The sequence below is a fragment of the Pseudophryne corroboree genome, chromosome 5 (genome assembly GCF_028390025.1).
Source record: "Pseudophryne corroboree isolate aPseCor3 chromosome 5, aPseCor3.hap2, whole genome shotgun sequence".
Classification (NCBI taxonomy): Eukaryota; Metazoa; Chordata; class Amphibia; order Anura; family Myobatrachidae; genus Pseudophryne; species Pseudophryne corroboree.
In genome coordinates this window covers 178,926,352-179,070,530 of record NC_086448.1, presented here as the reverse complement: position 1 = coordinate 179,070,530, position 144,179 = coordinate 178,926,352, and the positions used below count along the sequence as shown (strand labels likewise).

Here is a 144,179-nt window from a genome sequence, read left to right as displayed (position 1 = left end):
GTAAGTATACAGGCCCTGACTACAAGGCAACCTTTGTATAAATCTCCAAACCCTGTGGGTAAGTCAAATGTGGTAACCTGTTATTTCTGTCATAGAGAGGGACACTTTGCACGAGACTGTAGAGTGAAAAACACACAAATATCATATCAACCCCCTAGACAACGACATGACACACGAAATTGGGATCAGGGACCGCAGAGACGGAGCCATGAGCCACATGCAGGGGAAACAAAAAGGTATCCCCCAAAAAGAGACTGGCAAGTCTCGGGTAGTTCCCATTTACCCCCTTCTCAAGTAGTTGCTGCCAACGCGATTCAGGGAGGTCACCATACCCAATAGGGGTGTGGCCATACCTGTAATCTGCAGCCAGTGAAATTGATTGCAAGCCTTGGAAGTGAACCCGAGGTCACAATTGATGTAGCTGGTAAATCATTAAATTTCCTTGTAGATACGGGGGCGGCCAAATCAGTGATAAATTCGACAGTGGGCATGAGAACCACTGGTAAGACAATTCCAGCCATGGGAGTAACGGGAGTAGTCCAGCACTACCCTGTTAGCAAACCAGCAGAGATTACAATAGGGCCTTTGCATACCAAGCATTCCTTTTTGCTGGCGGCATCGGCACCGACTAATCTCCTGGGAAGAGATTTATTGTGTAAAATGGGGTGTGTCATTTATTGCACTCCTGAAGGTGTATTCTTAGACATACCTGAGAATCACGCTCAGGAAGTGCGAGACATGCTAGACTCCCCATCAAAATTAATGTCCCACACTGTTATGATAAATAGGAATCCATCCCAGGTAGAAGAAATGACATCCCAAATACCAGAGTCACTGTGGACTAAAGATGGACAAGACACTGGATTAATGGCAAACGTAGCTCCAGTAGTTGTGCAAGTAAAAGATGGTAGGATAGCTCCAAAAATCCCACAATACCCTCTGAAGCCAGAGGTGGAGTTAGGAGTTTACCCAGTAATAGAGCGCTTGCTACAACAGGGCATTCTGGTAACAACATCCAGCACTGCCAATAGTCCCATCTTCCCTGTGAAAAAGAGTGGGGGGAGGGGTTACAGGCTAGTGCAGGATCTAAGGGGGATTAACAAAATAGTTGAGAGTCAGTTCCCCGTAGTGCCAAATCCAGCTGTCATCCTTATGCAGATCCCTCCCACTGCGAAATTTTTCACTGTTATTGACCTCTGCTCCACCTTCTTTTCGGTACCCCTGCATCCTGACAGCCAATATTTGTTTGCATTTACATACAGAGGAGTCCAATACACATGGACTCGATTACCGCAAGGTTTCATAGACAGTCCAAGTATATTTTCACAGGCTTTGCATGATTGTTTACAGTCTTTCCAACCAGAGAGTGGATCAATATTAATACAGTATGTGGACGATTTACTACTGTGTTCAGATTCACTGGAAGCGTCCCTGAAGGATACGAAACAGCTCCTGTTTCATCTTTCAGACACAGGACACAAGGTTTCCAAAGACAAACTACAATTATGCCAGCCTAAAGTAAAATATCTGGGACACTGTCTAACACAAGGACTGAGACACCTGACCGCTGATAGAATTCAAGCAATTAGAGACATGACTCTGCCACAAACCCAGCAACAGATCAGAACGTTTTTAGGAATGTGTGGGTATTGCCGTAACTGGATCCCAGGTTTTTCCATTCTAGCATTACCCTTGCAAGAGATGGTCTCATCAAACAAACCTGATCGGATTTCGCATACAGACGAATCCGAGATGGCATTTGAGAGACTTAAACAGTGCCTAACGCAGGCACCAGCATTAGGTATGCCAGACTATGGGAAACCCTTTGAGCTATACGGAACAGAAAGTGCTGGTTGCGCGGCAGGCGTCCTAACCCAAAAGCACGGTGATGCCAGCAGGCCGGTAGCATACTACAGCGCTCAGCTAGACACGGTAGCGCGATCCCTCCCCACATGCTTGCGAAGTGTCGCTGCGATAGCATTGCTAGTTACAAAAAGCGAAGATGTAGTGCTAGGACACAACCTCACAATTCATACGCCACATGCAGTGTCAGCCTTGTTGAATTCTGCCCAAACCAGGCACGTCTCATCAGCGCGGTTTACAAGATGGGAATTGGCATTAATGGCCCCCGTAAACATCACCATAAGGAGATGCAGTGCATTAAATCCTGCAACATATCTCCCAGGTGTGCCTGGACAGGCACAAAGGGTGGAGGATGAGAGTGATGGGGAAGGAGGATTTAATACAAGGGATGACACACATGATTGTATGGAATATTTGACCCAAAATTTCACGGCAAGGCCTGACATCAGTGACAACCCACTGGAAGATGTAGATTTTACTTTCTACACTGACGGTAGTTGTCACAGACAGACGGACTCGGGAGACTTGTGTACTGGATACGCAGTCGTAGATGACCAAGGCACCATAGAAGCAGAACCGCTAGGCCCACCTCACTCAGCCCAGGTTGCTGAACTGGTTGCCCTAACCAGAGCATGTGAATTGGCTAAGGGAAAGTCAGCCAATATCTACACCGATTCTAGATACGCCTTCGGGGTAGTCCATGATTTCGGAGCCCTATGGCGCCTCAGAAATTTCATGACGGCAGCTGGTACACCGATAGCGCATGCAGCTCACATCAAAAGGCTTCTAACAGCGATACAGGAACCCGACAGAGTGGCTGTTATCAAGTGTAAAGCACATACATATAGCCAAGACCCAGTATCACTTGGTAACAGCCGAGCAGACGAAGCTGCTAAGTTAGCAGCCGGTACCCCCAGACAGACAGACAGACATCACACAATTGATGGTATTTAATACCATCAACACACAGAAGTTGTGTGAAATGCAAAATTTGTGTTCCACACAGGAAAAGGCAGTTTGGAGGTCAAAAGGATATGGCCAGGAGTCCTCAGGACTCTGGACAGATGGACAGGGTAAACCAGTGGCCCCCAGAGCATATCTTCCATGTTTAGCTGAAGCAGCACATGGGCTGACTCATCTGGGCAAGGAGGGAATGTGCAAGTTGGTAAGAGCATATTGGTGCGCCCCAGGATTCTCATCCCATGCAGGTAAGAGAGCAATGTCATGCCTTACCTGCTTGAGGAAGAACATCGGAAAGGCAATACCAACAGAACCATCCCATATCCCACCTACAAGCGGCCCTTTTCAGGTAATACAGATTGATTTTATACAATTACCCCCTTGTCGAAATTTGAAATATGTACTTGTTTGTATAGATGTGTTTTCAAATTGGGTCGAAGCATTTCCTGCGGCCACAAATACCGCTATGTTTACTGCTAAGAAAATTGTGCAGGAATTTGTGTGTAGATACGGTATCCCTAGAATAATTGAAAGTGATAGGGGTACCCATTTTACAGGTGATGTCTTTCAAGGAATGTGTAAGTTGATGGGAATTGATAGTAAGCTGCACACTCCATATCGCCCCCAGGCAAGTGCGAAGGTGGAAAGAGTGAACAGCACTATTAAAAATAAATTGAGCAAAGTTATGGCAGAAACAGGATTAACATGGCCAGAAGCTTTACCCATTGTACTATACAGCATCAGAACCACTCCCAGGTCCCCTCTTAATCTGTCCCCCTTTGAAATTCTGTTTGGTCGACAACCGCATGTTATGATTAACCCTCAGGATGATTTGAAGTGTAACAATGAAGTGACTGTAAAATACCTGGTTAACATGAGTAAACAGCTAAGGAATCAGAATGACAATCTGAAGTTAGTGATTCCTGATTTGCCAGATAGTAATTGTCATGACATTGAACCTGGGGATTATGTAATGATACGGAATTTTCTACGCTCAGGTTGACTTATTGACAGATGGGAAGGACCATACCAAGTCTTATTGATCAGCACGACAGCATTGAAGGTTGCCGAGAGAGAGACTTGGGTTCATTCGTCCCATTGTAAGAAGGTTGCTGATCCAGAGAGGTCCCGTGATAAAGAACAGACGGTAGAGGAAGTTGTATCACTGGAGTGTCTGTTTCAGGAGAACTGAGACGGCACCTGAGCATTGAGAATAATAAGATCGGAGGCAGTTGTCGATTCCCTGTTCCCTTTTATTGTTTTTCTCCACTTCCCATCCCATCTCCCTCAATTGTTTCTTTCCCCCTTCTTATCCTTCTCCATTTCCTCCAATAAGATGGACTTGCCCCAAGAGACTGTGATCCGGATTTTCCTGTTGACCATGATGTTGACCAGAGCAGTCTGTTCCGGCGAGAGTACCATGGAGGTCGAGAGAGGTTCTGGAATGGGTTCTGATGACAGAGATGGAGGCGTAGATTTCCAAGAACAACATAATCACCGAGTAAAGGCGAGTATCAGAAAACGATCTGGTAGCATTGACAATAGAAGAAATTGTGAAGGATTGTTACTGAAGAGAACTGTATCTGTAGACTCTGTGACAGTATAGTTGAGGATGGGTGTATCAAGAAATGCCAATCCAGTTTTAATATCCACATGGACCGGCATCCATTGAGTGACTATCACTCCTTAGTGGGTAAAGTGTTAAATCAGACAGATTGTTGGGTATGCTCTCAAGTACCTCAAGGCCATAGCAAATCAGGATTAGTGCCCTTCCCGTTAACTATAGGGGAGGTACTTGAGCTAAGTGGTGGGAGACCGGTGGACAGGAGGTTTAATATCTCCAGTCCTCCTAGTTTGAAGCTCCACCAATATCATGTGGATAGATCCCTAGTATGTTTTAACATTTCCAATCCCCGAAAGCCGGGAAATTGGGAAGTGTCATGGAATAACCAAACCATGACCTTTTCATACAGAGCCGATAGAATGCCTACAGATACAGAACTTATACGCCACATAGCCGGTAATGGAAAATATTTCCGATATAGGTATACCCTAGGAAGTAGGACCATGAGAGTTGGAGAGGTATCACCAGGATACTGTGCACATATCATACAAACTGATACGTGTATTAAACAGATGGGAGAATTAGGGTTAGGAAATTTCATATGGAAAATGTGTAATATGGTTATGTCCTACTCCGTCCCATATGTTCTCCCCGATGATGCATATTTCATATGCGGGAGGAAGGCGTATAAGTGGCTTGCCCCAAACTCAGAAGGGTTATGTTATATTGGAAAAGTACTGCCTGAAGTAATGACTGTATCACATACCAAAATGAAAGATATTCACCGCAGTGCCCAAGCTCCTTATACTCACACCCATTACGAGCACATAGTTAAAAGGCACCTGATAGAAAGAACAGAGCATCCGGCCTCTGACCTGATCAGTGAATCCACCGGGATTCAATTCCTAATCGCGTTAGATATCACTCGTACCGCCAGAGGAGTGATAAATTATAAATATATATCTGCGCTTGCAAACTTATTAGACAACATCACTGAAATGTATGATGACACATTCAGGTATACTGGAAGGGAGCTCCAAGCTTATAAAACAGAACTGGTTAAGCATAGGATGATTCTCAATTATCTCACAGCTGTGACGGGTGGGTATTGTGTCACCCTAGCAACTCAGTACGGCGTAAAATGCTGCACTTATATTACGAATAGCACCGAGGACCCGGTCGAGGTCATAGACCAAAAGATGGACGACATTCTCCAATTAAAGTGGGAATTCCGCAGGAGACACAATCTCACCCTTGCTGCTGTGGGTAATGAGCTGACCAGTTGGGTGTCATGGTTGAACCCGCGAAATTGGTTCTCTGGTTTAGGAGAATGGACCCAAGGTATTATCATGGATGTAGGGAAATTCCTTTTGTGTGTCCTGGGTGTCATCATACTAGTCGGTCTAATATTTAGATGCGTTCGGGTTTTAACAAAGTGTAAACGTAGCGCCCGAGTGATGAGTTTAAGGAGTGAAGATACTGTAATAACAACGACTGATGTGATTTATGACCCAACGATAGAGACACTGTTGTAATGAAAATGTGATTCCACGGTCCGTTTCTTTCACCCGTTTCTCCTTTGTTTCTCACCAAGGTAAAAAGACCCGCCTGGAAGAGGAATTTGATGACCCGGTATACAGACAACAGATGGAATAAAGAAGAAGTTTGACAACCTTGTACACAGACATCAGATGGACTATGCCATAGACCCCCATGTCCCTAGTACTTTTAATTTTACGCTAGCCCAACACTTTTTGTAAGTCTATGGACATTGATAAAGCTTTGCTTATGTTTATTAGCAAAAGCACAAAGAGACTACAGTCAACATGTACATCAAGACAAGACAAGACAAGACCTCAATCGGCAAATGTATATTAAACTCACATAGTTTATCAATGCATTTACCATAAGTGTTCTTTATCTTCATCTCTACAACCTTCAGGTAATGACACACACAGTCGATAGGGAATACAGGCACAGATATCAGCACTCACATATTCCCCAATTCATGTATCATCAACTAAAATGTGCTCCCCCATTTTGTTGCAACCAAAAGCCGAAGAGAGCTCGGTAAAGTTTGACAGCCCATCCACAGACCCGTACCACGGGATAAGAAGGAATTCAAATGTATACTTCGCAATACCTCGAAGCTTGATTTAAGACACGTACGGCACGATGATACATGACCCCCCAAACAGGGATTCATACACACATGCTTCTGCTATCTCACTAGGTCATACCCGTTTCCTACCTTCTCCTCTCCTCCCCTACCCAACCATAGAAAAGTATTTACACATGACATATATTTTTCTCTTTTTGAAATGTTTTAGAAAGTGGCAGTTATTGGTGACTGCCAAAGGGTGGACTGTCAAAGTCAGAAAAATATCACGCTACACATTGCCATATTTGCACCTCATGCGTGTCCCCGCTGCGAGTGCATGAGCTCTCCCGTGCATGCGCATACTCGCTGTTGCGTGCACCCGCAGGCGCACGGTGTGCGCATTTACGGTAAAGTTTATGTGCGTCTAGCGGGCGACTCGTTCGTAACATATTTTAACTATATAATGTATTTTGTAGATTATGGTCCCTTTGATAGAATCTGAAAGTTTAGTTAAGGTAGCATGTTCATAGACAAAGAGATCCCTCTTTGTTTGATACGAAGGGTCAGACAGGGGTTATACAGTGGTGTTTAGTATCCATCGGAAGAGTATTTAATTAGCAACATTCCGGTGTTGGTTTGAAGCAGATTAATCGCTCGTGCGAATAGTTATGGACATAAGAAGTTTATGGACATTTACTATTATTTGCACTTTATTATCCATGCGGCGGGAAACCTAGTTTCCCACCCACCTGAGCAGTTGGAAATAGTCACAGCCCACCTGTATGAATCAACCTATGACCTTTTGTTATAATGCGAAGACGAATTCCTGTGTCCAATGAACAATAAGAATATAAGTACCATTGTACTGTATTATGTGTAGGGTATAAAAGGACAAGCCACTCTGGGCCAGCTCTCTATTCTCTTCAACGGTTCTCACCACTGATAATCGGGAGCTGGATATCCAGAGGCGCATGCGATTGTTTCCCTTGAGCGTAAGTTTCTCCGCAACCATATTGCCTTTATTGTTATTGTGAGCCATATCTCTCTCTCTCTCTCTTCTCCTCTTTCTCTCTCTTTCTCTTAAGTGTTATTGTACTGCTATTGTATTTCATGTGTAGTTTTCTGGTTTGGTAGTCAATGTTATTTTGGTAGTGTATGACTTGTATTGTATTATTCTTTTGCAAATAGAACGTTCATATAAGGTGTTAGAACCTAATACCGGCATCTGTGTATTTATTATATTTCTAAGTATTCTCAGAGCGTCAGAGACGCTCGTACAGCTTTCAAGTTAATAAGGTTACACTGTGTTTCATTTACACCCTATCACTGCACCAAGGTTTATTGCATAAATACATTGTTTATGGTATAGTTATAAAGGTTTAACATAGTGAGCATCAGCGCCGCTTGTGATCTCCTCGTGGTCCCAAGCGTCCGCTACGCTAGTAGCATATCATTACGTTAGTCGGCAGCCTATAGCGTGCCTGCCTGTGATCTCTTGGCCGTGAGCGAAAGTGACGCTCGAGCGTCTCGACTACGGCTAAGCGATTGTTACACAACGTGCGTACCCTTACGGTATACCATACGCCAATAGCGTACTGTGTTCTTTCACCTTTTAGAGGGTTTTAAGTAAGATAAATATTAGGCTTTATCAATATGTATACCACGTTTGGTGTAAATTGCTCCAGGCATTCCAGAGTTATGCTGGAACATACATACACACATACATACATACATACATACATACATACATACACACACACCTACATCCATTTTTATATATATACAGTAGATATTGGGGATAATATTCCCTATACAGTACATTCAGTAAAGTGACTGGAATCTATAAAATACTAGTTTATGTAATATGTGTTCTCCTAACAAACTTTAGTTAAGTAAATGCAAAAAAATGTACAGTAGCAGAAATAGAAATCCTCAACTGAAATGAAACTGCATATGAAAAGTCTAATGAAAAGAAAACTTCCATTGGAGTTACACAAAGATAAACTACAAATGTGGGGTTTTTGTATTTGATTACATGTTATGTGGAAAATACACTTTTTTTAAAATATATTACTGACAATTCCAAGACGTTGCAGTATGTTTCCCAGTGTCTACTGCTTTATATTGCGTACAGAGAAACGCAACATTTAAATTCAGAACGTTACAACACTATCGTTGCCCATAGACATACACTTTTTAGCTGGATGCATAACACATGCATACCTGCCAACTTTTTTGGGTGCCGAGGAGGGCCCTAAATTAGGGGGCATGGCCTCTCGGCTAGGGGGCGTGACCTCCGACTAGGGGGTTATAGCCCCATTTTCGTCACTATGGGGGCATGAACAGCGCGCAGTGAGCTGCTGCCATGCCCCCTGTCCCTCTCTGCCCTGGGAAAAGACGGTGTGAGCATGCGCATATCATCTATTCACTGCCGCTCTGCTCAGAACAGCGAGTACAGGAGGGATCTCCCAACTGACACCCCCACCACCACCACCACCACCACCACCACCACCACGGGACAGATCAGGAAAAATGGAACCGTCCTGCCAAAATCAGGGACAGTTGGGAGGTATGCACATGTTGGTCTGTCATTTTTTGTGACCAAGTTCTTCTGCATACATTCAGGATGCAAAATGTACCAGCTTCCAATTTGGGACCATTGTGCTCCCTGGTAAATGAGTCTTTATGTGTAAATTTAAAAGCTTCCATAACTTTTTAACTTTGCAGCACTTTTATAAAGTCAGTTCTGGGAAGCCAAGAGTTGGTTTTGGTTTAGTGGAACTTTACAGTATTCAGCAATGTGTCAGAGTGCTGATGACTTTACAGGTTTCCTGGAAATCTGACTCTTCAAACAGCAGCTTTTTTATCAGTCTGTAAATCTCCCTAATTAGGCGACTGTTTGTTCCATGCTCTTCCTGCAGCTTGCACTGACAAAGGTTCAGTATATCGATCTAGATCAAACTGCGCTGAGCTATCTGTGAGGTTTGATTGGGGCAGCCTATTTGGCTATGATTCCAGACAGGAGCAAAAATAGACTATTTGAAATGTACACAAACACAGAAAGAAGACAGAGAAACTTGCTTAACTTTGTGACTATAAGTTTTGAAAGTGAGGGGTATTGTCAGTAAAAGTGAGTATCTTTGACTCAATGATGGCATGACCTGTTATATCCATCATTGCTAATAAGAAAGGCAGTACAATGTCAGTGCCATCAATGGGAAACTTTAAAGATACACAGTACTGTATTATATGATATATACACAAAAATAACCATGACTTTCAGTTGTGGAAGCACTGGGGGAAGAGAAATTCTATCCAATATACAGTATATTTTCACACTGCCTGGCTAGAACTATTGTGACGTGTGTGTGTGTGTGTGTGTGTGTGTGTGTGTGTGTGTGTGTGTGTGTGTGTGTGTGTGTGTGTGTGTGTGTGTGGTGTGTGTGTGTGTGTGTGTGTGTGTGTGTGTGTGTGTATTATGTATGTATTGTGTGACGGATGACGGAGTACCTTCATTTATTAGTAAAACTGAACCTGGCATTTAATGATCTTGTTCTGCTATATTGCTGCATTGTATCGTACTGTCACCTTACCCTAAAATGAAGATAATGTTGGATCTTCCAGTTCTTACATATGCGACTCTGAGCCTTAAGATATTCCAAGTTACCCTGTGAGCCCCCACCTCTAACTACCCATATACTGTACATCAGGGGCGGATTGGGAACAAAAAGTGGCCCTGGAAAAATTTGTACTAGTGGCCCCACATGGGCAGCACCAGAGGTGTAAGGTCTAGCCATGGGCCATGGCAGCAGCACACTCCCCCAAAAACTTTCCAGATAGTGGGTATGTCCAGCATCAAGGGGGAAGTTAAAAAGAAATAAAATTAAATATTATGAGCACATTATATGATACAACTTCAGAATTTAGGAAACTATATCATTCTTTAGAAAGATACATTTTCTTGCTTATTACACCAACCGCGTATCTCAATCACTATTCACTCAATCTTATATGTCAGCCAAGCAGGCAGAGCATACACTAGATCATCTGCAATCACAGGCTAAGTGGCAGTCATTTTCATATATGCAAATTATTTAGCATCTTATTCATTATGTCTATAAAAAGGACCACATGTCCTCAAACAAAACAGGCCCCACGGGTGCGTCGGCCCACCGGGAATCTTCCCTGTGAACCCTATGGCCAATCCGCCTCTGCTGTACATAATACCCAGCCTTGATTACTGTATAATACTACTCCCATCTGGCCTTCCTAACTCCCTTCTCACCCAATTCCAGTCTACCCTCATCTCTGCTGCCGCCTAAATTAATTTTCATATCTTGTTGCCTCTCTGTCAGTCACTCCACTGCCTCACTATTCTACTCAGAACTAACAGTCCTCTCTCACCAAGCTCCTCGCCCAACTGCTCCTCCCTATAACTGCAACTGCACACTGTATCAGAGTATCTATGTGATTGTATATACTGTCTGCACTATGCATCAGGTAGTTCATTTCATCTCCTTGTAAGTCATTATGAACCCTTGCAGCACCAAATAAATAAAAAATAATAATAACAGTACTAGGTATGTTTTTCCTTCACCCTAGTTCTTCTACTGTCGTTGCTGGTATATTATACACTCTTCCCTTTAACTTATATAGAAAGGTTGGTGATTCCGCACCAGTCTTACACAATTACACGTGTTTATATGGACCAGTATTCATATATACAGAGAAAATCTCTATTTAAAGTCTGGTGGTGCACCCAGAGTCAGAAAACAGCTTGAGCAAAAATGGAGTACAGAAGACTCTTGTTTGGGTGCACTCTTGTTGAAGTTATAATGATAATATTAAAACATAACGTTTATTATACCTTGTTAAAATTAAGTCAGTATCCACTCATTCTCCCCATGGAGTTGGTACAGAAAAAGACAAAACATAGGCAACACAAACATATTAATGGAGTAAAAATTATATGGTATGTTCTGGTTTGGTCTACACCCAATATAGACTGACATAAAAGATGTAGGCACAGTTGTCTTACATCTATTTTATGCCTTACCAGTACAAGCGATGCTTGTTTTAATGGGACCTGAGTAGGTCTTGCACGAATAGGTATCTAATACAATGGGAAATACATGTCCCATATATCCGCTGTCACATCTCATTATCTATTATTTGGAGTGCTCTGTCGACACATATGTTTGTCTCACTAACTGAAATATTCACTCAGTACATGACTTTGTGGGGGTATGTGTCTATGTATCACTAACATTATCAACTTCTCATTTGATCAAATTCCTGCCTGAATTACATCAGGGTGGGTCAAAGATTAGAAAGAAGAAGCAGTGGTGATCCTGCTGTTGGTATTGAGTTTGAAAAGAACAACCTCAAATTACTACACTGGGTATTCTCAGAGGGTCACCCCACAGATACTGACCCAGCCCATCACCGTTTTGCTTCCAAGATCGGAAGAGATTGGGCTCTAGCGGGGAGGTATGATAGTAACACGTAGCCGAGGTGTCCTACTCACCAATGAGAGTGCACCTATTAAATAGATTTGAGAAAAAGTGTGGATCTGCTGTCTATGTTAGACCCAGGATTACTCCTAGGAATCATAGATGAGAGTCCACGAAATAAGGTAAGGAGTGAAAAAACGAATTGGAGAAGAAGAAGATACGATACATATATTCAAATTCACAACTGATGCAATATAGGTTTTCAGCAGTTGCTAAATAGATTCAATGTGAATATACCCTTGTTTTTGTCCACATATGATCTGCAGCATATAGAGCTATGTCAAACAGAGAGTCACCATCCACGGTTCAAATTATATGCGGGAATATGGGAGAAGTACAATAACATACATATCAATCAATTATTGCAAATTTGTATCAACCCTGGGCAAGTGTAAACTCCTTTCCATGTGTAAATATAATTGCTATCCTCTCCAGTGTTTAACATCACACAGGTTAATGATATCCAGCAAATATACAATTCTGAAAAGGATCTGTTTACACACACAAAATTATCACTCTGATCTGAGGAAACAAAATCCACATCTATGATCCCTCCCATATATCAGTGTGGGGGATCGTTACACAGTCTATCTCAGACAGGTAATTTTAAGCACTATCCGGTAAACACTCATCTTTCAATTTTGGATGGTGTGTTATACTATACACTGTGTGAACGTCTTCACCAGATGCTGTGCAAATTTCCCTAGTTGTTACTAGGAGTTCAGATGTTCTGATAAGATAAAATATATTATGAAAAATATGTATATATATCAGACTGAATACCGGATACCGCCCAGGTCCCTGGGTCAGTTAAGGAAATGATTTGTATTATTAATATTCTCCCGAGATTAGGTCCTATTCCATGGCTATCTCAGAGGTTCGAGGTCCCACTGCATACTTGGTCGGAAAACGCGTTTCACCCGTCAAGCGGGCTTGTTCACTTCCATTGGAATATATTTTATCTTATCAGAACAAATTCTGAACTCCTAGTAACAACTAGGGAAATTTGCACAGCATCTGGTGAAGACGTTCACACAGTGTATAGTATAACACACCATCCAAAATTGAAAGATGAGTGTTTACCGGATAGTGCTTAAAATTACCTGTCTGAGATAGACTGTGTAACGATCCCCCACACTGATATATGGGAGGGATCATAGATGTGGATTTTGTTTCCTCAGATCAGAGTGATAACTTTGTGTGTGTAAACAGATCCTTTTCAGAATTGTATATTTGCTGAATATCATTAACCTGTGTGATGTTAAACACTGGAGAGGATAGCAATTATATTTACACATGGAAAGGAGTTTACACTTGCCCAGGGTTGATACAATTTTGCAATAATTGATTGATATGTATGTTATTGTACTTCTCCCATATTCCAGCATATAATTTGAACCGTGGATGGTGACTCTCTGTTTGACATAGCTCTATATGCTGCAGATCATATGTGGACAAAAACAAGGGTATATTCACATTGAATCTATTTAGCAACTGCTGAAAACCTATATTGCATCAGTTGTGAATTTGAATATATGTATCGTATCTTCTTCTTCTCCAATTAGTTTTTTCACTCCTTACCTTATTTCGTGGACTCTCATCTATGATTCCTAGGAGTAATCCTAGGTCTAACATAGACAGCAGATCCACACTTTTTCCCAAATCTATTTAATAGGTGCACTCTCATTGGTGAGTAGGACACCTCGGCTACGTGTTACTATCATACCTCCCCGCTAGAGCCCAATCTCGTCCGATCTTGGAAGCAAAACGGTGATGGGCTGGCTCAGTATCTGTGGGGTGACCCTCTGAGAATACCCTGTGTAGTAATTTGAGGTTGTTCTTTTCAAACTCAATACCAACAGCAGGATCAGCACTGCTTCTTCTTTCTAATCTTTGACCCACCCTGATGTAATTCAGGCAGGAATTTGATCAAATGAGAAGTTGATAATTTTAGTGATACATAGACGCATACCCCCACAAAGTCATGTACTGAGTGAATATTTCAGTTAGTGAGACAAACATATGTGTCGACAGAGCACTCCAAATAATAGATAATGAGATGTGACAGCGGATATATGGGACATGTATTTCCCGTTGTATTAGATACCTATTCGTGCAAGACCTACTCAGGTCCCATTAAAACAAGCATCGCTTGTACTGGTAAGGCATAAAATAGATGTAAGACAACTGTGCCTACATCTTTTATGTCAGTCTATATTGGGTGTAGACCAAACCAGAACATACCATATAATTTTTACTCCATTAATATGTTTGTGTTGCCTATGTTTTGTCTTTTTCTGTACCAACTCCATGGGGAGAATGAGTGGATACTGACTTTATTTTAACAAGGTATAATAAACGTTATGTTTTAATATTATCATTATAACTTCAACAAGAGTGCACCCAAACAAGAGTCTTCTGTACTCCATTTTTGCTTTAACTTATATAGCCAGCAGGCCCATTGAGACATACACAAGGCCTCTGGCCTAATCTTGGAGGCGTGACCATGACCTATCCCAAGATCAATGCATGTATTTTATGGTGTAATGGTTAGCATTACTGCCTCACAGCACTGAGGTCATGGGTTTGATTCCCACCATGGCTCTAACTGTGTGGAGTTTGTATATTCTCCCCATACTTGCGTGGGTTTCCTCCAGGTACTCCGGTTTTCTCCCACAATCCAAAAATATACTGGTAGGTTAATTGGATCCCAACAAAATTAATCCTATTGTGAATGTGTATGCATGTACATGTGGTAGGGAATTTAGATTGTAAGCTCCACTGGGGCAGGGACTGATGTGAATGGCCAAATATTCTCTCTGTAAAGCGCTGCGGATTATGTGTGCGCTATATAAATAACTGGTAATAAATAAATAATATGCAGAGTTGTATGCATCTTTTGGTGCACAAACCCCTAATTGATTTGTTATTTATTATCATTACTATCATCAGTGCGCAATTGCAACTGCCTACACTGCAAAGGATGTGCCTGCAGTGCCGGATTAAGGGGGGTGCCAAGGGGGTCAGTACCCTGGGCCCCCCTGGCATAAGGGATCCCCCAGCCGAAGTTGCTCTGCACCGCTCTGGTGCTGCTGTCCCCTCTGCCCTGTATCAGTCGCTGACCCGTGAGTAGGGGGGAGGGAGCCACATGCATTGCCGAAGCGGGACATCACACACCCACTGGCAGTGCAGTATCCTCCCTCCCCAGCAGCTGGGAGTCTTCTCCCTGCTGCAGCGTGGGGCCTTGACCCTGACTGCTCCTGTTGCAGGTGGCTGGCTTTGTGCGGGGGAAATAGGGGGGAGGCCCAAATGTGTTTTTTTTTCAATGGCCGCTGTTCGGTCCTACGGCCGGCATGTATACCACGAATCGGGGGTCGACGCAGAGGGGGCGGATCTAATATGAATAATGTCATGTTAGCTCCGCCCCCTCCCCGCCGACCCGCGAATCACGGCATTTTTGTCATGGGGCAGGGCCTAATGGTGAACTGCGCCCCTGGCTCCCAGCAGTATCTCTTGGCTGTGGCATCCTCACCCCTTTCCTCAGGGCAGACTTCAGTGTAAGTGTGTGCACAGTTTGTGTTGTGTATACTGTATGTATATGTATGTGTATATGTATGTGTGTATATTTTCTACATGTGTACGTGTTCTATCTGTGTATACTTAGAATAACATATACGCATAGAACATATACACATACATACAGTATACACAGAGAACACATGCACACACATAGAAAATCTACACACATACAGGTACATATACACTAATAGAACTATTCTATTAGTGTATATGTATGTGTGTATATTTTCTATGTGTGTGTGTATGTATTTGTGTGTATGAGTTCTATGTAACGTGTGTGTGTGTGTGTGTGTGTGTGTATATATATATATATATATATATATATACACACACACACACACAAACACACGTGCGTGCATCAAAGGAAACCCCCCCTTCCGCATCCTGCTTTTTCCCCTGCGGGGGGTGGTTGTTGGTGGGGGGCCCTCCTGCCTTGGGTGCCCTGGGCCCCCCAAGGGCTTAATCCGGCCCTGTATGTCTGGAATATGTGTACTTATAGTTTGAATTCTTCATAGTTGGGTGGGGATGGTGTTTGGATCCCGGCATTTGGGATGCTGGCAATCAGTAGATCAACAGCGGCATCGCAACGCTCAGAATCCCGACACCGACTACACTGCTCAAAAAAATAAAGGGAACACTAAAATAACACATCCTAGATCTGAATGAATGAAATATTCTTATTAAATACTTTGTTCTTTACATAGATGAATGTGCTGACAACAAAATCACACAAAAATTATCAATGGAAATCAAATTTATTAACCCATGGAGGTCTGGATTTGGAGTCACCCTCAAAATTAAAGTGGAAAAACACACTACAGGCTGATCCAACTTTGATGTAATGTCCTTAAAACAAGTCAAAATGAGGCTCAGTAGTGTGTGTGGCCTCCACGTCCCTGTATGACCTCCCTACAACCCACACAAGTGGCTCAGGTAGTGCAGCTCATCCAGGATGGCACATCAATGCGAGCTGTGGCAAGAAGGTTTGCTGTGTCTGTCAGCGTAGTGTCCAGAGCATGGAGGCGCTACCAGGAGACAGGCCAGTACATCAGGAGACATGGAGGAGGCCGTAGGAGGGCCACAACCCAGCAGCAGGACCGCTACCTCCGCCTTTGTGCAAGGAGGAACAAGAGGAGCACTGCCAGAGCCCTGCAAAATGACCTCCAGCAAGCCACAAATGTGCATGTGTCTACTCAAACGATCAGAAACAGACTCCATGAGGGTGGTATGAGGGCCCGACGTCCACAGGTGGGGGTTGTGCTTACAGCCCAACACCGTGCAGGACGTTTGGCATTTGCCAGAGAACACCAAGATTGGCAAATTCACAGATGAAAGCAGGTTCTCACTGAGCACATGTGACAGATGTGACAGAGTCTGGAGACGCCAAGGAGAAAGTTCTGCTGCCTGCAACATCCTCCAGCATGACCGGTTTGGCAGTGGGTCAGTAATGGTGTGGGGTGGCATTTCTTTGGGGGGCCACACAGCCCTCCATGTGCTCGCCAGAGGTAGCCTGACTGCCATTAGGTACCGAGATGAGATCCTCAGACCCCTTGTGAGACCATATGCTGGTGCGGTTGGCCCTGGGTTCCTCCTAATGCAAGACAATGCTAGACCTCATGTGGCTGGAGTGTGTCAGCAGTTCCTGCAAGACGAAGGCATTGATGCCATGGACTGGCCCGCCCGTTCCCCAGACCTGAATCCAATTGAGCACATCTGGGACATCATGTCTCGCTCCATCTACCAATGCCACGTTGCACCACAGACTGTCCAGGAGTTGGCGGATGCTTTAGTCCAGGTCTGGGAGGAGATCCCTCAGGAGACCATCCGCCACCTCATCAGGAGCATGCCCAGGCATTGTAGGGAGGTCATACAGGCACGAGGAGGCCACAGACACTACTGAACCTCATTTTGACTTGTTTTAAGGACATTACATCAAAGTTGGATCAGCCTGTAGTGTGTTTTTCCACTTTAATTTTGAGGGTGACTCCAAATCCAGACCTCCATTCAACTATGTAAAGAACAAAGTATTTAATAAGAATATTTCATTCATTCAGATCTAGGATATGTTATTTTAGTGTTCCCTTTATTTTTTTGAGCAGTGTAAGTATACTAGCCCTAATCCCCAACGCCCCAATCCCTCCTGTCCCGCAGCCTAACCCTAATCCTCCTCGATGGTGCATAACCCTAACGCCCCTGCCCACAGCCTAAACCCCCTCCCCCTACAGCCTAGCCCTAACCCCCCCCCCCCCCCCCACCCGCAGCCTACCACAGTGGAGTCTCAGCAGCTACTCGTCTCTATTCAGAGCAGTGGTGGGATTCCAGCTTCGGTATTCCGACTGCCTGAATCCCAAACACCGGTATTAAAATCATTACATTTTATTTATAAGGCGCCACAAGTGTTTTGCAGCGCCGTACAGAGGACAGTACAGGGAGACAAAACTTAGCATTACAGTGAATAAATAACAAAAATAGAGTACAGGTAACAAAGAGCACCACAATTCTCAAGACATAATACAGCTAAGATGTAAGTAGTGAGGGAGTGATCATCGTACTACTAGGAGCTGGTGGCCATAGAGGGAGATGAGCCTTTACCAGCAGGAGAAATAGCGGGTAAAGATGGTCGCTGAGTAGGAGAGAGCTGTGAGTGAAATTTGTCGAGAAGAGGGCTTTGAAAACAAGAGGAAAGAGAGCCCTGCTCTGAAGAGCTAACAATCTAGTGGGAAGGGGCAACAGACAAATGACATGAGGTGCATGCAAGCGGGAGGTAGCCTGATGGCAGTATTTAAGCAAAGCCGAGATGTTCAAGGCATGAGGCAGGTGGATGGAGGAGCAGCCTCAGGACTAGGTTATGCATCGGAAGGGTACGTTTTGATGAATAAGTGAAAATCCTGACCGGTTCCCATTGAGTGGGCACACCCTCTCTGCATGGGCGGATTTAGGGGTGAGGGCCTTCCTAGGCACAACAGTTACTGTTGCCCCCCGACTGCCTAATTTTATTATTTTTATTGATTGGTTATAAGTAGTGATGTGCACCGGAAATTTTTAGTGTTTTGTTTTTTGGTTTTGGATTCGGTTCCGAGGCCGTGTTTTGGATTCGGACGCGTTTTGGCAAAACCTCCCTGAAATTTTTTTGTCGGATTCGGGTGTGTTTTGGATTCGGGTGTTTTTTTACAAAAAACCCTCAAAAACAGCTTAAATCATAGAATTTGGGGGTCATTTTGATCCCATAGTATTATTAACCTCAATAACCATAATTTCCACTCATTTTCAGTCTATTCTGAACACCTCACACCTCACAATATTATTTTTAGTCCTAAAATTTGCACCGAGGTCGCTGGATGACTAAGCTAAGCGACCCAAGTGGCCAACACAAACACCTGGCCCATCTAGGAGTGGCACTGCAGTGTCAGACAGGATGGCACTTCAAAAAATAGTCCCCAAACAGCACATGATGCAAAGAAAAAAAGAGGCACAATGAGGTAGCTGTGTGACTAAGCTAAGCGACCTAAGTGGCCAACACAAACACCTGGCCCATCTAGGAGTGGCACTGCAGTGTCAGACAGGATGGCAGATTTAAAAAATAGTCCCCAAACAGCACATGATGCAAAGAAAAAAAGAGGTGCACCAAGGTCGCTGGATGGCTAAGCTAAGCGACCCAAGTGGCCGACACAAACACCTGGCCCATCTAGGAGTGGCACTGCAGTGTCAGACAGGATGGCAGATTTAAAAAATAGTCCCCAAACAGCACATAATGCAAAGAAAAATGAAAGAAAAAAGAGGTGCAAGATGGAATTGTCCTTGGGCCCTCCCACCCACTCTTATGTTGTATAAACAGGACATGCACACTTTAACAAACCCATCATTTCAGCGACAGGGTCTGCCACACGACTGTGACTGAAATGACTGGTTGGTTTGGGCCCCCACCAAAAAAGAAGCAATCTCTCCTTGCACAAACTGGCTCTACAGAGACAAGATGTCCACCTCCTCCTCATCGTCCGATTCCTCACCCCTTTCACTGTGTACATCCCCCTTCTCACAGATTATTAATTCGTCCCCACTGGAATCCACCATCTCAGGTCCCTGTGTACTTTCTAGAGGCAATTGCTGGTGAATGTCTCCACGGAGGAATTGATTATAATTTATTTTGATGAACATCATCTTCTCCACATTTTCTGGAAGTAACCTCATACGCTGATTGCTGACAAGGTGAGCGGCTGCACTAAACACTCTTTCGGAGTACACACTGGAGGGGGGGCAACTTAGGTAAAATAAAGCCAGTTTGTGCAAGGGCCTCCAAATTGCCTCTTTTTCCTGCCAGTATACGTACGGACTGTCTGACGTGCCTACTTGGATGTGGTCACTCATATAATCCTCCACCATTCTTTCAATGGTGACAGAATCATATGCAGTGACAGTAGACGACATGTCAGTAATCGTTGGCAGGTCCTTCAGTCCGGACCAGATGTCAGCACTCGCTCCGGACTGCCCTGCATCACCGCCAGCGGGTGGGCTCGGAATTCTTAGCCTTTTCCTCGCACCCCCAGTTGCGGGAGAATGTGAAGGAGGAGCTGTTGACGGGTCACGTTCCGCTTGACTTCACAATTTTCTCACCAGCAGGTCTTTGAACCTCTGCAGACTTGTGTCTGCCGGAAAGAGAGATACAACGTAGGTTTTAAATCTAGGATCGAGCACGGTGGCCAAAATGTAGTGCTCTGATTTCAACAGATTGACCACCCGTGATTCCTGGTTAAGCGAATTAAGGGCTCCATCCACAAGTCCCACATGCCTAGCGGAATCGCTCTGTTTTAGCTCCTCCTTCAATGTCTCCAGCTTCTTCTGCAAAAGCCTGATGAGGGGAATGACCTGACTCAGGCTGGCAGTGTCTGAACTGACTTCACGTGTGGCAAGTTCAAAGGGTTGCAGAACCTTGCACAATGTTGAAATCATTCTACACTGCGCTTGAGTCAGGTGCATTCCCCCTCCTTTGCCTATATCGTAGGCAGAGGTATAGGCTTGAATGGCCTTTTGCTGCTCCTCCATCCTCTGAAGCATATAGAGGGTTGAATTCCACCTTGTTACCACTTCTTGCTTCAGATGATGGCAGGGCAGGTTCAGGCGTTTTTGGTGTTGCTCCAGTCTTCGGCACGCTGTGGCTGAATGCCGAAAGTGGCCCGCAATTCTTCGGGCCACCGACAGCATCTCTTGCACGCCCCTGTCGTTTTTTAAATAATTCTGCACCACCAAATTCAATGTATGTGCAAAACATGGGACGTGCTGGAATTTGCCCAGATGTAATGCACGCACAATATTGGTGGCGTTGTCCGATGTCACAAATCCCCAGGAGAGTCCAATTGGGGTAAGCCATTATGCGATGATGTTCCTCAGTTTCCGTAAGAGGTTGTCAGCTATGTGCCTCTTATGGAAAGCGGTGATATAAAGCGTAGCCTGCCTAGGAACGAGTTGGCATTTGCGAGATGCTGCTACTGGTGCCGCCGCTGCTGTTCTTGCTGTGGGAGGCAATACATCTACCCAGTGGGCTGTCACAGTCATATAGTCCTGAGTCTGCCCTGCTCCACTTGTCCACTTGTCCGTGGTTAAGTGGACATTGGGTACAACTGCATTTTTTAGGACACTGGTGACTCTTTTACTGACGTCTGTGTACATTTTCGGTATCGCCTGCCTAGAGAAATGGAACCTAGATGGTATTTGGTACCCGGGACACAGTACCTCAATCAAGTCTCTAGTTCCCTGTGAATTAACGGTGGATACCGGAAACATGTTTCTCACCATCCAGGCTGCCAAGGCCTGAGTTATCCGCTTTGCAGTAGGATGACTGCTGTGATATTTCATCTTCCTCGCAAAGGACTGTAGGACAGTCAATTGCTTACTGGAAGTAGTACAAGTGGTCTTCCGAGTTCCCCTCTGGGATGACGATCGACTCCCAGCAGCAACAACAGCAGCGCCAGCAGCAGTAGGCGTTACACTCAAGGATGCATCGGAGGAATCCCAGGCAGGAGAGGACTCGTCAGACTTGACAGTGACATGGCCTGCAGGACTATTGGCTTTCCTGTGTAAGGAGGAAATCGACACTGAGGGAGTTGGTGGTGTGGTTTGCAGGAGCTTGGTTACAATAGGAAGGGATTTAGTGGTCAGTGGACTGCTTCCGCTGTCATCCAAAGTTTTTGAACTTGTCACTGACTTCTGATGAATGCGGTCCAGGTGACGTATAAGGGAGGATGTTCCGAGGTGGTTAATGTCCTTACCCCTACTTATTACAGCTTGACAAAGGCAACACACGGCTTGACACCAGTTGTCCGCATTTCTGTTGAAATAATTCCACACCGAAGAGGTGATTTTTTTTGTATTTTGACCAGGCATGTTAATGGCCATATTCGTCCCACGGACAACAGGTGTCTCCCTCGGGTGCCTGACTTAAACAAACCACCTCACCATCAGAATCCTCCTTGTCAATTTCCTCCCCAGCGCCAGCAACACCCATATCCTCATCCTGGTGTACTTCAACAGTGACATCTTCAATTTGACTATCAGGAACTGGACTGCGGGTGCTCCTTCCAGCACTTGCAGGGGGCGTGCAAATGGTGGAAGGCGCAACCTCTTCCCGTCCACTGTTGGGAAGGTCAGGCATCGCAACCGACACAATTGGACTCTCCTTGGGGATTTGTGATTTAGAAGAACGCACAGTTCTTTGCTGTGCTTTTGCCATCTTAACTCTTTTAAGTTTTCTAGCAGGAGGATGAGTGCTTCCATCCTCAGGTGAAGCTGAACCACTAGCCTTGAACATAGGCCAGGGCCTCAGCCGTTCCTTGCCACTCGTGTCGTAAATGGCACATTGGCAAGTTTACGCTTCTCCTCAGACGATTTTGATTTAGATTTTTGGGTCATTTTACTGAGCTTAATTTTTTGGGATTTTACATGCTCTCTACTATGACATTTGGCATCGGCCTTGGCAGACGACGTGATGGCATTTCATCGTCTTGGCCATGACTAGTGGCAGCAGCTTCAGCACAAGGTGGAAGTGGATCTTGATCTTTCCCTATTTTACCCTCAACTTTTTTGTTCTCCATTTTTTAATGTGTGGAATTATATGCCAGTAATATATCAATAGCAATGGCCTACTACTATATATATTCTGCGCACAACTGAAATGCACCACAGGTATGGATGGATAGTATACTTGACGACACAGAGGTATGTAGAGCAGTGGCCTACTGTACCGTACTGCTATATAGTATATACTGGTGGTCAGCAAACTGTGCAAAACTGAAATGCACCACAGGTATGGATGGATAGTATACTTGACGACACAGAGGTAGGTAGAGCAGTGGCCTTCTATGCCGTACTGCTATATAGTATATACTGGTGGTCAGCAAACTGTGCAAAACTGAAATGCACCACAGGTATGGATGGATAGTATACTTGACGACACAGAGGTAGGTAGAGCAGTGGCCTTCTGTACCGTACTGCTATATAGTATATACTGGTGGTCAGCAAACTGTGCAAAACTGAAATGCACCACAGGTATGGATGGATAGTATACTTGACGACACAGAGGTAGGTAGAGCAGTGGCCTTCTGTACCGTACTGCTATATAGTATATACTGGTGGTCAGCTAACTGTGCAAAACTGAAATGCACCACAGGTATGGATGGATAGTATACTTGACGACACAGAGGTAGGTAGAGCAGTGGCCTTCTGTACCGTACTGCTATATAGTATATACTGGTGGTCAGCTAACTGTGCAAAACTGAAATGCACCACAAGTATGGATGGATAGTATACTTGACGACACAGAGGTAGGTAGAGCAGTGGCCTTCTGTACCGTACTGCTATATAGTATATACTGGTGGTCAGCAAACTTTGCAAAACTGAAATGCACCACAGGTATGGATGGATAGTATACTTGACGACACAGAGGTAGGTAGAGCAGTGGACTACTGTACCGTACTGCTATATATATAGTATATACTGGTGGTCAGCAAAATTCTGCACTGTCCTCTTACTATATACTACAATGCAGCACAGATATGGAGCGTTTTCCAGCCAGAGAACGTATAATACTGGTGGTCACTGGTCAGCAAAACTCTGCACTGTCCTCCTACTATATAATACTGCTGGTCCCCAGTCCCCACAATAAAGCAATTAGCACACTGAGCACAGATATTTGCAGCACACTGAGCACAGTCAGATATGGAGCGTTTTTCAGGCAGAGAACGTAGATATTTGCACTTGCAGCACACTGAGCACAGATATTTGCAGCACAATTTGCAGCCCACTGAACATAGAAACTGAGAGGACGCCAGCCACGTCCTCTCCCGATCATCTCCAATGCACGAGTGGAAAAATGGCAGCGACGCGCGGCTCCTTATATAGAATACGAATCTCGCGAGAATCCGACCGCGGGATGATGACGTTCGGGCGCGCTCGGGTTAACCAAGCAAGGCGGGAGGATCCGAGTTACTCGGACCCGTGAAAAAAAAGGTGAAGTTCGGGAGGGTTCAGATCCCGAGGATCCGAACCCGCTCATCACTAGTTATAAGCCCTCATTTGATAATAGCCAATTTAATAGAATTTAAAAAAAGCCACTAACTATGACATTTTTTTAAATTATGTATACATATTTACTAAGTTTACAAGGACAGTATGTGCATGTCCTACCCATTTACCAGCCATTCAAGATGGCACATGGTTCAGTACAGGGGAAATATTTTACAGTTACTGGTACTTTTTGGGCTGACCGTAGCAACACAAGCATCCAAGTGCTGCCCCCAAACAAATGCCGCCCCTAGGTACGTGTCTCACGCGCTTAATAGGAAATTCGCCACTGCCTCTCTGCACTTTGCATACATGAGAACGCCCCATTAGAGCCCAGTTCCTGCTCCTCAGTGGCATGTGGTGGTGTGATGTGCTTGTGGTTCTAGTTCTAGTTCTACTCTTCATCAGCCACTATATATTAATCTATAGCACTTACACAAAGCAAAGCGCTGCTACATGAACAATTTTAGAAATGTGTATTTCTTATTTAATGAGATCATGATCATGAGCTTTAAAATAATTCCCCTCTGAACTCTGTCATTGCAAAAAATAAGAATTTACTTACCGATAATTCTATTTCTCGGAGTCCGTAGTGGATGCTGGGGTTCCTGAAAGGACCATGGGGAATAGCGGCTCCGCAGGAGACAGGGCACAAAAGTAAAGCTTTTACAGGTCAGGTGGTGTGTACTGGCTCCTCCTCCTATGACCCTCCTCCAGACTCCAGTTAGGTACTGTGCCCGGACGAGCGTACACAATAAGGGAGGATTTTGAATCCCGGGTAAGACTCATACCAGCCACACCAATCACACCGTACAACTTGTGATCTAAACCCAGTTAACAGTATGATAACAGAGGAGCCTCTGAAAGATGGCTTCCTAAACAATAACCCGAATTAGTTAACAATAACTATGTACAAGTATTGCAGATAATCCGCACTTGGGATGGGCGCCCAGCATCCACTACGGACTCCGAGAAATAGAATTATCGGTAAGTAAATTCTTATTTTCTCTATCGTCCTAAGTGGATGCTGGGGTTCCTGAAAGGACCATGGGGATTATACCAAAGCTCCCAAACGGGCGGGAGAGTGCGGATGACTCTGCAGCACCGAATGAGAGAACTCCAGGTCCTCCTTTGCCAGGGTATCAAATTTGTAAAAATTTACAAACGTGTTCTCCCCTGACCACGTAGCTGCTCGGCAGAGTTGTAATGCCGAGACCCCTCGGGCAGCCGCCCAAGATGAGCCCACCTTCCTTGCGGAATGGGCCTTAACAGATTTAGGCTGTGGCAGGCCTGCCACAGAATGTACAAGTTGAATTTTGTTACAAAACCAACGAGCAATCGACTGCTTAGAAGCAGGTGCACCCAACTTGTTGGGTGCATACAGTATAAACAGCGAGTCAGATTTTCTGACTCCAGCCGTCCTTTAAATGTATATTTTTAAGGCTCTGACAACGTCCAACAACTTGGAGTCCTTCAAGTCGTCTGTAGCCGCAGGCACTACAATAGGCTGGTTCAGGTGAAACGCTGATACCACCTTAGGGAGAAAATGCGGACGCGTCCGCAGCTCTGCCCTATGTCGAATGGAAAATTAAATAAGGGCTTTTATAAGACAAAGCCGCCAGTTCAGATACTCTCCCGGCCGAAGCCAGGGCCAGTAACATAGTCACTTTCCATGTGAGATATTTCAAATCCACATTCTTTAGTGGTTCAAACCAATTGGATTTGAGGAAATCTAAAACTACATTTAGATCCCACGGTGCCACCTTAGGCACCACAGGAGGCTGTATATGCAGTACTCCTTTGATAAAAATCTGGACCTCAGGGACTGAGGCCAATTCTTTGTGGAAGAATATTGATAGGGCCGAAATTTGAACCTTAATAGATCCCAATTTGAGACCCATAGACAATCCTGATTGCAGGAAATGTAGGAAAACGACCCAGTTGAAATTCCTCCATCGGAGCACTCCGCTGCTCGCACCACGCAACATATTTTCGCCAAATACGGCGATAATGCTTCGCGGTGACTTCCTTCCTTGCCTTTATCAAGGTAGGAATGACTTCTTCTGGAATGCCTTTTCCTTTTAGGATCTGGCATTCAACGCCATGCCGTCAAACGCAGCCGCGGTAAGTCTTGAAAAAGACAAGGACCCTGCTGAAACAGGTCCCTTCTCAGAAGTAGAGGCCACGGATCGTCCGTGACCATCTCTTGAAGTTCCGGGTACCAAGTCCTTCTTGGCCAATCCGGAGCCACTAGTCTTACTCCTCTTTGCCGTATAATCCTCAATACCTTTGGTATGAGAGGCAGAGGAGGAAACACATATACCGACTGGTACACCCAAGGTGTTACCAGCGCGTCCACAGCTATTGCCTGCGGATCTCTTGACCTGGCGCAATACCTGTCCAGTGTTTTGTTGAGGCGAGATGCCATCATGTCCACCATTGGTTTTACCCAACGGTTTAATAGCATGTGGAAAACTTCTGGATGAAGTCCCCACTCTCCCGGGTGAAGGTCGTGTCTGCTGAGGAAGTCTGCTTCCCAGTTGTCCACGCCCGGGATGAATACTGCTGACAGTGCTATCACGTGATTCTCCGCCCAGCGAAGGATCCTGGCAGCTTCTGCCATTGCCCTCCTGCTTCTTGTGCCGCCCTGTCTGTTTACATGGGCGACTGCCGTGATGTTGTCCGACTGGATCAACACCGGTCTTCCTTGAAGCAGAGGTTCCGCCTGGCTTAGAGCATTGTAGATTGCTCTTAGTTCCAGAATGCTTATGTGAAGAGACTTTTTCAGGCTCGACCACACTCCCTGGAAATTTCTTCCCTGTGTGACTGCTCCCCAGCCTCTCAGGCTGGCATCCGTGGTCACCAGGATCCAATCCTGCCTGCCGAATCTGCGGCCCTCCAATAGATGAGCCTCCTGCAACCACCACAGAAGGGATACCCTTGTCCTCGGCGACAGGGTTATCCGCAGGTGCATCTGAAGATGCGACCCTGACCATTTGTCCAACAGATCCCTTTGCATGGAATCTGCCGAAAGGGATTGCTTCGTAAGAAGCTACCATTTTTTCCCAGGACTCTTGTGCATTGATGTACAGACACCTTTCCTGGTTTTAGGAGGTTCCTGACCAGGTCAGATAACTCCTTGGCTTTTTCTTCGGGAAGAAAAACCTTTTTCTGAACTGTGTCCAGAATCATCCCCAGGAACAGCAGACGAGTTGTCGGCATTAATTGGGATTTTGGAATATTCAGAATCCATCCGTGCTGCTTTAGCACCTCTTGAGATAGTGCTAAACCCATCTCTAGCTGTTCTCTGGACCTTGCCCTTATTAGGAGATCGTCCAAGTATGGGATAATTAATACGCCTTTTCTTCGAAGAAGAAATATTATCTCGGCCATTACCTTTGTAAAGACCCGAGGTGCCGTGGACAAACCAAACGGCAGCGTCTGAAACTGATAGTGACAGTTTTGTACAACGAACCTGAGGTACCCCTGGTGTGAGGGGTAATTGGAACGTGGAGATACGCATCCTTGATGTCCAAGGATACCATAAAGTCCCCTTCTTCCAGGTTCGCTATCACTGCTCTGAGTGACTCCATCTTGAACTTGAACTTCTTTATGTATAGGTTCAAGGACTTCAGATTTAGAATAGGCCTTACCGAGCCATCCGGCTTCGGTACCACAAATAGAGTGGAATAATACCCCTTCCCTTGTTGTAGAAGAGGTACCTTGACTATCACCTGCTGAGAATACAGCTTGTGAATGGCTTCCAAAACCGTCTCCCTTTCTGAGGGGGACGTTGGTAAAGCAGACTTCAGGAAACGGCGAGGTGGCTCTGTCTCTAATTTCAACCTGTACCCCTGAGATATTATCTGCAGGATCCAGGGATTTACCTGCGAGTGAGCCCACTGCGCGCTGTAATTTTTGAGACGACCGCCTACCGCCCCCGAGTCCGCTTGCGAAGCCCCAGCGTCATGCTGAGGCTTTTGTAGAAGCCGGGGAGGGCTTCTGTTCCTGGGAAGGAGCTGCCTGTTGCTGTCTCTTCCCTCGTCCTCTGCCTCGTGGCAGATATGAATAGCCCTTTGCTCTCTTATTTTTAAAGGAACGAAAGGGCTGCGGTTGAAAGGTCGGTGCCTTTTTCTGTTGGGGAGTGACTTGAGGTAGAAAGGTGGATTTCCCGGCCGTAGCCGTGGCCACCAAATCCGATAGACCGACCTCAAATAACTCCTCTACGCATCGCCTGTCCACTGTCGTGTCCATAAAGCTCTTCTGGCCGAAATGGACATAGCACTTACCCGTGATGCCAGTGTGCAGATATCTCTCTGTGCATCACGCATATAAAGAAATGCATCCTTTATTTGTTCTAACGACAGTAAAATATTGTCCCTGTCCAGGGTATCAATATTTTCGATCAGGGACTCTGACCAAACTACCCCAGCACTGCACATCCAGGCAGTCGCAATAGCTGGTCGTAGTATAACACCTGCATGTGTGTATATACCTTTTTGGATATTTTCCATCCTCCTATCTGATGGATCTTTAAGTGCGTCCGTCTCAGGAGAGGGTAACGCCACTTGTTTTGATAAGCGTGTTAGCGCTTTGTCCACCCTAGGAGGTGTTTCCCAGCGCTCCCTAACCTCTGGCGGGAAAGGGTATAAAGCCAATAACTTCTTTGAAATTAGCAGTTTTTTATCGGGGCACCCCACGCTTCATCACACACGTCATTTAATTCTTCTGATTCGGTAAAAACTACTGGTAGTTTTTTCACACCCCACATAATACCCTGTTTAGTGGTACCTGTAGTATCAGCTAAATGTAACATCTCCTTTATTGCCAAAATCATATAACGTGTGGCCCTACTGGAAAATACGGTTGATTCGTCACCTTCACCACCGGAATCAGTGCCTGTGTCTGGGTCTGTGTCGACCGACTGAGGCAAGGGACGTTTTACAGCCCCTGACGGTGTTTGAGGCGCCTGGACAGACACTAATTGAGTGTCCGGCCGCCTCATGTCGGCAAACGACTGCTTAAGCGAGTTGACGCTATCCCGTAATTCCACAAATAAAGGCATCCATTCTGGTGTCGACCCCCTAGGAGGTGACATCCTCATATTTGGCAATTGCTCCGCCTCCACACCAATAACGTCCTCATACATGTCGACACACACGTACCGACACACAGCAGACACACAGGGAATGCTCTATACGAAGACAGGACCCACTAGCCCTTTGGGGAGACAGAGGGAGAGTCTGCCAGCACACACCAAAAAACGCTATATATGACAGGGATAGCCTTATGATTAAGTGCTCCCTTATAGCTGCTTTTATATTAATATATTGCCATTTATTCTGCCCCCCCTCTCTGTTATACCCTGTTTCTGTAGTGCAGTGCAGGGGAGAGACCTGGGAGCCTTCCTGACCAGCGGAGCTGTGACAGAAAATGGCGCCGTGTGCTGAGGAGATAGGCCCCGCCCCTTTTTCGGCGGGCTCGTCTCCCGCTATTTAGTACATTTAGGCAGGGGTAAATATCTCCATATAGCCTCTGGGGCTATATGTGAGGTATTTTTAGCCTTTTTAAAGGTTTTCATTTGCCTCCCAGGGCGCCCCCCCCCAGCGCCCTGCACCCTCAGTGACTGCCGTGTGAAGTGTGCTGAGAGGAAAATGGCGCACAGCTGCAGTGCTGTGCGCTACCTTAAGAAGACTGCAGGAGTCTTCAGCCGCCGATTCTGGACCTCTTCTTGCTTCAGCATCTGTGAGGGGGCCGGCGGCGTGGCTCCGGTGACCATCCAGGCTGTACCTGTGATCGTCCCTCTGGAGCTTCATGTCCAGTAGCCAAGAAGCCAATCCATCCTGCACGCAGGTGAGTTCACTTCTTCTCCCCTCTGTCCCTCGTTGCAGTGATCCTGTTGCCAGCAGGAATCACTGTAAAATAAAAAACCTAAGCTAAACTCTCTAAGCAGCTCTTTATGAGAGCCACCTAGAATTGCACCCTTCTCGGCCGGGCACAAAAATCTAACTGGAGTCTGGAGGAGGGTCATAGGAGGAGGAGCCAGTACACACCACCTGACCTGTAAAAGCTTTACTTTTGTGCCCTGTCTCCAGCGGAGCCGCTATTCCCCATGGTCCTTTCAGGAACCCCAGCATCCACTTAGGACGATAGAGAAATAAATACAATTCATCAAAACCAGCTATCTGTCTTGTGTTCTTTTCAGGAGCCTTTTGTGTTCATCATGCTTGATTAAAGGCACGCATACAATCATTGTAATCATTTTTCTCCCCGCTGCTTTAGATCATTGTAGAACCCAATGTTTAGGATACCAGAATGAGTGCAATGATGATGTATGGTAATGCTGCTGATGTGAAATTAGCAAACTGAAAGATTTCTGACAGACGCTCAGAATTAGAGATGAAGTAAATTATTCAAGCCAATGGGCCATTAGTTACATTTTCTGCTAAACATCTTGAAATGGGCTTTGGCTTGAAATGTGTAAATTAGAGATGTTGGCTGACCCCGTGTTTTGGTTTTGGATCTGTATTTTGTGTTATGTTTATGGTTCTAATTTGACAAAAACACCCTCACTTGCTTTTGGATCTGTTTTTTCTTTTCTTTTTTCAAACAAATACTAAAAACTGCTACAATCATGTAATTTAGACCTGTTCATTCCTACAGTATTAATAACTTCATTAACATTCATATCCAGTCATTTCCAGTGAATATTAACGACCTCACAGCTCACAATATTCTTCACCTACGGCATGTATATCTGTTTAAAAATGTGTTGAAACTTAGTAATGTTTTTTTAACTATAACCAATAAAAATGTCTACGCAAAATAAGACCTTCTCCAATGCCTCCCCCCAAAAAAAATGCAGCCCAATCTAAAAAGTGGTGCACTTTTATGTTAGATATTAAAAAAAATACATGTACAGTTTAACAAGCCAAGCACTTCAGTGACAGGGACTGGCACTTTTATGGCTGAAGTGCTTGGTTTGTTTGGGTCCCCACAAACCAATTTTTTGGAAGGACTACCTCCAATCACTAATAAGGAGATAAAAACAAAAAAGTGTTCTTTAACAAATAAATTCACACTGTGGACACACAGCTTATATCTATTAATACAGTGGCATGGCACCCACTGAGCTTCATTACACACAAGTTGTACAAAAAAAAGCAATTTTTTTCAGTTTTTTCACAAATGACAACAACACCAAAAACTATTGTGGGCATCAACGTGCACTCTGCACCAATAAAGGGTTAATGCTGCCCTGTATTACGAGCTCCAGTCTGCAATGTAGGCAGTGACAAAAAAACACCAAGGGTTAATGCTGCCCTTGTATTATAAATATAAGGAACTCTGGGCTGCACTACAGGTAGTGACAGAAAATACCAATGTGCTGGTGCTGTACACCAGTGTACTCGTGCTGTAATGCTGCCCTATATCAGGAGCTCTGGGCTGCAGCTGCACTGTAGGCAGTGATAAAAAAAAATACAACACCAGTGTGCAGTTGCACCAAGGGTTAATGCCCAGCACACAGCGACAATATAGATGTTACTTCCTGCAATATAAAAAAACAAACAATGTTTTGTTAACTGCATATTATCATATTATCTAGCTCGGTCAATATTAACACTAAGAGCCTCAGTGAAGAGTGACAGTCACACAGGTCAGTGGTGAGCTCAAAAGTCAGCATACAGCTCTCTGGTGGCCCTCTGTGAAATGGCGCCTGAATCACTATGGGAGGGACATATATTGCATCCATAACACGTGAGATCCTACTCTGGGAAAAAGATGTTTTGCCTCATTTTGGAATCCGGGCAAGGCGAGAAAACCTGAGCCTGGACTCGAATTCCCTCAGATCCCTGAAGTTCGGACGGGCTCGGTTTTCAGGAAACCGAGCCTGCACATCATTAGTCTAGATATGTTTCAGTACATAACTTTGAATGTTGTGGTAATTTTTTTCTTAGAGTAGTCTGTGTGTTGTCTGAGAAGGGCTTGACACAAAGTCACAATACTAATAATACCACTGTTGCTTTTTTTTTAGTGGTGGCCTATGTCTCCCACTCTGCTCTTCTGATGCTCAGACATAATCCAACCCAGTTGCAGCTCCAGATGTGGGGCTGCAGTGCAGTCCAAAATTCAAATAGGGGAGCCACACCAACTGCCACTAACTGACCTTTCAAACTGACCCCCTGGCAGTTGGTGTGGTTCCCGTTTGAATTTTGGACTTCCCTGCAGCCCCACCTGAGGAGCCCCCACTGATTGCCACCCCTGGCTCCCATTTCTCTATTACTTTAGCAGCAACACTGAAGAATTGTTAGAGCAATGTGTTAGCTGGTTTACAATCTCTATTTGGCAAAATATTATGGAATATGGAAACCTCTCTGGCAAAGATCAGCACACGCTCTCCTCTGTGCTCTGACTGCAGCGGGCAGCGCACGTCAGCCAGAGCTTGGGACATGTATCATTTAGCCAACTAACATTTGTCATTTTGGCACCATCATTTTTTTTATCCTTTCTTTAGGCACTGGTACAATGGATTCTTCTGGGAGCACATGGAGGGTGTCCTCTGGTTACTCTGGTTTAGAACCAATGTTAGGCTAATTCCATGATTGGTACAAACATTGAAAGATTTTATCTTTGTTTATATGAGGAAATCTGCTAAAGTTGTCCTGTTCTATTTTTGTCAGTCTGTCTACCCATCCATCTGTAGATCTGTTACCAGTTATTTCTATAGTAAGCACGTATTTCGCAACACTTGAGGATATTTGGCCATTCACATGGGTTCCTGCCCCAGTTGAGCTTACAATCTATTTTCCCTACCACATTTACACAGGGTTCATTTTTTGATGCTAGCCAATCAGCCTATCAGTATATTTTTGGAGTGTGGGAAGAAACCAGAGTACCCGGAGGGAGGAAACCTACGCAAGCACGGGGAGAATATACAAACCCTACACATTTAGGTCCAGAAAGGGAATTGAACCGGACCTCAGTGCTGTGAGGTAGTAATGCTAACGGGATGTATTTATGTCACCGGCGGTCACAATACCTCCCCCTACATCCCGCACCCTCACAATCCCGCACAATCCAGGCATTCCAACCTACTGGGACTAATCCTACTTGTGGGTGTCCACAACACCCATAGAGTGGGATAAAGAAGCTGTGGCAACTGTAGGTTGACACCGAGCCCACAAGGGGCTTGATGAGCTTGACCCCTCCGCTGGCATTCCGCTGCCGGGTTCCTAGCAGAGGTATGTGGACTGGCAGTCTCCTGACCGACGGTCATGCATTCCACACCCATGCTAAGTTAACCACGCATTTTAAACACTATTTACATACCTATCTCATATTTACACACACACACATACACACACACACACACACACACACACACACACACACACACTATATAACATTTTATTTACATGATTATATAAATTATTACAGCTTTAAATTGAATATATACAGTAATAATTTCCATCAGTCCCTGCCCTGATGAAGCTTATTCTCTCTCTCTCTCTCTCGTTATCTTTCTGCTGCATCTAATAAATGTATAGATGTATAAAAGTGTTGCCCACATTTGTGAGTAACTTGTACATTGGTTTCTCAAGACCCTGTTAAGAGTCGGTTATAGTTAATGCTGCCAATTCTTGGGACTCACCGTTCTGGAACAGTGCACAATTTTAAGGTACTTGTACTATAATAGAGGATTGTGCACAACATGGGGCCCTGCTTGAATGCAAATGAATGCATTAATCTATCACTAAAAGTACATTCCATGCTAAAAAGCACAATGGTGTGTAATATGCATGACAATTGTCAAACATAAATTGTTCAGAACAAATATCTAGAGAAAAATGTCTTTTGATTTGATGTAAATCTCAGTTTAAGGTAACAAGTGTGATTTCCCTACATTTTTGTTTCCTGGAATAATCCTCTCAATTGAATGCACTCGGCTGATCACACAGTTCTGACGCCTACGATCATATACTTGCTTTGAGCTTCTGTGCACACCGTGATCAGCTAAACCCTCAGCAGCTGAGAGAGAATGAGCAGTGAGATTAGGGGGGAGGATGGGGGAGCAAGTAAGTAAACCCGATAGGTTAACCTGTAAAATCCTAAACTAGTATTAAATTCAACCATGAGATTATTATTCTTCATTGTACTATATAACACATTTCAGTAAGATACATTTAAATGGAAACATCAGTAAATAAATAATATATATATAAAACTCCTCTGTTCCTACTTGGAAGAATGGGAGGGTGGATCCAGTGACCACTGTATGAGAGCTATTCACCCATACTGGCACCAGAAACAGATTCTTCTCCAAATATAAAAGCCTAGGCAAGCATGAAATTACACAGGCTGCGCTGAATGGTTGTCAAAACAGCTGATTGCACAGTTTCTATTGGTTGTCCAGTTAGATGTATCCACAATCACTCCATTACCAACCTTGGCAGGGATGACCAGCTCCTGAACCACAGCAATGCTGACACAGGACCCCCTATGGTTCAAGGGTGGAAAAGTTATTGCCAATTTTTATTGAGCTATATTTTGAGTCAGACTCAGGGCCATAACCTGATTTCAGATAGGGCCGCTACAGCATGGGAAAGAAGAGCAGCAGTGAATTATGGGTAAAAGCATGGTGAACTCACAAATGCCTCAGTGTTTCCCAACCACAGTCATCAAGGCACATTAACAGTCCAGGTTTTAGTGATATCCATACTTGAGCACAGATGGTTAAATCAAAATAACTTAGGTACTAATTAAGTCACCAGTGCTCAAGTATGGCTATCCTCAAAACATGGGCTGTAAGTGTGCCTTGAGGGCCGTAGTTGGGAACCCCTGCCTTAGTTCTATGCAGAATATTAGCATTAATTCAAGCAAGTTTGCCCAGACATAATTCTGACCTCTACATCAGTGCTTGTCAAACTCGATCTTCAAGGCAATCTAATAGTCCAGTTTAGTGTGCTCAAGCATGGGTACAATGAAAACCTGGAGTGTTAGTGTGTCTTGAGTACTGAGTTTTGAGAAGAACTGCTCTAGGGGCAGCAGTTTCAATCTTACCAACTGTTTGGCTAACACACATTGGGGCATATTCATCAAACTGTGCAATGAGAATTTTTAGTTTTCAATTCTTATTGTATTCTCTCACAATTTGTTCATGATTCATCATGCCCCCAAGAGAAAACTTTAGAAAAACTGGCCTTTTTGAGAAGACAGTTTTTCAAACAGTGATAATTTTCCCCACTGGCTGCCGGGGTGTCCAGCTGCAGAAAGGGCAGCACCTCCGCCCAGACCCCCTTCGGCACCCTAAATAGCACCCCCTCCCCCGTCAACATCATACAGTAGGGGGCTGCCCAGCATAAGAACTTTGCAGCCTCACCCCCCCCCCCTCCCCCTTCACTGTAGCATAATTTTGCTGGGGGCTCCCTGGCTGTGCACCTTTTCACCTGGATCAGGGGTGATCGCCCCCCCCAGGGATGTTATTTGTGTCACGGCCATGGACATCCCCCCGCACCAGTTAATTATTGCAGCCTTGACTTCCCCCCCACTCCTGGAACTTTGATGACCCCACCCCACCAGGTCAGCAGCCGAGGATAGCTGGAGCAGTGCGGCCCATTCACCCCCTGCTGGGACTTTCAAGTCTGTGTGCTCGGCTGTAAAGGGAGGTGAGCGTTCAGCCACAGACACCTCTCTCCCTCGCCGACTCCTTATTGCTGGACTGCCAGGTCGCGCGGCAGCCACGGTAACTACCCCCCTTCCCCGGAACAGTACTGCTGGGGCTACCCGACTGCAGAGATCACTCTGCAGCCGTGGCCCCCTCCTCCCCCGTACCCCTATTGCACAAGCTGGCATGTAAAAGCCAACTTGTGCAGAGATTCTGGGGCTGTACGCCATCTCAGGATGGTGAACTATCAAAATCAAACTTTGAAAAAAAATGCTTTTTTGAAGTTTTATGAATGTCACAATTTCTTCATCTCCTGCGGAGTGTAGAAATGGTGATATATAAGTGATGATGAATATGCCCCATATTTTGTAAACGAGAACTAATAAGAGCCCACCCTAGCAGCAGGTGGGACAACCCGAAACAGGCACTTGGGATCATACAGAGGCCATTTAGAAACTCACTACTGGGGGATGGAAAGAGGACAATTGGATGCATTGCCCATAGCAACCAATCAGATTCTTGCTGTTGTTTTATAAAATGCACAAGATAAACTATAGCTTTAATCTGCTTGGTTGTTATGGGCAACATCTCCACTTGTCTTTAAACAGTTTGATAAATCTACCTCTATGGGTCATTTAGCAATGTTACAAATGCTTCTGCATTCTGCATGTGGCGCTGCCTTTTTTGTGTGGCATCTGTGTGGATGGAAAATGGTGCATCCTCTGATGGGAGAAGCAAACAGGCATACCACCCAACTGGCAGGACAGTTCTGCTTTTCGGGCATTGTCAGGCCGTTCCACATGTGTGTCGCAGAGTCCCACTGGGGGAAAGGTTGCAGTGCAGCGAGAGAGAGGCTGGGGCAGCCTTGAAGCTCAGAAAGCACTGGGTACACCCCTAGAGTGACAGAAAACAAGGGCCTGATGTGAGAATGTTCTTCCAAAGACTGTTCCCAAAACCAATGTGGGTATGTACCTACAGTATATATACGCTCAAGGCAGGGCCGTAGGGTGGGTGGTGCGGCCAATGCCCAGGATGCAATGTCTTGGGAGTATAACACCCACTGCCGGTCTCTCCTATTCAGACTGCAATGTAATAGTAAGCAACACCCTAGAGAATCATTTGAGAGTGGCGCACTCAGCAGCTCTGTCCCTGGCTCCCCTGATTCCCCTCCTCTCTGTCCTGTCACTCAGTGGCAGTGCAGTGCTGCCACTCACTGCCAGTTGTACCATTCATAGCAATGTTGTGGACATGATGTAATCTCTTAGCGACATTGCATTATGCTACCAGGCTGTCAGTGGAGAGAAGAAAGACACACGTGAATGGAGAGTGTGTATCTGGAGGAGGAAAAGCCAAGATGCCAAGACAGAGGGGAACATGGGAAAAATAAAGATACTCTGGGAGTGGCAATGGAGAACATCACCTGCAATACAGAAGAGGTGGGGGGAGAAGCACAATGAAAGACAAATAGAGGAAGGTTTGGGAGCACATTAATGGGAATGTGTGGAAGCAGCACACTACTGGGAATATAGAGCGGGAAACACTCTGGAGATACAGACGGGGGAGTACTGAACATGAACACTTTGAGAGGGCACATTACTGGCAATATAGTAGAGGGGAGCAAAATATATTGATGGCAAAACAGAGTGCGTTATTGCAGAAGAGGGTGAAGCATAATAATAGCCATGGAGAGGGAGAAGGGGAAGTACATTATTGGAATTACAGGTTGGGGGGCTCAAAACAAGACATACAGGAGAGGGGTAGCACAATACAGAACATTACACAAGAAGAGTGGTCCAGAAAGCGCTGTCTCTTGACGAGTAGGGTATAATTCTCCTTCTCTAGTGTTCACTCCTGATAGGTATTCACAATTTTCTCAGAAGCAAGAGAAGGAACAGGACAATGTATTTAATCAATGGGGACTTTATGTTGGTGATGTCAATTTTCCACCAAACACTCACCTCAAAGAAGTGAGATGCATGCACATAAAGGTTTCTTTGCAATGGGAATATTTCTTATTGAAAACGCCAAGGATACAGGTCCACCAATACGATAACCCCTCAAATTAGACACTCACCCGGGACGAGGTGTAAATGTTCATCAAAAGGTATCTTTAAGGTGGCTTCACTCTCCCTGGTGTATTCCTCCCATAATGAATCAGATAATACGTATTCCTCAGAAAAAAGTAACATTTATTCCAAAGTACAGTCTTTAAAAAGGTTACAATGGATCCAAAAAATTTAAAACATTTATTCAAAGTTTCCACAAACAGTAGTTAAAAAACATAAAAATAGCTCTACAAAAAAAATAACACAAGCACAGAAACAACACAACTTCTCTTTCTCACCCGGACTGAGAGGAATATATGGTGATCAAAACCCAGATGGTATTTGGTTAGTCCATGTGCATCAGAGAGTTCCCCTTCACTCCCAACGCGTTTCTGACACAAGGTCCTTCCTCAGGGTGTGTAGGGGAGCACTCTAGTCACCGTATATATATCCAACCTCTAGGTCACGTTTAGTGTGGACAGTACATTGCACAATGGTTCATCATAAAACATGGTCAGTACCAAAATTTAAACATGAATAAAAAGACACACAGTAGAATAATTTCATAAAATATTCTAATACATTTCACAAGCTATAATCTTTGGACATTTTTCCATTAAAATACATATACTGTACATAAATATAACTGTAAATCTAGGACATAGCTTCTATCCATCCCTGTTGTAATTATCGGCGCTAAAACACCAATAATCCATGTCCCGAGGAGATTTACATCACATCTGGCGGCTTTTTGCGGCAACTTCCGGTCTTTGGAACGCAAACAGGAAGCTGCGATGACCACTTCCGGTCCGGTGGAACGCAAATCAACAAAACGCCATTTTGGAGTCCAAAAGCCTATGTTGTCCATATTATGACACAGCGGGGACAGAATAAGTTATAGCGCCAAGATGGATAGGTCTGTTAGTCAGTTCACAATTCTGCATAACACAGAAATAACAAACAAAATAAGAAAAGATTAATACACAATCCACATGGAGCAAGCAGCATAAAATAATAATATATCAGTTCATTAAAACCACTTAATCTCAAAGTCTACATTTAGACCATTTGGTATCAGCATTCTCAGTGTGTAGATAGTAGAGATGAAAGGGTTCGGTTTTACTCGGACTTACTCGGATTTACTCAAATCTCCTTATTGGCTCTCGCATGTCACATGTTTTGGTTAGCCAATAAGAAAAATCCTGAAAATCTGATTTTGCGATAAGAACCGAGTAAATCCGAACCCGCTCCTCTCTAGTAGATAGTTCTAATTTCTCTTTGAGCTAACCTACTATCCTTATCTCCACTTCTCCAATGGGGTTTTATTGCATATATCCCACAAAATGAGGTTAAGTGGTTAATATTGCACTGATGTACTTGTTTAAAATGTAGGGATACATTATGGGTCTCCAATCCTTTTCTAATGTTTCTCTGGCTGGGTCCACAGGATTATCCACAGGATAACATTGGGATATGGTTGAGCGACAGCGGAAATGGCACCAACACGGTCACAAGCTTTCTGGCCTCCCAGGATGCATCGGGGCTTCCCCATATAATCTCGCCCACTGACTCAGTCAAATCAGTTTTTTGCTTGGTGCGGCAGGAAGCCGCATGGTCACAGGGCTGCTGTAGATAAAGCAGCCTGAAGCTTTTATTATTTTATTTTAATAGACTTACTATGTTTTTTGAGCGACTTTTCTTAACAGCGTCTTAAACGCATACTGGAAAGAGTCGCTCCAACAACTTCCCCACCGGATCGCAACACCGCTTACCTTCGCGGTAATAGTGCTGTCTCGACGGGCGTCTGTGTCGGATGTTCTAGCAGGTCCTGCAGACGTAACCAGGCTGTGGCCGGAGCATGGGGGGACGGTAAGTCTATGGATTTCCTCTTACTAGGGGGGTCCGGACACAGCTACACTGTATTGGTGGAGACTACAAACAGTGTGTTGATGCGCCGAACATCTCAAGTGCGACAGCGCTACGCTCCAGGAATCATAGGCGCCAGGACTAGCGTGGTTTCATGTTTGGAATTTGTTTTTAGCTATATGTCATGTGTGTGATGTTATTACATTTTTATACAGTATCACACTATTATGTTTAATATTTCTTTTTCCGGTACTGACTCCATGACCGAGGGCTGAAAGCCACTCCATATGCAGAAAAACTGAAGGAGGTGTATGGATTTAACAAGTTGAATAATAGCTGTTCACGTTTGGTAAGGCGCTGGTTGAGCGGTATTCCACGTATCGAGTCTCTATGGAGGGCCTCCCGGGTTTTTTGGAGGGTCTACTGCTGACTATGACTCCTGAGATCTCTAAAGATCTCCTCCTTCTCGACAGAGCACACCGGGCACTGCGCCCACGACCGCCCCCCACCCAACCCCCCCGGGACGTCATCCTGCGGTTCCACTACTACAAAACAAAAGAGAGGTTCATGATGGCAGCTCGGGAGAACCAATCAGTTATTTACTCCGGAACCCAGCTACAAATATTCCAGGACTTGGCTCCTTCCACACTTCGAAAACGTAGAGACCTCACCGCTATCACCAAGGTCCTCCGAGACAACTCCATCAAGTATAAGTGGGGTTTCCCGTTTCAACTTCATGTTTCCAAAGATGGCTCTCACCATTCGATTAAAACGCCCGCCCAGGGCTATGACCTCCTTAAGTCCCTTGGCCTCTTTGACTCTCTGCCGGATGAGATCCGGAATCATCTCACTATCACATCCCCTAGGAGACCTGTGGCGCCTGCTCCCGAATGGTCTACTAAATGAGCGATTGAGTTGCCTTCACCAGTTTAGTTACTCTGATTGACATTGCACATTAGTTCTTTCTTTTATTATATTACTCACATGATACTTTTTTTTTTTTGTGATAGCATGTTATCTCAGATTTCTGTGTGCTGCTTCATGCTGACTCCATTGTTGGGACTGCTGCGTGCTTTGGGGTGGATCGGCTATTATGCCGCTTCGCTCCGAGGGATGACCTAGTCTGCTCATAACGATTTGTTTGTTTCATATTTTAGGCTCTTTATGTATTAACATTAGCTTCGATAGACTTCAATGTATATCCGCCTATTCTTGCCTCTGCTATAGAGCAGTTAACTAGCTATGCGTTTAAATGTCCTCCTGCTATGTTGATTATACCATGCTGGTTCCTTCTCCCTCCCTATTACGCTGTCCTATATGTTTGATTGTGGTTCCTTGGTAATCTATATGTTGTTTAGATTTACTTCACATTAGGTCTTGGTGGTCCCTTTTTTCTTTTTTATGTTTTCATGCCTTGAATTGGTAAGGCTAATCTGCCGCCTAACCCTAAGGGACTACCCTGGTTCTCTAACTAAGACATATGTGTTTTGGCTGCTATTGTTTTCGCAAACCACCATTGATGCGTCGGGACTACGCTATAGAAATGTGTTTTTTTTGTTGCCATACTTGAATTCATATCCTCATGTATGGGTATTATGTATGTATAGATATTGTCTGCAATGTCTTCTCTTCTCTCCCTGCTCTTCTTTACTCACTGACCCGATTCTCCCGCACCCCTTGCCCTGGCTCGCAGAATGTATTTTCCCTTTTTCCGTATATTCTTCTTTTTCCTTGTTATTTGTTCTTATTGGCGCTACCCCCCATTCCGAAGGAGCTGCCCACCTGGCACCTGCCCCTTCACTCCTGGACCCAACCCGCTCTTAGGAAAGGGTCTCTCCCTTAAGTTTGTACCTACGCTCCCCCTTACCCGTATTTCTCTCTTTTTTCTTTCCTCTCTAATGCCCCCTGGTCGGCCATGTCGGAGGCTATACTTTCTACTGAGCTATTCTGTTTTCTATCCTCCATGACTCTAAAAGTTTTGTCCCTTAATGTCAATGGCCTTAATTCCCCGACCAAGCGCTCCATGGCGTTTCAATTCTTTGCCCGACAGAAAGCGGATATCATATTCTTACAAGAGACCCATTTTAAGACCCCTCACCCCTCTTTAAGCTCCAAACGTTATCCTCATGCCTTTTACTCCACAATGTCAGCTAAGCGCAGAGGCACTGCCATCTTGGTTCATCGTGATCTTTCATTGGTCGTCCGGGACTCAGTCCTCGATGCCCATGGCAGATTTGTAATCCTTTCCGGCTCCCTCAATCAAACCCCCATCACTTTGGCTTCGATTTACGCACCGAACATGCAGCAGGGTTCATTCTTCAAGACGTTCTCTGACCATCTTTCTAAATTTGCGAATCCCTGGGTTATTGTGGCCGGTGATTGTAATGCTACATTAGACCCCCATGTGGACAGATCCCATCCGTGCTTATGGCCTTCTCCCCATATAAAACTGTCCAAACTCCTCCAGTCAAGCGTCAAAGCTCACAATTTCTACGATAGCTGGAAAACCCTTTACCCCTCCGCTAAAGGCTACACGCACTATTCCCCACAACACGATATATATACTCGTATCGATTACATTTTTGTAGATAGGGATACCACCCAAACCCTTTCGGGCGCTCAGATAGTCCCGGTCACCTGGTCTGACCACTATGCGATAGTACTTGATTTCGCTACCTCTCATAAACCCTCGACTTCGCGTAAGTGGCGCCTCGCTGAGTCTTTGCTTCTTAAGTCTTCCAACGTGTCTCAAATCGATGAGGCGATTCATCATTATTTTGATGATAATGTTTCCCCTGATATCTCACCAGCAATACTGTGGGAAGCACATAAGGTAACACTGCGAGGTCTCCTCATTAGCCTTACGTCTATCCAGAGGAAAGTTGAATCTAGACGGATCGCTGACTTAGAGGCTGAATTAGCTTCGGCGACTCTTCGCCATCAACGCTTTCCCAAACGCAAATTATACCTAAAGATACTTGCCTTGAAAGGACAACTGTCTCAGATCCTCACTAAAAAGACGATCAAATCACTCTTGTGGATCCGTCAGAAATTCTACGAAAAGTCGAATAAGGCAGATACTTTGTTAGCCCGACGATTGCGTGAGAAACGCACGCTTAATCGTATACTGGCTTTGCGATGCCCTGATGGTTCCACGACATGTGACCCTAAACTGATGGCCTCCCACTTCCAAGATTATTATACTTCCCTTTATAACCTTCCCTCTGAGGTCTCTACAGCTCCTCACCATGTTGCAGCTATCCAACAGTATCTTTCCTCTTGTCATTTACCGACACTTTCCGCAACAGATCTTAAGACACTTAACTCTCCTATTACTCACGAGGAAATCCTTTCTACAATTAAGCAACTTCGCCGCTCCTCCGCCCCGGGGCCTGATGGGTACACTGCCATATATTATAAAAAGTTTTCCCAAGCCCTTCTTCCTATGTTGCACTTACTCTTTAATTCGTTAATGGACGGGAGTTCTCTCGATGCTGCCACCACCAGAGCCAATATTATCGTTATCGCCAAATCGGATCGGGATCCACTAGAAATGAAAAACTACAGGCCCATCTCACTGTTGAACACAGATTTAAAGTTATTTGCTAAAATCCTCGCAAATCGGCTCGCCCCTTATCTCCCCACGTTAATTCACCCGTACCAAGTGGGGTTCATCCCCAACTGTCAGGCGGCAGACAATACACGGCGCCTTATTGATCTCATACACCTTTCCCAGCGGGACTCCCTCCCGACTCTGGTGGTGGCTCTCGATGCGGAAAAGGCCTTTGATAGAGTAGCCTGGCCTTTCATACAACAAGCACTACAGGCTATAGGAATACATGGTCCATTTTATAATGCCATCACTTCACTCTATTTTAACCCCTCGGCATCGGTCCTGGTTAACGGTCTTTCCTCCCCATCCCTTTCTATTAGAAATGGCACCCGGCAAGGTTGTCCACTTTCTCCCCTACTTTTTGCCCTGGTGATGGAGCCATTAGCGGCAAAAATCCGGTTAAACTCCAACATCTCGGGTATGGTGGTGGGCAATCATGAATACAAAATTGCGTTATATGCAGATGATGTCATATTGACTCTAACCGACCCACACACTTCCCTGCAATATCTTTTTGAGGAGATTCAAACATATAGCTCCCTTTCGAACTATAAACTCAACACCGACAAAACAGAGGTTCTAGACCTCCATATTACTCCGCAGGATCTTAGTCTTTTACGATCCTCTTACTCCTTTACATGGCGAAGCACTAAACTCAAATATTTAGGCATTTACCTAACAAATCCTATTCATCGTTATATGCTGCCAACTTTCCACGTTTAATATCTTCGCTGAAATCCGATCTCACCGCGTGGAACAGATTGTTTATCTCTTGGTTCGGACGCATTGCAGCTGTCAAGATGAACTTGTTGCCGCGTATATTATATTTATGGCAAACTCTTCCGATTCACATCCCTGTTAAGATATTGACGAATCTTCAGCGAGACATATTTAACTTCATCTGCGCGGGGAAAAAACCCAGAGTCAAAATGCGATTGCTCCAACAACACCGCTCGGAGGGCGGTCTTGGCGTGCCAGACCTTGTTCGCTACTACCGGGCTACGCACTTGGCCTCGTGTGTGCTGTGGCACTCACCTCCGGCACAGAGGATGTGGACCTCTCTTGAGGCGCATTCCCTTCATATGTTCTCGCCATCAACTCTGCCGTGGTGTCCGTCCCGCTCCCGCCCGAACTCTTCTCTTCTCTTTACCAACGGTGCGCTTTTCATTGTCGATATGGGACTTCTGTACTCGCTTTTATCAACTCCGTTCTCATAATCCCTATTTAACTCCTTTATGGAACAATCCACAATTTCCTCCAGGCAATAATCACTCTGCGTATCACCATTGGACTATACACAACATTCTTTTTCTGCAGGACGTAGCCCCTCTCTCCTCATTTCCATCCTTTACGGACCTACAATCCCGCTTTTCGCTTCCCCATTCAGTTTTTTATCAGTTTTTACAAATTAGACACTTATATGGAACTCTCACTAAACCCACCCGCCCCGTTATCGCTACCCCTCTAGAGATATGGTGTCGCGGATCACATCCGACGAAGGGACTACTCTCTCGCATTTACCGGGTGTTACTGTCACATAATGTCCCCTCCAAGGAGAGTCACGAACTGGCCTGGGAAAGAGAAGTGGGGGAGACCTTGACTGTTGAGGAGTGGGAGGATATTAGACAGGAAATTACCAAAAGTTCTATTTCTGTTCGAATTGCTGAAAATTCATATAAACTGTACTACCGCTGGTACCTGGTTCCTACTAGGCTGCAAACTATCTATCCCACGTGCTCAGCCGAGTGTTGGAGATTATGTGAACACCGGGGAACCCTGCTGTATGTTTGGTGGTCATGTTTATCGATCCGCCAGTATTGGAAATAAATCCATAAATTGGTTTTAGATGTTGCACACATAACCGTCCCTGACTCGCCTTTATATTCGTTACTCTCCCGTCCCATTCCTGACATCTCACGCCACCAACGTGCCTTAATTAAACACATTTTGAATATGGCTAAATGTCAAATAGCGTCTAATTGGAAATCCACGGCCCCTCCCACTCTGACCGCTACTATTAATGCAGTCTGGTTTACATATAAGCTAGAGCGAATTACAGCTGCACTTCGAGACTCCCCAGTATCTTTTACCGAAATATGGACACCCTGGACCTTATACTTTAACGCTGAACCGCCATTGACAACTTTTTAATTGTTTAACATTTAATATTTAATATCCAAACAGTAGCTTATTTATTAGTATGTGTGGCTCTGAATGGCCGACCTCTTCCTCGCCCCTCCTCGCTTCTTTATTATCTTTTCCCACCCGTACTCCCTTTTCTTTATTCTGTACCTCTCGCCTTTCTACCTTTTGTTTCTTCTCCTTCCTTTTTCATTTTCATTGATATTAGTACTAATTTTTAGAGGCTGGTTGAACGGAGGATGGTTTTTTATCCACCAACGGATTTATCTGTTTAATACCCCCCTCCCAATGATGTTACTTTATTGTCCCCTTAAAGGCCTCTTACTGTTTATAACTGTTTACAACGGTTTATCTGTTTATTAATATGTTTATAAACTAAATAAAACGTTTTCTCATTAAAAAAAAAGACCCTGCATGCCATGTCATGAACAACGGTAGCAACCGCCAGACAGAGAAGACACACCACCAGGGTGTAACCAAAAGCAATAACTGCAGACACCGTACGCACTGGGACGGGCGCCCAGCATCCTCTACGGCAGGGGTGGGGAACCTCCGGCCCGCGGGCCGTATAAGGCCCGCGAAGCCGTTTGGTCCGGCCCACCCGCTCCTCTAAGTGAGACACGCCGCCGCACAGTCCGGCGGCAGCGTGTCTCAGCTGTCACCACACGGAGGAGAGCGCGGCTATTGTCGGGCGGCGGCGTGTAGGACTTGAAACCAGCCGCCGGTTCGTGAGCCAATCAGAGCTCGCAGACCGGCAGCCAATCAGGAGCCGCAGCTGCCGGTCCGCGAGCTCTGATTGGCTCTCGAACCGGCGGCTGGTTTCAAGTCTTACACGCCGCCGCCCAACATAGCCGCGCTCTCCTCCGTGTCCCCGCCGAAAGGAGCGGTAAGCGGGACGGGGGGGGGGGGCATTTGTATACCTGGCACTGTGGGGGCATCTGTACACCTGGCACTGTGGGGGTCATCTGTATACCTGGCACTGTGGGGGGCATCTGTATACCTGGCACTGTGAGGGGCATCTGTATACATGGCACTGTGGGGGCATCTGTATACCTGGCACTGTGGGGGGCATCTGTATACCTGGCACTGTGGGGGGCATCTGTATACCTGGCACTGTGAGGGGCATCTGTATACCTGGCACTGTGGGGGCATCTGTATACCTGGCACTGTGGGGGGCATCTGTATACCTGGCACTGTGAGGGGCATTTGTATACCTGGCACTGTGGTGGCATCTGTATACCTGGCACTGTGGGGGCATCTATACCTGGCACTGTGGGAACATCTGTATACCTGGCACAATGAGGGGCATTTGTATACCTGGCACTGTGGGGGAATCTATACCTGGCACTGTGGGGGCATCTGTATACCTGGCACTGTGAGGGGCCTTTGTATACCTGGCACTGTGGGGGCATCTGTATACCTGGCACTGTGAGGGGCATTTGTATACCTGGCACTGTGGGGGCAATTGTGGATCTGGCACTGCACTATTGGGGGTATATGTGTATCACATCCCAATTGAACTGGCCACACCCATTTTTCTGGCGCGCGCGGGGGCAGACTTGTATGGCTCCCGAAGGATTTTATAAATATCCAAATGGCCCTCGGTAGAAAAAAGGTTCTCCACCCCTGCTCTACGGACTAAGAGAAAAGGATTTACCGGTAGGTTCTAAAATCCTATTTTCTCATACGTCTTAGAGGATGCTGGGGACTCCAAAAGGACCATGGGGTTTATACCAAAGCTCCAAAACGGGCGGGAGACTGAGGACGACTCTGCAGCACCGAATGAGCAAACATAAGGTCCCCAAAAATCAGGGTATCAAACTTGTAGAGCATAGCAAAAGCGTTTGATCCCGACCAAGAATCCGCTCGGCAAAGTTGAACTGGCAAGACTCCTCGGGCATCCGCCCAAGAAAAGCCCATCTTCCCAAAAGAAGGAACCTCCACCGACTTCGGTGACGGCAAATCAGCCGTAGAACGAACATGCCAAACCGCATCACAGATTCAGCATGTAACAGACTGCATAACGCAGTCTCCCAAACCAAGCTGGGAACATACCAGACAAACAGGGCCTCTGTTTCTCCAAACTGAGCCAAATTGATGACCTACATACTCAAATCCCTGGCTAGATCAAGGGAATTTGAACCAGCTAATGCCTAAGTAACCCCCCGCATCAAAATAGGCCGATTTCTGCGAAACCCAGAAACCACTCTTGGTAGAACTACCAACCGAGTACTCAATTCCTCTCTATCCACCTGAAAGATCAAACAAGGCTCTTGTGAGACAAAACCACCACTTCCAACACCCGCCTTGCGGACGTCAAAGTCAATAGCCTGACCACTTTCCAAGAGAGAAATTTCGTAAAGAAACTTATTAGGCTTGCCTCCACATCGGCTTGTAAAGTATGGATAAGCACGACCTAGCTGAAAGTCCTCCATAGGAGCCTTCCTGGATACACACCGAGACACATAATTACTCCAACAACGGTGGTAACGCAGTGCCGTTAGTTCTTTCCTAGCCTGAAGAATTGAAGAAACGACTTCACTGGGAACTCCCGTTCGGCTTAGGATATGACATTCAACCGCCCCGCCGTCAGACACAGCCGCGGTAAGTCCTGATACATGCCCTGATCTTGTTGTAACATTACCTCACGTAAAGTAAGAGGGCAGTCATTTTCTATGAGTAAACCATGAAAAACTGGATAGCCAACCCTCGCTGGCTAGACCGGATTTAAGAGGATCATCGGAACCTTCGATCATCTTACGCTTGTCAGAAAAGTGAAAGCGGAGAGGCCACCTAGACCGACTCAAAACACCCACGGTGTCACGAGGATGTCCACTGCTATATCTTGAGTGTCCCTTGACCTGGAACAATCTCCTCGAGGCCTCTCGTTGAGGCGAGACGCCAACAAGTCCAATTGCGACACTCCTCAAAGACTTGTCTCGATGATGACAGAATTTATCCCGGCTGGATATCGTGTCCGCAGAGGAAATCTATTTCTCCGTCGTTTACCCTAGGAACGAAGACTGCTAATATAGCATTTACCAGACTTCCCACTCAACTGCAAACTGTGCATCTTCTGCCATTGCCGCTTTGCTCCTTGTTCCGCCCTAGTGGCTTACTTACGCCATTGCTGACAAGTCGTCTGGCAGAATTAACACGGGCAGAACACGAAGAATACGTTCGTCTAAAATAGCTCTTAATTCAAGAAAGCTTACAGCAGACAAGTTTCCCAACTTGACCTCATCCACTGGAAATACGTCCCTTGCAAAGGACTGCTCCCCAGCTTCGGAGATCTGTATGCACGGACACCAGGATCTAAACCTGGATCCCTAACCTTCATTCCTCTAGAAGGAAAGAACCGAGCAGACACCACAGGAGCGATGTCCTGGCCGTTTTGATTATATTCCGGTGCATGCGCAGGTGAGACCCGGACCCCATTTCCTTCCAACTGGTCCCATGAAAACCACTCTGGTATTAGACCTGCTCACCGAAAAAGGCCTCTTAGGCCGCACCCATCTGTCTTATTAACGGAACCTATTGATGAGGTGTCACCTCAAAGCCAATCCAACTCTGGATCCTCAGACCTCTTTCCACAGGAAAAACACTGAACCTTAACCGGTCAGTATCTACTCTGAAACCTACTTCTGACATCTGCGTCGTTGGGAACAACAGCCAATCCCTGCGCCGAAGAACAGTCAGAGATAAACAACGATATGCACCTTCATACAGGGACAACGAGACAATGTCCTGAACGTGACGCACCTCTGTATGGCGTCGCGTACTACCTCCCCTTCCATAGGGGAAAGGCAAGATCTATTAGAAAAAACAGTAAGGGGAAACAACCGTAACTCAGAATGTTCCCCTTTGGCTTCTATAAATAACTCACAGGTCCTAGTCTATTCCTGGACTAACTGAAAATTAGTAGATAAGTGGTCACCGGAGTGGGGACCAGCCAGATAGACTCAGCGACAAGTGGTGTATGTAGTGGAAACAGAAAACTACGTCCACTTCTGCGAACCTAACAAGGCTGCAGAACACTTACCTTTTCACCTTCCACTGTCTACACAGAAAAGGAAAAAAGAACGGTATCGAACCGGTTAAAACGACTGCATCCCACAAAAGAATGCATCACCAACCGTTGTGAAAGAAGCTAACTCACGAATTCAGACTTACCAGCGGAAACCGCCGAGATTGACTGAACAGAGGCCACACCAAACAGCTGTATACCTCCCACCAGCAACTCCCGGAGACCTCCTCCGCATTTTACCGGTCACACCATCTGCTGTCACGTGGCAGCCTGCTGTAATGTTATAAGGAAGAATAAACATAGGCAAGCCTACCCACTCTGGGTAGGATAATTCTATCGGATGCCTACCCGACCACAACACTCCCTCAAGTGCACACAGTGCAAATAAGGTCAAAGTATAGAAATAAAATTTCACTTAGCTGCCTGTGTATGATCCTTTGCGACCGGGCTTTGCGTCGACCAGGAGTTGACTGTCATAATTTTCTCTTCGCGTTGTGAAGAGAATAATATTCATACTCCCTGAGAGGATCGAAACCAACTCGTCCCGGCCAATCTAGATCTTAATCAACAAAGCGACCAGCACATGAGAAGAATACCATTATTTCAGCATTCATGGATATACATAATGTAATAAACAATAAAACACCCATATCCTAACCATGCATATATTTAAAGTTATATCTACATATATATACATATAGATATAACCTATACGCAAGCGGATTGTCCAGACCCGTCAGGTCCCTAGTGACAGGAATGTGTTGAGAATGTGTATGACCATGTACTGATGTGCCCCCGATGTGGATCTACCAGGAACGTTACGGCCGACAGAAACTGAGTAAATGTCGACAGCACGGAATAGTAAGCGGGCAAAAATAATAATAATCTTGGAACCCCAAGGGGTCTGAGGGAAGCATACATATACAATTGTAATTACACTCCCCTCACATATATATATAAATATATATACAAATACAGGTACAAGGCAATAACAGCCTGTTAATTCTTTTACCCAGGAAATACCGTTGATGCCGACAGGGCATCGACAGACCACCGTGTCTCCCCTAGCGTGTTTACTTGTTTTTAAGCCCACAAAAGCAACCTGCTAATACTTAGTTGTTTGAATCAAGTACCGCCAAGCGTCGGCGAAACCGACAGTTATCCCCACAGGAGCTTTTGACAAAGCCCTCACACCTGTCGACACATGTCTACTAACCAATAGTGGGTAAATAAACAGGGAAACAGTGAATTTATGTAACACAACAAGGATTATGCGTCCATTATTTAACATAATGCTATATTACACCCATATAGCATTAAAAAAACACTGTGTCCCCCCTCCTTCTTACCATATAGTAAATCTTGGCGGGGACCTGAGGAAAAATGGCGCTGACTCCTGTGTAAGGGCTAAGCTCCGCCCCCTCCTGGCGCGCTTAAGCCCGCCCAAACATATATCTTAAATTGAGCTGGGGACCTATATACAGGGATTAATCCCCTGTATATACCCCTATATATCCAAAACGCAGCCCAGGGCGCCCCCCCACGCCCCGCACCCACGGAAACCGTTGGTGTGTGGGAGCGATGGAGCGCAGCGCGCACGCTGTGGTGCCCTGGCGGGGTGAAGACACCCGGAGTCCGGGTATGTTCCCCCACCAGGGAAGGTTCAAGACATGCTGCCAAGGACGCTCCCCCCTCAGCGCCCTGCACCCATGGAGCCGGTGGCGGTGGAGAGATGGCGCACAGTGCGCTACAACACGCTGGCGGGGTCCGAGACACGGAGCCCCGGCACCGCCAGCTTAACTCTGCAAGTTGTAATATGCTGCCCAGGGCGCTTCCCCCCAGCGCCCTGCACCCGTGAGAGCCGGCGGCGGGGAAGAAATGGCGCCTAGTGCGTTACACATATTGGCGGGTGTCCGGGACACGGAGCCCCGGCACCGCCAGAGTGTCACACAGAGAACTGTTAAATGTCTGCCCAGGGCGCTCCCTCCCCAGCGCCCTGCACCCGTGGTAGCCGGCGGCGGGGGAGTAATAGCGCGCAGCGCGCAGTATATGCTGGTGGGGGTATGGGACACGGTGCTCAGGCACCCAAATGCTTTTCTGCCAGCCACAAAAAGAAATCAGCAACCTGCTGCCCAGGGCGCCCCCCCCCCCAGCGCCCTGCACCCTGTGAGTGCGCTGGTGTGTGGGAGCATGAAGCGCAGCGCGACCGCTGTACCTCCGTTACTGAAGTCTTCTGCCGTCACTGAAGTCTTCTGTTCTTCACATACTCACCCGGCTTCTTTCTTCTGGCTTCTGTGAGGGGGGTGACGGCGTGGCTCCGGGAACAAGCAGCTAGGCGCACCAAGTGATCGAACCCTCTGGAGCTAATGGTGTCCAGTAGCCGAGAAGCAGAGCCTTGAAACTCACAGAAGTAGGTCTGCTTCTCTCCCCTCACTCCCACGCTGCAGGGAGCCTGTAGCCAGCAGGTCTTCCTGAAAATAATAAACCTAACATAAAGTCTTTTAGAGAAACTCAGTAGAGCTCCCCTAGGGTGTGACCCATCACTCCTGGGCACAAAGTCTAACTGAGGTCTGAAGGAGGGGCATAGAGGGAGGAGCCAGTTCACACCCAGTTTAAGTCTTTATAGTGTGCCCAAGCTCCTGCGGATCCATCTATACCCCATGGTCCTTTTGGAGTCCCCAGCATCCTCTAGGACGTATGAGAAATCTGCTTTACCACTGTCATCTACAGTACCTCGCTTAATGATGTCACAGACAGAAGGGTAGATAGTTTTTTGAAAAATGTATTTTCTCTAGTAGGAGCAGTGGTAAGACCTGCTATGGCTTCGACCTGGGTAGCAAAGGCAATGGGCGAATGGATAAAGGAACTAGAGAATGACCTCTCTTCTCCTACTAGCAAGAGTATCATTTAAGCCAATCTGCCCAATACTTGGAAGAAGCAGCAATTGATATGGGTACAGTTGCTTCTAAAGCTTCAGCCTTGACAGTAGCCGCTCGCAGAGCAGTTTGGCTACGTACCTGGAAGGCAGATGCGGAATCCAAGAAAGAATTGAAAGCATTGCCTTTCATTGGTAATATATTGTTTGGGAAACCATTATCTGATATCCTAGAATCAGAGTCAAAGAAGGTCAGATTTCCGGCTACTTATAACCCTAAGTCCAAGGGTTCAAAGTTTCGCTCATTTCGTTGGCAAAGCGAAAGCTAAAGAGGAGTCTAAGCAACCCCAGTTCAAAACCAGGGGTAGGAAGCAGTGGGCTAGCAAATAGCCAGCTTCCAAGCCTGAACAGAAACCATCAGCCTGAAGAGACGGGCCTCCGCCTGGAGAATTCCATGGTTGGGGGCCGACTCCTTCATTTTGCACACATATGGCAACAGTCAACGACAGATGCTTGGGTGCAGAAGGTGGTATCTCAGGGGTATGGGTTCCCATTCAGGAGGCAGCCTCCTCAAAGATTTTTTTGCACCAGCCCGTCTCGTATAGAGTCGAAGGCCAATGCCCTGCAAGAAGCAGTCCAAAAATTACTGCAGTCAGGTGTGATTGTCCCGGTACCTCCATCACAAAGGGGACAGGGGTTTTACTCCAATCTATTTCTGATCTAGAAACCAAATGGGTCATATCGACCAATTCTCAATCTGAAAATGTTGAACAAATACATTTGGATCCTGAAGTTACACATGGAGATGTTACGCTCCATAATGTTGGCTATGGAACCGGGAGATTACATGGTATCTCTGGATGTACGGGATGCTTACCTACATGTGCCTATAGCACTGTCTCATCAGTGTTGCCTCAGGTTTGCCATCCTCCAGGAACATTTTCAGTTCCAGGCTTTGTCCTTCGGGCTAGCAACAGCACCCAGGGTGTTTACCAAGATCATGGTGGTTATGGCAGCTTGTCTGCGCAAACAGGGGATAAGAATATTCCCATACCTTACTTTTGAGCCAACTTCAACAGACAATAGTTTGTTTACAGAGACACGGGTGGCTCATAAATTGGGAGAAGTCGTCTCTGAATCCGTCACAGCGGATGGTTCATTTGGGGGCCATATTGGATTCAGATCTACAGAAAGTTCTCTTACCAGAGAAAAAGATAGTCGAGGTGCAGGTCATGGGTCAGGAAGCATTGCACGCCCAGACAATGTCAGTCCATGCAGCAATGCGACTGTTGGGTCTGATGGTATCAACCTTCGACATGGTGGAGTATGCGCAATTCCACTCCAGACCATTGCAGCACCTTATTCTGACCAAATGGAACGAAAATCATCAGACAATAAAGAAGCAGATGATAAAGTTTCCAGTAAACGTAAAAAGGTCTCTAGCGTGGTGGCTACAGACTGACCATTTAAACAAGGGGAGACCCTTTTGGATAAAAGAATGGCAAGTCCTGACAACAGATGCCAGCCTGCAAGGCTGGGGGGGGCGGTACTCGGAAGCCTTTGGTTCCAGGGAAAATGGACCGCAAGGGAAAGTTGCCTGCCAATAAATCTGTTGGAAATAAGGGCCATTTACTTGGCTCTAGTTCAGGCAAAGGACAGTCTGCAAGGAAGACTGGTCCAGATTCGCTCAGACAATGCCACAGCAGTAGCGTACCTCAATCATCAAGGAGGAACTCACAGCAAGAGATTGATGGAGGAGGTAACTCCCATTCTAAGATGGGCAGAACTCCATCTCCCAGCATTGTCAGCAGTGTTTGTCCCAGGTGTTCTGAACTGGGAAGCGGATTTTCTCAGACGACACACCATTCAGGAAACCGAATGGGCATTACAACCAGAAGTGTTTCAGACACTAGTGAACAGATGGGGTCTACCAGAGATAGAACTCATGGCGTCTCGTCTAAACAACAAAGTTCCAAGGTACGGATCGAGAACAAGGTACCCAGGAGCGGTCCTTGTAGGCGCATTGTCAGTAGAATGGAAATTTCATCTGGCATATCTGTTCCCTCCAATATATTTGTTACCCAGAGTTGTGAGAAAAATAAAGCAAGCAAAGGGAGCGATAATTCTAATAGCTCCAGCTTGACCAAGAAGGCATTGGTACACAGATCTGCTAAGAATGTCCGTGGAATCACCGATACTGCTCCCTCAACGTCCAGATCTGCTAATGCAGGGTCCTTGTTGCCACAGTCATCTGGATCGCCTGTCTTTGACAGCGTGGCTGTTGAAACCTCTATCTTACAAGCGAGAGGATTTTCAAAACAAGTAATCCAACTATGCTTAGAGCAAGAAAGCCTTCTTCAGCGCATGTGTATCATAGAATATGGCAAGACTATATTCAATGGTGTACTGGAAAAAATTTGAATCCAAGATCTTTTAAAGTATCCAGGATTTTGGATTTCCTTCAAGCAGGATTGAATATAGGTTTGAAAGTGGCTTCCTTGAGAGTTCAAGTATCAGCATTAACTGTTTGGTTTCAGCGAAAGATTGCTGATTTACAGGATGTACGTACTTTCTTTCAGGGAGTTGTACATATTCAACCTCCATTTGTTTCTCCTGCAGCTCCCTGGGATTTGAATTTAGTTCTTAAATTCCTCCAGGGTCCTCCGTTTGAACCACTTAAGAGAGCAGATCTTAAATGGTTAATGGCTAAAGTGCTTATTCTACTGGCAATGGCGTCAGCCAAAAAAGTGTCAGATTTAGGAGCGTTATCGTGTAAGTCTCCTTTCCTAAGTTTTTTTTCCAGACAGAGCAGTTCTCAGAACGAGATCTGGTTATCTTCCAAAGGTGGTTTCAAAGTTTCACCTGAATGAAGAGATTGTAGTCCCAGCTTTTCAGGTATCGAGACTATCTGCGGGAGAAGCGTCGGTGGACGTAGTCCGAGCTTTAAGAATCTACATAGATCGTACTAGTGCCATCAGAAAAACAGATTCTCTCTTCATCCTCTACGGATTTCATAGAAGAGGATGGCCTGCTAGTAAACAGACGCTAGCAAGATGGCTCCGAATGGTAATATCAGAAGCGTATTCTCATGCAGATCTCCCTACTCTGGCTAATGTTCCTGCACACTCTACACGTAAGGTAGGTCCTTCATGGGCAGCACAACAGGGTGCTTCAGCAGAACAGATATGTAAGGCAGCCACATGGTCTTCCATAAACACATACATCAGACATTATGCCTTGGATACTTTTGCCTCTCATGACGCAGACTTCGGGCAAAAGGTCCTCCTATGTAATCAGGAGCATCCCCACCACTAAAATTGGCTTTGGGAATCCCAATGTTATCCTGTGGATAATCCTGTGGACCCAGCCAGAGAAATAGACGTTATGGTAAGAACTTACCGTTGATAACGTGATTTCTCTTATGTCCACAGGTATCCACAGGGATCCTACCCTGACGCACCTGATTTGAGGATCTTGACAATCACTAAAGCTCTTCCCTCTTGTATGGAAGGGTGTGCATGTGTGTTTTTATCGCCTAAAAAGGTTTCTACCTGATGCTCCTGCCTAAATCGCTGTGTAAAGAACTGATCTGACTGAGTCAATGGGCGGGATTATATGGGGAAGCACCGATGCATCCTGGGAGGCAAGACAGCTCGTGACCGTGTTGGTGCCATTTCCGCTGTCGCTCAACCATATCCCAATGTTATCCTGTGGATACCTGTGGACATAAGAGAAATCACGTTATCAACGGTAAGTTCTTACCATAACGTCTATTTCTCACATGCTCAGACAATCTCTCCTTGAGCATGCGAGTTGTTCTCCCCAAATATTGTTTACCACATGTACATTCAAGTACATAAACACAATATTTGGTATTACAAGTTCTAAAATCATCAATAGCAAAATCCTTCTTAGGGTCTGTACACACGGTGAGATCCCTGCTATGTTCGATTTTGACTATGCGATTTCCCTTGAACTCCCCCAGAGCCCAGATAGCACAGATTGTACAGATTTTGACTATCTGTGCTTGAGATTTTGTCTATGTACGATTTTGACTAAGTACCAATTTTGACTATACTTTGTACTAGATTGTACACTAGATAGTCAAGATTGACTTGCCTGCACAGTCTATCTAGCCTTACGATACCGACCCCACGGGAAGGTGCATCGGGATCTAATCTGTATCGCAAGCTGCCTAATACCATGAGATATGCACTAACATTTCATAAGATTTTGACTATATAGTCAAAATCTCACAGATTTATCTCACCGTGTGTACACACCCTTTAAGGTGTGTACACACGGTGAGATATTTTCTTTTGATTTTGACTATATAGTCAAAATCAAATACCATGAGATATGCACTAACATTTCATAAGATTTTGACTATATAGTCAAAATCTCACAGATTTATCTCACCGTGTGTACACACCCTTTAAGGTGTGTACACACGGTGAGATATTTTCTTTTGATTTTGACTATATAGTCAAAACCGCAAGAAAAGTTAGTGCAGATCACAAGGTGAAAGTCACCTTGCGATCCCGATACGATCCCGATGCGCGGTCCCGCCAGGTCGGCATCGCAAGAAAAGATAGACTGTGCAGGCAAGTCAATCCTTGCTAGATCGGTGTACTATCTAGTTCATCTCACATGTCAATGACATCTCACATAAGCCAAAATCGTAAGCACACATTGGCCCTCATACCGAGTTGTTCGCTCGGTATTTTTCATCGCATCGCAATGAAAATCCGCTTAGTACGCATGCGCAATGTTCGCACTGCGACTGCGCCAAGTAACTTTGCTATGTAGAAAGTAATTTTACTCACGGCTTTTTCATCGCTCCGGCGATCGTAATGTGATTGACAGGAAATGGGTGTTACTGGGCGGAAACACGGCGTTTCAGGGGCGTGTGGCTGAAAACGCTACCGTTTCCGGAAAAAACGCAGGAGTGGCCGGAGAAACGGAGGAGTGTCTGGGCGAACGCTGGGTGTGTTTGTGACGTCAACCAGGAACGACAAGCACTGAACTGATCGCACAGGCAGAGTAAGTCTGAAGCTACTCTGAAACTGCTAAGTAGTTAGCAATCGCAATATTGCGAATACATCGGTCGCAATTTTAAGAAGCTAAGATTCACTCCCAGTAGGCGGCGGCTTAGCGTGTGTAACTCTGCTAAATTCGCCTTGCGACCGATCAACTCGGAATGAGGGCCATAGTCCATATCTCAAGAAAAGTTAGTCAAAATCGGTGGTGCTGGGCTCCGGGGAGTTCAAGGGAAATCGCAAGTGAAAATCGGGCATAGCAAGGATCTCAGCGTGTGTACACACCCTTAGTTTGTGTTGATCTGTAATGTATCACTTTTGACTCCTTGCTTTTACATATTCTACACATACTGCATACTCCACAACGATAAAAACCCTTGGATTTAATGTTGTTGTGCATCAAAGGGATATTTATAGCGCTATTCACAATTTGATCTTTTAAATTCCTAGCTTTCCTATAAACAAACATTGGTGGTCATTCCGAGTTGTTCGCTCTGTAATTTTCTTCGCATCGCAGCGATTTTCCGCTAATTGCGCATGTGCAATGTTCGCACTGCGACTGCGCCAAGTAAATTTGCTAAGAAGTTTGGTATTTTACTCACGACATTACGAGGTTTTTTCATCGTTCTGGTGATCGTAATGTGATTGACAGGAAGTGGGTGTTTCTGGGCGGAAACTGGCCGTTTTATGGGAGTGTGTGAAAAAACGCTACCGTTTCTGGGAAAAACGCGGGAGTGGCTGGAGAAACGGAGGAGTGTCTGGGCGAACGCTGGGTGTGTTTGTGACGTCAAACCAGGAACGAAACTGACTGAACTGATCGCAGTGGCAGAGTAAGTCCCGAGCTACCCAGAAACTGCAAAGAAATTTCTATTCGCAATTTTGAGAATCTTTCGTTCGCAATTTTGCTAAACTAAGATTCACTCCCAGTAGGCGGCGGCTTAGCGTGTGCAATGCTGCTAAAAGCAGCTTGCGAGCGAACAACTCGGAATGAGGGCCTTTGGGCGATGTTTCAAATTATCCCATAATAACGGGTCCTTGTTCAGGATACCTCAATGTCTTTCAATGATTTGTTCAATCTGTTTGGATTGACTACAGTACTTCGTAACGAAAGCTATTCTCTCATCCTTCTGCTTATTTTTATGTTTGTCAACTTTTACCAGGGTTTTGGATCTTTCCATATTATAGCACTTTTTAATAGCAGTATGAACCAACCCCTCATCATAACCTTTTGATAGGAACTGCTCCCTTAATATTTCAGCCTGTTCCTCATACTTTGTTATATCACTACTAGAGATGAGCGGGTTCGGTTCTCAGAGAACCGAACCCTACCGAACTTTGCCTTCGGTTAAGAGCCAGGCTCGGGTTTTCCCGCCTGACTCGGAAACCCGAACACGGCAAAACATTATCATCCCGCTGTCGGATTCTTGTGGGATTTGGATTCCATATAAGGAGCCACACGTCGCGGCCATTTTCACTCCAGTCTCGGAGAGTGTATTGAGAGGACGTGTACTCAGTGTTCAGTGTCTGTGTGGGGGCGGGAAAGTGAGGTGGCGAGTCTTGTGCTGTGTTGTGCTGCTCAGTCCAGTCCAGTGTAGTCAGTGTATTGTGCGGCATCAGTCCAGCCAGTCACAGTATTGGTGTTCTCTGCTGCCATATATCCAGTGTAGCTGTATAAAATGGTGCTGTGTTGTGCTGTCCAGTCCAGTGTAGTCAGTGTATTGTGCTGCATCAGTCCAGCCAGTAACAGTGTTGGTGTTCTCTGCTGCCATATATCCAGTGTAGCTGTATAAAGTGGTGTTGTATTATGCTGCATCAGACCACTGGTAGTGTCCTGTCCATCAGTCATTCCAGTGACGATATACGCTGCTGCTATATGTCCACTGTTGCCGAGCGCATCCGAACATCATCATCCCGCTGTCGGATTCTCGCGAGATTCGGATTCTATATAAGCAGCCGCGCGTCGCCGCCATTTTCACTCGTGCATTGGAAATGTTAGGGAGAGGACGTGGCTGGCGTCCTCTCTGTTTATTAATCTTGAATTCTTGATGCAAAAATATTTGTGCTTATTGCTTAATTGTGGGGACTGGGGAGCAGCTGTATTATATAGGAGGAGTACAGTGCAGAGTTTTGCTGACCAGTGACCACCAGTATACGTTGTCTGCCTGAAAAACACTCCATATCTGTGCTCAGTGTGCTGCATATATCTGTGCTCACACTGCTTTATTGTGGGGACTGGGGACCACCAGTATATTATATAGGAGGAGTACAGTGCAGAGTTTTGCTGACCAGTGACCACCAGTATACGTTGTCTGCCTGAAAAACACTCCATATCTGTGCTCAGTGTGCTGCATATATCTGTGCTCACACTGCTTAATTGTGGGGACTGGGGAGCAGCTGTATTATATAGGAGGAGTACAGTGCAGAGTTTTGCTGACCAGCGACCACCAGTATACGTTGTCTGCCTGAAAAACACTCCATATCTGTGCTCAGTGTGCTGCATATATCTGTGCTCACACTGCTTTATTGTGGGGACTGGGGACCACCAGTAAATTATATAGGAGGAGTACAGTGCAGAGTTTTGCTGACCAGTGACCACCAGTATACGTTGTCTGCCTGAAAAACACTCCATATCTGTGCTCAGTGTGCTGCATATATCTGTGCTTACACTGCTTAATTGTGGGGACTGGGGAGCAGCAGTATTATATAGGAGGAGTACAGTGCAGAGTTTTGCTGACCAGTGACCACCAGTATACGTTGTCTGCCTAAAAAACACTCCATATCTGTGCTCAGTGTGCTGCATATATCTGTGCTCACACTGCTTAATTGTGGGGACTGGGGAGCAGCAGTATTATATAGGAGGAGTACAGTGCAGAGTTTTGCTGACCAGTGACCACCAGTATACGTTGTCTGCCTGAAAAACACTCCATATCTGTGCTCAGTGTACTGCATATATCTGTGCTCACACTGCTTTATTGTGGGGACTGGGGACCACCAGTATATTATATAGGAGGAGTACAGTGCAGAGTTTTGCTGACCAGTGACCACCAGTATACGTTGTCTGCCTGAAAAACACTCCATATCTGTGCTCAGTGTGCTGCATATATCTGTGCTCACACTGCTTTATTGTGGGGACTGGGGACCACCAGTATATTATATAGGAGGAGTACAGTGCACAGTACAGTACAGTACTCCCACTGGGAGTGTATTTTAGCTTAGCAGAAGTGCGAACGAAAGGATCGCAGAGCGGCTACAAAATAATTTTGTGCAGTTTCAGAGTAGCTTCAGACCTACTCAGCACTTGCGATTACTTCAGACTGTTCAGTTCTTGTTTTGACGTCATGAACACGCCCTGCGTTCGGCCTGCCACGCCTGCATTTTTCCTGGCACGCCTGTGTTTTTCCAAACACTCCCTGAAAACGGTCAGTTGACACCTAGAAACGCCCTCTTCCTGTCAATCACTCTGCGGCCAGCAGTGCGACTGAAAAGCTTCGCTAGACCTTGTGTGAAACTAAATCAATTGTTGTAATAGTACGACGCACGTGCGCATTGCGCCGCATACGCATACACAGAAGTGCCGATTTTTTGCCTGATCGCTGTGCAGCGAACGAAAGCAGCTATCGATCAACTTGGAATGACCCCCATGTTTACTAGCAAAATTAATAAAAGAATTACAGTCCGTTGGTTTTACATAATTTTTCGTTTTCATTTGATTGTCCTCTATATATATTGTTAGATCCAAAAAATCAACTGCTGTTTCACTACTGTTAAATGCTAGGGCTATATTGACCTTATTCTGATTCAAATATTCACAAAAGAGGCCAAGTGAGGTCTGGTCGCCACTCCGCACAAATATCACATCATCAATATAGCGATATATTATTATTTTATGCTGCTTGCTCCATGTGGATTGTGAATTAATCTTTTCTTTTTTTGTTTGTTCTTTATGTGTTATCCAGAATTGTGAACTGACTAAGAGACCTATCCATCTTGGCGCTATAACTTATTCTGTCCCCGCTGTGTCATAATATGGACAACATAGGCTTTTGGACTCCAAAATGGTGTTTTGACAATTTGCGTTCCAATGGACCGGAAATGGTCACCTCAGCTTCCTGTTTGCGTTCCAAAGACCGGAAGTTGCCGCAAAAAGCCGCCGGATGTGATGTAAACCTCCTAGGGACATGGATTATTGGTGTTTTTTTGGCGCCGATAATTACTACAGGGATGGATAGAAGCTATGTACTAGATTTACAGTTATATTTATGTACAGTATATGTATTTTAATGGAAAAATGGATAAAAGCTATGTACTGGATTTAAAGTTATATTTATGTATATGTATTTTAATGGAAAAATGTCCAAAGATTATAGCTTGTGAAATGTATTAGAATATTTTATGAAATGATTCTACTGTGTGTACATATATGTGGTTTTTTATTTATGTTTACATTTTGGTACTGACCATGTTTTATGATGAACCATTGTGCAATGTACTTCCAACCCTAAACATGTGATCTAGAGGTTGGATATATATATACGGTGACTAGAGTGCTACCCTACACACCCTGAGGAAGGACCGTGTGTCAGAAATGCGTTGGGAGTGAAGGGGAACTCTCTGATGCACATGGACTAACCAAATACCATCTGGGTTTTGAACACCATATACTCCTCTCAGTCCATGTGAGAAAGAGAAGTGGTGTTGTTTCTGTGCTTGTGTTATTTTTTGGAGAGCTATTTTTATGTTTTTTAACTACTGTTTGTGGAGACTTCGAATAAATGTTTTTCATTTTTTTGATCCATTGTGACCTTTTCAAAGACTGTACTTTGGAATAAATGTTGTTGTTTTTCCTGTGGAATATGTATTATCTGATTAATTATGGGAGGAATACACCAGGGAGAGTGAAGCCACCATAAAGATACCTTTTGATGAACATTTACACCACGTCCCGGGTGAGGGTCTAATTTAAGGGGTTATCGTATTGGTGGACCTGTATCCTTCGTGTTTTCAATAAGAAATGTTCCCATTGCAAAGAAACCTTTATGTGCATGCATCTCACTTCTTTGAGGTGAGTGTTTGGTGGGGAATTGACATCACCAACAGAAATTCCACACTGATTTAATATATTGTCCTGTTTCTTCTCTTGCTTCTGAAAAATGGTGAATACCTATCAGGAGTGAACACTAGAGAAGGAGAATTATACTCTACTTGTCAAGAGACAGCGCTTTCTGGACCACTCTTCTTGTGTATTGTCTGTATTGTGTAAGGGGGTGGTACCCCTAAGTGTTGACCTGAGCTGCAGTCTGAGGGGCAGGTTATTATGTCTGTCTTTTGCAGAATACAGGACATATAGATGGAGGGGTGTAGCAACACAATTGAGAACATAAGTGAAGGTATCAAGGTAGCTTAGTGCAAAGCATATAGATATGGGTGAGTGAAAACAATAGCCCACAGAACTTACAGACATTGAGTAACCAGTAGCGGATCTTGCCACGGGCAAGCAGGACTTTTGCCCGGAGCGCCGCCTTCCGGATGGCGCCGGCGCCACCTGGAGGGCGCTGCACCATGGCAAGATCCGCTACTGCAGTGCTGTGTCCCCCGCTGTGTCCTGCTGCCGCTGCGTCCCACTGTGAAGGGCGTCAGGGAACTAGACGCGTAGTGTCTAGTTTCTCTTCTTGGAGAGGACCTGTACTGTGCGGTGCGCGATGACGTCATCGCGCACCACCCAGCAAAGGTCCTCTCCACGAATTGAACTAGACGCTACGCGTCTAGTTTCCCTTCGTGGAGAGGACCTTTGCTGGGCGGTGCGCGATGACGTCATCACGCACCGCTCAGCATTCCAGCGGCGCTACTACTGTACAGGGGGCGTAACTGACCACGCCCCTTGTATGAAGCCATGCCCCTATGTCCTTCCCGGGGCGTAAAAAGGGCTCGAACCGGCCCTGTGAGTAGCACACACAAATATATGGAAGACAAGGCAAATATCTATATATATAAATGCGAAAGCCCTCTCTTACCCACTGACTGACTGACTCATCACTAATTCCAGGGCCGGCGCTACCACTAGGCAGCTTTAGGCAGCTCCCTATGAGCACTAGCAGTTAAAGGGCGGCACTGAGTGGAACGGGATGAGGGATGTGAAGCACCCACTCCATGCTCACTCGCTGGCCACTGCTGGATTTGCTGGGGCTAGAGCTGCATGTCCATTGCCTGTCCCACCTACCCCTCCTCCATCGCTCACTTCCTCTCTCCCTGCTGCAAGAGCCGTATGTTACTGGTACCGGCATCGCAGCAGGGAGGAGATTACTGTGGAGCCATCAGGTCTGCAGTTTAGCCGGGAGGAGTTGAGAGCGGGCAGATGTTCAGATCAGCCATCCTCTAACATAGTCCTCCTGTTCCCTATGCTCCTGCGGCTGTAGTCACTCAGAGAGGGCGGGTGGCACTGGCAACATGTTTTGAGAGCGGGCGGGCTCTTTCAATGTGGGCGAGTTGTGCCCTGCGTGTACTCACTGTCAGCCAGACCAGTCTGTTTTGCTGCAGCCAGTGACTCCCGTCCTGTTCAGGCTGACGCTGGGAGGGATCAATGCCATTTACAGGGAACTCCTGTCCCCGCCTCTGCCTATGTTCTTAACTGGTGCTTCATGATGATAATGATCTCTGCAGGCAGAGACAAACCCAGTCTCTGCCCTGGCATGCTCCCAAGGCTAGTCCCTCCCCCAAGATCAGCCACCAATGAGCAGCATTCTATTCTCACAGACCCGCCCCTCCTCCTCAACCTTCTTCCTCTTATCCACGGCCGCAGCGCCAACTCCAAAATACCACTGTCCCCGAGATGGAAAATAAGGATAATATGATGCTGGTCCTAATACTGCGGCGGATCCACTGTTCACTGGCCTCACTCAGGTTAGTGATATGGCTGCGTTACCCCTCTCATACTGTCAGCAGGACTCGCTGCAGGCTGACCCAGGAAGCAGGTAAGTAATATAATAGTGCTGTGGGGCGAGTGGGCTTCTCTCATCCCTCACACTGTCCTGCATTAACCTTCTCACTGCACTCCTCCCCCCTCCAAGTGCATTCGGGATGGGGGGGTGTTAGAGATAGGGGAGTTGCTGTTATGATTAGAGATGAACAGGGCAAAATGTCGAACTGTGAGATGGCCTTTATGCATGTATCTCTCCCCCATGTCTCTCTCTTTCCCCCATAACCCCCTTTCTCTCTCTCTTTCCCCCACATCCCCCTTTCTCTCTCTCTTTCCCCCATATCCCCCTTTCTCTCTCTCTTTCCCCCATGAACTTACAAGATGCTGCCCCCGCACTTTTTCTCCTGAAGGGCTGGGTATTTGGGTGTAGGGGGGGGGTGCTGAAAGTTTGCCTAGGGTGCTGTGGAACCTTGCACCGGCCCTGACTAATTCTCTTACTTCCCGATATGTTAGGAAGCTGAAATTTAACATAGGTATTCTTCAGTTGGGAAATAGGAAAACTACGTAATTAGAATCTTAATGAACCTCCTCTAAGAGGATGAAAAGGCGGTTGACATAATGATGTTATTACCAGTCAGTCAGTGAGTGAGTGAGGGCTTTCACATTTATATTGATAATGTCGATTATCTTACAGGAAAGAAAGCTATACCTTCTATACACTCTAAACACACTTTAAACTTTAGCTGCTGCGGCCGCTATACTTGGTACACACGCTACGTACTTTTTACACTAATAGCGTACAGAGTCCCGTACGATGTACGGACTCTGTGTACAAACGCCGCGCTGACGGTACAATGCACCCGCAGCGCGTACACACCCAATGAATACGCTTTAAACCTCATACAGCAATGCACTGCGTTACTAATACACCTTTAAACCATAGCGGGGAAAGGAAGACACGACACCGATTTGTAGTTAAATCACTGGGTTCCGACACCACAGCGTAATATTGCTGAAAGGGGGTTACAATATATACAATACAATATAAGACAATATAACAGAATAATGGCTACAGTCAATGGTACATACGTGAGTAAATTTGCGTGCGCTTCCCGGTCCGGTCCTCCGTAATCTAATAGATAACGTTGTGAGTCTTGTGCCAGAACAGGCTGCAGCAGGCTTTATTTATACAATTCTTCCAAAAGCAATACAATGGATACTGTAATCCCTTTGTCCATTGGACACAGGAATGCACTTTTACAGTACAGGAGAGGTCATAGGTCGATTTGAATTGGTGGGCGATGTCTGTTCTAACTGCTCTTGTGGGTGGTCTCCTCTGGATTCCCGCCGCATACATAATGTACAGTAAATACAGTTTATATCTATATTCTGCTTCTGCACATAACTATCCGCAGGAACATGCGATCTTCCTCAAACCAACACCGGAATGTTACCCTTAAAATACCCTACAGCTGGATACCAAACACCCCCTTATGACCTTGTTCTGTCCCCTCCTATTCTGTAAAGGTGAATCCCCTTGTTCTGAAACCATTTAAACTGTTATTATTTTCTGGTGTGGTGCATGGGGACTATGTGTACATTGTGCACAATTTGGATTAAATATGTAACGTGTTTTGATAGCTCTCCATGCGTTCACAAACTCTACCGTAAATACCCATACCACGCACTGATGCGCACGACCGCGGGAGCGACCATACGCAAATTGCAAAGATGTGCACGCACAGCAGAACAAGTACACGCGCGGAGGCCATCTGTGTGTTGTTTGTACGTGATGTGTGTGTACTGCAATATTTTTCGACTTTGACAATAGATAGATAGATAGATAGATTTATAAAATGGTGTTTTACAATGACAGAGATCCCACTACAATGATTGTACCACTAGATCATGCCAATTATATCCCAGTGACCGCATAATTCCCAGGATAACTGCACTCCTCAACTACTTCCAACTGTTACCAAAACTTCATCACATAGTCATAGCAGTATTACTCCCAGGGCCGGTGCTAGGGTGTTTGGCACACCGAAAAAGGGGTGTGATCTAACAAGGAATGGGCGTGGCCACACAATAGTACCCCCTCACAATCCCTGCCTCACTGACAGCAGCAAATCCCTGCCTCACTGACAGCAGCACATTCCTGCCTCACTGGCAGCAGCATATACCTGCCTCACTGACAGCAGCAAATCCCTGCCTCATTGACAGCAGCAAATCCCTGCCTCATTGACAGCAGCACATCCCTGCCTCACTGACAGCAGCACATCCCTGCCTCACTGACAGCAGCACATCCCTGCCTCACTGGCAGCAGCATATACCTGCCTCACTGACAGCAGCACATCCCTGCCTCACTGGCAGCAGCACATCCCTGCTTCACTGACAGCAGCATATCCCTGCCTCACTGGCAGTGGCATATACCTGCCTCACTGACAGCAGCACATCCCTGCCTCACTGGCAGCAGCATATACCTGCCTCACTGACAGCAGCACATCCCTGTCTCACTGGCAGCAGCACATCCCTGCCTCACTGGCAGCAGCACATCCCTGCCTCACTGGCAGCAGCACATCCCTGCCTCACTGGCAGCAGCACATCCCTGCCTCACTGACAGCAGCACATCCCTGCCTCACTGACAGCAGCATATACCTGCCTCATTGACAGCAGCAAATCCCTGCCTCATTTACTGCAGCATATACCTGCCTTAGGAGCTGTGGCAGGCCCAAGTACTTTTTCGGGAGAGTGGCTAATCGCGGGAGGCGTGGCCACGCCCCCTTATACAAATTCATTAAAAAAAGTTTTCAGATTTGGGAGGTGCTGTCATGCCCGTCTGCCGGGGGGGGGGGGGCAATAAGTATGATCACTCCCTTCCATCCCGGACAGGCAGAAGAGACTGCAGCTAAGCACCACCACAGCCCAGCCAGCACACAGCAGCGCAGAGAACAAAGGGGGTAATTCCAAGTTGATCGCAGCAGGATTTTTTTTAGCAATTTGGCAAAACCATGTGCACTGCAGGGGAGGCAGATATAACATGTGCAGAAAGAGTTACATTTGGGTGGGTTATTTTGTTTCTGTGCAAGGTAAATACTGGCTGCTTTATTTTTACACTGCAAATTAGATTGCAGATTGAACACACCCCACCCAAATCTAACTCTCTCTGCACATGTTACATCTGCCTCCCCTGCAGTGCACATGGTTTTGCCCAATTGCTAACAAAAATCCTGCTGCGATCAACTTGGAATTACCCCCAAACATTGATGCTGCTGCTGCTGCTGACAGGTTGCAAATGGTACCATAAGTTCTGTGTTATAGTTGGTTTACACTAAACAGTTAAATTGTGTCACACGCAGCCAGTGGCGGAACCTTTTTACACATAACGGCTGACAGCGTCCCCTTTTTACACATTACGGCATACAGCGTCCCCTTTTTACACATTACGGCAGACAGCGTCCCCTTTTTACACATTACGGCAGACAGCGTCCCCCTTTTTACACATAACGGCAGACAGCGTGCCCTTTTTACACATAGCGGCAGACAGCGTGCACTTTTTACACATAACGGCAGACAGCGTCCCCTTTTTACGCATTACGGCAGACAGCGTCCCCTTTTTACACATTACGGCAGACAGTGTCCCCCTTTTTACACATAACGGCAGACAGCGTGGCCTTGTTACACATATCGGCAGACAGCGTGGCCTTGTTACACATATCGGCAGACAGCGTGCACTTTTTACACATTACGGCAGACAGCGTCCCCCTTTTTACACATAACGGCAGACAGCGTGCCCTTTTTTCACATAGCGGCAGACAGCATGCACTTTTTACACATAACGGCAGACAGCGTCCCCTTTTTACACATTACGGCAGACAGCGTCCCCTTTTTACACAATACGGCAGACAGCGTGCCCTTTTTACACATTACGGCAGACAGCGTGCCCTTGTTACACATTACGGCAGGCAGATTCCCCCATTTTACACATTACGGCAGACAGTCCCCCTTTTTGGTAAGAAAGAAAGAAAGAAAGAAAGAAAGAAAGAAAGAAAGAAAGAAAGGAAAGAATGGATGAATTATACTTACTCTCTCCGCTGGCTCAGGCTCCTCGGTGCAGCTTCTGGCAGAGATCACGATTCCCGGGCAGGAGAGAAGGAGGAGGAGGGAGGTGGAGGAGAGAGCCGCAGCAGAACTGTGTTATTGGTGGAGGCGCTGCTGCTGCTGTCCCAGTCCTTCACCATAGGCTGTCCTCCGCCGCTGTGAATGCTGGGATGCGCTTCACAGCAGCGGAAGACAGCCTATAGTGAAGCAGAGGGACAGCAGCAGCAGCGCCTCAACCAATAAAACAGTGCTGCTGCGGCTCCCTCCTCCACCTCCCTCCTCCTTCCCCACGTGTCCGCTGCGCTCCTCTCCTCTCCGGGCGGCTGTGTGCTGTGGGCAGCGGTTGCCCGCAGCACACAGCGCCATGTAATGAGTCAGTTTGACTCATTACATGCTTTGGGCCCCTGGACAGTGGCGGGCCCCAGTGCAACGCACTGGTTGCACTGGCGGTAGTTCCGCCTCTGCACGCAGCAAAAGTATCTTAGAACCTGAACTACGTCTGCTTATAAAATACAGTTACCAGTCATTGATCCCTGTGATAACACGGTTATCTGTTAACATGTTAGCATGTATTTAAGTCTAGCACTCATGACGTAAATTAGATGTGCTGGAGTTTAATGTGTGATAAGCTGAGAGCAAGCATGTGTTATCATAGGGTTTAATATCACTAAAATATTTCCATTTTGTAAATCATTAAATGGTTCCTTGGATGCAGGTAATGCTTTTATGTGAATTGATGGAATTGTTAAATTGAGACTGCATCGCTGCAGCGAAAGTATCTCACTGGTACGATCGCCTCTGCCTGATTGACAGGCAGAGGCGGTCGCGGGGCGGGAGAGGGCGTGCCAACAGCATTAGAACGCCGTTGGTGGGACGCGGTCCGGACAACGGAGGTTTGTCCAGACCATTTGGGGTCGGGTGGTGGCAGCTGCGTGACATCACACACAGCCGATGAGACCTGGGACGCAGCAGTTAGCCCCCAGCCAGCGTGCAGGAGATGTGCCGGCAGGGAGCTACTTGTCAAGTACAAAAAATAAGAATTTACTCACCGGTAATTCTATTTCTCGTAGTCCGTAGTGGATGCTGGGGACTCCGTAAGGACCATGGGGAATAGACGGGCTCCGCAGGAGACTGGGCACTCTAAAGAAAGATTCAGTACTATCTGGTGTGCACTGGCTCCTCCCTCTATGCCCCTCCTCCAGACCTCAGTTAAGGAAACTGTGCCCGGAAGAGCTGACATTACAAGGAAAGGATTTTGGAATCCAGGGTAAGACTCATACCAGCCACACCAATCACACTGTACAACTTGTGATAAACTTACCCAGTTAACAGTATGAACAACAACTGAGCATCACTCAACCGATGCTACATAACCATAACCCTTTGTTAAGCAATAACTATATACACGTGTTGCAGAAAGTCCGCACTTGGGACGGGTGCCCAGCATCCACTACGGACTACGAGAAATAGAATTACCGGTGAGTAAATTCTTATTTTCTCTAACGTCCTAGTGGATGCTGGGGACTCCGTAAGGACCATGGGGATTATACCAAAGCTCCCAAACGGGCGGGAGAGTGCGGATGACTCTGCAGCACCGAATAGGCAAACACAAGGTCCTCCCCAGCCAGGGTATCAAACCTGTAGAATTTTGTAAAAGTGTTTGAACCCGACCAAGTAGCAGCTCGGCAAAGCTGTAATGCCGAGACCCCTCGGGCAGCCGCCCAAGAAGAACCCACTTTCCTTGTGGAATGGGCTTTCACTGATTTCGGCTGCGGCAATCCCGCCGCAGAATGAGCCTGCTGAATCGTGTTACAGATCCAGCGAGCAATAGTTTGATTTGAAGCAGGAGCACCCAGCTTGTTGGATGCATACAGGATAAACAGCGAGTCAGTCTTCCTGACTCCAGCCGTTCTGGTTACATAAATCTTCAAAGCCCGGACTACGTCCAGCAACTTGGAGTCCTCCAAGTCACGAGTAGCCGCAGGCACCACAATAGGTTGGTTCAAATTAAAAGATGACACCACCTTTGGTAGAAACTGCGGACGAGTCCGCAATTCTGCCCTGTCCATATGGAAAACCAGATAGGGGCTTTTACATGACAAAGCCGCCAATTCTGACACACGCCTAGCTGAAGCTAAAGCCAACAGCATGACCACTTTCCACGTGAGATACTTTAGTTCCACGGTCTTAAGTGGCTCAAACCAGTGGGATTTCAGGAAATCCAACACCACGTTAAGATCCCAAGGTGCCACTGGTGGCACAAAAGGGGGCTGAATATGCAGCACTCCCTTAACAAACGTCTGAACCCTCAGGCAGTGAAGCCAGTTCTTTTTGAAAGAAGATGGATAGGGCCGAAATCTGGACCTTTATGGACCCTAATTTTAGGCCCATAGTCACACCTGACTGTAGGAAGTGCAGGAATCGACCCAGCTGGAATTCCTCTGTAGGGGCCTTCCTGGCCTCACACCAAGCAACATATTTTCGCTATATACGGTGATAATGCTTTGCTGTCACGTCCTTCCTAGCCTTTATCAGCGTAGGAATAACTTCATCCGGAATGCCCTTTTCTGCTAGGATTCGGCGTTCAACCGCCATGCCGTCAAACGCAGCCGCGGTAAGTCTTGGAACAGACAGGGCCCCTGTTGCAACAGGTCCTGTCTGAGAGGCAGAGGCCATGGTTCCTCTGTGAGCATTTCTTGCAGTTCCGGGTACCAAGTCCTTCTTGGCCAGTCCGGAACAATTAGTATTGTTTTCACTCTTCTTTTCCTTACGATTCTCAGTACCTTGGGTATGAGAGGAAGAGGAGGAAACACATAGACCGACTGTAACACCCACGGTGTTACCAGTGCGTCCACAGCTATCGCCTGAGGGTCCCTTGATCTGGCGCAATACCTTTTTAGCTTTTTGTTGAGGCGGGACGCCATCATGTCCACCTGTGGCAGTTCCCACCGACTTGCAATCTGCGTGAAGACTTCTTGATGAAGTCCCCACTCTCCCGGGTGGAGGTCGTGCCTGCTGAGGAAATCTGCTTCCCAGTTGTCCACTCCCGGAATGAACACTGCTGACAGTGCTTGCACGTGATTCTCCGCCCAACGAAGAATCCTGGTGGCTTCCGCCATCGCCACTCTGCTTCTTGTGCCGCCCTGGCAGTTTACATGAGCCACTGCGGTGATGTTGTCTGACTGAATCAGCACCGGTTGGTTGCGAAGCAGAGGCTCCGCTTGACTCAGGGCGTTGTATATGGCCCTTAGTTCCAGGATATTTATGTGCAGACAAGCCTCCTGACTTGATCACAACCCTTGGAAGTTTCTTCCCTGAGTGACTGCCCCCCATCCTCGGAGGCTCGCATCCGTGGTCACCAGGACCCAGTCCTGTATGCCGAACCTGCGGCCCTCGAGAAGGTGAGCACTCTGCAGCCACCACAGAAGAGACACCCTGGCCCTGGGGGACAGGGTGATCAGCCGATGCATCTGAAGATGCGATCCGGAGCACTTGTCCAACAGATCCCACTGAAAGATCCTCGCATGGAACCTGCCGAAGGGAATGGCTTCGTATGAGGCCACCATCTTTCCCAGGACTCGCGTGCAGTGATGCACCGACACCTGTTTCGGTTTTAAGAGGTCTCTGACTAGAGTCACGAGCTCCTGAGCCTTCTCCGCCGGGAGAAACACCTTCTTCTGGTCTGTGTCCAGAATCATGCCCAGAAAGGGCAGACGCGTCGTAGGAATTAGCTGCAATTTTGGAATATTCAGAATCCAGCCGTGCTGTTGCAACACTTCCTGAGAGTGTGCTACGCTGATCAGCAACTGCTCTCTGGACCTCGCCTTTATGAGGAGATCGTCCAAGTATGGGATAATTGTGACTCCTTGCTTTCTCAGGAGCACCATCATTTCCGCCATTACCTTGGTAAATATTCTCGGTGCCGTGGAGAGCCCAAACGGCAACGTCTGGAATTGGTAATGACAGTCCTGTACCACAAATCTGAGGTACTCCTGATGAGGTGGATAAATGGGGACATGCAAGTAAGCATCCTTGATGTCCAGAGACACCATAAAATCCCCCTCTTCCAGGCTTGCAATGACCGCTCTGAGCGATTCCATTTTGAACTTGAATTTCTTCAGATAAATGTTCAGGGATTTTAAATTCAAGATGGGTCTGACCGAACCGTCCGGTTTCGGTACTACAAACATAGTGGAATAGTAACCCCTTCCCTGTTGAAGGAGAGGAACCTTTACAACCACCTGCTGGAGGTATAACTTGTGAATTGCTGCCAGCACTACCTCCCTTTCCATGGGGGAAGCTGGCAAGGCCGATTTTAGGTAACGGTGAGGGGGCGTCACCTCGAATTCCAGTTTGTATCCCTGAGACACAACTTGTATAGCCCAAGGATCCACCCGTGAGCGAACCCACTGGTGGCTGAAATATCGGAGACGCGCCCCCACGGCTCCTGGCTCCGCCTGTGGAGCCCCAGCGTCATGCGGTGGATTTAGTGGAAGCCGGGGAGGACTTTTGTTCCTGGGAACTAGCTGCGTAGTGCAGCCTCTTTCCGCTACCCCTGCCTCTGGCAAGAAAGGATGCACCTCTGACTTTCTTGCTCTTTTGCGAACGAAAGGACTGCATTTGGTAATACGGTGCTTTCTTAGGCTGTGGCGGGACATAAGGCAAGAAATTTGACTTCCCAGCCGTAGCTGTGGAAACTAGGTCTGAGAGACCGTCCCCAAACAATTCCTCACCCTTATAAGGTAAAACCTCCATGTGTTTTTTAGAGTCGGTATCCCCTGTCCATTGCCGAGTCCATAAGACCCTTCTGGCAGAAATGGACATTGCGTTTACTCTAGAGCCCAGCAGGCAAATGTCCCTCTGGGCATCCCGCATATATAGGACCGCGTCCTTGATATGTGCCAGGGTCATTAGAACAGAGTCCCTGTCCAGGGTATCTAACTCCTCAGACAGAGTATCCGTCCATGCTGCTACCGCACTACACATCCAGGCCGAAGCAATTGCTGGCCTCAGCAGCGTACCAGAATGTGTGTAAACAGACTTCAGGATAGCTTCCTGCTTTCTATCCGCAGGATCCTTTAGGGCGGCCGTATCCTGAGACGGCAGGGCCACCTTCTTAGATAAGCGTGTCAACGCCTTGTTTACCCTGGGGGAGGATTCCCAGCGTAACCTGTCCGTTGGCGGGAAAGGATACGCCATCAGCAATCTCTTGGAAATTACTACCTTCCTATCGGGGAATCCCACGCTTTTTCACATAATTCATTCAATTCATGTGACGGGGGAAAAACCACTTCTTGCTTTTTCTCCCCATACATATAAATCCTCTTGTCAGGGACAGGATTTTTCTCAGTAATGTGTAACACATCCTACATTGCCACAATCATGTAGCGGATGGCTTTAGTCATTTTAGGCTGCAACTTTGCATCATCGTCATCGACACTGGAATCAGATTCCGTGTCGACGTCTGTGTCAACTAACTGGGATATTGGGCGCTTTTGAGACCCTGACGGCCTCTGCGCTGTGGGAGCAGGCATGGGTTGAGACCCAACTGTCCCAAGGCTACAGCTTTATCCAATCTGTTATGTAAGGAGCTTACATTATCATTTAACACCTTCCACATATCCATCCAATCAGGTGTCGGCCCCGTCGGGGGCGACACCACATCTATTTGCACTTGTTCTGCCTCCACGTATCCTTCCTCATCAAACATATCGACACAGGCGTACCGACACACCGCACACATACAGGGAACGCTCAGACTGAGGACAGGACCCCACAAAGGCTTTTGGGGAGACAGAGAGAGAGTATGCCAGCACACACCCCAGCGCTATATAACCCAGGGATTACACTGTACCTTAGTGTTTCCTGACAAAATACTTTCTTTTCTAGCAAGCTCAGGAGAGCCCACTAGGAGCACCCAGCTCTGGCCGGGCACAGATTCTAACTGAGGTCTGGAGGAGGGGCATAGTGGGAGGAGCCAGTGCACACCAGATTGTACTGAATCTTTCTTTAGAGTGCCCAGTCTCCTGCGGAGCACGTCTATTCCCCATGGTCCTTACGGAGTCCCCAACATCCACTAGGACGTTAGAGAAACATTGCTGCCCTGTGCGATGCTTTTGTACACGTGCGGGGGGGGGGGTCTGACATGAGGGGCAGACTAGCCCTGTGCTGGGCGTCCCCCCGCATGTCTGAGTAAATGATCGTAGATGTGCTAAATTTAGCACATCTACTATCAACTCTGAATTACCCCCCAAGTTTGAGAACCACTGCATTAGCATATTTGAGGTCAGTTACCATGCTTTGCCACTGTTCTGCGGAGAGGTTGCTGCAGCCACACTGGAGATTAAGTGTTGCATGCAAGTTGGCAGCAATTGTACTCACATTGTGTACAAGCCAAGGAGGAAAATGTGAATATTCGATCCCAAGCAACCACACCAACCCTGCATCAATATGCTTCATAATATGACCCAGTGACGTGCGGTGGGGTGAGGCAGGTGAGGCAGAGCCTTTCCTGTCATACATACATTTAAACCAGAGTTTTGACTGAATAAAATATCTGAAAAATACTGATAATTTGTTTGAAATATCTTCTTTGCATTATTCTAATAATTTTTATAGCCCAAACTCTGGAGTAAAAAGTCTATGGCAGGTGAGGCAGTGCCTCACCTGTGTATCTTTTCCACACATCTCTAATCAAAACTCACCAGATCTCCAGGAGTTTATACTGCTGAGCATTATATGCAAAGGGTGCATATAATGCCCAGATGCACCCTTTGGCTCATATGTTGCATGTAAATCTGGCTCTGGGGATAGCTAGTGCCTCCTGAGCCGTTTAGCTCACCGCACGTCCCTGATATGACCATCATTATCAGTGCTCAGTTGCACCGAGCCTTTTGCTTGAATATATGTTTCTGCATACACAAAACCAGCAGCAGCTGCAGTAACAACTACCTTGTGCGAGGTTGGGTGGGCTAAGCATATATAATATACTGTACATGTGAACATGTATGTAACATATATGTTGGCAGTGTATCCATGATTGCAGCTGTGTTGTGTTGAATCCGGGACTCGGTATTAGGCTTCACTCTCCTAAGCCTGCCCAAGACTCTCATCCACTAGTTACACAGGAGTCTGTGATACACAGCGCAGCTGCCCATCCCGGATACACTGTCAGCACATATAATACATACATCTTTACTTGTATGTTTATATGTGCTTAGCGGTCCCCCCTCTGCACTAGGTAGTCACTGCACAAATCTCTGCACAACCTACGACAACCTCATCAACGTTGCTAAACTTTGCAAATGTGTAAATGCCTTGTTACTAGAGATGAGCGGGTTCGGTTCCTCGGAATCCGAACCCGCCCGAACTTCATTTTTTTTTACACGGGGCCGAGCGACTCGGATCTTCCCGCCTTGCTCGGTTAACCCGAGCGCGCCCGAACGTCATCATCCCGCTGTCGGATTTTCGCGAGGCTCGGATTCTATCGCGAGACTCGGATTCTATGTAAGGAGCCGCGCGTCGCCGCCATTTTCACACGTGCATTGAGATTCATAGGGAGAGGACGTGGCTGGCGTCCTCTCCGTTTATAGAGAAGAGAGTGAGACAGTAGAGAGAGACACAGTAGTAATTTTGGGGAGCATTAGGAGGAGTACTAGACTAGTTACTTGCTGAAGTGATAGATAGTGTGACTGTATTATCTGACTTGTGGGGGAGACACTGACAGTGGGGAGCAGTTAGAGTCTGAGAGCAGGACTCAGGAGTACATATAACGTACAGTGCACACTTTTGCTGCCAGAGTGCCACACTGCCATTGTGACCACACTGACCACCAGTATAATATATATTGTGATTGTCTGCTTAGGAGTACTACTTGCAAGTTGCTGATAGAGTGACCAGTGACCTGACCACCAGTTTAATAATCACCACCAGTTTAATATATATAATATATATATATAATTGTATATAATATATATATAATATTGTATACCACCTACCCGTTTTTTTTTTTTTCTTTCTTCTTCTTTATACATACTACTATAGTAGCTTACTGTAGCAGTCTGCGGTGCTGCTGAGCTGACAGTGTCCAGCAGGTCCGTCATCAGTCATTACATAATAAATATATATACCTGTCCGGCTGCAGTACTAGTGATATTATATATATATATATTGATTTCATCTCATTATCATCCAGTCTATATTAGCAGCAGACACAGTACGGTAGTCCACGGCTGTAGCTACCTCTGTGTCGGCAGTCGCTCGTCCATCCATAATTGTATACCACCTACCCGTGGTTTTTTTTTTTTCTTTCTTCTTTATACATACTACTATAGTAGCTTACTGTAGCAGTCTGCGGTGCTGCTGAGCTGACAGTGTCCAGCAGGTCCGTCATCAGTCATTACATAATAAATATATCTACCTGTCCGGCTGCAGTACTAGTGTGATATTATATATATATATATATTGATTTCATCTCATTATCATCCAGTCTATATTAGCAGCAGACACAGTACGGTAGTCCACGGCTGTAGCTACCTCTGTGTCGGCAGTCGCTCGTCCATCCACAATTGTATACCACCTACCCGTGTTTTTTTTTTCTTTCTTCTTTATACATACTACTATAGTAGCTTACTGTAGCAGTCTGCGGTGCTGCTGAGCTGACAGTGTCCAGCAGGTCCGTCATCAGTCATTACATAATAAATATATCTACCTGTCCGGCTGCAGTACTAGTGTGATATTATATATATATATATTGATTTCATCTCATTATCATCCAGTCTATATTAGCAGCAGACACAGTACGGTAGTCCACGGCTGTAGCTACCTCTGTGTCGGCAGTCGCTCGTCCATCCATAATTGTATACCACCTACCCGTGGTTTTTTTTTTTTTTTCTTCTTTATACATACTACTATAGTAGCTTACTGTAGCAGTCTGCGGTGCTGCTGAGCTGACAGTGTCCAGCAGGTCCGTCATCAGTCATTACATAATAAATATATCTACCTGTCCGGCTGCAGTACTAGTGTTGCAACAGGTCCTGTCTGAGAGGCAGAGGCCATGGTTCCTCTGTGAGCATTTCTTGCAGTTCCGGGTACCAAGTCCTTCTTGTTCTTGGCCAGTCCGGAACAATTAGTATTGTTTTCACTCTTCTTTTCCTTACGATTCTCAGTACCTTGGGTATGAGAGGAAGAGGAGGAAACACATAGACCGACTGTAACACCCACGGTGTTACCAGTGCGTCCACAGCTATCGCCTGAGGGTCCCTTGATCTGGCGCAATACCTTTTTAGCTTTTTGTTGAGGCGGGACGCCATCATGTCCACCTGTGGCAGTTCCCACCGACTTGCAATCTGCGTGAAGACTTCTTGATGAAGTCCCCACTCTCCCGGGTGGAGGTCGTGCCTGCTGAGGAAGTCTGCTTCCCAGTTGTCCACTCCCGGAATGAACACTGCTGACAGTGCTTGCACGTGATTCTCCGCCCAACGAAGAATCCTGGTGGCTTCCGCCATCGCCACTCTGCTTCTTGTGCCGCCCTGGCAGTTTACATGAGCCACTGCGGTGATGTTGTCTGACTGAATCAGCACCGGTTGGTTGCGAAGCAGAGGCTCCGCTTGACTCAGGGCGTTGTATATGGCCCTTAGTTCCAGGATATTTATGTGCAGACAAGCCTCCTGACTTGATCACAACCCTTGGAAGTTTCTTCCCTGAGTGACTGCCCCCCATCCTCGGAGGCTCGCATCCGTGGTCACCAGGACCCAGTCCTGTATGCCGAACCTGCGGCCCTCGAGAAGGTGAGCACTCTGCAGCCACCACAGAAGAGACACCCTGGCCCTGGGGGACAGGGTGATCAGCCGATGCATCTGAAGATGCGATCCGGAGCACTTGTCCAACAGATCCCACTGAAAGATCCTCGCATGGAACCTGCCGAAGGGAATGGCTTCGTATGAGGCCACCATCTTTCCCAGGACTCGCGTGCAGTGATGCACCGACACCTGTTTCGGTTTTAAGAGGTCTCTGACTAGAGTCACGAGCTCCTGAGCCTTCTCCGCCGGGAGAAACACCTTCTTCTGGTCTGTGTCCAGAATCATGCCCAGAAAGGGCAGACGCGTCGTAGGAATTAGCTGCGATTTTGGAATATTCAGAATCCAGCCGTGCTGTTGCAACACTTCCTGAGAGTGTGCTACGCTGATCAGCAACTGCTCTCTGGACCTCGCCTTTATGAGGAGATCGTCCAAGTATGGGATAATTGTGACTCCTTGCTTTCTCAGGAGCACCATCATTTCCGCCATTACCTTGGTAAATATTCTCGGTGCCGTGGAGAGCCCAAACGGCAACGTCTGGAATTGGTAATGACAGTCCTGTACCACAAATCTGAGGTACTCCTGATGAGGTGGATAAATGGGGACATGCAAGTAAGCATCCTTGATGTCCAGAGACACCATAAAATCCCCCTCTTCCAGGCTTGCAATGACCGCTCTGAGCGATTCCATTTTGAACTTGAATTTCTTCAGATAAATGTTCAGGGATTTTAAATTCAAGATGGGTCTGACCGAACCGTCCGGTTTCGGTACTACAAACATAGTGGAATAGTAACCCCTTCCCTGTTGAAGGAGAGGAACCTTTACAACCACCTGCTGGAGGTATAACTTGTGAATTGCTGCCAGCACTACCTCCCTTTCCATGGGGGAAGCTGGCAAGGCCGATTTTAGGTAACGGTGAGGGGGCGTCACCTCGAATTCCAGTTTGTATCCCTGAGACACAACTTGTATAGCCCAAGGATCCACCCGTGAGCGAACCCACTGGTGGCTGAAATATCGGAGACGCGCCCCCACGGCTCCTGGCTCCGCCTGTGGAGCCCCAGCGTCATGCGGTGGATTTAGTGGAAGCCGGGGAGGACTTTTGTTCCTGGGAACTAGCTGCGTAGTGCAGCCTCTTTCCTCTACCCCTGCCTCTGGCAAGAAAGGATGCACCTCTGACTTTCTTGCTCTTTTGCGAACGAAAGGACTGCATTTGGTAATACGGTGCTTTCTTAGGCTGTGGCGGGACATAAGGCAAGAAATTTGACTTCCCAGCCGTAGCTGTGGAAACTAGGTCTGAGAGACCGTCCCCAAACAATTCCTCACCCTTATAAGGTAAAACCTCCATGTGTTTTTTAGAGTCGGTATCCCCTGTCCATTGCCGAGTCCATAAGACCCTTCTGGCAGAAATGGACATTGCGTTTACTCTAGAGCCCAGCAGGCAAATGTCCCTCTGGGCATCCCGCATATATAGGACCGCGTCCTTGATATGTGCCAGGGTCATTAGAACAGAGTCCCTGTCCAGGGTATCTAACTCCTCAGACAGAGTATCCGTCCATGCTGCTACCGCACTACACATCCAGGCCGAAGCAATTGCTGGCCTCAGCAGCGTACCAGAATGTGTGTAAACAGACTTCAGGATAGCTTCCTGCTTTCTATCCGCAGGATCCTTTAGGGCGGCCGTATCCTGAGACGGCAGGGCCACCTTCTTAGATAAGCGTGTCAACACCTTGTTTACCCTGGGGGAGGATTCCCAGCGTAACCTGTCCGTTGGCGGGAAAGGATACGCCATCAGCAATCTCTTGGAAATTACTACCTTCCTATCGGGGAATCCCACGCTTTTTCACATAATTCATTCAATTCATGTGACGGGGGAAAAACCACTTCTTGCTTTTTCTCCCCATACATATAAATCCTCTTGTCAGGGACAGGATTTTTCTCAGTAATGTGTAACACATCCTACATTGCCACAATCATGTAGCGGATGGCTTTAGTCATTTTAGGCTGCAACTTTGCATCATCGTCATCGACACTGGAATCAGATTCCGTGTCGACGTCTGTGTCAACTAACTGGGATATTGGGCGCTTTTGAGACCCTGACGGCCTCTGCGCTGTGGGAGCAGGCATGGGTTGAGACCCGACTGTCCCAAGGCTACAGCTTTATCCAATCTGTTATGTAAGGAGCTTACATTATCATTTAACACCTTCCTCATATCCATCCAATCAGGTGTCGGCCCCGTCGGGGGCGACACCACATCTATTTGCACTTGTTCTGCCTCCACGTATCCTTCCTCATCAAACATATCGACACAGGCGTACCGACACACCGCACACATACAGGGAACGCTCTGACTGAGGACAGGACCCCACAAAGGCTTTTGGGGAGACAGAGAGAGAGTATGCCAGCACACACCCCAGCGCTATATAACCCAGGGATTACACTGTACCTTAGTGTTTCCTGACAAAATACTTTCTTTTCTAGCAAGCTCAGGAGAGCCCACTAGGAGCACCCAGCTCTGGCCGGGCACAGATTCTAACTGAGGTCTGGAGGAGGGGCATAGTGGGAGGAGCCAGTGCACACCAGATTGTACTGAATCTTTCTTTAGAGTGCCCAGTCTCCTGCGGAGCACGTCTATTCCCCATGGTCCTTACGGAGTCCCCAACATCCACTAGGACGTTAGAGAAACATTGCTGCCCTGTGCGATGCTTTTGTACATGTGCGGGGGGGGGGGTCTGACATGAGGGGCAGACTAGCCCTGTGCTGGGCGTCCCCCCGCATGTCTGAGTAAATGATCGTAGATGTGCTAAATTTAGCACATCTACTATCAACTCTGAATTACCCCCCAAGTTTGAGAACCACTGCATTAGCATATTTGAGGTCAGTTACCATGCTTTGCCACTGTTCTGCGGAGAGGTTGCTGCAGCCACACTGGAGATTAAGTGTTGCATGCAAGTTGGCAGCAATTGTACTCACATTGTGTACAAGCCAAGGAGGAAAATGTGAATATTCGATCCCAAGCAACCACACCAACCCTGCATCAATATGCTTCATAATATGACCCAGTGACGTGCGGTGGGGTGAGGCAGGTGAGGCAGAGCCTTTCCTGTCATACATACATTTAAACCAGAGTTTTGACTGAATAAAATATCTGAAAAATACTGATAATTTGTTTGAAATATCTTCTTTGCATTATTCTAATAATTTTTATAGCCCAAACTCTGGAGTAAAAAGTCTATGGCAGGTGAGGCAGTGCCTCACCTGTGTATCTTTTCCACACATCTCTAATCAAAACTCACCAGATCTCCAGGAGTTTATACTGCTGAGCATTATATGCAAAGGGTGCATATAATGCCCAGATGCACCCTTTGGCTCATATGTTGCATGTAAATCTGTCTCTGGGGATAGCTAGTGCCTCCTGAGCCGTTTAGCTCACCGCACGTCCCTGATATGACCATCATTATCAGTGCTCAGTTGCACCGAGCCTTTTGCTTGAATATATGTTTCTGCATACACAAAACCAGCAGCAGCTGCAGTAACAACTACCTTGTGCGAGGTTGGGTGGGCTAAGCATATATAATATACTGTACATGTGAACATGTATGTAACATATATGTTGGCAGTGTATCCATGATTGCAGCTGTGTTGTGTTGAATCCGGGACTCGGTATTAGGCTTCACTCTCCTAAGCCTGCCCAAGACTCTCATCCACTAGTTACACAGGAGTCTGTGATACACAGCGCAGCTGCCCATCCCGGATACACTGTCAGCACATATAATACATACATCTTTACTTGTATGTTTATATGTGCTTAGCGGTCCCCCCTCTGCACTAGGTAGTCACTGCACAAATCTCTGCACAACCTACGACAACCTCATCAACGTTGCTAAACTTTGCAAATGTGTAAATGCCTTGTTACTAGAGATGAGCGGGTTCGGTTCCTCGGAATCCGAACCCGCCCGAACTTCATTTTTTTTTACACGGGGCCGAGCGACTCGGATCTTCCCGCCTTGCTCGGTTAACCCGAGCGCGCCCGAACGTCATCATCCCGCTGTCGGATTCTCGCGAGGCTCGGATTCTATCGCGAGACTCGGATTCTATATAAGGAGCCGCGCGTCGCCGCCATTTTCACACGTGCATTGAGATTCATAGGGAGAGGACGTGGCTGGCGTCCTCTCCGTTTATAGAGAAGAGAGTGAGACAGTAGAGAGAGACACAGTAGTAATTTTGGGGAGCATTAGGAGGAGTACTAGACTAGTTACTTGCTGAAGTGATAGATAGTGTGACTGTATTATCTGACTTGTGGGGGAGACACTGACAGTGGGGAGCAGTTAGAGTCTGAGAGCAGGACTCAGGAGTACATATAACGTACAGTGCACACTTTTGCTGCCAGAGTGCCACACTGCCATTGTGACCACACTGACCACCAGTATAATATATATTGTGATTGTCTGCTTAGGAGTACTACTTGCAAGTTGCTGATAGTGTGACCAGTGACCTGACCACCAGTTTAATAATCACCTCCAGTTTAATATATATAATATATATATATAATTGTATATAATATATATATAATATTGTATACCACCTACCCGTTTTTTTTTTTTCTTTCTTCTTCTTTATACATACTACTATAGTAGCTTACTGTAGCAGTCTGCGGTGCTGCTGAGCTGACAGTGTCCAGCAGGTCCGTCATCAGTCATTACATAATAAATATATATACCTGTCCGGCTGCAGTACTAGTGATATTATATATATATATATTGATTTCATCTCATTATCATCCAGTCTATATTAGCAGCAGACACAGTACGGTAGTCCACGGCTGTAGCTACCTCTGTGTCGGCAGTCGCTCGTCCATCCATAATTGTATACCACCTACCCGTGGTTTTTTTTTTTTTTTCTTCTTTATACATACTACTATAGTAGCTTACTGTAGCAGTCTGCGGTGCTGCTGAGCTGACAGTGTCCAGCAGGTCCGTCATCAGTCATTACATAATAAATATATCTACCTGTCCGGCTGCAGTACTAGTGTGATATTATATATATATATATATATATATATTGATTTCATCTCATTACCATCCAGTCTATATTAGCAGCAGACACAGTACGGTAGTCCACGGCTGTAGCTACCTCTGTGTCGGCAGTCGCTCGTCCATCCATAATTGTATACCACCTACCCGTGGTTTTTTTTCTTTTCTTTCTTCTTTATACATACTACTATAGTAGCTTACTGTAGCAGTCTGCGGTGCTGCTGAGCTGACAGTGTCCAGCAGGTCCGTCATCAGTCATTACATAATAAATATATCTACCTGTCCGGCTGCAGTACTAGTGTGATATTATATATATATATATATTGATTTCATCTCATTATCATCCAGTCTATATTAGCAGCAGACACAGTACGGTAGTCCACGGCTGTAGCTACCTCTGTGTCGGCAGTCGCTCGTCCATCCATAATTGTTTACCACCTACCCGTGGTTTTTTTTTTTTTTTTTCTTTTCTTTATACATACTACTATAGTAGCTTACTGTAGCAGTCTGCGGTGCTGCTGAGCTGACAGTGTCCAGCAGGTCCGTCATCAGTCATTACATAATAAATATATCTACCTGTCCGGCTGCAGTACTAGTGTGATATTATATATATATATTGATTTCATCTCATTATCATCCAGTCTATATTAGCAGCAGACACAGTACGGTAGTCCACGGCTGTAGCTACCTCTGTGTCGGCAGTCGCTCGTCCATCCATAATTGTATACCACCTACCCGTGGGTTTTTTTTTTTTCTTTCTTCTTTATACATACTACTATAGTAGCTTACTGTAGCAGTCTGCGGTGCTGCTGAGCTGACAGTGTCCAGCAGGTCCGTCATCAGTCATTACATAATAAATATATCTACCTGTCCGGCTGCAGTACTAGTGTGATATTATATATATATATATATATTGATTTCATCTCATTATCATCCAGTCTATATTAGCAGCAGACACAGTACGGTAGTCCACGGCTGTAGCTACCTCTGTGTCGGCAGTCGCTCGTCCATCCATAATTGTTTACCACCTACCCGTGGTTTTTTTTTTTTTTTCTTCTTTATACATACTACTATAGTAGCTTACTGTAGCAGTCTGCGGTGCTGCTGAGCTGACAGTGTCCAGCAGGTCCGTCATCAGTCATTACATAATAAATATATCTACCTGTCCGGCTGCAGTACTAGTGTGATATTATATATATATATATTGATTTCATCTCATTATCATCCAGTCTATATTAGCAGCAGACACAGTACGGTAGTCCACGGCTGTAGCTACCTCTGTGTCGGCAGTCGCTCGTCCATCCATAATTGTATACCACCTACCCGTGGTTTTTTTTTTTTTCTTCTTTATACATACTACTATAGTAGCTTACTGTAGCAGTCTGCGGTGCTGCTGAGCTGACAGTGTCCAGCAGGTCCGTCATCAGTCATTACATAATAAATATATATACCTGTCCGGCTGCAGTACTAGTGTGATATTATATATATATATTGATTTCATCTCATTATCATCCAGTCTATATTAGCAGCAGACACAGTACGGTAGTCCACGGCTGTAGCTACCTCTGTGTCTTTTAGTTGTGCCTATTAAAATATGGAGAACAAAAATATTGAGGTTCCAAAATTAGGGAAAGATCAAGATCCACTTCCACCTCGTGCTGAAGCTGCTGCCACTAGTCATGGCCGAGACGATGAAATGCCAGCAACATCGTCTGCCAAGGCCGATGCCCAATGTCATAGTACAGAGCATGTAAAATCCAAAACACCAAATATCAGTAAAAAAAGGACTCCAAAATCTAAAATAAAATTGTCGGAGGAGAAGCGTAAACTTGCCAATATGCCATTTACCACACGGAGTGGCAAGGAACGGCTGAGGCCCTGGCCTATGTTCATGGCTAGTGGTTCAGCTTCACATGAGGATGGAAGCACTCAGCCTCTCGCTAGAAAACTGAAAAGACTCAAGCTGGCAAAAGCACCGCAAAGAACTGTGCGTTCTTCGAAATCCCAAATCCACAAGGAGAGTCCAATTGTGTCGGTTGCGATGCCTGACCTTCCCAACACTGGACGTGAAGAGCATGCGCCTTCCACCATTTGCACGCCCCCTGCAAGTGCTGGAAGGAGCACCCGCAGTCCAGTTCCTGATAGTCAGATTGAAGATGTCAGTGTTGAAGTACACCAGGATGAGGAGGATATGGGTGTTGCTGGCGCTGGGGAGGAAATTGACAAGGAGGATTCTGATGGTGAGGTGGTTTGTTTAAGTCAGGCACCCGGGGAGACACCTGTTGTCCGTGGGAGGAATAGGGCCGTTGACATGCCTGGTGAAAATACCAAAAAAATCAGCTCTTCGGTGTGGAAGTATTTCACCAGAAATGCGGACAACATTTGTCAAGCCGTGTGTTGCCTTTGTCAAGCTGTAATAAGTAGGGGTAAGGACGTTAACCACCTCGGAACATCCTCCCTTATACGTCACCTGCAGCGCATTCATAATAAGTCAGTGACAAGTTCAAAAACTTTGGGCGACAGCGGAAGCAGTCCACTGACCAGTAAATCCCTTCCTCTTGTAACCAAGCTCACGCAAACCACCCCACCAACTCCCTCGGTGTCAATTTCCTCCTTCCCCAGGAATGCCAATAGTCCTGCAGGCCATGTCACTGGCAATTCTGACGATTCCTCTCCTGCCTGGGATTCCTCCGATGCATCCTTGCGTGTAACGCCTACTGCTGCTGGCGCTGCTGTTGTTGCTGCTGGGAGTCGATGGTCATCCCAGAGGGGAAATCGTAAGACCACTTTTACTACTTCCACCAAGCAATTGACTGTCCAACAGTCCTTTGCGAGGAAGATGAAATATCACAGCAGTCATCCTGCTGCAAAGCCGATAACTGAGGCCTTGGCATCCTGGGTGGTGAGAAACGTGGTTCCGGTATCCATCATTACTGCAGAGCCAACTAGAGACTTGTTGGAGGTACTGTGTCCCCGGTACCAAATACCATCTAGGTTCCATTTCTCTAGGCAGGCGATACCGAAAATGTACACAGACCTCAGAAAAAGAGTCACCAGTGTCCTAAAAAATGCAGCTGTACCCAATGTCCACTTAACCACGGACATGTGGACAAGTGGAGCAGGGCAGGGTCAGGACTATATGACTGTGACAGCCCACTGGGTAGATGTATGGACTCCCGCCACAAGAACAGCAGCGGCGGCACCAGTAGCAGCATCTCGCAAACGCCAACTCTTTCCTAGGCAGGCTACGCTTTGTATCACCGGTTTCCAGAATACGCACACAGCTGAAAACCTCTTACGGCAACTGAGGAAGATCATCGCGGAATGGATTACCCCAATTGGACTCTCCTGTGGATTTGTGGCATCGGACAACGCCAGCAATATTGTGTGTGCATTAAATCTGGGCAAATTCCAGCACGTCCCATGTTTTGCACATACCTTGAATTTGGTGGTGCAGAATTTTTAAAAAAACGACAGGGGCGTGCAAGAGATGCTGTCGGTGGCCAGAAGAATTGCGGGACACTTTCGGCGTACAGGCACCACGTACAGAAGACTGGAGCAACACCAAAAATGCCTGAACCTGCCCTGCCATCATCTGAAGCAAGAAGTGGTAACGAGGTGGAATTCAACCCTATATATGCTTCAGAGGTTGGAGGAGCAGCAAAAGGCCATTCAAGCCTATACAATTCAGCACGATATAGGAGGTGGAATGCACCTGTCTCAAGCGCAGTGGAGAATGATTTCAACATTGTGCAAGGTTCTGCTGCCCTTTGAACTTGCCACACGTGAAGTCAGTTCAGACACTGCCAGCCTGAGTCAGGTCATTCCCCTCATCAGGCTTTTGCAGAAGAAGCTGGAGACATTGAAGGAGGAGCTAACAGGGAGCGATTCCGCTAGGCATGTGGGACTTGTGGATGGAGCCCTTAATTCGCTTAACAAGGATTCACGGGTGGTCAATCTGTTGAAATCAGAGCACTACATTTTGGCCACCGTGCTCGATCCTAGATTTAAAACCTACCTTGGATCTCTCTTTCCGGCAGACACAAGTCTGCTGGGGTTCAAAGACCTGCTGGTGAGAAAACTGTCAAGTCAAGCGGAACGCGACCTGTCAACATCTCCTCCTTCACATTCTCCCGCAACTGGGGGTGCGAGGAAAAGGCTCAGAATTCCGAGCCCACCCGCTGGCGGTGATGCAGGGCAGTCTGGAGCGACTGCTGATGCGGACATCTGGTCCGGACTGAAGGACCTGTCAACGATTACGGACATGTCGTCTACTGTCACTGCATATGATTCTCTCCCCATTGAAAGAATGGTGGAGGATTATATGAGTGACCGCATCCAAGTAGGCACGTCACACAGTCCGTACTTATACTGGCAGGAAAAAGAGGCAATTTGGAGGCCCTTGCACAAACTGGCTTTATTCTACCTAAGTTGCCCTCCCACAAGTGTGTACTCCGAAAGAGTGTTTAGTGCCGCCGCTCACCTTGTCAGCAATCGGCGTACGAGGTTACTTCCAGAAAATGTGGAGAAGATGATGTTCATTAAAATGAATTATAATCAATTCCTCCGTGGAGACATTGACCAGCAGCAATTGCCTCCACAAAGTACACAGGGAGCTGAGATGGTGGATTCCAGTGGGGACGAATTGATAATCTGTGAGGAGGGGGATGTACACGGTGATATATCGGAGGATGATGATGAGGTGGACATCTTGCCTCTGTAGAGCCAGTTTGTGCAAGGAGAGATTAATTGCTTCTTTTTTGGTGGGGGTCCAAACCAACCCGTCATTTCAGTCACAGTCGTGTGGCAGACCCTGTCACTGAAATGATGGGTTGGTTAAAGTGTGCATGACCTGTTTATACAACATAAGGGTGGGTGGGAGGGCCCAAGGACAATTCCATCTTGCACCTCTTTTTTCTTTAATTTTTCTTTGCGTCATGTGCTGTTTGGGGAGTGTTTTTTGGAAGGGCCATCCTGCGTGACACTGCAGTGCCACTCCTAGATGGGCCCGGTGTTTGTGTCGGCCACTAGGGTCGCTTAGCTTACTCACACAGCTACCTCATTGCGCCTCTTTTTTTCTTTGCGTCATGTGCTGTTTGGGGAGTGTTTTTTGGAAGGGCCATCCTGCGTGACACTGCAGTGCCACTCCTAGATGGGCCAGGTGTTTGTGTCGGCCACTAGGGTCGCTTAGCTTACTCACACAGCTACCTCATTGCGCCTTTTTTTCTTTGCGTCATGTGCTGTTTGGGGAGTGTTTTTTGGAAGGGCCATCCTGCGTGACACTGCAGTGCCACTCCTAGATGGGCCCGGTGTTTGTGTCGGCCACTAGGGTCGCTTATCTTACTCACACAGCTACCTCATTGCGCCTCTTTTTTTCTTTGCGTCATGTGCTGTTTGGGGAGTGTTTTTTGGAAGGGCCATCCTGCGTGACACTGCAGTGCCACTCCTAGATGGGCCCGGTGTTTGTGTCGGCCACTAGGGTCGCTTATCTTACTCACACAGCTACCTCATTGCGCCTCTTTTTTTCTTTGCGTCATGTGCTGTTTGGGGAGTGTTTTTTGGAAGGGCCATCCTGCGTGACACTGCAGTGCCACTCCTAGATGGGCCCGGTGTTTGTGTCGGCCACTAGGGTCGCTTATCTTACTCACACAGCTACCTCATTGCGCCTCTATTTTTCTTTGCGTCATGTGCTGTTTGGGGAGTGTTTTTTGGAAGGGCCATCCTGCGTGACACTGCAGTGCCACTCCTAGATGGGCCCGGTGTTTGTGTCGGCCACTAGGGTCGCTTAGCTTACTCACACAGCTACCTCATTGCGCCTCTTTTTTTCTTTGCGTCATGTGCTGTTTGGGGAGTGTTTTTTGGAAGGGCCATCCTGCGTGACACTGCAGTGCCACTCCTAGATGGGCCAGGTGTTTGTGTCGGCCACTAGGGTCGCTTAGCTTACTCACACAGCTACCTCATTGCGCCTCTTTTTTTCTTTGCGTCATGTGCTGTTTGGGGAGTGTTTTTTGGAAGGGCCATCCTGCGTGACACTGCAGTGCCACTCCTAGATGGGCCCGGTGTTTGTGTCGGCCACTAGGGTCGCTTATCTTACTCACACAGCTACCTCATTGCGCCTCTTTTTTTCTTTGCGTCATGTGCTGTTTGGGGAGTGTTTTTTGGAAGGGCCATCCTGCGTGACACTGCAGTGACACTCCTAGATGGGCCCGGTGTTTGTGTCGGCCACTAGGGTCGCTTATCTTACTCACACAGCTACCTCATTGCGCCTCTTTTTTTCTTTGCGTCATGTGCTGTTTGGGGAGTGTTTTTTGGAAGGGCCATCCTGCGTGACACTGCAGTGCCACTCCTAGATGGGCCAGGTGTTTGTGTCGGCCACTAGGGTCGCTTAGCTTACTCACACAGCTACCTCATTGCGCCTCTTTTTTTCTTTGCGTCATGTGCTGTTTGGGGAGTGTTTTTTGGAAGGGCCATCCTGCGTGACACTGCAGTGCCACTCCTAGATGGGCCCGGTGTTTGTGTCGGCCACTAGGGTCGCTTATCTTACTCACACAGCTACCTCATTGCGCCTTTTTTCTTTGCGTCATGTGCTGTTTGGGGAGTGTTTTTTGGAAGGGCCATCCTGCGTGACACTGCAGTGCCACTCCTAGATGGGCCCCGTGTTTGTGTCGGCCACTAGGGTCGCTTAGCTTAGTCATCCAGCGACCTCGGTGCAAATTTTAGGACTAAAAATAATATTGTGAGGTGTGAGGTATTCAGAATAGACTGAAAATGAGTGGAAATTATGGTTTTTGAGGTTAATAATACTTTGGGATCAAAATGACCCCCAAATTCTATGATTTAAGCTGTTTTTTAGTGTTTTTTGAAAAAAACACCCGAATCCAAAACACACCCGAATCCGACAAAAAAAATTCGGTGAGGTTTTGCCAAAACGCGGTCGAACCCAAAACACGGCCGCGGAACCGAACCCAAAACCAAAACACAAAACCCGAAAAATTTCAAGTGCACATCTCTACTTGTTACCACTCACTTACTCCCCTTCAGCAGTAAGGGGAGAAGTAACTGAATTGCATATGACTCTGAATTGATGATAAGTGCGAATGTTTGAATTAAAAACATACACAGTCAGAAAACACACAAGATCTGTCCACAAAAAGGACTTGTGCAGCACCGCATAAGCCTCATTATGCATGCAGAAACACAAGGCTAGTCAGCACACAGACAATACATAAATGTAATGAAAATATAAAGTACACACCTTACACAAAGACTTGCAACTAAGCCAATGTATGAAAGTCCCTATAGCAAGTGCATTAATGCCCTTTGCTGCAACACATTAATGTCTACCTCACTGGTGTGACTACAGGTTTATGAGACCCATAGTAACCTTCTCATAGGGCTTGCTGAGAAACACAACAGTGATTGGCATGGCTGATCAGCACAACCAGTACATTCCTTTCATTAGATGCTGGGAGGTTACAATTCCCTCATGATTCTCCTCACATGAGACATGGGAAGAGAGATTCCGGGGTTCCTAGACAGCAGCAGCTCTGAAGGAATCTTAATACCTCACTGCTTATGGCCAACTGAAATCCATTGCTGGCTTGGTACTATGTAGGGATGGCAAGGCCAAACACAGGCATGGACATAGTCCATGAATGCCTGGCCCAGTCCCCTATGAAGTACTCTGACAAGCCTGATCCCAGAAAATTAGTACCCACTGAGTGTGATACCTGGACATTGCTAAGATTTGGGCATGGCTTGTAGACTCCCTACATTATTGGGTTCCATAGCAGCCACATGGGCTACTATCTCCATTGGCACATGTGGACATACTCTAGGAGGAATTGTCTTGTTCCCTCTGTATTATTACATCCAGTGTACTATGTACTAGTAGATTTCAATCTATACTTTGGCACCCTTGGTCTAATAACTGCTTTCTCCAAATCAGCCCTGACATTAAGTTGAAAATGAATAGCCACATTCGATAAATAGGCCTATTCCTCCAAACCAACCTATACATTAAATTCATAGCATTAGAGTTTAGTAAATAGACTTGTTTCCCCCAACAGGCCTTGACAATAAGTCTTCAGCACCCATGTTTAATAATTAGGCCTCCAATGAACAACTAGCCCTGGCATACTGTACATAGCAATAACATAAAATAGTTCTAATTCCCATATAGCAGTCACTCAGACTAACTTAAAAGACCTCCTTGCCATCTATAAAGCCCTATTTTCACTAGCCATTAAGCCTTAAATAACAGTCCCATCACATATTGTAAATTAGTAGGCCACAAGAACAAGATTACATTGCCCTTTCCTTCAATAAATAGCCCCCACCCTTGCCCTACCATTACATTAATAGCTCCCATCACCCTGCATATATGCTCAAGAATATATATTTGCTATATGCTATACAGCTATATGTTAGTTTCATTTTCACAATATGCAAATATCTTAATTTACAAGCTCCCAACACACTTACCCGAAAGCATGATTTTGCAGCTGTGTTTTTGTGTTTATATTCAAGCTGCATTTATGATGGCCCTTGATGAATTGGCCCCATAGCCAACATAGGTTCCCTGAGAAACATTATGTTGCTCAGAATATCCGTCGCAAGTAAGCCCCCTGCGCCTTTACAACTGCGAATGAAGACGCAATCACAGGCAGACGTATACCCCTAAACGGCTGCAGCATATCTGAGTGGACTTACTGACTGTCAATCAATCTGTGTACAAGGTGTGACCAGCCCCTCTGAAAACCAATGTAGTTCCCAGTTTGCTGTACTCGGTTCTGCCTCCTGCATCATATATTGTGACATCTCTGCTTTAAAGTTAAACCGTAACTGCAACTGAGTGCTAAATGAAATAAGATTCTATACAAAAAAACATTTGGGGATTGGCGATATGTAAAACTTTGCCCCTAGCATCCAGTGACTGTATTTGTTTAAAGCTTCTTAGATTCTAATTGTTTGGTTGTGTCCCTCAGTGTTGGTGACATCTTATAGAAATACAGGTAACAATGCTCATGTCTATAATTAAGTTTTTCATACAAAAAAAATAAACTATAAGTGATTATCCGAATTCAGCTAATTGAATCACTTAATTTTTATTCACTGTAATTACTGAATTTTGAGCAAGAATTTAATCTCATCCCGAAGCCCTTTTGTGGTGCTTAGCAGTCTCTGTGCAAACTCGGAGAGGGAAGTGAATTATGAGTTGAACGGTTTTGCCATTGGTGACAGATATAATTATGCAGAGAGCAAATAATGTAGAGGTGTAAAGGAGGGGTTCTAATACTCTAGCTAAACCCTGTGCTAAATGACATACAAATCTGTGCGCGGGGATGAGAGGGCAATGGCGGTGACAAGGAGACAATGATTAATGGATTCAGCAGAATGAGAAATTCCCTGGAACCTGCCTGTGACACCTTTTTATAATGATATCTAGCACCGAGAAATCCTTTTCTATAAAGCGCTTATCATTTAATGTCCATATATGCTGTCTCTAGTCCTTAAAATCATAATGATGAATGTGAATCCTCTCTAACTGACACTGCACTTTACATATCAGGGCTCTCATTGTGCAACATGAGTAGGATACTCCCATCGCTGGCAAATAGTGCATTTTAGAGCTATTGAACTACAAAACTCATGACCTGATTCTGAGATAGATGCAAATCATGTCAATACTGCATTTCCGTACACAGCAGTACCGTGAGAATATTGTAATGCCACAGCCGCTGGGATTTGTATGGAAACAACCACTGTTGGTGTCTCCAATCCGCCACTTGCGTATAAAGACAAATCATCGGTCGCACAGCGGCCAAACCACCCTAAAAAAAGACGACAACAATCTTTCTACCCCAAAATTAAGCAGGGAATGTTATTGACATACAGCAGTAGACAGGGGCTCTTAATTCTCAATATAGTTCAAATAACGTATTCATCCACAACATAGTCATTTAGAAATACAATAAAGGGTGTAGGGGTGGGTCCCATCATCCTATTCAACATGGATCAGATTGTGTCCATGAGGGGATGTCCGCTCCATTTTTTCTGCAGCCCCAAACAGGATTCAAAAGGATATGTACTAAGCAGTGATAAAAGTTGATAAAAGTTGAGAAGTGAGCCAGTGGAGAAGTGGGCCCATGGCAACCAATCAGCTGCTCTGTATACGTTTATGGTATGCAAATTCTAAATGTTAAGTCAATGCTGATTGGTTGCCATGGGCCACTTCTCCACTGGCTCACTTCTCCACTTTTATCACCGCTTAGTACATATCCCCCTCAGTCCCATATTAAATGTGCTGGGACTGATTTTCACAGTGATAGGGTATGCCCTACATTTTGGCACAGTAGTTAGCATTGCTGTCTAACAGTGCAAGGGGTCATGGATTAGATTCCCGCCAGGGCCCTGTGTGAAGTCTATTCTCTTCATGTTGACATGCTTTTTTGGGGCAAAGCCAATTTCATCTATAAAGCAGGCCCTTCGTGTATAAGGTCCTCCAAATAAATCAGAGGCCTCCACACATCTCAATCCCATGGATATTCAGGCCTAGCCAAACCTCGCCATGCCCGCACAGGCATGTTTACAACAAACTTCCTTACTGCAGTTTTCAAACCCCAAAAGGTTGTGGCGTTTCATTTCAGGTGAGCATCTGGTTGCATTGGGGGGCTGTATTGTACAATTCAGGTCAGGCCTTGTTGTTTTATTTTGTCTTGACATTGTGAGGTCTGGTAATGGGACAAATGCAGGGAAGAATAAAATAATAGCTTACCTTTAGGTGGATAGACAAACTAGAGATAATGTGGTAAGAACAAAATAACATGATGATAACAGCTTTAATGCCAAACACAGAGAATAAAAAATAAGTAATGTGGATGCACCCAACTGGGCACGTTGGGGGTTTTCTATAATACTGGCTTTGTCCTGGAATTGCCCCACAATTGTTATATTGAAAAGGTCAAGGATGATGCGTGTGTGTGTGATGTTTCCCAGATCCTGAAGCCACTATATAATCTCTACAAATACGTAGGTGGAATTCATAATCAGCTCAGACATGGTTATCCACTCTGTGATATGAGAACTGAGAAGCCGAGGTGACACCGACCTTTATGTAATGTCTGTCATCTCTGTCCACCAAAATGGATAAAGTCATATTTAACTTTTTATATGCACATTTTTCATATAATGTCTTCCAGCACGTTCACCCCTCATTCTGTTTTTCTTTTTATCCTCAGTGCACCTATATAAATAATTGTCCTTTACTTAGGCTATCGTCATAATCTTTCATTTTAATTATTCTAATGTTTTTATTATATTTGTGATGTTCATAAGCATTCTAATGTATTACTTCTTTATAAACCTGTAACCATTCTGTCCTGTGTGTTGCAGCTGATACAGTACATTGCGGTTGCTGTTGAACTTACGCTAGTAAGCATGGCGTAAACTACATAAAGGAGTTCTGCTGATACCAGGAAAGAGGGCGCACATATATCCATGTACCCGGATTTGCGTGAATCTGACAGTTGTACCCTCTTGTGTCTGGAGAGTCAGGGCAGCGCAGAGGTGGATTGAGGCAAGGCTAGCACTTCAAAGGGCGTGTTTGAGTAACTATAAACAGATGCAGGCTGGTAGGGGACACATACAATCTATATAATTTGTGGCAGCCTGAGTGCAGGAAACGTATATACGGTATATGTTGGTGATGATGGTGGTTGACTGTACCACCTTGTCACTTCTGATTAGATGATTAAGAATTAATCTATGAAGCTGAATAGATTTCTCAGGTATATTATGCTTTATAGCTCTGTGTGAATATTTTAGTTTTTGTTTTTTTAGCTGTACCTACTTATTACAGAGGTTTTTGAAGTTTTATTGAAACTTAATAGCAATATGTGACCTCTCTCTATGCTACTGGTCTTCTTGTGATGGGCTATTTATATGGGTTCAGTATGATCTGGTCATCACAATACTGATGCCGGCATCCTGATATGGGTAAGTATGTTCCCCCCTCTCTCCTACCCCTAACCCTCCCTTCCCGCAGCCTAACTCTAACCTCCCCCATTAGCACCTAACCCTAACCTCCCCCGGATGGTGCCTAATCTGAACCCCCCCTTCCCTGCAACCTAACCCTCCCCATAGTGCCTAAACCTAACCTCCCCCTAGTGCTGCCTAATCCTAACCCTCCTATCCGCAGCCTATCCCTTACCTCCCCCAGGTGGTGCCTAAACCTAACCCCCCCTTCCCCGCAGCCTAACCCTCCCCCCTTAGTGCCTAAACCCAGAGGCGGATTTAGACCTCATGGGGCCCTAAGCGAAATACAGATTTGGGGCCCCCTAACTCAAACAATCCATAGCACTATATTTTTGTTCTGACTTATGCACCCTAACATTACAGATGGAGTTCCGTCTGTGCCTGGACCTATCACCGTGTCTGGGGTGCGCACGTGTCTGTGACACGCACGCGCCCTATTCACTAGAATGAGAGCGTCTGTGTGCACTCCCGGAGGGGCTAAGCGGTGACCAATCAGACAGAGAGTGCCCCATAGAGGTACTGTGTGCGCGCGCCTAAGGTGCGCGTGCCCAAAAAATAGGTGTGGCCAATTAAAATGAGATGTGATACACAGACATATGCCCCCAATAGTGTAGTGCCAGATCCACAAATGCACCCACAGTGCCAGATCTACAATTGCCCCCACAGTGCCAGGTATACAAATGCCCCCACAGTGCCAGGTATACAAATGCCCCCACAGTGCCAGATCCACAATTGCCCCCACAGTGTCAGGTAACCTCCCCCTAGTGGTGCTAATCCTAATTCCCCCTCCCCACAGCCTATCCCTAACCTCCCCCAGGTGACGCCTAAACCTAACCCCCTCCCCCTTCCCAGCAGCCTAACCCTCCCCCCTTAGTGCCTAAACCTAACATCCCCCTAGTGGTGCCTATTCCTGACCCCCCCCCCTCCCCCTCACAGCCTAGCCCTAACCTCCCTCCGGTGGTGCCTAATCCTATCCTCCCTCCTCGCAGTCTAACCCTAACCTCCCTCCGGCAATGCCTAAACCTAACCCCCCCCCCCTTAGTGCCTAAACCTGACCTCCCCCTAGTGGTGCCTAATCCTATCCCACCCCCCACCTCCAAGCAGCCTAACCCTAACAGCAGGCCCGGCACTACCCGCTCAGCGAAGGGATGTAATGCAGGGAGGCGCTGGGACGGAGAGGCTCTCCCCCTGCTCTGCATTCCTTCCCTGCTGCTGCGCCATCCTGTCCCCACTGCTGCTGCTGCCAGCTGCTGTGCCTGTCACTGTATTACAGGCAGCGGCGCTGGCAGCATGAAAAAGCCAACTCCCTTCCCCTCACCTGACAGCGCTGTGTATGGATCAGAGGAGGGGGTGGAGCTACACAGGATGGAAGGGGGCGGAGCTAAATGGACCAGGCTGCTGTAGAGAGAGGGACAGTATTTACAGTGGCGGCCAGCCAGACTTCGATAAGTGGAGGGTGAGAGAGAAATGTATGTGTGTGTGTATGGTGTGTGTGTGTGTGTATGGTGGGTGTGTATGTGTGTATATATGTGTGAATTGTGTGCGTGAGGTATGTCTGTGTGCGCACACATTATGGACGCTACTACTGGGGGGGGGGCATTACATGTAAGGATGCTACTACTACTGGGGGGGGCATTACGTATAACGACGCTACTACTGGGGTTGCATTACATGTAAGTACGCTACTACTACTGGGGGGGCATTACGTATAAGGACGCTACTACTACTGGGGGGGGCGTTACTTATAAGGATGCTACTACTACTAGGGGGGAATTACGTATAAGGACGCTTCTGCTACTGGGTGTGCACTATGTATAATGACGCTACTACTACTGGGGGGGCATTACGTATAAGGATGCTTCTACTACTGGGGATGCACTACATATAAGGACGCTACTACTACTGGGGGGGGGGGGGCGTTACTTATAAGGATGCTACTACTACTAGGGGGGAATTACGTATAAGGACGCCTCTGCTCCTGGGTGTGCACTATGTATAAGGATGCTACTACTACTGGAGGGGGGGGCATTACGTATAAGGATGCTTCTACTACTGGGAGTGCACTACGTATAAGGACGCTACTACTTCTGTGGGTGCATTATGTATAAGGACGCTACTACTACTGGGGTGCTTTACATATAAGGACGCTACTACTACGGATGGAACATTACGTATAAGATGAATAAGATTGTGCTACTGTGTGGCGTAATTTTAAATGGGGGTACTATTGTGTGGCGCGTGCTGACCCTTTGTTGAATATGGGAGGGCGCAAATTTATAGTTTGCAGGGGGGTACCGAACACCCTAGCACCGGCCCTGCCTAACAGCCCCCCACCCCAACCCCCGCAGACTGGTCCTAACTCCCCTAGGTGGCGCCTAAACCTAACACCCCCACCCCGGCCCTAACTCACCTTCTATACTTACGGTTGGGCTGTCGGGATTCTGGCATCGGCCTTCTGACTGTGCAACCAGCTACCTGTAGAATGGTGTCTATAAATATCCCAGCAGAGTATAAGGATAATGGTGGTCATTCCGAGTTGATCGCAGCCAGCAACTTTTTGCTGCTGCTGCGATCAACTAGTACACGCCTATGGGGGAGTGTATTTTAGCTTAGCAGGGCTGCGACCGCTTGTGCAGCCCTGCTAAGCTAAAAAAAATTCAAGTACAAGAAGACCAGCCCTGTGCGATGATCTCAGCGATGCTGGGGCCGGCTTTGACGTCAGACATCCGCCCTCCGTTCTGCTGGACACGCCTGCGTTTCCTTCTCCACTCCCCGAAAACGGTCTCCAACGGTCCGGTGACGCCCAGGTACGCCTTCTTTCTGTCAATGTTTTTGCGGTCGGCTGTGCGACCGCTTTCTTCGTACTCCTGGACGTAACTCGACGACCCCTGTCGCCGGGCAACGTTGCGCACGCGCAGTGCGGCCGCCGCGCATGCACATTCCAAACCCGTTCGCACCGCAGCGACAAACCGCTGCGTGCGAATGGGTCAGAATGACCCCCAATGTGCTTAGTGCAGCAAAGGTCACTTTGTGCATAAGTGTAGCGAAGGCAGTGATACCTCAGAAAGATTAGATGGATACAGCTGCATTATTGAAGCATAAAATAGATTTTAAAAAATCAGACTGGATAATATAATGTTTGTAGGCACATGATGTGTACTTGGTATAACTGTGTACACAGTAGGTAATCCTGAGGACTGAGTGCTTCTAAAGTGTCATTATCTAAAAGCATGGAAGAAATCATCCACTAAAACATGTACATTGGGGGTAATTCCATGTTGATCGCAGCAGGATTCTAGTTAGCAATTGGGCAAAACCATGGGCGTAATTCCAAGTTGATCGCAGCAGGAAATTTTTTAGCAGTTGGGCAAAACCATGTGCACTGCAGGTGTGGCAGATATAACATTTGCAGAGAAAGTTAGATTTGGGTGGGTTATTTTACTTCTGTGCAGGGTAAATACTGCCTGCTTTATTTTTACACTGCAAATTAGATTGCAGATTGAACACACCCCACCCAAATCTAACTCTCTCTGCACATGTTATATCTGCCTCCCCTGCAGTTCACATGGTTTTGCCCAATTGCTAACAGAATTCCTGCTGCGATCAACTTGGAATTATCCCCCATGTGCAGTGCAGGGGGAGGCAGATATAACATGTGCAGAGAGAGTTAGATTTGGGTGGGGTGTGTTCAATCTGCAATCTAAATTGCAGTGTAATAATAAGCAGCCAGTATTTACCCTGCACAGAAATAAAATAACCCACCCAAATATTCTTCTTGGAAAGTGGTTTGTTCCTTTGTAAGGGAAAGAGAACAAACGTTCTCAAACAACGGTTTCTCAATTTCTTTTTCCTCTGGGAAGGGATTGTGGATTCGCAGGAATATCTAAGCATTTCTGTAATCAGAAAGCAGCTACTTTCTATCTACAAATGTTTACGAATAATTCCAGTGATTTTGTCATTTTCTTCCAGTGATTTGGACCTATAATACCATTGATTAAAACGAATAATTCCAGTGATTTTGTCATTTTCTTCCAGTGATTTGGACCAATAATACCATTGATAAGAACAAATAATTCCTGTTATATTGAGGTGTTTGTGTCGCTTAGCTTAGCCGTCCAGCGACCACAGTGCACCTCTTTTTCTTTTTTCTTTGCATCATGTGCTGTTTGGGACCAATTTTTTGAAGTGCCATCCTGTCTGACACTGCACTGCCACTCCTAGAAGTGCCGCCCACTTGGGTCGCTTTACTTAGTCATCCAGCGACCTCTGTGCAAATTTTAGGACTAAAAATAGTATTGTGAGGTGTGAGGTGTTCAGAATAGACTGGAAATGAGTGGAAATTGTGGTTATTGAGGTTAATAATACTATAGGATCAAAATTACCCCCAAAATTTAAGCTGTTTTTGAAAAAAAAACACCCAAATCCAAAACAAACCCCGAATCCGACAAAAAAATTTCAGGGAGGTTTTGCCAAAACGCGTCCGAATTCAAAACACGGCCGCGGAACTAGTGATGTGCACCGGAAATTTTTCGGGTTTTGTGTTTTGGTTTTGGGTTCGGTTCCGCGGCCATGCTTTGGATTCGGACGCGTTTTGACAAAACCTCACCGAAAAATTTTTGTCGGATTCGGGTGTGTTTTGGATTCGGGTGTTTTTTTCAAAAAACCCTAAAAAACAGCTTAAATCATAGAATTTGGGGGTCATTTTGATCCCATGGTATTATTAACCTCAATAACTATAATTTCCACTCATTTCCAGTCTATTCTGAACACCTCACACCTCACAATAGTATTTTTAGTCCTAAAATTTGCACCGAGGTCGCTGGATGGCTAAGCTAAGCGACACAAGTGGCCGACACAAACACCTGGCCCATCTAGGAGTGGCACTGCAGTGTCAGGCAGGATGGCCCTTCAAAAAAATTGTCCCCAAACAGCACATGATGCAAAGAAAAAAAGAGGCGCACCAAGGTCACTGTGTGACTAAGCTAAGCGACACAAGTGGCCGACACAAACACCTGGCCCATCTAGGAGTGGCACTGCAGTGTCAGGCAGGATGGCCCTTCAAAAAAATTGTCCCCAAACAGCACATGATGCAAAGAAAAAAAGAGGCGCACCAAGGTCGCTGTGTGACTAAGCTAAGCGACACAAGTGGCCAACACAAACACCTGACCCATCTAGGAGTGGCACTGCAGTGTCAGGCAGGATGGCACTTCAAAAAAATTGTCCCCAAACAGCACATGATGCAAAGAAAAATGAAAGAAAAAAGAGGTGCAAGATGGAATTGTCCTTGGGCCCTCCCACCCACCCTTATGTTGTATAAACAGGACATGCACACTTTAACGAACCCATCATTTCAGTGACAGGGTCTGCCACACGACTGTGACTGAAATGACTGGTTGGTTTGGGCCCCCAACAAAAAAGAAGCAATCAATCTCTCCTTGCACAAACTGGCTCTACAGAGGCAAGATGTCCACCTCATCATCATCCTCCGATTCCTCACCCCTTTCACTGTGTACATCCCCCTCCTCACAGATTATTAATTCGTCCCCACTGGAATCCACCATCTCAGGTCCCCGTGTACTTTCTGGAGGCAATTGCTGCTGGTTAATGTCTCCACGGAGGAATTGATTATAATTCATTTTAATGAACATCATCTTCTCCACATTTTCTGGAAGTAACCTCGTACGCCGATTGCTGACAAGGTGAGCGGCTGCACTAAACACTCTTTCGGAGTACACACTGGAGGGAGGGCAACTTAGGTAGAATAAAGCCAGTTTGTGCAAGGGCCTCCAAATTGTCTCATTTTCCTGCCAGTATACGTACGGATTGTCTGACGTGCCTACTTGGATGCGGTCACTCATATAATCCTCCACCATTCTTTCAATGGTGACAGAATCATATGCAGTGACAGTAGACGACATGTCAGTAATCGTTGGCAGGTCCTTCAGTCCGGACCAGATGTCAGCACTCACTCCAGACTGCCCTGCATCACCGCCAGCGGGTGGGCTCGGAATTCTTAGCCTTTTCCTCGCACCCCCAGTTGCGGGAGAATGTGAAGGAGGAGATGGTGACGGGCAGTGCCAGATTAAGGTCCACATGGGCCTGGAGCTGAAATTTATGAAGGGCCTATTGTGTGCCTCGGTAGGAGGCGTGACAAGCGCTGCAGTGGGGGTGGTCTAAATAGGGAGTATAGTCGGTACCATGGGTGTGCCAACTAGCGAGCGGTGGGCCCATGTGCGACAAAATGCTTTGCCCCCCCCCCCCCATCCAAGATCACCCCCTCACCCCTGGAGAGGATCTGGTGAGGGGGACCTGCTCAAGGCCAGGGAAATGGATACCTAGCAACAGTGCCGTAATTAGTAATTTTAGTTCTGTGTGCAAGAAACGGCATCGGAGCCCCACCCCTCTATGTAAAACAGGGGCAGTGCGCGCAGTAGGCGTGCGCAAAAAAATAGGGGCATGGCTTCGTGGGGAGGGGGTGTTGCCACAAAATAATACCAATTCATATAACGGTGCACAGTAGTCTCCATTATTCAAATTACGCCGCACGGTAACACCACTACACTAGATAGAGACCCTTTTACACCTTACGGCGGACAGATTCCCCTTTTTACACATTACAGCACACAGCGTCCACCTTTTACACATTACTGCAGACAGCATCCCCTTTTTACACATTACGGCAGTGTCCCCTTTTTACACATTACGGCAGACAGCGTCCCCTTTTTTACACATTACGGCAGACAGCGTCCCCTTTTTACACATTACGGCAGACAGCGTCCCCTTTTTACACTTTACGGCAGACAGCGTCCCCTTTTTTACACATTACGGCAAACAGCGTCCCCCTTGTTACACATTACGGCAGACAGCGTCCCCTTTTTACACATTACGGCAAACAGCGTCCCCTTTTTTACACATTACGGCAAACAGCGTCCCCCTTGTTACACATTACGGCAGACAGCGTCCCCTTTTTACACATTACGGCAGACAGCGTCCCCATTTTACACATTACAGCAGGCAAGTGTCCCCATTTTACACATTACAGCAGGCAAGTGTCCCCATTTTACACATTACAGCAGGCAAGAGTCCCCATTTTACACATTACAGCAGGTAAGAGTCCCCATTTTACACATTACGTCAGGCAGAGACCCCTTCAACAAAGAGAGAGACTAAGAAAAAAAATGGAAAAAAAACCTCTACACTCTTTGTTTGTCCTGCGCCGGCCCACCTCTCCAGTCTCCAATCTCCTGTCGTATCCCGGCTCCCCCTCCTCCCCGTCATCAGTACTGCGCTCGGGGGCGGAGTTTCATGCAATGACACTTTTGCGTTGTGATGTCATGATGCAAACGCATCATTGCACGAAACCCTGCCCCCTAAGCGGAATAGTAATGGCGGGGAGGAGGGGGAGCCAAAAAGAGCGACTTAGAGCCACGGTGGGCACCCTGTGCGAACGCCCGCCTCGCCCGCCGCAATAAATGGCTCTGTGGATACCCATTACTGACAGATACCAGTTAATAACACATACACCCATTACTGACCTAGATTACACTTACTGACACACACACGATTTATTAGCACATACATGCTTACTGACAGACACCCACACGCACACACACATACAAATTTACTGACACAGTCACCACTAACTTTAAGAAACCGATTACTGACTCACAAATACATATACAACACATATAAACTAATAAACTTACTGAAACAGGCACCTCCGGTCTCACCCTTTGGCATCCAGGAATGTAGAATGTAGCACTCTTCACTCTCCATGCAGCCAAGTATAGCTGCTGCGAGTCCCAGGGCTACATTGTGCGGCCATTCTGGTTGCCCATGCGGTGCTTGAGTCACAGCAGGAAAGGGGAGGAGCTGAAAGAGCGGCTCCTCCTCCTCCCCCTCCGGCCGGCCCATCCTCTTCACTTAGCAGCACTGTCTGGGGGGAGGAGCTCGAATTAGATGGGAGAGCTGCTCCTCCACCCTCCCTCGCGTCACTAGAGCACAGCAGCACAACCAATAGGCTGGGGGCGGAGGCGCTCAGGAGGAGAGATGCGTCACGTGATCGGCTCCTCCTCCCGCTCCGGCCAGGAGTCTTCAGTGACTGAGTGAGTGAGTGGTTCCCTGTAGGCAGTGGTGGTGGAGGCGCGGCGGGTGCAGCGCTGGCGACGGCATACAATGAGTCAGTGTGACTCATTGTAATGCCGGCAGCTATGAGTCCCTTTACTGTGGTTGTGGGCCTATTTTCAATGGGGGGCCTGGAGCTGCAGCTCCATCCGCCCCATTGTTAATCCGGCCCTGGTGACGGGTCACGTTCCGCTTGACTTGACAATTTTCTCACCAGCAGGTTTTTGAACCTCTGCAGACTTGTGTCTGCCAGAAATAGAGATACAACGTAGGTTTTAAATCTAGGATCGAGCACGGTGGCCAAAATGTAGTGCTCTGATTTCAACAGATTGACCACCCGTGAATCCTGGTTAAGCGAATTAAGCGCTCCATCCACAAGTCCCACATGCCTAGCGGAATCACTCTGTTTTAGCTCCTCCTTCAATGTCTCCAGCTTCTTCTGCAAAAGCCTGATGAGGGGAAAGACCTGACTCAGGCTGGCAGTGTCTGAACTGACTTCACGTGTGGCAAGTTCAAAGGGTTGCAGAACCTTGCACAACGTTGAAATCATTCTCCACTGCGCTTGAGTCAGGTGCATTCCACCTCTTTTGCCTATATCGTGGCCAGATGTATAGGCTTGAATGGCCTTTTGCTGCTCCTCCATCCTCTGAAGCATATAGAGGGTTGAATTCCACCTCGTTACCACCTCTTGCTTCAGATGATGGCAGGGCAGGTTCAGGAATGTTTGGTGGTGCTACAGTCTTCTGTACGCGGTGCCTGAATGCCGAAAGTGGCCCGCAATTCTTCGGGCCACCGACAGCATCTCTTGCACGCCCCTGTCGTTTTTTAAATAATTCTGCACCACCAAATTCAAGGTATGTGCAAAACATGGGACGTGATGGAATTTGCCCAGATGTAATGCACGCACAATATTGCTGGCATTGTCCGATGTCACAAATCCCCAGGAGAGTCCAATTGGGGTTAGCCATTCTGCGATGATCTTCCTCAGTTGCCGTAAGAGGTTGTCAGCTGTGAGCCTATTCTGGAAAGCGGTGATACAAAGCGTAGCCTGCCTAGGAACGAGTTGGCGTTTGCGAGATGCTGCTACTGGTGCCGCCGCTGCTGTTCTTGCTTCGGGAGGCAATACATCTACCCAGTGGGCTGTCACAGTCATATAGTCCTGAGTCTGCCCTGCTCCACTTGTCCACATGTCCGTGGTTAAGTGGACATTGGGTACAACTGCATTTTTTAGGACACTGGTGAGTCTTTTTCTGAGGTCTGTGTACATTTTCGGTATAGCCTGCCTAGAAAAATGGAACCTAGATGGTATTTGGTACCGGGGACACAGTACCTCAACCAAGTCTATAGTTGCCTCTGAATTAATGATGGATACCGGAACCACGTTTCTCACCGCCCAGGCTGCCAAGGCCTGAGTTATCTGCTTTGTGTCACGATCCGGGTATCTGGACGCCATTACTTACCCTTCAGATGCCTCCTAAGGCGGGCTCAGCGTTCCAGGACCAGATTCCGCTGTTCCTGAGTTTCCACATGCAGAGTGTCAGAGTGGTGTTTTCATCAGCCGCGGCCTCCGCTGTGCCCGCGTGGTTAAATGTGCATCTATCAGCCTGGCGTCTCCTGTCTCCGGTGGCCGGCGCCGCCATTACTGTTTCCCAGACCACATGGATTACAAACCAAACTTCCCTCCAAGTGTCTGCATGGGCGCAGCCATCTTGGATTCTGTCATCTGATCATTTCCACCAATCTGCTGTTTGTATTGTTGATTTGCATAATTGCCTAGCCAACCCCTTCCTTGCTGCAGGTATAAGTAAGCTGTGCCTGAGCAAGGAAGACGTCAGTGCTTTGGTTGTCAAACCTAGTTCCTGTTTGTCTCTCTTCTATGATTGTCTTCCAGGTTCCAGCTCCTGTCTCAAGACTTCCACCATAGAGACCCGCACCAGCATTCCACCTGCGGTGTAGCCTGACTCTCCAATCCATTGTGGATTCATCTGTTTCCAGCTACAACACTACCTGCTTCCAGCCTCAGCTTCCAGCAGAATACAGCTTCCCTTAAAGGGCCGGTGTCCTTTCTACACTTTACCACTCTCCACCGGAATTATTATTTCTCCGCTCTCAAGTTCTACATTTCAGTTCACATTTCATCGCTCCCAAAGTTCATTTATTATTTAACTGGTTCCAGCCAGTATCCACTCCGTGCTAACAACAGTCTGGTTCCAGCCAGTATCCACAGCAGCTGTTTTACCTTCAGCAACCCAGCTCTTCCTGGAACACCAGCTGGTACTATCCTGGGTTATCTCCATTGCTACAGCCGGGCCTGGTAAGGACTTTCCATCTAGAAGATCATAAGAACTATCTCACACTACCAGTGCCCTGTGGCTCCTGCCATGCTGTAGTACTCAGGAACTGTATTTATTCTTTGCTGACTTTTACGTTTTCTTTATTGCTGCTGTGATGCGGAGTTGTCATAATAAACATCATTGACTTTTATCTAAGTTGTCGTGGTCACGCCTTCGGGCAGTTATTATTCATGTTACTTACATGTCCAGGGGTCTGATACAACCTCCCAGGTTCCGGTACATCTCAGCCCCTACAACTGAGGCTGCCTCCCGTCAGCTCAGGCCCTCAGTTGTGACAGTAAGCACTGACCTAATGAATCCAGCCGGAGACCAGGATCAAGCGGCCAGGCCGATGCAAGAACTGGCAGCCCGACTAGAACATCAGGAGGCTGCACAGGGCCACATCATCCGCTGTCTCCAGGATCTCTCTACTCGGCTGGATGGGATTCAGACCACTCTCCGTGGATCAGGCGCGTCTGGTGCGTCAACCACAGTGACTCCAGCTATAACCCCACCCACCTTACCCATTCCTGCTCCACGTCTTCATCTTCCAACGCCAGCAAAATTTGACGGATCTCCAAGATTCTGCAGGGGATTTCTCAACCAGTGTGAGATTCAGTTTGAGCTACAACCTGGCAATTTCCCCAGTGACCGTACAAAAATTGCCTACATTATTTCTCTTCTCAGTGGCTCAGCCCTCGATTGGGCATCACCGTTATGGGAGAGGTCCGACACCCTGCTATCTTCTTACACTGCATTCGTGTCAACATTCAGGCGCATCTTCGACGAGCCAGGCCGGGTAACTTCAGCTTCGTCTGAGATTCTCCGTTTACGCCAGGGATCACGTACTGTAGGACAATATCTTATACAGTTCCAGATCCTGGCATCCGAACTGGCATGGAACGACGAGGCCCTGTATGCTGCATTCTGGCATGGTTTATCCGAGCGTATTAAAGATGAGTTAGCTACCAGAGACTTACCCTCCAAGTTAGATGAGTTAATCTCACTTTGTACGAAAGTTGACTTACGTTTCAGAGAGAGAGCAACTGAGCGTGGAAGATCATCTGCTCCAAAATCTTCTGCTCCTCCTCCTCGCCAACTGTCACCAACTAAAGATGAACCCATGCAAATTGGCCGTTCCCGTTTAACTCCTGCTGAGCGCCGAAGACGTCTCTCCGAGTTTCTCTGTTTGTACTGTGCAGCTCCGTCTCACACCATTAATGCCTGTCCCAAACGTCCGGGAAACTCCAAATCCTAGCTCGCCAAGGAGAGGGCCGGCTAGGAGTAATGATCTCCTCTCCATCTCCTCAAGATTGTAACCTCCCAGTCTCGCTTCAAGTTGCTCAACGTTATCAGAACGTCATTGCCCTCCTGGATTCCGGAGCAGCTGGGAACTTTATTACCGAAGCCTATGTTAAACGGTGGTCCCTACCCACCGAGAGACTTCCTTCGTCCTTTTCCTTAACTGCTGTGGATGGCAGTAAAATTTTTGATACAGTTATTTCTCTAAGGACTCTACCAGTTCGTCTGAGAGTGGGAGTTCTTCATTCCGAATTTATTTCACTTTTAGTGATTCCAAGAGCCACACATCCTGTGGTCCTGGGCCTTCCATGGCTCCGTCTTCACAATCCTACAATTGATTGGACGACTACGCAAATCCTGGCATGGGGTTCCTCCTGTACTAAGACATGTTTGTTTAAAGTGTTGCCTGTCTGTTCCTCCTCCCCCAGGTCGTCTGATGTTCCACCTCCTCCATATCAAGATTTCACGGATGTGTTCAGTAAAGCTTCTGCTGATATCCTTCCCCCTCATAGAGAATGGGACTGCCCGATTGATCTCGTTCCAGGGAAGGTTCCACCTCGAGGCCGAACTTATCCGTTGTCTCTCCCCGAGACGCATTCTATGGAGGAATACATAAAAGAGAACCTAGCAAAGGGGTTCATTCGACCTTCTTCTTCTCCAGCCGGCGCAGGCTTCTTTTTTGTAAAGAAGAAAGATGGTGGTCTGCGGCCGTGCATCGACTACAGAGGTTTGAACGACATTACCATCAAGAACCGCTATCCTTTACCCCTGATTACTGAGCTCTTTGACAGAGTTAGCGGAGCTACCATCTTTACAAAGCTGGACCTGAGAGGTGCATACAATCTCATCCGGATCCGTGAGGGTGACGAGTGGAAGACCGCATTTAACACCCGTGACGGACATTATGAGTACCTCGTCATGCCCTTCGGATTGAGCAATGCTCCAGCTGTCTTCCAGCATTTCGTCAATGAGATCTTCAGAGACATTCTATACCGTCATGTCGTGGTCTATCTAGATGATATCCTCATTTTTGCCAACAATTTAGAGGAACATCGTTTCTGGGTAAAGGAGGTTCTGTCCCGTCTCCGTGTCAATCATCTCTACTGCAAATTAGAGAAATGCGCCTTTGAAGTCAAGTCCATTCCGTTTCTAGGGTACATTGTGTCCGGTTCCGGACTAGAGATGGATCCTGAGAAACTACAAGCAATCCAGAATTGGCCAGTACCCTTAACCCTCAAAGGGGTCCAGAGGTTCTTAGGGTTCGCCAATTATTACCGAAAGTTTATACGAGACTTTTCCACCATTGTGGCGCCTATTACTGCTTTCACCAAGAAGGGTGCTAACCCGTCCAAGTGGTCTGAAGAAGCCATGCAAGCTTTTCATCTTTTAAAACAGAGGTTCATCTCTGCACCTGTCCTGAAACAGCCTGACGTCGACTCTCCTTTCATCTTAGAGGTGGATGCCTCCTCCGTTGGAGTAGGAGCGGTGTTATCTCAGAGGGCTAAAGATGGTCATTTACATCCTTGCAGTTTCTTCTCACGGAAGTTCTCCCCAGCGGAGCGCAACTATGCCATTGGCGACCAGGAGTTGCTAGCCATCAAGCTCGCTCTAGAGGAGTGGAGATATCTGTTGGAGGGAGCTTCTCATTCAATCACCATCCTTACAGACCACAAGAACCTTCTATATCTAAAAGGCGCACAATGTCTCAACCCTCGTCAGGCCAGATGGGCACTTTTCTTTTCCAGGTTCGACTTTAAACTCCAGTTCTGTCCGGGCTCTCAGAATCGCAAGGCCGATGCCCTTTCCCGCTCATGGGAGCAAGAAAATGAGTCAGAGTCTTCAGACAAGCATCCTATTATAAATCCGTTGGCATTCTCCACGGTAGGGATGGACTCTACGCCCCCATCAGGGAAAAGTTTTGTGAAGCCGACACTAAGGAAGAAGCTCATGCATTGGGCCCATGCTTCCCGTTTTGCCGGACATACAGGTATCCAAAAAACCCTGGAGTTTATCTCTAGGTCCTATTGGTGGCCAACTCTGAAAAAGGACGTTTTGGAGTTTATTGCATCTTGCCCAAAGTGTGCTCAACATAAAGTATCCCGCCAGTCGCCTGCGGGGCAACTGGTTCCACTATCTGTTCCCCGTCGACCATGGACCCATTTGTCGATGGATTTTATTACAGATTTGCCCATGTGCAACAAGTTCAATACCATTTGGGTGGTAGTTGACCGGTTCACCAAGATGGCACACTTCATTCCTCTCACCGGTCTTCCGTCAGCTTCCAAGTTGGCTCAAGTATTCATACAAGAGATCTTCCGACTCCACGGTCTTCCAGAAGAAATTATCTCAGATCGAGGAGTTCAATTCACAGCCAAATTCTGGCGAAGTTTATGTCAAGTCCTCCAAGTCAAGCTAAAGTTTTCCACGGCTTACCATCCTCAGACCAATGGTCAAACTGAGAGGGTGAATCAGGACTTGGAGGCCTTCCTCCGCATCTATGTGTCCTCCTCTCAAGATGACTGGGTTCAATTACTTCCCTGGGCCGAGTTCTGTCATAACAACCAGTATCATTCTTCATCTTCTTCAACACCATTCTTCACCAACTTTGGATTCCACCCTAAAGTCCCTGAGTTCCAACCGCTTCCAGCAACTTCTGTTCCCGCAGTGGATATCACCTTGCATCAGTTTGCCAATATCTGGAAGAGCGTACGATCAGCTCTGCTCAAGGCATCGTTCAGGTACAAGAAGTTTGCGGATAAGAAGCGTCGAGCAGTTCCTGCTCTCAAGGTGGGTGATCGGGTATGGTTATCCACGAAGAATTTGAGGTTAAGAGTTCCCAGTATGAAGTTTGCACCTCGCTACATCGGTCCTTTTAAAATTGATCAAGTCATCAATCCTGTTGCTTACAGACTCCAGTTACCTCCCTTCTTAAAAATACCCAGGACATTCCATGTTTCCCTGTTGAAACCGCTAATCTTGAATCGGTTTCATTCCTCACTTCCACCAACTCCGAAAGTCCAAACTCAACGAGGCGTTGAGTATGAAGTGGCCAAGATCCTGGACTCACGTCACCGTTACGGTCAACTTCAGTATCTCATTGACTGGAAGGGCTATGGTCCTGAAGAACGCTCTTGGACCAATGCCTCTGACGTCCATGCTCCTGCCTTGGTCCGAAATTTCCACGCAAAGTTTCCTTTAAAGCCTAAGAAGTGTCCTGGGGCCACTCCTAAAGGGGGGGGTGCTGTCACGATCCGGGTATCTGGACGCCATTACTTACCCTTCAGATGCCTCCTAAGGCGGGCTCAGCGTTCCAGGACCAGATTCCGCTGTTCCTGAGTTTCCACATGCAGAGTGTCAGAGTGGTGTTTTCATCAGCCGCGGCCTCCGCTGTGCCCGCGTGGTTAAATGTGCATCTATCAGCCTGGCGTCTCCTGTCTCCGGTGGCCGGCGCCGCCATTACTGTTTCCCAGACCACATGGATTACAAACCAAACTTCCCTCCAAGTGTCTGCATGGGCGCAGCCATCTTGGATTCTGTCATCTGATCATTTCCACCAATCTGCTGTTTGTATTGTTGATTTGCATAATTGCCTAGCCAACCCCTTCCTTGCTGCAGGTATAAGTAAGCTGTGCCTGAGCAAGGAAGACGTCAGTGCTTTGGTTGTCAAACCTAGTTCCTGTTTGTCTCTCTTCTATGATTGTCTTCCAGGTTCCAGCTCCTGTCTCAAGACTTCCACCATAGAGACCCGCACCAGCATTCCACCTGCGGTGTAGCCTGACTCTCCAATCCATTGTGGATTCATCTGTTTCCAGCTACAACACTACCTGCTTCCAGCCTCAGCTTCCAGCAGAATACAGCTTCCCTTAAAGGGCCGGTGTCCTTTCTACACTTTACCACTCTCCACCGGAATTATTATTTCTCCGCTCTCAAGTTCTACATTTCAGTTCACATTTCATCGCTCCCAAAGTTCATTTATTATTTAACTGGTTCCAGCCAGTATCCACTCCGTGCTAACAACAGTCTGGTTCCAGCCAGTATCCACAGCAGCTGTTTTACCTTCAGCAACCCAGCTCTTCCTGGAACACCAGCTGGTACTATCCTGGGTTATCTCCATTGCTACAGCCGGGCCTGGTAAGGACTTTCCATCTAGAAGATCATAAGAACTATCTCACACTACCAGTGCCCTGTGGCTCCTGCCATGCTGTAGTACTCAGGAACTGTATTTATTCTTTGCTGACTTTTACGTTTTCTTTATTGCTGCTGTGATGCGGAGTTGTCATAATAAACATCATTGACTTTTATCTAAGTTGTCGTGGTCACGCCTTCGGGCAGTTATTATTCATGTTACTTACATGTCCAGGGGTCTGATACAACCTCCCAGGTTCCGGTACATCTCAGCCCCTACAACTGAGGCTGCCTCCCGTCAGCTCAGGCCCTCAGTTGTGACACTTTGCAGCAGGATGACTGCTGTGATATTTCATCTTCCTCGCAAAGGACTGTTGGACAGTCAATTGCTTACTGGAAGTAGTACAAGTGGTCTTCCGACTTCCCCTCTGGGATGACGATCGACTCCCAGCAGCAACAACAGCAGCGCCAGCAGCAGTAGGCGTTACACTCAAGGATGCATCGGAGGAATCCCAGGCAGGAGAGGACTCGTCAGACTTGACAGTAACATGGCCTGCAGGACTATTGGCTTTCCTGGGTAAGGAGGAAATTGACACTGAGGGAGTTGGTGGTGTGGTTTGCAGGAGCTTGGTTACAAGAGGAAGGGATTTAGTGGTCAGTGGACTGCTTCCACTGTCACCCAAAGTTTTTGAACTTGTCACTGACTTATGATGAATGCGCTGCAGGTGACGTATAAGGGAGGATGTTCCGAGGTGGTTAACGTCCTTACCCCTACTTATTACAGCTTGACAAAGGCAACACACGGCTTGACACCTGTTGTCCGCATTTGTGTTGAAATAATTCCACACCGAAGAGCTGATTTTTTTTGTATTTTGACCAGGCATGTCAATGGCCATATTCCTCCCACGGACAACAGGTGTCTCCACGGGTGCCTGACTTAAACAAACCACCTCACCATCAGAATCCTCCTTGTCAATTTCCTCCCCAGCGCCAGCAACACTCATATCCTCATCCTGGTGTACTTCAACAGTGACATCTTCAATTTGACTATCAGGAACTGGACTGCGGGTGCTCCTTCCAGCACTTGCAGGGGGCGTGCAAATGGTGGAAGGCGCAAGCTCTTCCCATCCAGTGTTGGGAAGGTCAGGCATCGCAACCGACACAATTGGACTCTCCTTGGGGATTTGTGATTTAGAAGAACGCACAGTTCTTTGCTGTGCTTTTGCCAGCAAAAGTCTTTTCTTTTTTCTAGCAAGAGGATGAGTGCTTCTATCCTCATGTGAAGCTTAACCACTAGCCATGAACATAGGCCAGGGCCTCAGCCGTTCCTTGCCACTTCGTGTCGTAAATGGCATATTGGCAAGTTTACGCTTCTCCTCAGATGCTTTTAATTTTGATTTTTGGGTCATTTTACTGAACTTTTGTGTTTTGGATTTTACATGCTCTCTACTATGACATTGGGCATCGGCCTTGGCAGACGACGTTGATGGCATTTCATCGTCTCGGCCATGACTAGTGGCAGCAGCTTCAGCACGAGGTGGAAGTGGATCTTGATCTTTCCTTATTTTTAACCTCCACATTTTTGTTCTCCATTTTTTAATGTGTGGAATTATATGCCAGTATCAATAGCAAATAGCAATGGCCTACTACTATATTTACTGCGCAAATCTAAAATGCACCACAGGTATAGAATGTAGATGGATAGTATACTTAATGGATGACGAGTGACGACACAGAGGTAGGTACACAGCAGTGGCCTACCGTACTGCTATATATAGTATACTGGTGGACACTGTCAGCAAACTGCAAAACTAAAATGCACCACAGGTATAGAATGTAGATGGATAGTATACTTAATGGATGATGAGTGACGACACAGAGGTAGGTACACAGCAGTGGCCTACCGTACTGCTATATATAGTATACTGGTGGACACTGTCAGCAAACTGCAAAACTAAAATGCACCACAGGTATAGAATGTAGATGGATAGTATACTTAATGGATGATGAGTGACGACACAGAGGTAGGTACACAGCAGTGGCCTACCGTACTGCTATATATAGTATACTGGTGGACACTGTCAGCAAACTGCAAAACTAAAATGCACCACAGGTATAGAATGTAGATGGATAGTATACTTAATGGATGACGAGTGACGACACAGAGGTAGGTACACAGCAGTGGCCTACCGTACTGCTATATATAGTATACTGGTGGACACTGTCAGCAAACTGCAAAACTAAAATGCACCACAGGTATAGAATGTAGATGGATAGTATACTTAATGGATGATGAGTGACGACACAGAGGTAGGTACACAGCAGTGGCCTACCGTACTGCTATATATAGCATACTGGTGGACACTGTCAGCAAACTGCAAAACTAAAATGCACCACAGGTATAGAATGTAGATGGATAGTATACTTAATGGATGACGAGTGACGACACAGAGGTAGGTACACAGCAGTGGCCTACCGTACTGCTATATATAGTATACTGGTGGACACTGTCAGCAAACTGCAAAACTAAAATGCAACACAGGTATAGAATGTAGATGGATAGTATACTTATTGGATGACGAGTGACGCCACAGAGGTAGGTACTCAGCAGTGGCCTACCGTACTGCTATATATAGTATACTGGTGGACACTGTCAGCAAACTGCAAAACTAAAATACACCACAGGTATAGAATGTAGATGGATAGTATACTTAATGGATGACGAGTGATGACACAGAGGTAGGTACACAGCAGTGGCCTACCGTACTGCTATATATAGTATACTGGTGGACACTGTCAGCAAATTGCAAAACTAAAATGCACCACAGGTATAGAATGTAGATGGATAGTATACTTAATGGATGACGAGTGACGACACAGAGGTAGGTACACAGCAGTGGCCTACCGTACTGCTATATATAGTATACTGGTGGACACTGTCAGCAAACTGCAAAACTAAAATGCACCACAGGTATAGAATGTAGATGGATAGTATACTTAATGGATGACGAGTGATGACAGAGGTAGGTACAGCAGTGGCCTACCGTACTGCTATATATAGTATACTGGTGGACACTGTCAGCAAACTGCAAAACTAAAATGCACCACAGGTATAGAATGTAGATGGATAGTATACTTAATGGATGACGAGTGATGACACAGAGGTAGGTACACAGCAGTGGCCTACCGTACTGCTATATATAGTATACTGGTGGACACTGTCAGCAAACTGCAAAACTAAAATGCACCACAGGTATAGAATGTAGATGGATAGTATACTTAATGGATGACGAGTGACGACACAGAGGTAGGTACACAGCAGTGGCCTACCGTACTGCTATATATAGTATACTGGTGGACACTGTCAGCAAACTGCAAAACTAAAATGCACCACAGGTATAGAATGTAGATGGATAGTATACTTAATGGATGACGAGTGACGACACAGAGGTAGGTACAGCAGTGGCCTACCGTACTGCTATATATAGTATACTGGTGGACACTGTCAGCAAACTGCAAAACTAAAATGCACCACAGGTATAGAATGTAGATGGATAGTATACTTAATGGATGACGAGTGACGACACAGAGGTAGGTACACAGCAGTGGCCTACCGTACTGCTATATATAGTATACTGGTGGACACTGTCAGCAAACTGCAAAACTAAAGTGCACCACAGGTATAGAATGTAGATGGATAGTATACTTAATGGATGACGAGTGATGACACAGAGGTAGGTACACAGCAGTGGTCTACCGTACTGCTATATATAGTATACTGGTGGACACTGTCAGCAAACTGCAAAACTAAAATGCGCCACAGGAATAGAATGTAGATGGATAGTATACTTTATGGATGACGACACAGAGGTAGGTACAGCAGTGCACTCTGCACTGTACTCCTCCTATATAATATTAATTATACTGGTGGTCCCCAGTCCCCACAATAAAGCAGCACATTGAGCACAGATATGGAGTGTTTTTCAGGCAGACAACGTATACTGGTGGTCACTGTCAGCAAAACTCTGCACTGTACTCCTGCTATAGCTGCTCCCCAGTCCCCACAATTAAGCAGTGTGAGCACTCAGCACAGATATATTATGCAGCACACTGAGCACAGATATGGTATGGAGCGTTTTTTTCAGGCAGAGAACGGATAAAAACTGGTGGTCACTTATCAGCAAAACTCTGCACTGTACTCCTAACAGCTGCTCCCCAATCCTCCCCACAATTAAGCAATAAACAACCAATCAACTGTCTTCTACAATAAACGGAGAGGACGCCAGCCACGTCCTCTCCCTATCATCTCCAATGCACGAGTGAAAATGGCGGCGACGCGCAGCTGCTTATATAGAATCCGAATCTCGCGAGAATCCGACAGCGGGATGATGACGTTCGGGCGCTCTCGGGTTAGCCGAGCAAGGCGGGAAGGTTCGAACCTGCCTCGGACCCGTGTAAACAAGGTGAAGTTCGGGGGGGTTCGGTTTCCGAGAAACCGAACCCGCTCATTACTACGCGGAACCGATTCCAAAACAAAAACACAAAACCCGAAAAATGTCCGGTGCACAACTCTAATATATATAGATAAATAAAATTAAAAAAGAGGTGCAAGATGGAATTGTCCTTGGGCCCTACCACCCACCCTTATGTTGTATAAAGAGGACATGCACACTTTAACAAACCCATCATTTCAGCCACAGGGTCTGGCACACGACTGTGGCTGAAATGACTGGTTGGCTTGGGCCCCCACCAAAAAAAGAAGCAATCAATCTCTCCTTGCACAAACTGGCTCTACAGAGGCAAGATGTCCACCTCATCATCATCCTCCGATTCCTCACCCCTTTAACTGTGTACATCCCCCTCCTCACAGAGTATTAATTCGTCCCCACTGGAATCCACCATCTCAGGTCCCTGTGTACTTTCTGGAGGCAATTGATGGTGAATGTCTCCACGGAGGAATTGATTATAATTCATTTTGATGAACATCATCTTCTCCACATTTTCTGGAAGTAACCTTGTACGCTGATCGCTGACATGGTGACCGGCTGCACTAAACACTCTTTCGTGGGACACACACTGGAGGGGGGGCAACTTAGGTAAAATAAAGCCAGTTTGTGCAAGGGCCTCCAAATTGCCTCTTTTTCCTGCCAGTATGACGTGCCTACTTGGATGTGGTCACTCATATAATCCTCCACCATTCTTTCAATGGTGACAGAATCATATGCAGTGACAGTAGACGACATGTCAGTAATCGTTGGCAGGTCCTTCAGTCCGGACCAGATGTCAGCACTCACTCCAGACTGCCCTGCATCACCGCCAGTGGGTGGGCTCGGAATTCTTAGCCTTTTCCTCACAGCCCCAGTTGTGGGAGAATGTGAAGGAGGAGCTGTTAACGGGTCACGTTCCGCTTGAGTTGACAAATGTCTCACCAGCAGGTCTTTGAACATGTGCAGACTTGTGTCTGCCGGAAAGAGAGATACAACGTAGGCTTTAAACCTAGAATCGAGCACGGTGGCCAAAATGTAGTGCTCTGATGTCAACAGATTGACCACCCGTGAATCCTGGTTAAGCGAATTAAGGGCTCCATCCACAAGTCCCACATGCCTAGCGGTATCGCTCCATTTTAGCTCCTCCTTCAATCTCTCCAGCTGCTCCTGCAAAAGCCTGATGAGGGGAATGACCTGACTGAGGCTGGCAGTGTCTGAACTGACTTCACGTGTGGCAAGTTCAAAGGGTTGCAGAACCTTGCACAACATTGAAATCATTCTTCACTGCGCTTGAGTCAGATGCATTCCCCCTCCTTTGCCTATATCGTAGGCAGATGTATAGGCTTGAATGGCCTTTTGCTGCTCCTCCATCCTCTGAAGCATATAGAGGGTTGAATTCCACCTCGTTACCATCTCTTGCTTCAGTTGATGGCGGGGCATGTTCAGGAGTGTTTGCTGGTGCTCCAGTCTTCGGCACGTGGTGGCTGAATGCCGAAAGTGACCCGCAATTCTTCGGGCCACCGACAGCATCTCTTGCACGCCCCTGTCATTTTTTTAAAAATTCTGCACCACCAAATTCAAGGTATGTGCAAAGCATGGACGTGCTGGAATTTGCCCACATGTAATGCACGCACAATATTGGTGGCGTTGTCCGATGTCACAAATCCCCAGGAGAGTCCAATTGGGGTAAGCCAATCTGCAATCATGTTCCTCAGTTTCCGTAAGAGGTTGTCAGCTGTGTGCCTCTTATGGAAAGCGGTGATACAAAGCGTAGCCTGCCTAGGAACGAGTTGGTGTTTGCGAGATGCTGCTACTGGTGCCGCCACCGCTGTTCTTGCTGCGGTAGGCAATACATCTACCCAGTGGGCTGTCACAGTCATATAGTCATGAGTCTGCCCTGCTCCACTTATCCACATGTCCGTGGTTAAGTGGACATTGGGTACAACTGCATTTTTTAGGACACTGGTCAGTCTTTTTCTGACGTCTGTGTACAGTCTCGGTATCGCCTGCCTAGAGAAGTGGAACCTAGATGGTATTTGGTACCGGGGACACACTACCTCAAGAAATTCTCTAATTCCTTGTGAACTAACGCCAGATACCGGACGCACGTCTAACACCAACACAGCTGCCAAGGCCTGAGTTATCCGCTTTGCAACAAGATGACTGCTGTTATATTTCATCTCCCTTGCAAAGGACTGTTGGACAGTCAATTGCTTACTGGAAGTAGTACAAGTGGTCTTCCGACTTCACCTCTGGGATGACGATCGACTCCCAGCAGCAACAACAGCAGCGCCAGCAGCAGTAGGCATTACACTCAAGGATGCATCGGAGGAATCCCAGTCAGGAGAGGACTCGTCAGACTTGCCAGTGACATGGCCTGCAGGACTATTGGCTTTCCTGTCTAAGGAGGAAATTGACACTGAGGGAGTTGGTGGTGTGGTTTGCAGGAGCTTGGGTATAAGAGGAAGGGATTTAGTTGTCAGTGGACTGCTCCCGCTGTCACCCAAAGTTTTTGAACTTGTCAATGACTTCTGATGAATGCGATCCAGGTGACGTATAAGGGAGGATGTTCCTAGGTGATTAACGTCCTTACCCCTACTTATTACAGCTTGACAAAGGCAACACACGGCTTGACACCTGTTGTCCGCATTTTTGTTGAAATAATTCCACACTGAAGAGGTGATTTTTTTTTTTTGTAATTTGACCAGGCATGTCAATGGCCATATTCATCCCACGGACAATAGGTGTCTCCCCGGGTGCCTGACTTAAATAAACCACCTCACCATCAGAATCCTCCTTGTCAATTTCCTCCTCAGCGCCAGCAACACCCATATCCTCATCCTGGTGTACTTCAACAGTGACATCTTCAATTTGACTATTAGGAACAGGACTGTTGGTGCTCCTTCCAGCACTTGCAGGGGGCGTGCAAATGGTGGAAGGCGCCACCTCTTCCCGTCCAGTGTTGGGAAGGTCAGGCATTGCAACCGACACAATTGGACTCTCCTTGGGGATTTGTGATTTAGAAGAACGCACAGTTCTTTGCTGTGCTTCTGCCAGCTTAAGTCTTTTCATTTTTCTAGCGGGAGGATGAGTGCTTCCATCCTCATGTGAAGCTGAACCACTAGCCATGAACATAGGCCAGGGCCTCAGCCGTTCCTTGCCACTCCATGTTGTAAATGGCATATTGGCAAGTTTACGCTTCTCAGACGATTTTAATTTTGATTTTTGGGTAATTTTACTGAACTTTTGTGTTTTGGATTTTACATGCTCTCTACTATGACATTGGGCATCGGCCTTGGCAGACGACGTTGATGGCATTTCATCGTCTCGGCCATGACTAGTGGCAGCAGCTTCAGCACAAGGTGGAAGTGGATCTTGATCTTTCCCTATTTTGCCCTCCACATTTTTGTTCTCCATTTTTTAATGTGTGGAATTATATGCCAGTAATATATCAATAGCAATGGCCTACTGTACTGTCTGTACTAATACTGCTGGTCACCAAAATGCTGCACTGTCCTACTATATACTGCTCACAACAATGCAGCACAGATATGGATACTTGAAGTGATACGGAGCTGCAAGATACAGCAATGGCTGACTGTACTGTACTACTGTATATGTATACTGGTGGTCACCACAATGCTGCACTGTCTTACTATATACTGCTCACAACAACAATGCAGCACAGATATGGATAGTATACTTGACACATAGCTGCAAGATACAGCAATGGCCTACTGTACTGTACTATATGTATACTGCTGGTCACCAAAATGCTGCACTGTCCTACTATATACTGCTCACAATAATGCAGCACAGATATGGATAGTATACTTGACACAGAGCTGCAAGATACAGCAATGGCCTACTGTACTGTACTATATGTATACTGCTGGTCACCAAAATGCTGCACTGTCCTACTATATACTGTTCACAATAATGCAGCACAGATATGGATAGTATACTTGACACAGAGCTGCAAGATACAGCAATGGCCTACTGTACTGTACTATATGTATACTGCTGGTCACCAAAATGCTGCACTGTCCTACTATATACTGCTCACAATAATGCAACACAGATATGGATACTAGTATAGTTGACACAGAGCTGCAAGATACAGCAATGGCCTACTGTACTGTACTATATGTATAATGCTGGTCACCAAAATGCTGCACTGTCCTACTATATACTGCTCACAATAATGCAGCACAGATATGGATAGTATACTTGCCACAGAGCTGCAAGATACAGCAATGGCCTACTGTACTGTACTACTATAATTATATTATATACTGGTGGTCCCCACAATGCAGCACACTGAGCACAGATATTTGCAGCACACTGAGCACAGATATGGAGCGTTTTCAGGCAGAGAACGTAGATATTTGAAGCACACTGAGCACAGATATTTGCAGCAAACTGAGCACAGATATTTGCAGCACACTGAGCACAGATATGGAGCTTTTCAGGGAGAGAACGCAGCCACGTCCTCTCCGTTCAATCTCCAATGCACGAGTGAAAATGGCGGCGACACGCGGCTCTTTATACAGAATACGAATCTCGCAAGAATCCGACAGTGGAATGATGTTCGGGCGCGTTCGGGTTAACCGAGCAAGGCGGGAAGATCCGAGGCTGCCTCGGAATCGTGTAAAATAGGTGAAGTTCGGGGGGTTCGGATCTCAGAGGACCGAACCCGCTCATCTCTACTATATATATATATATATATATATATATATATATAAAACATACAGTGCATCTGACTATATGCTGATATACTTACACATACAGGAGTAGGACATTCACTTACTGTACTTACAAACACACACACACACACACACACACACAGCATACATACTCATAACACATGCATACACACATAGCAGTCACACACAAAACACCACAATGATAGAAAGCATAGCTCCCCCACCACGCTGTAGTACACGGGTCAGGGTTATTCTCTTATTACCTCTGTGCAGGACGCACTGTAGTCATATTCACTCAGGTTCTTTGTTCTCGGTGGTTAGAAGATACCTTCTTGGCAAACAAAACGGGCAACAATATTTAACGGCTGAAGCTTTATTCTTTTGAAGTAGAATGAGGTAACAGTATAACTCTTTGGTATAAATCTTAAATCAATAATAAGGGCGGGATGTACTAATCTCTCCCGCTGCGGTATTAGGGTTATCTCTGCGCTCCCGGTGTTTACTCCTTGTTAGCTGTTCTCCTCCCACTGCCCGGCCCTACCCAATGCTCCCTGTAGTTTCCGCGTCACACTAGCCATCACTGCGGTCTGCCTAATCACCGCCACGGCCACTGATCCCTCTGTAGCGGTTATTCAGCGCTGCGCTCCCCCTGTCATTGAGTCACGCATGCGCAGTAGTCTCTGTTTCCTACTACTGCGACTACTGCGCATGCTTGACTCACTGACAGTATAAGTCCAGGGGTACTGCCGTATAAGTCCAGTCCAGTGGTGCTGCCGTATAAATCCAGTCCAGTGGTGCTGCCGTATAAGTCCAGGGGTACTGCCGTATAATTCATGGGGTTACTGCCATATTAGTACAGTCCAGTGGGGCTGCCATATAATTCCAGGGGTACTGCCATATAAGTCCAGGGGTACTGCCGTATAAGTCCAGTCCTGTTTTGCTGTCGTATAAGTCCAGTCCAGTGGTGCTGCCATATATGTCCAGGGGTGCTGCCGTATAAGTCCAGTCCAGTGGTGCTGGCGTATAGGTCCAGTCCAGTGGTGCTGCCATATAAGTCCAGTGGTGCTGATGGTATAAATCCATGGGTACTGCCGTATAAGTCCAGGGGTACTGCCGTATAATTCCATTCCAGTGGTGTTGCCTTATTAGTCCTGGGGTACTGCCATATAATTCCAGTCCAGTAGTGTTGCTGTATAAGTCCTGGGGTAGTGCCATATAAGTCCAGGGGTACTGCCATATAAGTCCAGTCCAGTGGTGCTGAAATATAAGTCCAGTCTAGTGGTGCTGCCGTATTAGTCCAGGAGTACTGCTGTATAAGTCATGGGGTTACTGCCGTATAAGTCCAATCCAGTGGTGCTGCCGTATAAGTCCAGGGGTACAGCTGTATAAGTCCAGTCCAGTGGTGCTGCCGTATAAGTCCAGGGGTACTACTGTATAAGTCCAGTGGTGCTGACCTGTGCTGTATATTATTTACTCCAAATAAATGTGTTATTCATATTTAATCCAAATAATTTATTACAGGGTTTGTCCTGTGTGGTGTAGGGGTATGCTCTCCTGTGCCGCATATTGTCATATAACTCCAGAAAAATAAAGGAGAACAAAAATTTGGAGGATAAAATAGAGAAATATCAAGAACCACTTCCTCCTACTGCTGCTGTTGTCGCTGCTGGGAGTCGATCGTCATCCCAGAGGTGAAGTCGGAAGACTTGCACTATTTCCAATAAGCAATTGACTGTCCAACAGTTCTGTGCGAGGAGGATGAAATATGACAGCAGTCATCCTGTTGCAAAGTGGATAACTGTGGCCTTGTCAGCTATGTTGGTGTTAGATGCGCGTCCGGTATCCGCCATTAGTGTAGTGGGATTTAGACAATTGATGGACAGCATGTGCTGTTTGGAGCCTAGTTTTCAAAAGTGCCATCCTGTCTGACACTGCAGTGCCATTCCTAGATGGGCCAGGTATTTGTGCCGCACACTTGTGTCGCTTAGCTTAGTCATCAAGCAACCTCAATGCACCTCTTTTTTCTTTGCATCATGTGCTCTTTGGGGCTTAGTTTTTAAAAGTGCCTTCCTGTCTGACACTGCAGTGCCACTCCTAGATGGGCCTTGTGTGGTTTGTGCTGCCCACATGGGTCACTTAGCTTAGTCATCCAGTGACCTCAGTGCAACCTTTTGGCCTAAAAACAATATTGTGAGGTGTGAGGTGCTCAGAATAGACTGGAAATGAGTGGAAGTGAATGTTATTGAGAATAATACAGTAGGTTGAAAATCACCCCCAAAATCTGTGATTTTAGCTATTTTTATGTTTTTTCAAAAATCATCCAGATCCAAAACCTAAACCAAAATCCGAAAGGGTGGTTTTCGTAAAACCAATCCAGATCCAAAACACAAGCGGGGATCCAGATCCAAAACCAAAACACGAAAAGTGCCCGCCGCACATCTCTACTACAAACATAATTTTTTTGTATTTCCTCATTTATAAATGATTTAATACTCTATGGGGGGAATTCAAATGTTTGAAAAGTCAGTTGGGTGTCTGTTTTTCCTACCTAATAGACAGAAAAAAACAGATACCCAACCGACTTTTCAAACATTTGAATTCCTCCCTATATATTGCAAACCTCTCCTAACTTATTTTCATTCTAGTGAGAAATGAACAGTGTATAATAATTTGTCAAGTATTTCAGAGTGAACTAACTGGGTTTATTTATATTCCACTGTACACCTGGACAAGTTACACATGAATTGTGTTTGTACGTTATCACTCACTGTTACAGTGTGTATGGGGGCAGGCAGCAGGGCCGGTTTTAACCGGTGTGGCGCCACGGGCAAAAACTAGGGGCGTGGTTTCATACGGGGCGTGGTCAGTTACGCTCCCATTTGTGCCCCCTGTAGAGTAGCACAGCTGAAAGAGAAATAAAAAAAAATAATACTTACTATCCCCGCTCCTGAATACCAACCGCTGCAGACCTCAGCCGGCGCCGCTCCTCTCTTCGGATCTATGGGAGAGACGTCATGACGTCTCTCCCATAGCACAGCATAGACACTAGAGGTCAATTATGACTCCTAGCGTCTGTGCCAGTCCCACAATGCTGTGCGGTGCACGATGAAGTCATTGTGCACCACACAGCAAAGGTCCTCTCCACGAAGGGAAACTAGACGCTTAGCGTCTAGTTCACTTCACAGCGGGGGACCAGCGGGGGACACAGCGGGCAGCGGGGGGGGGCAGAGTAGCGGATCTTGCCATGGTGCGGCACCCTCCAGAAGGCGGCACCCCGGGCAAAAGTCCTGCTTGCCCGTGGCAAGATCTGCTACTGGCAGGCAGCTATGGTGGGAGGTGAACCAATAATCCGCCTATTAATTCACATTAGGAGGGTGTATTTCTTTTACATTTAAATTGACCTTACTTTTATTATCTTTTCATTATTCTTTCTACTTCTCTCTAAACCTAACATTACAATCTGACGCGATAACAGTACCAGCCAAGTGCATTTACTTATTCTGCGACTGAATAAATTCTGTACTCTGGAACTGACAGATGTACAGTATGGCTTTGGCATAAAAAATGGGATGACATTAGGCATCTTGACATGGGGCCTAATTCAGACCTGATCGTAGCGTGCAGGGCTACGATCAGGCACACTGACATGCCGCGATGCTTTTGCACATCAGGAGTATCTCCCAGCAAGCGCAGCTTTTGCGTGCTGGCACCGAGCTACTTGTCGCTGCATGGGTCGCAGCGGCTGCATGTGACATCACGCAGCCGCTGTGGCCCACCGCCTGCACAGTCCGGCCAGAGGCGATCGCTAGGCAATGACAGCCGTCGGCTGTCAGCCATGCGCCGGCACATTGCGGCGCATACGCACTTCTGACATGATCGCTGGGCTGCTGATCTCGTCCATATTTGCCTGCACTGCTATAGAGCCGGGTGACGGGGGGAGTGAAGAAACTTCACTCCCCTGTCACTGCCCCACCGCCGCCGGGTCGCCCGCCAGCCGTATCCGCCGTTGGGCAGTTCGGCGGCGGATCGCATAGTGTGTAGGGCCCTTAACACTATATTGATTTATTTGTAGGAATACATCATTGTGTCACATTAAAGTGAGCTTAAATGTTTGCAAACCTGACTTTCTTTTTATAAATTACAACAATTAAAAACATTTAAAATACAAACATTGCAACTATTCAAAATTGTGATATAAATCATATATTTATTTATTTATTTGCAGCTGGATTCCACTGGTGTAGTGAAAGTATTATTATTGCTGCTAATCCAAAAATGAATCTGGGGAGCACTGGCATTTCTATAATGGGCGCAGTGTGTGCGGTGCACACGGGCCCCTGAGTCCAGAGGGGGCCCCCACCGCACACGCTGCACCCATTTTCTGAATACTCACCCCTCCAGAGTCCCGCGGCGACGTCCACGCCGGTGTTAAAACTCTGTGAAAATGGCCCAGCGGCCATTTTCACGGAGTTCTGCTCTAGTTCTGCTCTAGTGCTCAGACTCTCAGCGCTGCCGGCAGAGAGGAGGGGGCCCGAATGGAGGAGGCTGCACCCGGGCCTCCTCCTCTCTTAAAGCGCCCCTGCTGGGGAGAGGACTGTGTGCGCTCATAGATGTACTGTAAATTAGGTAATACTCATGGACTCTGGAGTGCTGAATAACATATTTACTTGGTTTCACATCAGGAACTGAACTGACTAACAAACAGGAAACTCCCTCTCATCATGCAGCCCCAGGTAGTGTCCCATCCTGCAGGATCCTAGCAGGATACACATCTACATCCCTCCCTTCAAGAACATAGCAAAAGGGTAACAAAGTGTAAGGAGAATAACAAAGAGGAAGATAATGGGTGAGGGGAATTTATGTAACATAGTCCTGGAATCGGGAATTAGGTTTGCATAAACGTCCTGACTTGGTGGTATACAGGTACGTCATGGATGGCTGTTCATTGAGAGTAATGGCTGGAGGTGCCAGAATGTGGTGTGGTGTGAGGAGGGTCTCTGACATCCACTGTTACACTTGGTGCAGTAATAGTCCCCTCAGGTAGACTCAGCAGGTAGCGACGATTACGCTCATACACAGTTCCATCTGCCTGAACAACATAACTGTTGGACTGGCTGGGTTCCTTTAAGATGGTAGCAGGCTTGTCATATCCTCAAGTGGTCTGTATTCGAACAGCTTCTCCTGGAAGCAGCTGAGGGAGGGCATGCACTGTACGGTCATAATTTCTTTTATTAAACATGCACTTAGAGGCAAGCGCCATCTGCACTTACGTCTGTAATTGAGGTTGTAATTGATGTTTAGTAAAGGGAATTTTGGTTCTGGTGCGACGTGATAATAACCGTTGGGCAGGGGATAGTATTCCGTCCCGTGGTGTGTTGCATAGGTTTAAGAGCGCTAAAAAGATGTTAGTCTGGTCTCGTGTGCATTTCTCCAATAGATGTTTGGCTGAGCGGACAGCTCTCTCTGCAAGCCCATTGAATTGTGGATATAGTGGACTGCTGGTGATGTGTGTGAAATCCCAAGTGCAAGCAAACATCTTAAACTCATTGCTTGTGAACTGTGTGGCATTGTCTGTGATAAGTTTCTGAGGTATTCCATGTGTAGCAAAGTATCCTTTAAGCTTGGTAATAATAGTGGAGTGGGCAAATGATCAATCTCAAACCACCCTGAGTAAGAGTCTACAAGAACTAGGTACTCCTTACCACTCTATACAAAAACATCAGCTGCAGTGATGGACCACGGAAGAACTGGGATGTCATGTGGACGCAGAGGCTCATGTGGTTGGGGTACATGAAGAGACGCACATGGGCCACAATCAGAGACCTCACTCTCAAGGTCATTGAATATGGTGGACCAATAGAGCAGTTCCCTGGCCCTGCGCTTTGAGGCCTCCAGGCCGGGGTGTCCCTGGTGCAATTGCTTGGTGTAGTACTTTGTAAGGTGTAGGGTATAACAAATCTCTGACCTTTTAAGATGATCCTGTCTAATAGAGATAACTCATCTCGCATGGCAAAGAATGGGCGTAAGTCTTTTGGAAGTTCCTTGGAGGACTGAGGCCAGCCTTGCAGGACAACCTGAGATAGACGTTGACACAAATCATCTGCCAGAGATTCTCTTTGCAGCTCCTCCAGGCGGGCAGAGGACGGGATTTGCACAGACATCACATCATAGTCATTGTCAACCTGTAGAGGAGCAGAATGGGGAAGGAATGCTCTGGAGAGGGCATCAGCCACAAACACTTCTTTGTCACGTTTGTAGACGACGTCTAGGTGGTACCTCTGTAATTTAAGCATCATCCTCTGGATACGGGCAGATGCACTATGCAGAGGCTTTTTCATAATGGTTATGACAGTGACTGGCCGGCCATAGATGAAGTCATGGAATTTGTGGCAAGGAAAACCAGTGCCAGCAGGTCTTTTTCGATCTGCGTATAACGTGTTGTGAGGCGTCAGCAGAGATAACCACCAGCAAATGTACATTGAAGTACTGCAGTACAGGAGGGCTGGTGAGCGTGCTCTTCAAACTCGACACCGCAACATGGTGTGGTTCAGAGGCATAACTAGGGTTTTCAGAGCCCAGGGCAAGATGAAGAGTGGCATACCCCCAAAAAATATATAAAATAAATTAGGTATAAAATCAACTATGTGTGCACACCAAAGGTGCGCCACAAACAATGGGTGTGGCCACGCACCAGAAGGGGCGTGGTCACATACCAGAAGGGGCATGGCCACTGAAAATGGGGCGTGCTAACATGACTATCACCTACCCCCTGCACCACCTCTCAGCACACTATCAGCACCCCCTGCTTCATATCTCAGCACACTATCACCTACCCCTTGTGTCATCTCTCAGCACACCTTCATTCAATTTTTGCACATTACAGCAGTAAAGTTCCCTATTTACACAGTACACAGGTAGAGTCCCATTTTTACACAGAACACAGGCAGAGTCCCCTTTATACACAGTACACAGGCAGAGTCCCCTTTTTACACAGTACACACAGTGGCGCACACAGGGGGGACTTCTGAGTACCCAGAAAACCCCCCCCCCCCTGATGGACCAAATTTTTATTTTTATCTCAGCTGTGGTCCGAGGTCCGGCAACTTTAGCCCCGGCCCCTCACGGCTATATGCCGCGATTCACGGGTCTGTTGGGAGAGGGCGGAGCCAATATGATGAGATTCTTATGTAATTGCGTCACATTGGTCCTACCCCCTCCCCGCCGACCCACGGCATTTAGCCATGAGTGGGCGGGGCTACAATTGCAGGACCAATTATGCCATGGGGCATAATGATGAAACGTGCCCCAACCCAGCGCTGCATTAATGACGCCTGCGGCATCCTCTTCCCTCAGGGCAGGGCATTCTCCAAAAGTTAAGTGTATTGTATGTGGTGTGTAAGTGTGTATACTGTATGTGTGTTTGTGTTCTATGCATGTGTGTATATGTATGTGTTCCATGTGTGTATACACTTTAATTATGCGTACGTGTCCTGTGTATGTATATGTATGTATTGATGTGTTCTATGAGTGTGTGTATTGTATATATGTATGTTTGTCTGTTCTATGTTTGCGTTTGTCTATGTGCATGTGTTCTATATAATTATATATATCTGTGTGTGCACACATAGAAGGATCACCCCCCCCCCCCCCCCCATTCCCCATGAATCCTGTGTTAACCCTTTAGCGGGGTATCCTGTGAGCAAGATCTAGTGTGAGAATTGTATAAGTAATAGATAGAAGGACATCTGGGGGATCCTCGGTTTCCTTACTGAAAGGCTACTTGCTGGGCATTGCTGTAACCAAAGTAGATCTTACTAGGCATTACTTTTGCTGTCGGTAGCTAATTAGGCATTTGTGACTCTAATGGGTATCAGAAAGGGTACCTCCAAGGGTACCTTCCATCACTTCTCTGCCACCTCTTTTCTGTATCCTTCTTATGGCTATAAATATGTGTTTCATGTAATATCAAAATTATCCAGAAATAATTCACATAAGTTAGAGAGATATCAAATAATCCATCCACAGAGCAATTTTGTGTCTTATTTAATGGTACAGAAGATACACGCAATAAATGTATCTGCAGATGATATATGGAGACAAGCATAGGCAAACATAGGGGGGATTTCCAGTTGCCCAATGTTCCGCAGAGTGTGAAATTGTGGATTGCATTTAGAAACCTCCCTCTAGAAATCCTGCGTTTGCCCCTGACACACAGTGCCAGATGAAGGGCTTATGCTAATAAACCATGGTGTGCCTAGGCACAGAAGAGAAGCCAAGAGAAGCATGGCTTCATCTGTAATTGCAAAACAAGGAGAGATTTTCACTGACCTGTGTGATAAAAATAGTGTCAATACCTTGAAGATTAAAATTGACACCAGTGCCAAGTGCAACGTAATGTCCAGGACTCTGCTGCACCAAACTAGCCCTCAGGCAACAATAGACCACACAGACATTATAAATTTAGTGGCATATGGAGGTCAAATTATCAAAACTGTAGGCACCGCCGCTATCGAATACACGTGTGCACCATTGCTTTTCCACATAATACTATAGAAAGTGATGTTAGACCACTGCTCGGACTGCCTGGCAGTATTTGTCTTGGGTTGATACATCGTGGGGCCGGAAGTACACCTGATACAGAAAGATACCCCAGAGTTCCATGACTCCGTGTTCTGGCACTGTAGGGCATTTGTGTATCTGGCACTGCGGGGCAGTATGTATCTGGCACTGTGGGTCAATATGCTGAATAACACATTTACTTGGTTTCTCATCAGGAACTGAACTGACTAACAAACAGGAAACTCCCTCCCCCCCCATCATGCATAGCCCCAGGTAGAGTTATCCTAGGGTCCTAGGAGAATACACATCTAAAGTGCTGCAGGGTGATTACATCCTTAAAGAGTGTCATTTGGAAAGGCGATGGAGGTTTCACTATAGCTGTGTGAGTTAAATAAGGAGTTTTTATGTGTAGATGAAGTTTGGTTGAGGTTGAGTGAAACAAATCAATAAATTGATCTTTAGATGATATTTGTATTCTAGAACAGGGTTCAAATATGATACAGAGAATGTTTGAATGGTGGCTGATGCAGAGTAGTACATTCGTCTGTCTGCGTAGTGTAAAATATACAAACTTGCACTGCAGATGTCCACAAGAGAACGCATGCATACTGTATGCGCTAGATAGAAGCACCTAGTGGCTGCTATTGGGAAGGTGCAACACGGGATGCAGGGGGATGGTCAGTGCAGCCTGACTACAATAAGGACGTGTTCATGTAAAACATTATTGTAATTATTATTATTAGAATTATTATCATTATTATTAACCTTTATTTATATGGCGCCAAAAGGGATCTGCAGTGGCCAATGACAGAGTACATAAATAAGCGAAACAAGAAAACAATTACTTACAGTTCAAGACAATATAGGACAGGTACCAGGTATATTACTATAGCTGCATCAGAAGACAACACTATCAGGGTGGCAAAAAAACTGAGGGATTTGATGCCGTTGAAGGGAGTATGGAGTAGAAGATAGTTTAAGTAAGAGAAGGAAAACCACATGAGGGAAGAGGGCCCTGCTGGTGAGAATTTACATTCTAAAGATGAGGGGAAGACAGACAGGGGTGAAACAGATGGGGTAGACCAGGGCTGGCCAAACCAGTCCTCGAGATCTACCAACAGTACACATTTTCCAGACCACCTAGCTGGTGCACAGGTGTAGTCATTACTAATTAAGATGTGCTGCATTCATTCCTAACTGACAATTCTACAGATCTCCAGGAGGCCTGGAAAACATGAACTGTTGGTAGATCTCAAGGACCGGTTTGGCCAGCCCTGGGGTAGACAGTGAGCATGGAACAAAGGGCTTAGGATAAGACTTTGCTGGGTTTGATGAAGTAGCGGGTCTTGAGAGTCCATTTGAAGTCTTGTAGATAGATATATATATATATATATATATATATTTAGAGAGAGAGAGAAGAAGGTGCTAAAAAGGATCTTAAGAAAACTATATATAATGCAAAACACATTTTAGCCCAGGACAGGTTCAGGAATGCCGTTCCTGATTATGCCATAGTTCACAGGTTCTCAAACTCGGTCCTCAGGACCCCACACAGTGCATGTTTTGCAGGTAACCCAGCAAGTGCACAGGTGTATTAATTACTCACTGACACAATTTAAAAGGTCCACAGGTGGAGCTAATTATTTCACTTGCGATTCTGTGAGGAGACATGCAAAACATGCACTGTGTGGGGTCCTGAGGACCGAGTTTGAGAACCTGTGCCATAGTTAATTACAGGTTCAGGAACAGCGTTCCTGCTGAAAAAAGCATTGAGTATAGCACCATTACTAGTTCAAAATAAATTAAATGTACTTAGCTTTTCTGCTATAGGCACCTCTTGCTTGTGTACCCATCACCTCTTTATTCAGAGCTTAGCCCTCATTCCCTATATTTCTGTATTAGGCAGCTCTGTTGATTAAAGTTCCCTTAATAGCACTCACCCTTAATAGCACTCAACTTTGTAAATTTATCTCTGGTTTCTAACTAGCATAGACATGGGCCAAGTATAAAGTATAAACCAGCAGTGTGCAATTTCCATGAAGGCATTAAAATGAGCTACACTGTCCTCAAAGCTAAAAGTTTAACATTATACAGTATTTCCTAAATGTCAGTATGAGACGATCAGGGATGTCAGGCATTAAGATGTTAATGTTTACCCCATTTGATAGCTCCTTCTCACCAGCTTTTGTATCGCTGTGTATACTAACTATGGCAATGTTTATGTACATATTCTGTCACATATTATATGTACAGTATTCTTAAATGTCACAGGACAGGGTAACCCAAATGCTCCTATTTACAGTCACCTGTTATATTGCTGAGTTCAACCCTGGTCTGGACAGATATGCTGGACCATGTCACACACAGTAATCACAATGCAGGATAGGCTGCGACAGTCTCCGGAACAGTCAGATGCAGTGAAGACCAGAAGAATTATACAATGGGCAGTTGTGGCACAGATGTGTGTTTATTTGTTGAAAGTGAGAGAGACAGCATTGTGCTACAGCAGTTATCAGCCATCTTGTATAACAGCAGCCATTTTAGAGATGTTTCAGGCCTCATAGTGAATTATAAGTAATGCTGACATTTCATAAGTTAGTAAGAATCATCTGTTAAATACAAGGTTACCAGAACATACTGTGAAACAGTCTCATTACCAAGGACATGGGGGGGGGGGGGGGTGTAAGCACAGAGCATTTACTATGAGATTGTATGTTTCTTTGTCTTACAGCAATGATTCTTTTGTTTTGCTTATGACGTAAAAGTGTGTGTGTAATCACCTTTTTTGCCTATAAGAACGCGAAAATAATAAACTGAAGGCAGTCTCATTCTGCTAACATACCTTTGTGTGATGTCTCCCAGTTTATTGGTAATGGTATTAGACAGACAACTGAAGGCCATTGGTACAGGAGGATATCTCCAACAAAAGTAACTTAACCAGAGTTCCGGTTGGACTTGATGCAGTACCTCAAGGAAGCACCTGTGAGGATAAGCTGAAAGTAGTAGATAGGGAAGTTTATGTGGACTTTTTCTTTACCTGCCAAAAGTGCAGTGCCTGGTCATCCATTAGGCCTATTAGTCTGCAGCCTAGGGCTCCAGGACTTGGGGGGCTCCATACATTTAGTAGCTGGGGAATAAAATGAAGGCATAATTCATTCAATGTTGTTGATGGCTGTACAGCTTAATTCAAGTAGCTATGCAGACATCTCAAGGCATTGTTGAGGGGAAAGTTCTTAAAGTGACTACCAGATGGCGTGCCTATGTTACTGCTAAAACCCTTACTTTATGTACATATTCTACAGCACCATCTGGGTTGCCTGAAGAGCTTCATGTAATTATCTTTAGAATCGTCCTTGCCTTCCCCAGAAGCCAAAGTCTCCTTTAAAACATCATTAGTTGCCAAGATAAAACATGGCAGTAGTACAACCTTTGTTACCTGCACATGTGCAGTATGAATGGCATTTCCTGAGCATGCATACAAACTGTGCTCTCTGTATAGCAGGATTACGGTTGGTGCTACAAGTGAATTACCCTAGTGCGTCTGGAACCCTTAATCAGGCCCTTCAAAAGCAGGAATACAATGAGCTTAGTCTCTGCCACATGGGGAGAGGCATGAATAGCTTGGCTCAGGAGCTAGGATTCCATGCTGAAGTGACTGAGACAAAGACACTGCAATTTAATTTGCACAATTGCGCATAATTGTCCACCAAGTGCATTTTAAGATACCGCCCATGGAAACACCCCAGTAGATGCCTTCATTCCTACATCTGGGAAATGCACCTCATTCTGCAACATCTAAGGACAAGAACTAATAGGTCAGAAGTGGGTGCATATACAGTACATGTATTTATTAGTTTTGGTTAAATACTGTACTGACTGCTTATCAGCTGTGTTTCTAGAGAGGAGGGGACCCGTGTGCAGACTCCGTGTGTGGGCCCCCTCCTCTCCTGTAGCCATCACCGCTGCTGCTAGCGCTCTCATTGCTGAGACTCTGACACAATGCCAGAGTCTACAGCGCATGCGCAGGACTCAGAGAAATGGCCGCCGCACCATTTTTCCGGAGTCCTGCGCATGCGCTGTAGACTCTGGCACTGTGACAGAGTCTCTAGAGCTCAGTGCGCTAGCAGCGGTGGTGATGGCTACGGGAGAGGAGGGGGCCCACAAACAGTCGCCGATGGATGCCGGAAAAGTAAGTATAGAAGAAATGGGTGCAGTGTGTGCAGTGTGGGCCCCCTCTGGGCCCAGGGGCCCGTGTGCACCGCACACACTGCACCTATTATAGATACGCCAGTGCTGCTTTTGTATATAGCCCCTAATACTGCCCAGCTTTATGTTTAGACTGCCGTTTAGAGTTCAGCCACCTGCAGTGCAAGATTGATTTCCCAAGGTGTTAATTTGCTCATTCTTTTTGGTTTGCTCCAAACTCTGAATCAGTCCATGTGTGTTTTTACTCTGACTTTTACAATAGCCATTTTTAATTATCTAGGTTTAGTTCAGTTGCTAATTACTGAACCAGTGGTGTAGGTCATACTTACTCAGTCTCCTGGAATGTCCAGGAGATGCCTGGATTTTGGTTAGTTCTCCCACAATGGAGTATAGCCTCACATCATCATCATCATCACCTCACCACCTCCTAAGAATTGCAGCTTGCACAGTGGGAGGGGGACATAATAACATGATCCTTTCGCCACTGCACCTGCTTCCTGGACTCCTGTGGGAGAGCACAATAAAACATTGTAGATAAAGTATGGTGTAGACAAAGGTGTTGATGCAACATGTGAGAAGGGCCAACTTTACACCATGAACCAGTAATAAGTCCCTTCATGCATGCACTTACTGTACAGCTATTTTTATCCACGTTGCCTGTGTTTCAAAGTGGATCATTTGTCCCTGTAAGAGGTGCCAACATGTATCAGTTTTACAACTGTGCATGCTTTAAAGCAGAGGTTCTCAAACTCGGTCCTCGGGGGCACACACAGTGCATGTTTTGCAGGTAACCCAGCAGGTGCACAGGTGTATTAATTACTCACTGACACATTTTAAAAGGTCCACAGGTGGAGCTAATTATTTCACTTGCGATTCTGTGAGGAGACCTGCAAAACATGCACTGTGTGTGCCCTCGAGGACCGAGTTTGAGAACCTCTGCTTTAAAGCCTAAAGCATGCAAGTACAGAAAAGCAGATTCATACACAACTCAACTGTGACTTCACGTGCAGCTGAAGGAGCTAACTTGGTGGTAACTGGGCTTACACTTGCAGCTGAAGGAGCTAACTGGGTGTTAATTGGGTTTTCACTTGCAGCTGAAGGGGCTAACTGGGTGGTAACTGGGTTTTCACTTGCAGCTGAAGGAGCTGAGTGTTTACTGGGCTTTGACTCACAGCTGAAGGGGCTAACTGGGTGTTAACTTGGCTTTTACTTGTAGCTGGAGGGGCTAACTGGGTGGTAACTGGCTTTCTCTTGTAGCTGAAGGGGCTAACTGGGTGGTAACTGGCTTTCACTTGCAGCTAAATGGACTAACTGGGTGGTAACTGGCCTTCACTTGCAGCTGAAGAGGCTAACTGGGTGGTAACTGGCTTTCACTTGCAGCTGAAGGGGCTAACTGGGTGGTAACTGGCCTTCACTTGCAGCTGAAGAGGCTAACTGGGTGGTAACTGGCTTTCACTTGCAGCTGAAGGAGCTAACTGGGTGGTAATTGGCTTTCACTTGCAGCTGAAGGGGCTAACTGGGTGGTAACTGGCCTTCACTTGCAGCTGAAGAGGCTAACTGGGGGGTAACTGGCTTTCACTTGCAGCTGAAGGGGCTAACTGGGTGGTAACTGGCCTTCACTTGCAGCTGAAGAGGCTAACTGGGTGGTAACTCGCTTTCACTTGCAGCTAAAGGGGCTAACTGGGTGGTAACTGAGCTTTCGCATGTAGGCAAAGCTCAGAAAGGGTGTGTCAGAAATACGGCCTATGCTTACACATCATTTTGCACTCTCCTCCCCCCACTCTCCTGTTGCAATTGCACAGTTAGGATGATGGCTGTTACAAAACCAGGCGAACGGATAGTGGGCAGCTGCTGCATAGATGTATACCACGCTTCACACTGGCAAATATGTCCACAAGGTGGGAGCAATTGTGGTTGCTGCTAAGCCCCATTGTGACCCAAACAGCTGCACAACAGAACTGAACAAAGCTGTAACACAGGCTGCAATCCCTCTTTTACGTTATTCTATTCACCCTACAGTACTTTGAATCTTCCCCTTGTTCCCTTTCATGTATTATAGCAATGCAGCAACCTTTGTATATATTAGAGGAGCGTAGTGACTAAGGGGGTCATTCCGAGTTGATTGCTCGCTAGCAACTTTTTGCTGTGCTGCGATCAGATAGTCGCCGCCTATGGGGGAGTGTATTTTCACTTTGCAAGTGTGCGAACGCTTTTGCAGCTGACAGCACAAAAACGTTTTTTGCAGCTTCTGAGTAGCACTGGACTTACTTAGCCGCTGCGATCACTTCAGTCTTTTTGGTCCTGGATGTCAGACACCTGCCCTGCAAACGATTGGACAAGCCTGCGTTTTTCCAACCACTCCCAGAAAATGGTCAGTTGACACCCCCAAACGCCCTCTTTCTGTCAATCACCTTTGCGATCGGCTGTGCGAATGGATTCTTCGTTAAATCCATTGCCCAGCACCGTTCCTCTTTGTACCCGTACGACACACCTGCGCATTGCGGTGCATATGCATGCGCAGTTTTGCCGAGATTTAACCTGATCGCAGCGCTGCAAAAAGTTGCTAGCAAGCGATCAACTCGGAATGACCCCCTAAATAGAAACGGAGAGGGTTAAACATCTGAGGCTGGGAATGGTATTGTGGGTATCAGGTGATAGGATTATCCAATAGGGATACAGGGATAGAAGGGGTAATTTCATTCATTAGGACTAGCTGGAGGAGGAGGAGTTAGCCTCTTTCTTCTGGTCTTAGGTGGGTTAGTGTCTAGTATGTGCTGCTGTAGTTTTGGCTTGTATTCTTGGCACTCACTGCACTGTAGTGTTCCCTTTCTTAAATACATCAGCTAACATTGCTGTGCCTTTTGCTTTGTGGTGCTTTCAGCTTCCCCTTTGTGGTTGCCAGCTGCTTCTTTAATCCCCCCACCCCTTATGCCTCCTGCCTTTGTCATGGCCGCCCACCCCCTTCCTCGCTGCTCTCCCCGTGGCCCGGCTCATTACCACTCGGGCCGGGCAGCGGCGCGGTCCTAGCCGGGCCTGCTCCCCCCTCACCTCCTCCATCCCGCGCTGCCGTCTTGGGGCCCACGAGCACACGCCCATCACGGGCGCACGTAGTTGCGGATGTGACGGTTCACACCTGCACCTCTACAGCTGGTGGGTCGGCCTGTGGGCCGCGGCAGCAGGGCAGGTGCAGGTACCGGGTCTTGGTCTGCTGCTTCCCGGTCCCTGGTAGCTCCGGCACAGGAACGTGCGCTCCCGCTAGTCCACACAGTCTTTGGCAGGCGTGCGAGCCCCCTGCAGGTTGGCGGGGGTAGCTCCCATGTCGCTGCCAGTGCGTGCACATAGCTTAGATGGGTGCTCTGCTCTTTTAGAGGGCTGGGGCTCCGCAGCTGGTGGCCATTTCAGAGAGGAGGGGGGCGGCAGAGCCGTGACAGGGCTACAGGTGCGGTTAGCTGCCATCAGAGTCCCCTGGGGCGTTCTGTGGGAAGGCTTGGCTTGAATACTGCTGGTGGCCCTGATGTCCGCAGTTAGCCCTCGGGTGGTAGCTGCTCACTTGCGGCTGGTGTGGTGGACCCTGCTCCGTTTAACCCCTCTGCTAGGCGTGATGGGTGGGGCTGTAGGGCTGGCAGGGATGGCGTAGGTTCTCAGTATGGTGATGCTGTGTGGGGGTCTGGTGGCTGTTTTTGACCCTTTGGCTTTGTCTGCTGCTCTTTCCTCCATGGCTTAGGCGCTCGCTCCCTTGACGTCACATGCTGCGCCGGGATCTAGTGGTCCCGCTCGGGTTAGGCGCGGTGTTCAGCCTGTTTTTCGAGATGCTCACCCCAGTGTTTCTCAGTTTTTGCAGGCTTTTAGTGATATGGGGTCGACCATGGCCCGACTTGGAGGTGTGGTGCCTGCATCTGCTGGGTTTGGCACCTCTCCCGCTATGTTGCATCCTTTCCGGCTGCCCAGCTTTTGGGCTCCAGGGCTGGTTGGATCTTCTTTTTCAGGTGCCGGGGTGGATGTGGATCTGAGTGTCCTTGCCAGCAATCAGCAAGGATCGTTATCGATGGGGGATCAGCCTGGACCATCAAGTGAGGAGTCTGTTGTGTAAGTTTCGGGCTCTACCTCCTCTTCCCGCTCTGGGTCTAGCCTGTCTTCCTCTTCTTCCTCCTCCTCTACTCTTAGGTCTTCCATTAGCAGTGCTGCCCAGGCGCGTAAGCGCACAGCTAAATATGCTAAACAGGAGGCGGAGAGATGCGCAAATCGTACTAAGCGCAGGCGAGTCGCTGACATTTCCCGGAGGGAAAGGAAGCGCCGTAACTTGCCAGGAGTGGTGCATTGCGACAATACAGCGGTGTGGCGCGGATTTCATGAGAGCTGTCGTAGGAAGATTCAAAAGAGGGATTATGTGGATATGTTTGTTTTTACAGATGAAGCGAAGAAAGATTTTAAGGCTTCTAGAGCGAAAGGTGGTATTTGTGTCGAGGTCTTTAAATCATATGATAATTGGTTGGCTGGTTTTTGTGTGTTTGCTGCTCGTTATCTGGAGAATTGGCCTGGCAAGCATATGAACGTAATTATGTACATTCACATGATCCACGGCATGCAAGGTAGGTACAAAGGTGTGTGGCGTGTGTATGATGAGCAGTTCATACGGAAGCAGGACTGCTTACCGGTGATGGATTTTGGGTGCAAGGATCTGGAGGTGTGGCTAGATGCTACTAGGGCCCAGGAGGTAGTGAAGGATGTTTCTCGGGCTGGCCAGGATACTCCGCAGTCGGCTCATGGTGTTTTGCGTGCATTTGGGGAAACCCCATTGGCGCGGCGGTTCAGGGTTTCCAGACGTTCCAGGTGCTGGCTCCTGCTAAAGGCAAATGCTTTGCCTTTAATAATTCTACCTGCCCCCCTTGGCCAACGGTGTCGACACCTGCTTGCGCTGTGGCGGCTCCCATCCCGCGGCCACTTGCATTTGGGTTAGTCGCCCAGTCGCTAGGGCTGGGAATCCCACGCTGGGAAAACCTGCGACCGTTGCCTCCGTTAAATAGAGCCCCCACCCCGGTCTGTGTTGAGGCCATGCGCAAATTGTTGGGGTGGTATTGTGATAGAGAGGCTGCGGATTTTCTGTTTAATGGTTTTTGTTTTTGGTTGCTGGTCCAAGGGGACATTTGTGTGGGGGCTCACAGGAACCTGCTGTTCGCCCGTTCTCTCCCTGATGTTTTGCGCTGCAAGGTTGATAGGGAGATTCAGCTAGGGCGCATGGTGGGCCCTTTCTCGCAGACCCCACTGGAGAATCTAGTTATTTCTCCAGTGGGTGTTGTTCCTAAAAAGGCGCCAGGGAAGTTTAGGCTCAATCAACATTTGTCTTACCCATTGGGATCGTCGGTTAACAATGCCATACCTTCCGAGCACTGCTCGGTGGTCTACCAATCATTTGACGATGCTCTCTGTCTAGTGAGGAATTACGGTCCTGGGGCCCTCATGGCTAAGATCGACGTTGAATCTGCTTTCCGTCTGCTTCCACTGCACCCCGACTCATTTAGATATATGGGTTTTCAGATTGGTGAGGAATATTTCATAGACAAGTGCTTGCCTATGGGATGTTCTGTTTCCTGTGCCTTTTTTGAGAAGTTCAGCACCTTCCTGCATTGGTGCATGGAGTTTTCTTCAGGTGGCCATAGGATTGCCCATTACCTGGATGATTTCCTTTGCATGGGACCGGCTGGTTCTAGTCACTGTGGTGACCTTTTGCTCAGCTTGCCCACGCTTTCTGTAATTTCGGACTACCGATAGCGGATGATAAAACGGAGGGTCCTCTCTCTTGCTTATCATTCTTGGGGCTTCAAATTGACACTGTGCGGGGTTTTTGCTGCCTACTACAGGATAAGGTGGCCAAGCTGCGCGATGTCATTGCGCAGTGTGGTGCATCGCGTAAAAAATAACGCTTCAGCAGGCTCAATTGCTTTTCGGTCTGCTGAATTTTGCCTGCAGGGTCATACTTATAGGTCGGCTGTTTTGACGTATTATTGGAGCTGGCCATAGCAGCGGTCTCCAGATCCCATCATTTGATCAGGTGGTCTTCCGAGATTAAACGAGACTCGAGGATTTTAATGGTGTTATGATCTGGCCGGTCCCTCCTGTCAATAATTTTTGTTTGAAGTTGTTTACCGACACTGTTGGGGCATCGGGTTTTGGTTGTTACCTTGTTGGGACCTGGTGTGCAGCCTCACAGCTGGTTTGATGGCGGTTTGACTAAGGACCTTTTGCTCTTGGAGTTGTTCCCCATCATGGTGGCCATGGAAGTTTGGGGCGCACGTATTTGCAATCGCAGCATCTTGTTCAGGTGTGATAATCTGTGCATGGTACATGCGATTAATAATCAATGGGCTAAATCGCTGATGGTGTTACGCATTTTAGCGCAGCTGGTACTGACCTATTTGCGCTACAATGTGCTGTTTAGGGTGCAACATGTTCCGGGGGTTGATAACGAGGTGGCCGATACGCTCTCTCATTTTCAATGGGAGAGATTCCGGGCACATGCCCCGAATGCTGATGTTGTTGCGGTGCTCTGCCCTTCATATGTATGGCAGGTTACCGAGCCAGCTTGGAGGGGCTAGCAGAGCATTCCATCGCTCCGAGTACCCTCTGGAATTACCATCAGACTTGGGCTGAATAGGAGGTGTTCACCAGTGAACGGGGGCTTGCAGGTATGCGCGGGCATCGGACGATTCTTTCTTTTATTTGGATGCTCTATGTTTCTGGAAGATCTAGGGTGGTTGTCTCTAGATACCGTGTGGGTATTTCATTTTTTGCGAAGTTGAAGGCCATTAAAGGTTGGGATCAGGAAGTCCTGGTTGCCCCAGATAGTAGGCACCCCATCGAGGCCTTCTCCCATCTGTTCTCGGGGCAGTTGCTATCTCAGTTAGCTTTTTCTATGGCATACCATGGCGCTTTTCAGGTTTCGGAGTTGGTCACCCCCTCCAAGTGGAAGGATGCGACGATGCTCCATTACGACATGCGTGTAGGTGCTGAGTTGTTATGGTGTAGAGTGCGTCACGCTAAGACCAATTAGATGTGCAGGGGAAAAAAGGTGTAGAGTTTGGATTGTGGGTCACTCCTATGTTTACTTGGTGGATCAGTTTGTGGCATCGAATGGGGCTCCGCTTTATGCTGGCCTTGATGAGACATGGTGGATAGGTATGAGAGGTATGCATTGGTCGGATTTGAAGTCGGTACTTTTGGATAATGTGACGCGGCATGGTTTGCCTGCAGTTTTATACCTAGGTGGTAACAATCTTGAGAAGGGGTCTACATTGGAGTTGCGTTTTGTCACTTTGGAGGATTTGATGCTTGTCAGGAAGGCATGGCCGTCCTGCACTTTGGTGTGGTCTTTTGTTGTGCCCAGTTTATTTTGGCATGGAGTGGCTGATTGTCGGGCCATTCACGAGGCCAAGAAAAAGCTTAACTCAGCTGTGGCTAAATGGGTTCTGGCTAATGGTGGTGCCGTGGTACCGCATGAGTGGATCAGATTCCGTTATCATAATCTTTACCGGCCCGATGGGGTGCATTTGGATAAGGAAGGTTTACTTATTTTTCTGGAGGATCTCTTTTTGCTGGTATCTTCTGTGAGATGGAATTATGGCGGCGGAGCGAAGTTTCTGGGACTAGGAACTCCGCTTGTGGCGAGAGAGAACGGCGGGTTACCTGTCTTAGGTCATAGATGGATTGTTTTGTTGATTGATTCATAGTTGTTTGGTGCGCTCACCTTCGTTGACTGTGTATAATGGCTGGACCACCTAGACGGGGGCAGCGACATCACCCAGACGGGTGTGTAGTCATGGTAGAAGGTTGAGTGGATACCTTTTTGTTGTTAGTTTGTTTGGAAAGTATGTTGCAGTTTTATGATTTGAGGAATGAGTTCTAGCCATTCTTTCTTTGCCTCCATTATCTAACCATTTTCTTTACAGCTAGTTAAGGTTTACAGTTGTTTAAATAAATCAGCTAACATTTATCTGCCAAATCTAAGTCTCCATGTTGTTATTTAATATAAAATAAAGTGTTTGGGTTATGATTTATGCACAAGGTCATTCATCAGCCGTTAGAATGTTTATGTGCCAGCCACATGAACTATCTTGACCACTTTTTTATACTGTATATTGTGAAACTATTAGAGATATTCATATGAATAAACTGCCAGCGGATCTCCTAGCACCCAGCCTTACACACAGTGACACCATGTCAAGTTATTTTCAGATAACATCATCACAGAACTCTGGATAAAGTATGCATTGGTATTCAGAGATGACTTCCAGCAATGGGGGAAATGAGGGGTGTGTGTGTGTGGGGGGGGGGGGGGAGTGGTAGTTGGGGTACAGGGGTTTGGCAATGCTTCCATGTCTATTCCTCTGTGGCGAAAACAAACAGAAAATAATTAGTAAGATATAGGGGTCTACTTTAAGCCTTGGATGGAGATAAAGTGGACAGAGATAAAGTACCAGCCAATCGGCTCCTAGCTGCCATGTCACAGACTGGGTTTGAAAAATGACAGTTATGAGCCGATTGGCTGGTACTTTATCTCCATCCAAGGCTTAGTAAATAGACCCCCTCAATGTAATCCCGTCCTGTCTGCCTGCCTATTCTGTATCCTGTAAACTCATATAATTGCTCACACTTGTGGTCTTCACAATGGAACGTTGCAGTTTCTTGCAATCAAAATAAATGCTCCTATTTCTTAACCCTGTAGCTGCCAGCACTGACAATAGAGCAGCTAATGTATTGGACAGTATATGGCACCGAGGAGCCAATGTAATGTTTGGGCCTCAACAGGCCTACTCAGTGTGACTGTATATTTTGTTTTTTCAGCATCTGTTAAAATTCGTAGTTATATCAAAGCAGGATAAAAAGATTGTATATGTAGTTGTGGCAATTGTATCTCATTGTCCAAAAGAAAAGATGTGAAAACTGCGTTGAATTTTATTTAGGATGGTACAAAAAAAATCTGTGACTACCATTGTGATTTCTACCATTGTGAGACTGCAATCTGTGACTTTCACCATTGTGAGGCAGCAATCTGTGATTTCTATTATTCTGATGCTGCAATCCGTGACTTACATATTAGTTACATAGTTAGTGAGGTTGAAAAGAGGCAAAATTCTCATTGGGTTCAACCTGTTTTACCATTGTGATTTTTACCATTGAGAGACTGCAATCTGTGACTTCTACCATTGTGAATCTGCAATCTGTGACTTCTCCCATTGTGAGGCAGCAATCAATGACTACTAGCATTGTGAGGTTGCAATCCGTGACTTCTACCATTGTGAGGCTGCAATCTGTGACTTCTATTATTCTGAGGCTGCAATTCATGACTTCTACCATTGTGACTTCTACCATTGTGAAGCTGCAATCCATTACTTCTACCATAGTGAGGCAGCAATTCGTGACTTCTACAATTGTGAGGCTGCAATCTGTGACCTTTTCCATTGTGAGGCGGCAATCCGTGACTTCAACCATTGTGAGGCTGCAATCCGTGGACTTCTATCATTTGAGGCTGCAATCCATGACTTCTACAGTTGTGACTTCTACCATTGTGATGTTGCAATCCCTGACTTCTACCCTTGTGAGGTTGTAATCCGTGAGTTCTACCATTGTGAATCTGCAATCTGTGATTTCTACCATTGTGAGGCTGCAATCCATGACTTCTACCATTGTGAGGCAGCAATCTGTAACTTCTGCCATTGTGAGGCAGCAATCTGTGGCTTCTCTCATTGTGAGGCAGCAATCTGTAACTTCTACCATTGTGAATCTGCAATCTGTGACTTCTACCATTGTGAATCTGCAATCTGTGACTTCTACCATTGTGACTTCTACCATTGTGAGGCGGCAATCTGTGACTTCTACCATTGTGAGGCAGCCATCTGACTTCTCCCATTGTGAGGCAGCATTCTTTGACTTCTACCATTGTAAGGATGCAATCTGTGACTTCTACCATTGTGAGGCAGCAAACTGTGACTTCTACCATTGTGAGGTTGCAATTCATGACTTCTACCATGGATAGGTTGCAATCTGTGATTTCTACCATTGTGAGTTTGCAATCTGTTACTTCTACTATTGTGAGTCTGCAATCTGTAACTTCTACCATTGTGAGTCTGCAATCTGTGACTTCTACCATTGTGAGGTTGCAATCCATGACTTCTACCATGGATAGGTTGCAATCTGTGATTTCTACCATTGTGAGTCTGCAATCTGTCTCTTCTACCATTGTGAGGCGGCAATCTGTGACTTCTACCATTGTGAGGCAGCAATCTTTGACTTCTACCATTGTAAGGATGCAATCTGTGATTTCTACCATTGTGAGTCTGCAATCTGTTAATTCTACTATTGTGAGGCAGCAATCTGTAACTTCTACCATTGTGAGTCTGCAATCTGTGACTTCTACCATTGTGAGGTTGCAATCCATGACTTCTACCATGGATAGGTTGCAATCTGTGATTTCTACCATTGTGAGTCTGCAATCTGTCTCTTCTACCATTGTGAGGCAGCAATCTGTGACTTCTACCATTGTGAGGCTGCAATCTGTGACTGCTACCATTGTGAGGCTGCAATCTGTGATTTTTACCATTGTGAGGTTGCAATCCATGACTTCAACCATGGATAGGTTGCAATCTGTGACTTCTACCATTGTGAGGCGGCAATCTGTTACTTCTACTATTGTGAGGCTGCAATCTGTGACTTCTACCATTGTGAGTCTGCAATCTGTGAGTTCTACCATTGTGAGGTTGCAATCCGTGCCTTCTACCATTGTTAGGCTGCAATCTGTCTCTTCTACCATTGTGAGGTTGCAATCCATGACTTCTACCATGGATAGGTTGCAAGCTGTGACTTCTAACATTGTGAGGCAGCAATGTGTTACTTCTACTACTGTGAGGCAGCAATCTGTAACTTCTACCATTGTGAGTCTGCAATCTGTGACTTCTACCATTGTGAGTCTGCAATCTGTGACTTCTACCATTGTGAGGTTGCAACCCATGCCTTCTATCATTGTGATTTCTACTATTGTGAGTCTGCAATCCGTGACTTCT

At 46.6% G+C, this 144,179-nt stretch overlaps 1 long non-coding RNA gene across 2 annotated transcripts; it reads right to left on the bottom strand.

The window, feature by feature from the left end:
• Positions 1-38,059: 38,059 nt before the first annotated feature.
• Positions 38,060-136,392, bottom strand: LOC134928902 (uncharacterized). Of its 2 annotated transcripts, XR_010178111.1 has the most exons (4): positions 136,174-136,392; positions 133,455-133,630; positions 131,762-132,046; positions 38,060-38,781 (listed from the first exon to the last, which is right to left on the bottom strand). It is a non-coding gene; the product is annotated as an uncharacterized LOC134928902 (long non-coding RNA). The 2 variants fall into 2 exon arrangements; XR_010178110.1 differs by lacking the exon at positions 38,060-38,781 and having other exon boundaries at positions 131,368-132,046.
• Positions 136,393-144,179: the final 7,787 nt, after the last annotated feature.